This window comes from Dipodomys spectabilis, unplaced genomic scaffold, assembly GCF_019054845.1.
Source record: "Dipodomys spectabilis isolate Male_0828 unplaced genomic scaffold, ASM1905484v1 ptg000089l, whole genome shotgun sequence".
NCBI classification, from domain to species: Eukaryota; Metazoa; Chordata; class Mammalia; order Rodentia; family Heteromyidae; genus Dipodomys; species Dipodomys spectabilis.
This window is the reverse complement of record NW_024870766.1, coordinates 11404294-11548472: the sequence shown is the minus strand read 5'-3', so window position 1 is coordinate 11548472 and position 144179 is coordinate 11404294. Positions and strand designations below refer to the sequence as shown.

The 144179-nt window shown below is 35.4% G+C and overlaps 1 protein-coding gene across 2 annotated transcripts; it reads right to left on the bottom strand.

Annotated features, from left to right (window-relative positions):
• Nucleotides 1-42125: 42125 nt before the first annotated feature.
• On the bottom strand, nt 42126-113624 carry Hgf (hepatocyte growth factor). 2 transcript variants are annotated; one of them, XM_042684763.1, is made up of 18 exons: nt 113440-113624; nt 105863-106028; nt 102429-102541; nt 101088-101202; nt 95430-95572; nt 89285-89405; nt 87024-87142; nt 74204-74378; nt 69610-69737; nt 65421-65523; nt 62506-62639; nt 56788-56826; nt 55306-55402; nt 52327-52401; nt 51350-51496; nt 48740-48846; nt 48469-48614; nt 42126-45794 (listed from the first exon to the last, which is right to left on the bottom strand). In XM_042684763.1, the coding sequence occupies exons 1-18, from the start codon at nt 113525-113527 to the stop codon at nt 45618-45620; spliced, it is 2193 nt and encodes a 730-aa protein (XP_042540697.1). In that variant the 5' UTR covers nt 113528-113624; the 3' UTR covers nt 42126-45617. The 2 variants fall into 2 exon arrangements, with proteins under 2 accessions (XP_042540697.1, XP_042540698.1); XM_042684764.1 differs by having other exon boundaries at nt 95430-95557.
• Between the last annotated feature and the right edge of the window lie 30555 nt (nt 113625-144179).

The window sequence follows — 144179 nt, the reverse complement described above, 5'->3', positions numbered from 1 at the left end:
CCTACCAACACTAGTGAAGCTATTTCCATCCTTTCAGACTCATGCCTGGGCTGCATTCTTTGACACTTGGCTAAATTGATCTTCAAACACTTCTTTTTCTTTCTTTGCTATATGACATACCTGGTTTAAAAACTGCCAGATAGAGAAATCTGACCTTAAAACAACATTCAAGCATAGCATCATTTTGAAATTTTTGCTCTCAGTTCTCTAAATTCTTGATGCCCAGGTCTGATATCTCTCTGTCAGGATCAGGAGCTCCAGGAGTGATATAGAACATGTCTGGAACTCAGCCCTGAAACTAAAGGCTCATATGATAGTGCTAATGACCCTCAGCTCTCCTCTACCATTACCTGAAAGCCAATCCAGTAACTACCTTTTTGGGTTCTCCCAGTTTCTCAAAGCTTCCTCCCTCTGAGAATCTGCTTCCTTTGTACAGTTCTTCTGAGATGTTATGTTGGTTTAGGCACTTCTCTTCCTTTGAACCAATAATCTCCTTCACATATGGAATTTGGATAGACATTTAATGTCTATCTTTAAAACTCTACAAAAGACTGATGGATCCTTTCCTCTCTTTTATTTTTCCCAGAAAATTAAGCACTTCTTCTTTTCTTTTTTCCTATTCTGTCTTTACTACTCTCACCTCCCGGATAGACTTCACTTCACTCTTCTACCTTCTACCCCAAGGACCTTTTGGATCCCTTTTTTTTCTTCTCTTTTGTTCTTCTTTTCTTTCATTTTTCTCGTGTGTGTGTGTGTGTGTGTGTGTGTGTGTGTGTGTGTGTGTGTGTGTGTGTGTTGTAGTTAACATCCAAGTCAATTCACAAGTTTCCTTGTCTCTGATTTGTATCCCATTTGTCACTCCTCAGGTTCACAAAAATGAAGACAAGGGCTGGGAATGTGACTTAGTGGTAGAGTGCTTGCCTAGCATGCATAAAGCCCTGGGTTTGATTCCTCAGCACCAAATAAACAGATAAAATCAGAAGTGGCACTGTGTCTCAAGTAGCAGAATGTTAGCCTTGAGCAAAAGAAGCTCAGGGACAGAGCCCAGACCCTGAGTTCAAACCCCAGAACTGGCAAAAAAAAAAAAAAAAAAAGACAATTGTTCCCAAATTATGGTATAGCCCTCTGGCTATTCCCACAAAAAGAATTTCCCATTTGCGTGTCCTATGTTTGGCTTATATGTTGTTTGTAACATGACTGTATTCCATCTAAATTTCTTCTGGTAAAAACTTGTAAATGCAGAATTGGTGGGAAAGTATTACTTTCATCTGTTTGGGGTCATTGCCCTTCATCTGCCAGCAGCTAGACTTCACAGAATTGAACTCTGCTGAGATGGTGCTACCATAATAGGCAGAAGGCCCATGCCATCTTGCTGCCTCCTGTGAGGAACTGTGATTAGCCAGTGGCTAAAAAAACCGAATGCTGTTGGATTAATGTAATTATGAGTGTTACTTTATGCATTACTGTTTCAAACACTTGACAAAAATTGTATTTGCATCTGGAATTCTAGAAATGCATTCATTCTTTACCAACCATGAACCTTCTTAACAGAAAGACTTCAGATAGGCTCAAGACCTCCCAAAAGGAACCTGGGCCATACTTAGGGAAAGCTTGATAAAATTGTGTTTTTAGACACTAGAGCAAAAGTCCAAGAGTCCCACCTTGGGTCTGGACACTAACCCTCATATGCCAAATAAAGAGACTATTGAGAGGCAGAGAAAGGAGATTTATTGTCTGGCAGCCATAGGAAGACAATATTTGAGTATATTTTCAATCATCTTCAGGGGTATAGACATTGGCTTCAGGTTAAATACTATGAACTGGGAGCAGACAGTGAGAAAGGTACATGTATTTCAACAGTCCTAAATCCCTGCAGTCCAGTAGACCATTATCTAAATCTCTGTCCTGGGAGGAGTTTCAGAGAACTGTTATCATATTACCATCAGAATGGGGAACAGGAACAACTTGCCTGGTAGATCTCTGGAGTTTTCAGCTGCTTTCATTAAGATAAGAACCAAGCATCACCAGCAATATTATTATCAGTGAATTTTCACTTTCCTGCAGCCCAAGGTGACTGCAAGGTAACTGTGACAGAGAATAGCTCAGATCAGAGGACATAGATACAAAGTTAAGGAACTTGTAGTTAATCATAAGACCCAACAAAATCAAGGTTTACATTGTCCTTTACACTGCATTAAGGTTAACCAAGTTGGGTAAGTTCAAACTACCATTTGTAAATTATTCCATCAAGTTTCTCAACTTAGAGAAGGAGTTATTTAAGAACAACCTTGTGGGAAATAATGCCATTTTCACGATGTTGATCCTTGTCATGGCTGCCTTGGCTTTGCTTCTTTCTAGGACCTTTAGTATATTCTTCCTCCTTTTTTGCTAGTAAATTGCCTTATTAACTTTCTGATCAAATTTGTTTCTTCTCACCTCCAGGCAATAAAGTTACAGATCATGCTACAACATGGCTTCCAAAAATTACTTTTGACTTCCCAACATCTCTCAACCTCCTGAATTTGCTTACTTACAATTTTATTCTGATATTTGATCAGATCCCATTATGGCTCTTAGAATACTCCATAACAGACACATCATTAATGGGTAGCATGACCTGATCCAGCTCATGCAGTTACAAGAATATGAAACATTGGCCTCATTTAAACTAGGATTGGTTTTGTTTTGCCATGGAGGGTTTCAGAAGGGGAATGTGGAAGATGCTCCCTTGTAAGGAAAAAGAATGGTCAGAAAAACATCAAGGTCAAATTGAACGTGAAGGTAAGCCATGTATGCAAAAATGGGCCAAATAAGAAATGGAAGTGAGTCAAATGCAGGAAACAGGCCAAATAGAATTCACAAATGAATCAAGTACATGAAAACAGGCCAGATGGAAAGGAGACATAAAAAGTGAGCTTTCAAGATGTTCCTGTGTGTGTGAAATTTGAATTATGATCCAGGAAGGAGACAACCAATCAATATAGCCCACTAAAAGGGAAAAAGCCAATCCAAAGTAGCCTAACTCCAACTATAAACACTATTACCATAGCCCTTTGCCTATCTGCTTGCTGTATCTACCATGTACTAAGGTCATAACAAGGCTTCAGTTTCTCTTACGCTATTGCCTTGGTAAATTCATTTACCAGCTCCAAAATCCATGAAATAACTCAAAAGTCGAAACATAACCAGGAAGTAAAATTTGCAAAATCAGGAAATCAATCAGCTCTCCCAATAGTTCCTCTTTAGTACACTGAGTTATAAAAAAGATGGTACAAATGAAGGCCGTCTTGTACTTGCTTTCTCCTTTGACTTGTTAAGAAGCCACAAACTCTGTGGACTGGTAGAGAGATATAAAACAAAAGGGTATGTTGGGCAAATGGAAAACTGAAAATTCATACCTATTTTTTTTTTCTGTGTTTGGGATAAGCCTAGATCACTTATCTCTGTGTTTTACCATAAGAAGACTGGAACATTGGCCACATTTTAAGTACTTCTTGTCTATAATGATCAGACTGCGATATATTCCCCATCTTAGAAAGCATAAAGATCCTGGGGAAACAATCACATTTTCAGTCTTTATGTTCATTTCTTCTGTGAGACACAATAGGTATTTCATTCTCCTTGTCCTATTTCTCACTACTTCCTTCTGTCTTACTAAATAAGGTCTGGCTAACCTTCCCCTCCATGGCACTCTTAACTTTTGTCCTATGTCTCAAAATGCTTTTTCATTGTGGATCTCAAGAAAGCACAGGGACAGCCCCCACTCTGCTTCCTCCCCACCCTCCCCCCTCTTCTCCCACCAATCCCTTCCTTTTTCTATTCATATTGTAAAATCTTTTTGTTCTTTAGCTCCTTTCAAAGTGAAACAGACAGATCTCTCTGAAATACTAAAAGAGCCACCAGTGGACTGTGATATCCATGGAAGAGAGTACAAGTTACAGATGCTCAAGTGTGCTCAAATCACAGGCTGACCTGTGAAAGAATAGAGAAAATTGAAGAAATGAGTTTCCCATTTTAATTTATTTTTGCTTGATATCATGTGAAGAAAAGACTACTCCCTGAAATAACAGTTTGAAACTTAGCTATTCAGATACACAGGACTCCACAAAACTTGACCAGAAATAATGTCTCTGCTTGTATGTTTGTGACAGGAAAATTATAGTAAGGCATTAATGACTCTCAATGTCATGTTAGTTGGTAGAATAATATCCAGCAATAGAGAATTCATACCCATTTGTGGGCTTATATCATTGCATTTATATTTCATAAAGATAGATACATAGGTGCTTACATATCATTGATTCTATGTTAATATGCTTAGAGAGTTTCTCTCCAGGGAAGTAGTATTACTGATTTATTTTCTGATAATTCATGATATACCAAAATATGTTCAAGAGTTGATATAGCAATATACTTTGTTTGGGGATGATGATTATATATGTATGCTCCTTTGTGTGTGGGGTTGGGGTGTGTAGCTGGTCTTAGGGCATGAACTCAGGACCTGGGGGTACTGTCCCTTAGCTTTTTTGTTCAAGGCTAGCATCCTACCACTTGAGCCACACCTCTACTTCTAGTTTGGGGTAGTTAATTGTAGATAAGACTCTCACAGACTTTCCTATGTCCAGGCTATGATCCTTGGATCTCAACCTCCTAATTAGCTAAGATTACAGGCTTGAGCTACTGGTGGATGGAGATTTTATTTTTTTAATTTAAGCTAATTAACTAATTAAATATTTGTGTGTGTGTGTGTGTGTGTGTGTGTGTGTGTGTGTGTTGATCCTAGGGCTTGAACTAAGGGCCTTGGCACTGTCCTGAGTCCTCAAGTCTAGGGTTCTGTCATATAAGCCATAGCTCCACTTCCCCCTGTTTTGACTTAAGAGTATCATTGACTTTCCTGCCTGGACTGGCTTCAAACCATGATGCTCATATCTAAGCCTCCTGAGTAACTAGAATTATAGGCATGACCTACTAGCTTCTGGACGAATTTATATTTTTATGCTTAAAATTATGTTTAAAAATTAATTCTGTCTTTTACTTTTGATCTTCTTATTGAACTATTTCTGGTATATATACACAGGAAAGTAAATTCTCTCCTAAAAGATTGCCAATGGGATATATATGTTTTTCCAGTGTTTCTTAAGCATAAACTTGGAAAAAAAGAAAGTTGAAAGTTAATTTAATAGAAACAATGCTAACTGTAATAGCTAAGATTTTCATAACATTAACTTATTAAGTGCCAGATGCTATTATAAGAACTTTCAAATACTATTTAATCTTCATCACTCCAGTATGAGTTAAGTGCCTTGCCCAAGGCCACACAGCTGTTCCTAAGGAGGTGATTATTAGAATCAGGACATTATTGTGGGTTTGGGTGGACCTTTATAAAAGACATTTCAGTGTTCAAGAATCTGTCAGGGCACTCTCACAATGTTGGTCTATGTTGTTGTTTGATTTTGTTCTCATTTTTTAAAATACATTGTTACCAAAAATAAAAACTTAGGATGATTGAAGTTGCACCTGTTATAATAAAGTGCTATTTGTGGTCATCTTAGCAAGCTCATGAATTTGACAATCACTCATTCAATAGATAGTTACTTGCAAAAGGAATTCTGGGCATTGAGAATTTGATTATGATGTGACAGAACAAGATCTCTGCTCTCCTAGAGACTAAATTATAGCAAGGAACACACATAATAATCAGATAAGGATAATACTAAGCAAAATCATTTTAAGTTCTTAAAGACTCCTAAGCCTCGATTTTCTTTTCTATTAATTAAAAATAATACTACATACTTCATAGCTTCTGCTGAGATTTAATGAAATAATGTGTGGAAAATATTTACTACCATAACAGTTACATATTTTTATTTTTTATTTGAATGTCTTCTTCAGTTTTTTTTTTCCCTGCTTGTAAAACTACACACACATACATTAACAAGATTTAAGCAACATACGTAACTTCTCAAGTATTCCAAAATAGTAATTTCAGTTTGTCTCTGAAAAATCTAGTCCCTCACCAGGTCTCTAGTCCCTAGTGTTAATAATATTCTATTGCCTATTCAATTTTTTGTCATTATTAGTAGCTTTATGGAATTTAAGATAAATATTTGCATAAGAAATAGTTTTTATTGAAATGATCCTAAATCAACATATTCTTTGTCATTTGTGATATTCCCCCTAGGAAATTGAATAATAAATGGCTGACCAGATGTTGGATTTACTTAAGTACTTAATAGAGAGTTTATATTTGAGGCATTTAACCATAACCAAACTTCAGCTATGTTTTTGACTTAGAACACATATTTTTGCTAACTTTGTGACTACAGAGCGCTTGAAATATCAACTCTGTTTTGCTTCTGTATCAAAGAGAATTCACTAGTATGAGTATGTATAGAAAAACAAAGTAAAGAATACTTAAAAACACAGGTTTATTCTGGCATTATAAATGGCATTGTTGCCGGGCGCTGGTACCTCACGCCTGTAATCCTAGCTACTCAGGAGGCTGAGATCTGAGGATCGAGGTTCAAAGCCAGCCCGGGCAGGAGAGACCATGAGACTCCTATCTCCAATAAACCACCAGAAAACCGGAAGTGGCACTGTAGCTCAAGTGGTAGAGCGCTCGCCTTGAGCTGAAGAGCTGAGGGACAGCGCCCAGGCCCAGAGTTCAAGCCCCACGACCGACAAAATAAATAAATAAATAAATAAATGGCATTGTTCACAAGGAAATACCTGTGTAGGTCTGTGGTTGCCAAATTACAGATACGAGAATAATGAGTTACAGTAAACACCCTGAGGTCCTTTTTCTTAGAATGCTACAAAGCACTGCAAGGTTGAACATCACAAATGCACAGGTAATTTCACTGTACACACACATACTGTAAACATTTTAGTAACAGAAACTTCATGGCACTTGGTGTGTGCGGGACCACTTCTTTGCAATTGTACAAACATTTATCTCCTAGACAGCCCTTATTTTTCAGATATGGAAATGAGGCTAGAGAAAAAATTAAATTTCCTAAGATTATGTAGCCTGTCAATGGCTCCAAGCTGGATTTAGCACTGGCCTTTTGGCTTTTGATCTAAATCCTTCACCTTTTTACTTGTGTTAAAAGCATGTGAAGAGAAAAACTTAAGGGAAATAAATGAGAAGTCAAAAGCTGGTTTTGTTTAATCATGCATTACTAAATGTATTATTTACAATAATAGCTAACATATTCTAAGGTGTGATTATGCAAATGGGAATACATTGTGATCCTGTAGGGAGCAAACGCTATAGCTGTATTAATTCTAGGATATAGATGTACTTTATCAGAAGGTTTCCTTTCTTAGGAAAAAGTAGGACATAAGTATTCCATATGTAAGACCAAACTTTTGTGAGGTTTGGCAAACAATCATATAGTGGCAGCCACTTCCAAAAGAAGACGGTGTGTCTAGTTAAATATTTTCATTAAAATTCAAGTCTGATTTCTTTTTGTTTTAAATTTCTGTCTTATAGTTTTCTAGTCTACCTTACTAGAATGTGTAACTATCATCTATACAGAGTGATGTGTTTCTATTATGTCCCAGAAAGTTTTATGACTTAATCTATATAGTAATTGAAATCTTTGAAAAGGATAAAAAGAATAAGTACCATAGAAAAGAAGGAAGAATTATTTCAGCTAATAAATAAAGAAAAGCCAAGGACCATTAAACAAACTGTATATCATATTAACTTGAGTTATTTTGTCTTTCTCAATAAGTAACTATTAATACTATTAATACTAGTAACTATTAATACTCTTGCATCATTAGCATAGCAATTTAGATGCATCATTAATCACATTAATCATTAATCATACTATTTACCTCCTTTAGGTCATTGTGTCTTTATAGTCCATAATTTCATAATATGTGATTCACTCTGGGTCAGAAGCTTATGCACTCCTTCAGGCTTGGCCAAAAACAATAAAAATAATACCATTACTGGGGCTTGAACTCAGGGTCTCACACTCTCCCTTGACTTTTTTGTTCAAAGCTGGGCCTTGGTCACTTGAGCAACAGTTCTAATTTTGGATTTTTGATGGTTAGTTAGCGATAATAGTTTCACAGATTTTTTTCTGCCCAGGCTGGCTTAAAGCTATGATCCTCATAATGCAGTCTCTGAGCAGTTAAGATTTCAGGCATGACCCACCAGTGCCTGGTTCTTTCAGGTTTTTAAATTCACTTCTGTTTTCTTGTCTTCCTCCTAAAATTATTGTGAGAAAGTGTTTAGGCCTATAATGTATTAAAAGAAATGATCAGCTGATTTTTGTATTACAGTAAAAGTAGCAGCAATCCTTTAATAATTTCTATTTCTCATTTGGGTTATTTCAAGCGTTTTTCAGTTTCATGTAAAATAAAATTTCATACTTTTATACTTTCAGTCAACTCAAAAATCATTTGCAAAATCTGATTTCTTTCAAAGTAAGATATACTTATTTTCCGTTTAATGCCATTAACATGAATGACCCTTACATAGCCTTGATGTTGGTATGTGGGGAGTGTGCTGCAGATATTATAAATCTGTTTAACCTCACAGCAACCTAACAGCTGTCTTATTCCATATGTGCTCCAGATACTTTTTCCAGAATCCTTTCATGGATCATACATGTATTAATATGCACACACAACTTCAGTATGTTCATTAAGCATTAACATTTCTTATTTTCTAAACATCCCTTCCTGATGTGTCCTATGTCAACATCTGCCCTAAGAGTAAGACCTGTAGTATGTGAGCTGTGTCTCGTCAGCAGCAGCTGTGTGTGACCTGGAGCCCACCATGTCCTCTCCTTCAATTCTGGTACCATGTTCACGCTTCAATTCGTATTCTCATCAGGCATCACGGATTTTTTTTCCCTCTGCACAAAAGCTTACTTAATAAATATATTGGTAAAGGCACCTACTCTTAATTTCATAAAACATTGATCAATAAAACAAAAATCAATAGTTGAAACCAACTATAATTTTAAAATTTAGGGACAAAGACCCTCTCTTCCAAAGGAAGTACAAAAGGTTCCCCAAATAAGCAATGATTTGCTCTGTTAACAAGGTATATATTGCATTGTTGCCTGCCTGTCTGTCTTTCTTTCTTTCTCTCTTCTTTCTTTCCTTCTTTCTCTCTCTCTCTCTTTCTTTTTCTTTCTCTCTCTTTCCTTCCTTCCTTCCTTCTCTTTCTCTCTCTCTTCTTTCCTTCTTTCTTTTCTTTCTTTCTCTCTTTCTTTTCCTTTCTTTTCTCTGAAGAGTTGAAAAATGATGTCTTGTAAAGTCACAGAAGTATATGTCCTAGTATAAAACAACCTAACATTTGAACTTATAATATGCTTTGGTGAAAATATATACATTTATTTATCAGAAGCAGCAACACAAACAGCTAATAAATGAATGAATAAATATATAACATCCTTATTTATAAAAGAAATACAAATCAAAACAACACTGAGATTTCATTTTCTCTAGTAAGAATAGTAATTATGAAAAACAAAAACAAATGCAAGCAAGTAGATGGGGAGAAGGAGCTCTAACACAGTTCTCTGAGGAATGTGAATTAGTCATGAAACCATGAAAATCAGCAGGGTGGGGGGATAAGAAGAATAAAAGAAGGAGTAGCTTTCTTTAAAGCACATTTATACACATGTTTAGAAATATTATAATGAAAATACAATTATTCTAATAAAACTTAAAATATGGCCAACTACCGATGATGCCTATAATCCTAACTACTCAGGAAGCTGATATGGAGGATCATGATTGGAATTCAGCCTGGGCAGAAAAATCCCTGTGAGACTCTTTTCTCCAATTAACCACTCAGAAACTGGAAGTGGAACTGTGGTTCTAAGTGTTAGTACTTTAGCCTTGAGTAAAGGAGCTCAGGGACAGTGCCCAGGCCCTTGAGTTCAAGCCCCACAATGGAAAAAGTAATAATAACAAAATATGTGGATATAGTACATGCATTCCAAATTTAATGTATTTGTAAGGAAAAATAATATTTGTGCTCAATTATTCTCTTTTGCTTTGAAAAGGAAAAGAAAAAGAAGGAAGGAAGGGAAAAAATTCAACCTTTAGTTCATAAAACAACTTGAAAACACTTATTTGATTGTATATCAGCCTATTTTTTGTGCAAGGAAAAAAATGTTACAAAAATCTCCAGTGTATAAACATAAAATAAGAAAACAAAGTCTGTATGTATTTCAACTATGAAAGTCAGAACAAATGAACCAAAAAGAAGCACCTTGGTCTGACAGTTTTAAATTTAAAAAAATAATGTCTGCTCCTCATAATTCAGAAATATTTATTATCTAGATTTCTAGGTTTCTCACTACTAGTCTTTATATGTCTTTTCAATACATTTGGATGTTTTTGTTTGTTTGTTTGTTTGTTTAAATTCTGAATTTCTTCTAAGAGAGAATGACAACTCTGAAACCACCTTCCTCTATTAAGAGATAAATATCTGCCTTAAGAATTTCCATGGTAAATTTCCCTGGCTAGAGTACTGGTTTAAATCTAACAAATGGAGTTGCCAATTGATACATAAGTAAAATAGAGATGTCTATAAGCCCATTAACCTGTGATAAGACATACTAATGAAATTGTCTAGAAAACGAAACAAAACCAATTTAGCATCAAACTTAAGAGAACTTCATTCAAAAAGCCTTGGATGTATAATAGGTAAGTATGAAGTACAGCTTGTACCTGATTGAAAGCTACATTAGATTGATGTCATTCCTTATAGAGAATTTTACTTTTAGATTTATATTTTAGAAAATTTTCAAACAGCTGCTTTTAGTTTAAATAGTTTATTCTTGCTAAAAGCCATGACAGTTCAGAGACATTTTTCTATCAAGGTTTATCTCCACTTGTTAAAATTTAGATAAGAGACTGCCAGATTTTCTGCTTCAAAAGAGATAAGAACAAATGTAACCACAGTCCCTGTCCATTCATCATTAGCATGCACGGTTTTACACAACGAAGTAAAAAAAGACATTTATCTTTGCTTAGAAAAATGAGACATCTCCTGGGCACCAGTGGTTCATGCCTATAATCCTAACTACTCAGGAGGCTGAGATCTGAGGATCACAGTTCAAAGCCAGCCCAAGCAGGAAAGTCCAAGAGACTCTTTATATTTATTTATTTATTTATTATTGTGAAAATACTATACAGAGGGGTTACAATTACATGGACAACATAGTGAGTACATTTCTTATCAAGCATCGTTGCCTCCTCCTTTGTTTCCCCATACCATCCCTTCCCTTCTCCATCCCCCCACCCCCACATCCCCCTACCACCCTCCCACACCCCCCCACCCCCCCACCCCTCCAAAGTTTTAAAGTTTGTTTTTGACATAAAGTCTTGTACATCCCATTGTTGTAATGGGTCCACCTGTTTTTTCCCTTCCCCTTCACAAATTATATCAACATCAAATACAGTGAAAGCAGGGCTTATACCCTGGGGAGGTACATACAAAGCAACAAAGAAATTATCTCCAATAAACCACCAGTGGTGCTGTGACTCATGGTAGAGTGATAACCTTGAGCTGAAGAGCTCAAGAAGAGCATACAGGCCCAGAGTTCAAGCCCCATGACTGATTTTAAAAAAAAAAAAAAAAAAGGAAGAATGAGACATCTAAATCAAACAAAAGAAGAAGCAGTATTTAATGTTTAAAAATATATAATCAATACAATAATAGAAAATTTTAAGATAAAGTGTATAAATTAGTTTTATAATTAAAATTCAGGTGTTTCAAAGATTTTTGGAAAAGATGAAATAATTTAAATCACTATTATTCTAATATTTAAAATTGTAACAGTGACTTCCTATTCAAATTTACAAAAGTATTTTTAGTTATCTGAAAAAAATTCTGATATAATCTTTTTCAAGTCTTTCCATTTCCTAACAAATGGGGCAATGTCATTCTTTCTGATGGAGGCATAGAATTCTATTATGTATATATACCACATTTTCTTGATCCATTCATCTACTGAAGGGCATCTGGGTTGGTTCCATATCTTAGCTATGGTAAATGATGCTGCAATAAACATAGTTGCAATAACTAGTATATGTCTGAGTCAAGCAGAAAAGGTCAGATAAGTTGATGTTAGGGGAATGAACCCCAAGGTAAGTATTTTTTTCCTTTCATACAATTGTTTCCAATATATTTATAAGATGATTTCTATGTTGCTTTGTATGTCCCTCCCCCATGGTATAACCCTGCTTTCACTGTATTTGATGTTGGTATAATATGTGGAGGGGAAGGGCAAAAACAAATCGTTTCACTAGGGATACAGGTGGACCCATAGAAACAATGAGATGTACAAGTCGTTATGTTGAAAAACGAACTTTACAACTTTGGTGGGGGGTGGGGGGGCGGGAGAGGATCGGGTGGGGGGAGTATGGGAAGGGATGGGAAGGGGAAACAAAGAAGAAGCAACAATGCTTGATAAGAAATGTATTCGTTATCTTGGCCATATAATTGTAACTTCTCTGTACGGTATTCTCACTATAAAAATAAGGAAAAAATTATGACTAGTACATGTAAATCTCATCTACTTATGGATATAATTCTTTAAATATGTATATCATGTACAATGTTGAAATCTATGTAAAATGCCCATATCTATCTCCTTAAATATTCATCATTCTTTGCAATAACAACGTCCAAAACATTTTTGCTAACCTTAGAAAACAGACAGCAAGTATACGAGTTGTCTATGTCCACCCTACTGCGCAATAGAACATTAGGCCTTCTTCCTCTGTCTATCAACAAGTTATTACTTGATAATCAACCTTTTCCCATCCTTACCTTCCACCTACTACATACCTAGGATGGCTGTGTTACTCTCCATGTTTGTGAGATCAACTTATTTTATATATACATACAAGTGAGATCATGAGGTACTCATTGTTCTGATTTATTTCACTTAACAATAATGTACTAGTTCTTCCAATCCATGTTGGTCCTTTTTTAAAATTGAAAACTAGGGGTTGGAAAGTGGCTCAGTGGTAGAGCGCTTGCCTTGTATGCATGAGGCCCTGGGTTTGATTTCTCAGCACCGCATAAGCAAAAAGAAAAAAGCTGGAAGTGGCGCTGTGGCTCAAGTGGTAGAGCCCTAGCCTTGAGCTGAAGAGCTGAGGGACAGCGCCCAGGCCCTGAGTTAAGGCCCCAAGACCAGACCCAAAAAATAATAATAATAAAAATAAAATAAAATTGAAAGCTATTTACAGTTTTCTTGATCACACTTTATTTAGTAGATCATGAACACTTAGGCTATTTCCAGGTCTTGGCTTTTTTCAGTAGGACTGTAGTGAATGAAGGAGTGCATGTTATCTTTTGTTCTGTTGATACTCTTCATTCTTATGAAAGTGAGATCTCCTTGTGTTTTTCACTTTAATTTTCCAGATGAATTCCTGATTTGCATTTTCCATATACCTTTTGACCATTTGTATGTTTCTTTTAAGAAATATTAAGTTAGTTGTCCATTGGTTATTGGACATTTGTTTTTCAGTTACTGAACTGAGTTCCTTTTATCTGTGCCTTTTCAATGAAAGTTTCAGTAATGCTTCCTCCAGAATGAGTCTGTTCCCATCCCTTAAATCTGAGATAGCCTTGTCAACCATGGCTATGACTGTCCCACAGAAGAAGGATCATGGACCACCCTTGAACATGGGCAATTGGAAGGATTCAGTATGCAGAAAAGCAAGCTCAGTCTAGCTCCCTAGAGGTTGGGTGACCATGTGGAGAAAAGCAGCATCTTCTTAGGCACATGTAGCCTACTGCCACACTATCCCAAATACATTGTCTACCAAGATTATTCAAAACTCAGATCACATCCATAGAACTGCTGTATAACCCATAGAAACAGAAAGTGAATTACATTTTTAGCAGTACATTCCACTAAGAATTCGCAGCCATTTCTCATGCACCATTATTTTGGGCATATGTAACTGCTACAGTTAGAAATAAAATTTTCCATTTTTTGAGTGAATTATCTGGAATTGAGATTCTGACCAAACAAAATAAATTCCAACATAAGTGGTTAAAAAGACATCCCAACAACTAAGATGAGAGCTCGTACCCTGAATTATCAGGAATGTACACCCTGTCACATTAAAAATGATTTAGAGGCTGAGTTTTCATATGGTTATAGGGGAAGCAGAAATTGAGAGAATCGGGTTAGAGGCCAGTCTGGGGAGGGGGGAAAGTTTCAGCAACTCTATCTCTACAGAAAATGCTGAGATTGGTGGTACATTTTAGCTTTAGCAAATCACATAAAGATGAGATCATGGTACAAAGTGGGGGGGAAAAGGGACATATTATCGCACAAATGACTAGCAAGGGCAAAGCCTTGAGTTTAAAATCCAACTAAAACAAAAATAAAGTAGAAAAGCTCAATTTGTTTATCAAATCTTAAATCTTAAAGAAAAATCTAGATAGGTAGTGCATGAAACTTGTACAATTGAACATATTTTAAGAGGAAATGTTTTAAACTAAAATGATCACTTGTGAGAAAGAGTACATTATTTAAAATGATTTAAGTTTTATTTTTTTGGAAAGATTGGGGGTTCAGCAATAATCACAAAGACCAAAGAAGCCGAGTAAGTTATTGAGGAGTAGTAAGCATAATTTGATGTTCTCAGGGACATATTGTAAGTCAGGGTAAAAGAGTAGATTTTATAAAGTTAGCACTCAGTGATTTAGAGGGTTATAGAAATGAGAAATGATGATGCTTACAATGGAGGCTTTGAATTTGAAAATAAGATGGTAGGGTTGAAGTTTCCAAAGTAAATTCAGTGAAGTAAATGTAGAGAAAAATATAGAATAAATGAAGATTTGCTCCAATCACTTACAATTACTATGATATTCCAAATTTATCAAATTAAAAATACATTTTGAAAAGCAGGGGTACAGGGGCTGGGAAGGTGGCTCAGTGGTAGAGTGCTTGCCTTGCATGCCTGAGGCCCTGGGTTCGATTCCTCAGCACCACATAAGCAAAAACAAAAAAGCCGGAAGTGGCGCTGTAGCTCAAGTGGTACAGCACTAGCCTTGAGTTGAAGAGCTGAGGGACAACACCCAGGCCCAGAGTTCAGGCCCCGTGACCAGATCCCCCCCCCCCAAAAAAAGCAGGGGTACATATGCTTTTATGCATCTCTCCAGCCAACCTTTATTTTATTACCTGCTCTTTGCCATGAGTTCTCTGATCATAATCCAGTGAAGGAGATGACATATGAGCAGATACATGACCTATATCAAAAATAAAAAGGCAGAGTAGAACATTTAAGAATATAGTTATGCATATTCAAATGAATATATATCATCACCTTATCATCACAGAAAATAGTAAGCTCTACTTTTCAGAAGGGTTTTTCAGAAATAACATATGAAATGGATTTTCAAGTATGAATCTGAATTCTCCATTTGAATTAGAAAATATATGACCATGAGAGCAAAATAAATACAAGAATGCACAGAATTGAAATATTGTATATAAAATGATCGATGAAATTTCCAGACCATAATTTGGATAGAGCTGAACGATTATAAGGAAGTTTAAAACATTAAGATGGAGGATAATGATAAGTGCCACAGCATGAAAAGTTTTGTGTCTTCTGTAAGACAGAATCCACCCAATATAGAAGACCATGACTGAAGAATAGTCAAAGCCGAAGTGGCACAGGACGCAGGAATAACGTGGGCTTGAAAAGAAGTACAGAATGAGATATGATGTTCAGATTACAATACTTTGCAATATTGATCACTGTGATTAAAAAGCCACCATGATTTTGTACATATTAAAATACCACCTATATATATATATATATGCCTTTTATTATCATTATTTTTGACAGTAATGAAGATTAAAGTCTTCTTTTTTTAATGTTTTTATTGTGGAAATGCTGTACAGAGGGATTGCAGTAAAACAGGGGTTATACCGTGAGGGAGGGACATACAAAGCAACAAAAAATTTACGTGGTACCTTATGAATACATTAAAAACAATCACAAGCAAGAAAGAAAAAACACTTGTGTCCTTATCTTAACATCATCTCATCATCACTTAACATCATCTTATCTGACCATTTTTGCTTATCTCAGATATACACTAGTTATTGAAAATAAGGGAAACCATGGAACCTATGTTTCTTTGGGCCTGGCTTACTTCACTTAATATAATTTTTCCAAGACTATCCATTTCCTAACAAATGGGACAATGTCATTCTTTCTGATGGAAGCATAGAATTCTATTGTATATATATACCACATTTTTTTGATCCATTCATCTACTGAGGGGCATCAGGGTTGGTTCCATATCTTAGCTACAGTAAATAATGTTGCAATAAATATAGTTGTGCTGGTGGCTTTAGTGTGGTCTTGTTTGTGATCATTTGGGTAAATGCCCAAAAGTGAGGTTGCTGGGTCATAGGGTCATAGGGATTCTTTATCTTGGGGGGGGGGGGGGGGAGTGGGAGGGTCTGGTCGTGGGGCCTGAACTCTGGGCCTGGGCGCTGTCCCTCAGCTCTTCAGCTCAAGGCTAGTGCTCTACCACTTGAGCCACAGCACCACTTCTGTTTTTTTTTTTCTTTTTGCTTATGTGGTGCTGAGGAATTGAACCCAGGGCCTCATGCATGCAAGGCAAGTGCTCTACCACTGAGCCACCTTCCTAGCCCTCATAGGGGCTCTTTGTGGAATCTTTTGAGGAACTTCCATACTACTTTCCAAAGTGGTTGAACAAGTTTACACTCCCACCAACAATGCAGTAGGGTTCCCTTCTGTCCACATCCCTTCCAGCATCTGTTGTTATTAGACTTCTTGATTATAGCGATTTTAACTAGGGTGAGGTGGTATCTCAATGTTGTTTTGATTTGCATATTTTTATGGCTAGAGAGGTTGAGCATTTCTTCATGTGTCTATTGGCCATCCTTCTTTCCTCTTCAGAGAAGTTTCTCTTTAAGTCTTTAGCACACTTATTTATTGGGCAGTTGTTTCTTTGAGGATTTGCTGTTGGGAGATTTAATTTTTTGAGTTCCATGTATATTTTAGATAGGAGACCCTTGTCTGTTGTTTGGCTAGTGGGCCTACCTGTGGGTTTTCTATTGATCTTGCTAGCTATGTCCTTTGCCATGAAGAAGCTCTGCAATTTCATGCAATCACATTTGTCCAACCGTTCTTTGATTTATTATGTTTCTGGGTCTCTTTTAAGAAAATTTCGGCCTATGCCAAGGAGACCTAGGAGACCTAGGGTTTCTCCTATTCCATCCTGTAATATTTTCACAGTGTCTGCTTTGACTCCAAGGTCTTTAAATTGATTTGGATTTGATTCTGGTGCAGGGTGATATATAAGGATCTATCTTTAGTTTTCTACAAGTGATTAATCGATTTTGCCAGCACCATTTACTGAAGAGGCTTTCTTCCATTCTATTTTTTTAGCTCCCTTATAGAAGATTAGGTAGCTATAGGTCTGTGGGTTCATTTCTGGGTTTCAATTCTATTCCATTGGTCCTGAGATCTGTACTTGTGCCAGTATCAAGCTGTTTTGATTACTATGGCTTTTTAGTAGAGTTTGAAATTTGGTATTGATATTCCTCCAGCACTGTTCGTTCTGTTGAGGATTGTTTTTGCTATTTGGGGTCTTTTATTGTTCCATATGAATTTTTGGATTGCTTCTTCTATTTTCTTGAAGAATGAGGTTGGAATATTGATAGGCATTGCATTGAATTTGTAGATATCCTTTGGAAGTATTGCCATTTTGACGATGTTGATCCTTCCAATCCAGGAGCATGGGAGGTTTTTCTACTTTCTAAGTTCAGATTTCCTTTCTCAGGTTTTTAAAGTTTTCATCATAGAGGTTCCTTCACTTCTGTGGTTAATTCCTAGGTATTTTTTTTTTGGTGGGGCTATTACGAATAGAGATGCTTTCCTGAATTCAACCACACTCTTCTCATTGTTGACATACAGAAAAGCTGTTGATTTTTGAGGGTTAATTTTATACCCTGCTGCTTTGCCAAAGTTTCAAATCAGCTCGAGTGATTTGGGAGTAGAGTCCACGAGATTCTTTAAATACAAAATCATGTCATCTGCAAAGAGAGAGAGTTTTACTTCATCTTTCCCTATTCGGATCCCCTTTATGTTTGCATCTTGTCTTATTGCTGTAGGTGGGCATTCTAATTCTAAATTGAAGAGAAGTGGAGAGAGTGGACATCCTTGCCTCATTCCTGAGTTTAGAGGAAATGGCTTTAGTTTTTTCACCATTAAGTATAGTGCTGGCTGTAGGTTTGTCATACACAGCTTTTATTATATTGAGAAAAATATTCCATGGATTCCTAATTTTCCCAGAGCCTTCCTCATAAAGGGGTGTTGGATCTTGTCAAGTGCTTCTTCTGCATCTATTGAGATAACCACGTGGTTCTTATCCTTGCTTTTGTTGATGTGATGAATTTTATGTATTGATTTGTGTATATTAAACCAGCTTTGCATTTCTGAAATAAATCCTGTTTGATCATTGTGTAAGTCTTCTTTTCTTGTCAGTACTGAGGATTGAGTTCACAGCTTTGTGATTGTAGGCAGGTACTTTGCCACTTGAGCAATACTTCTAGACATTTTTTCCTTGGTTCCTTTTGAAGTAGTGTCTCACTTTATGTCCAGGACTTCCTGGGTTGTAATCCTCCTACTCGTGCTTCTGTGTATCACTGGGAAGGTCAGGCATGAATCACTGTGCACAGCCTCTATGCTTCCCTCTCAAGCCACTAAGCCAGCTCATTGAGTGAGATGAAATCTTAGGAACTATCTCATGAAGCTGGCCTTAAAGGTTATTCTTTAATCTCCACTTCCCAAATAAGAGTGCAACTGGATCCATCTTGCCCAGTATCTATACATGGAAAATAATGATTTTGTCATCAATATTAAATTCAAGGAAAACAGAGCCGAGGGACACTAAGTTACTCCCAAATGTCTGTTAATTGATCAACTAATGGAGGTCAGACTAGCTAACTTTATATTATTAACTTAATATACACAAGACACTATTGTAAGCACTTCATGAGAACAGGGTAAAACTTCTCCATTTTATTGAATTATTCACATTTTATAGAGAAGAAACAAGGCACAGCACGTAGAGGATAGTTCAGGTTTCTCATCTCAGGAGCTATAGACACTGTCATCATTAATAAAATTAAAATTACTTGAGATTTCTCTGTCCAGGGACAGAGAAACATGATATTCTGTTAGTCAAAATGAATGGCTTCAACTACTGTATGAATTTTCCTGTCAAATACTCTTCAAAAATTGTGGTAAAATAAGGAGTAAGTCAATAACAGTTGATTAAGATCTTCAGTAGTATGCACATCCCAAAGTAAAATGCTAATGAAATTGAGTTGGCATGTATAGTATGGCCATTCTACTTTCTATTTTTTTGTTTTTAGTTATTTGATAAATATGTATTGAATAGTTAACTCTGTGTCTAAATAAATACCTCTTTAACACAATGGAGTTTACACTCTAATGAGAAAAGAGGAAAAAATGGCAACCAAAGTATATATTTAGAATACTGGCTGATCATGTGGTATATATACACAATGGAATTCTATGCCTCCATCAGAAAGAATGACATTGCTCCATTTGTTAGGAAATGGAAAGGTTTGGAAAAAATTATATTAAGTGAAGTAAGCCAAGCCCAAAGAAACATAGGTCCCATGGTTTCCCTTATTTGCAATATCTAGTATATGTATGAGTCAAGCAGAAAAGGTCAGATAATGTGATGTTAGGAAGGTGAACCCTTAGATATGTATTTTAATGTTTTTTTCTTTCATGCATTTGTTTCTAGCTCATTTATAAGATTATCTCTTTGTTGCTTTGTATGTCCCTCCCCCACAGTATAACCCCTGCTTTCACTATATTTGATGTCGGTATAATTTGTGGAGGAGATGGAGAAAAACAAGTCCTTTAAGGATATAGGTGGACCAGTTGCAACAATGAGAAGTACAAGTTGTCATGTCGAAAACAAACTTTACAACGTTGATGCGGGGGCAGGGGGGGGGTGCGGGGAGGGGGGAGGATTGATTGGGGAGGGGGGGGATGCTGGGAAGGGATGTGAAGGGTAAAAAAAGGAGGAGGCTGCAATGCTTAATAAGAAATGTACTCATTATCTTGTCCATGTAATTGTAACCTCTCTGTACAGTTTGTTCACAAAAAATAAAAAAAGAATACTGGCTGATCATAAGTGGCATGCAGAAATAAAGAAAATAGTAAGAAGAGACAGGAAGATCCAGAAATTTGGCAATGTCCTTTGTAATAGGGTGAATAAGATAAGGTCTTATTGAGAGTTTAGCATCTCTGGCAATAACACAACTTAAGTATGTTATAACCAAAGTATAAGTATTGTATGTGGAGGGACAGCAACAAAATGTGTCCCAGATTTTGAAAGGCATGAGGAAAGTGAGTTCAACTGAGTGAAACATACAGAGAGCTCTGATGTTCTTCAAGGGTCTATTGAAAAAGAAATAGAAGTTGATGATAGCTCTCTTTTAAGACATAGTGACAGGCTGGGAAGGTAGTCTAGTGGTAGAGTGCTTGCCTTGCATACATGAGGCCCTGGGTTCAATTCCTCAGCACCACATAAGCAGAAAAAAGCCAGAAGTTGTGCTATGGCTCAAGTGGTAGAGTGCTAGCCTTGAGCTGAAGAACTGAAGACAGCACCCTGACCCAGAGTTCAGGGCCCACACCAGCAAAAAAAAAAAAATAAAGACATAATGACTTCATTGCCTGTTATTTTGGTTTGTAATATTTGTAGGCTCTGTAGATTAGAACAATTAGATCCTCTTTGAGGAAAATCTAAACATAGTTTTAACAAAATCAGGTATGGCATTAGAAAATGGCAAACAGATTTTCTTTAATGAAAGTTTAATATTATATGTAGAATCTCCAGTTCATGCCACATCATGATGGAAAGATTGCTCTACCACGCTGATGATCATGTGTTTCCATTGTCTATGTATTCACATGATTCCATTCACTGCTGGAAAAAGAGCCCAAACACTGCTTATATACAGCATCTGGTTTCTACTACACTGTGGGATTATTTAATATAGAAAATTTAAATGTCATGATAATAAATTAATACTCATGTGGTTAGAATTCTCTCAATTAAATGTAATCTTAATAAAAAATTGACTTTTGGTTTAATTGAATCAATGCCTCATTTTAAATGCCTCATTTATAGTAGTATAAATATACAACAACCTGTACAGTGCTGGAAAGAAGAAAATAACTTCCAAATAGAGAATATAATTAAAATATTTTTTTGTATTTCTTTCAACTGGAGTCCTTTTCCAAAGCATAAGAAAGGATACTTTTAAAATATGAAACCAAATCTAATTAAAGAGACATTCAAATGATTTTACAAAATTTGTTTTAGCAGACCTAGAATGCAAGTAGAGATGGCATAGATGTTATAAAGTTTCACAAAGTCACTCCTAAGGAAACTGTGGCCTGCACTTGTAATCCTAGCTACTTGGAAGGCTGATATTCAGAGGCTAGTGCTTTGAAGCCAGCCCAAGAAGTCTGTGAGATTCCATCTTGAAAATAAGCAACACTGAAGATATGGCCCAAAGGTAGAGTGTAAGCTAAGAAAGTAAACCCACTAAGAGGTGAGATCCTGTGTTTAAATACATCAGAGAGAGAGAAAAAACTAAACAGCAAAAAGAAACCAGATTTGTGTTTAGGTCTTCCTATACCAATGAAATGGTATGACTGGTTTGACCTATTTGCTAAATTCCTTGAATTTTTCTATAGTAGAGAGACAGCTACCATCAATTCTTACCTTTCTCCCTTTCTTTTCTTAATATCAACCTTAGTGTTAAACAGTAGGTTATAGTAGTAAACAAGGTTTAGATTGCAGTTAGAATTTATCATAGATACAAAATACACTTCCCTCAATGACACAGATTTATTGAGATTAAAGCTGATCAATCTTATATTTTTAATGTAGTTATTGTCAGTGATATGCTCAGGAATCTGTCTTAAAGTAAATAGTCTGTCATATTTTATTCATATTTCATCTTGTGGGCACTGATGTCCCTAGGTTAGGAGTTGGACTGGAAAGGACAGCCAAAGATCTCAAATACAAATCACATTTTTTATTTCTTTTTTTAAAAATACGTTTCTTATTGTAAAAATACTGTACAGAGGAGTTACAGTTACATGAGCAAGGTCATGAGTACATGTCCTATCAAGCATTGTTACCTCCTCCTTTGTTTTTCCCCTCCTCTCCCTTCCCTCTCACCTCCACGACTACACTCCCCACCATCATCCTCTTCCCCCTTCCCCCCTCCCCCCAACCCCCCCCCCCACCGCCTGCGAAAATTGTAAAGTCTGTTTTTCAACATAGTGTCTTGTACATCTCATTGTTATAATAGGTCAAACCACATTTTTGAATGTTGATATTCTGATGAAAATTGAAACACATAATTGCACCATCTTGTGATAAAAATGATAAAGGAATGTCTAAATTGCTATAGTACATCATCGGAAAAGATGGTTATTCTCTTTGAGGAAGCTAGAAGGATTTCCCAAAGGTGGTGACAATTTAATTAGAGGTAAAATAAGAGTATAAGTTCATCATATGTAGCAAGGAGGTAGAGTAGCATTTGAAAAAGCATATGCAGAGCTGTGAAAAAGTATGTCATATTTGAGGAATGAAAATTAGTTCTGCATGATGGAACTGGAGAAGAGCAGAGAGAATTTCAGTAGTATTTGAACTTTGTTGGGGATTCAAAATAAATAGTTAGAAAATGAGAAGCTACTGGAAGTTTACATGTAGGATAATTAAACTTCATATTTATGAAGGCACACTGGGGACTTGCATGAAACACACATCATTTTCTACAAACAAAAAAGTAAAACGAATCAGCTCAAGGCAAAAAAAATGCTATGTCTACAAATATGTTCAAACACTATTATATTTTATTGCTTTTATTTTTTAAAAGTTGGATTCAGTTTTCCTTACCTTTTTTTTGTATCATTGTTGAACTATGTCTAACTTGAATGATGGTTGGACAGTCTATCCTCAGACCTGAGCACATGGTAAGTGCTCAGTCAGTTGCTATAAAGGATTGTTATGAAAACAAAACAAGTTTATATACTCAGTTTTCGTGTATAAATATCACATAATTTCTGCCTCAATGTTTCTTTTCCTTTCTATTTTTAAGCAAAATAAGTGAATGCTCAAATTTTTATGATAAAAAGAAAAAATATTAATTTTGAAAGTACCAGAAGGTGGCAACCATGAATTTATGTGATACTGATTCATACAAAAATAAGAGCTTTCACATGGAATTTGACTATCCAAATACAACTAACATGAGGATGACTTCAGAAATCAAGGATCGGTATATCCTATAAATGTGATCATGGAACACTGTACTTGCTTGGGAGTAAAACACAAATTACACAACAATATCTGTAACAGACCACATTTTAGAAAAGACGATTATTATTTAAGTGATATGTGCCAAGCTGTTATATCTCTGAAGATCTGTTACTTTCAATTTCATCTTACATTGGTTTGTACTCTTTGCATGTTTTACAGACATAGACATGTATTGTTATTTATTATAAATATAGAACCTAAATATAAATGTGCATATACATGCACCTGACACCAAGCCATTTATTTACTATAGAGTAAGATAACAGAGAGACACTATTAAAGAACAATACCAGTTCCTTCTACACAAGGCAAATATCACAAAAAAAATTCACAGGAGGACTGATGGCTTTTCCTTAATGAAGATAAAGCTGAGTAGGGAAAGTCCAGGTAATTGAAAAAGAGGACCAAGATAAGCCTGTATTCCAATTTCTTCCAGCATGGCTGCTGAGCACAACAACAGAGGTAACCAGTGAGGCTTAAAATTAAGTAAAGACATAAATCTCTTCCTTCATTTCAACAGAATTAGAAGCAAAAGAAGTCAGGAAACATTGTGATTAACAGCATCAAATTAAATTCACTACAGAAGACAGAATGTGCTTTATGAAATGGCTCAATATAGATTCATAAAGAGTCTCACTCTAAATAGTACAATTAAATGTTGGTAATGGTGAAGAGGAAATTCTGTTTTTCATGTACATGAGAATTCACTCAGATTTTCTCTTTTAAACAGTTTATGAAGATTTTTATTTGAGTTTTGTGTAAACAATCCCAAGGTAAAGAAGTAGCATTTGGAAAAACAGGTACTAAAATCTTCTGTTAATTTAACACCACATGTTTATTTTCTGTTTTTCCTCCTTTAAATCTTGTTTTGCTAAAAGAATTCATAGAATCCTTGCTGCCAAATGCTATTTTTATATTAAATAGATGTATGCATGTATTCTAAAAAGATGACTAGCAATTCATGATCAGTCCTTTGTCCATCTTCTGAGTGCTGTAGATGGACATGCTGATTTCTTGCTAGCCAACAATTTTCTTCTTTGCTTTTATTTTACTATGATATTTGTGTCTTTGTGTGTCTGTATGCATATTGTGTGTGTGAATGAATGTACATATATGTATATGTACCACTATATGTATAATATACTTATGCATATGCACATTCACACATATTCACACAAGCATTTTCAAGTTACCTCAACAATAACACTTTTCAAGTGCAACATGTGTATGAGTTTATATCAATCATTCAGCCACTCTGAAATCAAATATTTCAGTCTTTATGTTTTACAAAAATGCAAGTATTAAAACACATTTGCATACTTTTGTTTTATATTATTATTTGCAAGACTGGGAGAAAATGAAGGAATAGGTGACACTGTTCAAAAGGAAATGTACTCATTACCTGACTTATGTGTACATCACTTTTATAACAAACATAAATTAATTACTTAAAAGTTATTATTTGCATAAACATATTGGTTAGCTTCCTGGGATTTGTTCACAGGCTCAATAACAACACTAGTGAATAAGTCCCCAACATAGCTGAACCCATGGTGGAGCTACTGGTGCATACTGTGGAAACACTATATCACTATTCATTTCTAGTTTCCCTCAGTCTGAAGTTTAATTTTGGTATCTTATGTAAAATCATTATTTTTTCTCATTCTACAAAATTCTAGTACTGTATTATATGTTGTTGCTAATTGACTGATGCAGATATTTTAGTTTACCTTAGAATTATATCTCCACTGAAGATTACTTACATTTCCTAAGTAGCCTGTGTCCTGGTGAGAAGTGGTATGTATATCTTGGTATGTAGTTTACTTTTCTTTAATTCAGTTTCATTTGGTTTTGTTGTGGTGCTGGTGATTGTATTAAGGGCTGTGTATTCTGTATGCAAAAGTATAGCAAGTGTTATACTATTACCTAAATACCTAACCCTTCCCTAGGTTTTTTGTTTTCTTGTGTTTTTTTAAAACAGATTGTTATTCCTTACAGTACAGATGTCAAGGATAAAGAAAGACCACCTTCGGAGTTAAATACACATTTGAATTCTAGTTGTGCTTGAGAGTAAAACCAGGGGAGATTCCCTAATGTCTTGTAGAAAGAAACCACACAAGAAGAAAACAATCTATTTATGATGCTCAATGATACTTATTCTTTCTGTTCTAACTTATTTTATTGTAAAGGTGATATACAGAGGTGTTACAGTTACATAAGTCAGGTAATAAACAGAGTCAACCCCTCCCGTCATTCTCTCCCAAGTTTTTCCCTCCTGATCCTCTTCCTCCCCCCAAAATTTATTCTTACGCTTTGTTAATGAGGAGATGAAACTCATAATCCTGTTCTGAAGCTTATATGTAAGAGACTACAGAAACAATCATCTCCTTTAACCTAGTGATTCTTCCCCTCCCTCCCTCCCCCCCATTTAAAAATAAATAAACAGCAAGCTCAACTTGTTTGATCTATTTGTCTCAATAAACTAGCTTCCAAATTGTGGAAATCGAATTTGCACAGCATGATTTTAAACTTTCTTATAATGACTACATGAAAAGTATCTGGGGAACCGAGAGTACCTCAGAGTTACAGACAGTTATTGTTAGAGGTTGTGTTACTCACAAATATTGTCCAGCTCTCCCTGGGTGAGGATTAAGCTGTCTGCCATGTGACTTGTGACTCATCCTCATCGGTCAGCAGCACTCAGCAGTCTTGATATTGCCTCTGGGAAGCTGTGTTAAGGCTTCTTGGCAATGCCAACTGGTGGTGGTGCGATGGTCACAAAGGAGAAGCTGGCCACTGTGTGCCTTCAAATCCAACTGTGTGTCCTATGAAGACATACTGTCTTTATTATTGTCTGAAACGTTCTTCATGTTATCTTCCTTCCTTCCCCATCTTCTGTTTCCTGCCTTTATGCAACTATGATCTTCATGATGAGAAAGGACTGCTCCCAGCAGAGACCTTACCTCAGGCTTTTTCCTCTCAAAACTCTTATCTCTGTACTCTTTTTCTTCTCTTTCTTTCTTTTCTTTTCTTTTTTTTTTTTTTTGTCCGTCATGGGCCTTGAACTCTGGGCCTGAGTGCTGTCCCTCAGCTCTTCAGCTCAAGGCTAGCGCTCTACCACTTGAGCCACAGCATCACTTTTGGTTTTCTGGTTGTTTATTGAAGATAAGTGTCTCATGGTCTTTCCTGCCCTGGCTGGCTTTGAGCTGTGATCCTCAGATCTCATCCCCCTGAGTAGCTAGTATTACAAGCGTAAGCCACGGGCTCCCAGCTTCTGTACTCTGTACTCTTTTTCAAAAATTTGTTTCCTAGAACTAATTAATTAACTCATTTATGAATGGTTTGCTTGCCTTGATTGAGCCATTCTCAATGCTTAGTACTTGACACACATTATCTATTTGGTAAATACTGACAAGTTAAATTCATGAATGCTGTAACTTAGAATGAATCTCCATTCTTTTTGTTGTTGTTTTGTTTTGAATTTTACATTCTTGAATAAATAATTTCTTATTTTGCTTCAAGGAATTTCCATAAATATCAACAACCAGAAAATGACTGCACTCTTTGAAAAATAGACTTGAGAGCCAGAGAGGCAGGAAAATCAGATTCAGTAACATCAACATGTCTACCAAAAGACATGCTGCAACTATCTCATCCTTTGTGATAAAAGAAGGAAAAATTAAATACTGGTCATAGTGGAGCAAGGTGGAAAATTTGGTTAAAATGACAGGTTGTATGCATATCACTTAACATCCAGTCTCATGCCTTCCCTTTTTTATTTAATTTGTTGATACAATACAGTTATACTGATTATCATAGACATTAAGTCTGGGCACTTGGAGCCTGAGATGCTAAGAGGCCCTGTTATGGCCATGACACTTAAGGAAAAGAGCCACAGGTGGGCTCCCAGGATGAGTGCCGAAAGGAAGGATGTACTTCATGCCTTCTTTCTTCTTCCTGGCTGTGTGGAACACAGACGTGAGGATGAGATACTGAAAAGCTATTTTGGACATGTAATGGAGCTGAATGTTGACAGAAATACTGTCACTAAATAGGATTCCAAGTCACTAAGAGCCCCTTAACTAACATGCTGACTGAATTACAGGCTGTCTCTGAATTTATACTTCCAGGAGTTCAGAAAAACATGGGAATTTTATATTTCATATGAAAAATATAAAATGATTATTTTGAATTTTTGTCAATTGCAGCTAAACATAATACTAACAGATGAACCTACAATTGTAGATTCTTTTATAAACAAAATAATTAACAATCAAATACATAATATTGGAAGCAGCAAAATCTCTCAAAAGTCTACATGTATTTCTTTGACAGAACATAAGTTTTATTAATAGTTAGAAGGGAAATTAGTGACCCAGCTACAACTAATGAACTAGAAATCTAAAATTAAGATCAAAAAAATTCAAGGTCATAATTATTTTTAAAGATGTTCATGTGTACATCGTTCTAAACTTTGTTTTATGGGAAAGAAAGCAATATGGTTCAGTGATAAAACCCCACCCTTGCCCAACAGGCAGATGGTGATGAAGATGCCAAGGTTCCAAGGCAGAGAGAACATCTGTGTGAATAGGGTCTGAGGAGCTTTGTGCTGAGTGGTTTTTACGCACTCAGTAAGCACTAAGCCAGTTCAGGATTACAGAGCTGAAATCCATTATTTCAGGGAAAGCAGGCTCTTTCAGGACACTCAAGCAAAAACACAAGATGCACATGTAGAACAATGTTTTGCTCCCAGACCACTAGGCTAGTAAGTAGAGAGCAAGAAAGACAGCACCCAGCCAGTCAGCTGGTTGGAGTAGAGGCCAAGAAAATACTATACCAAGGATCAGATTGAAAACAAGTTGGACTTAACAGTGAGTGGAAAAGGTGGCAGACAGATTTATCTCAAGAAGACAATATAGTGTGAAAGTTAGTGAGGCAAAAATCATAGGGAAAAATAACAAACATCCAACAAAATAGATAAGCCTTCCTTAGGAAACCCAGGATATCTCTTACCCCCAGGCAAAGCTAACGGGAAGGGCAGGTGGAAGTGAGATCTGAGGTTTCTAAATTTAGTCTGTATCCTGTTCTAGTCTGTATCCTAGAACATGGAATGTCATACAAAAGGAAAAAAGGGCTGCCCTTTTCACATGTCCTTTTTATATGGATCCCTCTAGTAGGAAAGAGTAAGGTGGTTGTGCATTGATTTAGTTTTGACCTTTTTGGACACTGAAGAATGGAGAGAAATAATGAGGATTTCCATCTGGATAAAGCAGACAAATAGGACTGTTTCCTCTCAAGACATATTTAAGTAGTAAAATAATAAGCACCAGCCAGGTGATGAGAACTCGAGGGGAGGCCATGGGGGCGGGGAGGAGGGGGGCAGTGGTGGAGAATGAAATCAGACAGTGACTAGTGCAATTATCTGATACTACTATCACAATGGGAGTAGAAAATACAACAATTTAGAAAAGACCTAGGTTCAGGCAGAAACTCTTTCCCTGCGTTTGAGATTTCTTACTTATTTGAACATCCAGGTGGAAAATTATGCAGAAATTTTTTTTCTGTTTTTTTTTTTTTTTTTCCGGTCGGTCATGGGGCTTGAATTCTGGGCCTAAGCACTGTCCCTCACCTCTTCAGCTCAAGGCGAGCACGCTACCTCTTGAGTCAAGGCACCACCGGTTTTCTGAGTGGTTTATTGGATATAAGAGTCTCATGGAGGGCTGGGAAGGTGGCTCAGTGGTAGAGCGCTTGCCTTGCATGCCTGAGGCCCTGGGTTCGATTCCTCAGCACCACATAAGCAAAAAGAAAAAAGCCAGAAGTGGCGCTGTGGCTCAAGTGGTAGAGTGCTAGCCTTGAGCTGAAGAGCTGAGGGACAGCGCCCAGACCCAGAGTTCAGGCCCCATGACTGGACCTCCCCCCCCCAAAAAAAAAGAGTCTCATGGACTTTCCTGTCTGGGCTGGCTTTGAACTGCAATCCTGAGATCTCAGTCTCCTGAGTAACTAGGATTATAGGCATGAGCCACCGGCACCCGGCAGCTTTCTTTTTCAGTAAACCTTACAATTACATTTTGAACTTGCAAACCAGTAAACTCCAGGCATAACAAGATAACAAGGATGCAAAATAATGATCTGAATAAATTGTAGTCCACATTATTATGAAGGTAATAAAATAATATTTTAGTTGGTCCTTACAATCTCAAGTTAAGATAATGCATGTACATCATTGGCAACCATCTGAGGTGATAAAACGTGAATGACCTGGATATCTCATTTCATCTGGATATCTCATATCTCATCTCATTTCATGAAGCAAATGCTATATACTTTCCAGAGGGCTCAAGGAGAATGTTCATTACGCTTTTAGACACAGAGACAAAGTTTGAAAATTTAAACATAATCACAGTTGGTGAGGAATAAAAATGCATGATGTTGGGAAATGTACATATTTAATAAGCCATTATAGCCAACATATAATTTCATATTGAAAAAGAAAAGAGTTTGAGTTGCAAACTATTCCATGAAGACCATAGAAGACTGATTCTCATAGATTACAAAGCCTCAGATTCGCCCCTCCCTCCTATGAGAAACTGACAGTAAGCCTAAATCTATATACAATGCCAATTTCCTCAAGCTTTTTCAAAAAGTACAAATCAAATCACCTCCAGGTCAGGAACTCTCGAAGGTTTAGAGTCAGGTAGCCAAGATTATCTCCCCAGGGGTTGGAAAGATCTGCCTTGCACTTATTTTTTCGTTTTATGCTACTGCTTGTTAGCTTATGTTCTATTTCTCTTTTGCTCTGCATTTCAGCTCTATTTCTGCCAAGAAATCCATCTTCCAGGCTGTGTCCTTAGCAAGGATTCTTCTGTGTAGGGAGGAAGGCAAATCACAAACTGAGTTTGGGAAGGAAGCCAAAAGCAGATCCATCTTGGCTTGCTCCTTAGGCAGGGGTCTGCTAAAATGCACCTGCATTGGCTCTCTTTACTCATCCCAAGTCCTGATCCTTTGAGCTTTGTCTTAGTCCACTTTGTGCTGCTTTAATGAATATCTGAAACTGGGGGATTCATAAAGATCAGGAAATCATTTATTTCTAAGTCTAAAGGCTTGGAAATCTAACATGAGGAACTCTATCTGGTGAAGGCTTTTTGTTGTGTTATAGTAATATAACAGAAAGCACCCACTGTGAGTGAGTGTGTGTGTATGTGTGTGTGCATATGTGTATATGTGTGTATGTATGTATGTATGTAAGAGAGAGAAAGAGAGAGAGAGAGAGAGAATGAAAGAAAGAAGGAAAGAAGAGTGGGAAAGAGAGCCAGAGCCAGAGATAGACAGATGGACAGAGAGACAGTGGAAGGGATTATATTGTTTCCTGTAATCTAGTTATGCAAGTAGAGCTCTAACCACCTAATAAAGATTGCTTATCAACACCATTAAGGATGAAATTTCTAAGGAAGGCTTGATAGCACATATATGTAAACTCAGATCTCAGAAAGATGAAGCAAAATATCATAATTTAGAAGGTAGCCTTAGCTACATAGACAGCTTTGATTTAGGGTGTTGTAGATGCAGTTTTCAGAACTGGCTCTGCCTCTCTAGCTATATGATTGTGGACATGTCACTGTAAATTTTGTTTCTCTTTTTTTTATCTTTGTGAAACAAAGAGGTGATTTTGACCATGTTTCACAACTGTTACATTCTATGATGCCATGTAATAGATCAGACTATATTCCCATGTAAAAAGTTATGTTTTTTTTAAGATGTATACCTTCTTCAAAAAAACTCCCTCTAGCATATAAAATAAAGACAGGAAACATTGCTGTGTGTGATGATGATCATCCTCATGATGATCGTCATTACTGTTATGTCAGAATTACTTCTGATCTTTTCTCCCATTAGATGCTTAGGGTTTTACTTCCCACTGCATTTCTTCACTGTTCTTAGTACTTTTGTCTCACACAGGTTTGTTAATTTTCTTTGTCAATGGCTACAGATAAATTCCCACATCAAAGAGAAAGGAGGATCCTCTCCACTGCTAGGCTGGCTCTTACCTGCGCATCTTCAATTGTGAAACAATTGTGAAAACAAAGAGCCCTGCAGCAGCTTGAATTTCCATCCTTGTCTTAAAGATGCAAAGTTTAGCTCTTTGTGGATGATGTCTCACAGAGCTTTAAGCAAGTCCTGCTCCAAAAGCAATTGAACCTGTGAATGGTCTCTTGCTCATATCCTGCCTAGATGACAGCAGAATTTTTTAAAAAGAATATTTCTTTTCTTCCTACTTTTCTGGAAAATAATGAAATCAAACATTCAGTGATCAGGCTAGAACAAAAGTGTCAAGGCAAATTAATATTGAAAATCTAGTTCTAAATGTGTTCTTATTACATGTGGTTTGAAAATTTTCTTTTCCTTAAGATGTATATAGTTGTAGAATCTACCTATGAAAAGAAATAAAATAGAGGATGAAAATGTCAAGCACTGAATAATTATTATTTATTCTTATTAGATCATCTTCAAATATAGCTAAAGACAAACTGTGATAAAACATTTGTCAGTTCCATATGAGCAAGAAGATATTTTCTGTGTAAATTAAACCTCTGAAAACTGGGGCATTGTCACTATTGGAGAAATTTCATTCATAATAGACGCGCAACCTCTCTCTTTCAACCTACTAAAAGAATCAAAATATTTGGAAGAATAAAAGAAAGGACAGAAGGAAAGGGATAAGATTAAAGATCTGGAAAAATGGAAGAAAGGAGAAAATTTCTAAAATGAATTCTAAACCTGGTTTAAAAAACTAGTACTATACGCAAGAAATATTCATTAAATGAAAAAAAAATCAAACTGCAAGTAAAAGACTTGCCGCTCCCTTCTTGGCTTGATCATTTTATGTATCTAAAGATGGAATATGAAGATTGACCCCCACCCTATTGTCCCAGGCCCATACAGATGCCAGGCAAAATCCTAAGTATGGGTGAGCTTGTTTGAAGCGCCTGTGTGGCAATCCACCCGAACCCAGATGTAAACATCCCATTGTGGGCCCAACCTCCCTTGACCCTGTGGCTTTCTCATTAACCTCTGCCTCCTTGCTCAGAAGTCGTGTGAAATCCCAGCTCCTGTCCCAACTCTAGGACACAACCTCCAAACCAGAGGCAAGGTCTGTACCCCTTGATGTTTCTCAATAAACAGTGTCACTTGTTGATGAGTCTGGCCTATTTCTATTCCTTTCTCCCCAATTTTCCCAACAGCAAGAACTTAAGTTTATAATAATTATCAAAGACCAAGGGTAATTACTTAAAACTGGATAATATTTTGCTCTATGATTTAGAAACTTTTGGCCTTTTCAGTTAACACTTCATTTTCCTGTTTCCTGGCAGATTTGTCTGTATTTATAAAACAGAAAAATGACATTTACATAGTGTACTTAGCATGTTCCTTAGCACATCTAGAATGAAGCCCCGCATGTACCAAATATAAACAGCAGTATCTGAAGAAGCCAGCAGAAATCACCTTCTCAACCTTACCATTAAAGGAACTTGCTGATGATACTATGAAAAGAGTAAACAAAACTAAAAATTGTCACATAGTTATATTTTAGAGCTGAATTAAAAAAACTGCAGATATCACAAACTAGATATATATGCATATTTTTGTCACAGGGCTTGAGCTCAGGGCATGGACAGCATCCTTGAGTTTTTGTAGTCAAAGCTAGCACTCTATAACTTGATCTATAGCTTCACTTTTGACTTTTTGGTGTTTAATTGGAGATAAAAGTCTTAGAGACTTTCTTGCCTAGGCTGGCTTTGAACTATGATCCTCATATTTCAGCCTCCTGAGTAGCAAGGAATAAATGTGCCACTGGTGGCTAGCTATTATAAACTGTATATGATATGATGTAGTTCTTAACCAGTACTGAAAAACAAAAAATGTGGAAGTATAGACCTAGCCCATGTTCTCATAGAAATTATAATCTAATAGGAAAAGTAGTTTTAAATATATATATTCAAATAATAATCCAATACTGTACTTATGAAAATGAAAATGAAAATTGAACTAACTGTTGGGTGCTGTTGGCTCATGCCTGTAATTCTAGCCACTCAGGAGGCAGAGATCTGAGGATCATGGCTCAAAGTCAACCTGGGCAGCAAAGTCCCTGTGAGACTCAATTAACCACCAGAAAACTGCAAGTACTATTATGGCTCAAAGTGGTAGAGTGCTATCCTTGAGCTCAAGGATAGGTCCTAATTTCAAGCTCCATGACTGACAAAATTAAAGAAAAATAGAAAAGAAAGAAAATTGTACTGAGGTAAATGTTCTGAAATAGAAATGTATCATACTTTGGAATGTAAAACTGGGTCACAAAGGTGGGTGGGGGATAATTGATGACTTTTAAGCTGAAGTATTCACCATGTATTAGTCAGGCAAAAACTGTGGGTGGGGGACAATTCCAGACAGTGGCTAGCAGATGTGAAGGCTGAAGAAAAAGAAAATGTTGAGCCAATTTCCAGAACTCAAAGTACCCAACAAAGTTGAAATACAATGGACAAAATGATGTGACTGATGGATTGAACAACAAAAGTCTAAGTACTGGTCAGCCAATAGGAAACTCTTGAAAGATTTAAAATAGGAGAACAATAGAGTCACCTTCTTAAATTGTACTCTAAATTTCAATAACACATGAACTACACATGGAGAAAATGTTTTAGAACTAGTGTGCTAATGAAGATCAAACCAAATTCTAGCTTGGTTGAATGTGGTCCTACTGGAAATGAATACAAATGAAGAGATGACAGATACATCCAGGGGATGATAACTGAATATTGAACCGTGGACAGAAATATGTAAAAAGGGATTTTGTGAATTTTGGGGTGAGTCAACCAGACTTTGGTTGGGAAGAAGATGAAAGATAGCCAGGATCTTAGGTTTCACTCTGGGTCCATTCATGTAGCTCTTAGAGAATACCCAGACCATGATGTAGTGAGGACATAGAAGCAGCATCTTCAGTTCCTTCCTGGTGAGCTTTCTTGCTAAAAAGTTCCTGCCAATTTTGCCTGTAAGTCATGGAACTAGTAAAATACGGAATGTTTTGAAGGTAAAGAATTTAGAGAGCAATTTTAGTGTAAACTTTGTTTCTTACTACTATTGATCAAAGGGCAAATACCTTTAGCTACAAGATAAATACCAGAGACCTAATTAAAGTCAAATGACCACAGTTAATAATAATATTCATAAAGTTACAAATCTGTTGAATGTAGAAGTTGTGCTTGTTATAAAATACATGTACCCTCAAATTCTTCAAAGGTACTAACAATGTAAGATGATTGGCTATATTAAATAGATTATGGTAACCATTTTAGGATGTATGAATAAATCAAACACATTTTATACTCAAAAAGTATAGTTTTTGCTAATCACACTTCAGTTAAACAGGACAAAAGATACTGAGAAGTAAATAAGTTAAAAAGAGCAAAAGAGATAGGAAAATATAAGGTAGACATGCATGAGGAAGAATTGTATTTGTGTGCTATGCTTGTTAACATTAGGATGATTCATTACATTAAAGTTAAATGTGCATTTGGAAAATAAATGATGATGACTTAAAAGAGGTTAGTAAAGAATAATAGTGCTTTCAATTTATTGCTGATCTTCATTTCAGTATTTCAGTGTAAATACCTTAATGAAACCTCTCTTCCAGATTCTACTCAATTTGTGTTGGGGGGAGGGGTGTAGTAGTAGTAGTAGTAGAAGTAGTAGTAGTAATAGTAGTAGTGGGGCTTGAACTCAGGGTCCTTCACCCTAGCTCAGGATATTTGCTCATAGCTCATGCTCTATCACTTAAGCCATGGTTTCAGTTTGGGCTTTTTGCTAGTTAACTGGAGATTTATCTGTGCAGGCTAGCTTCATACCATAATCCTGTATAGCTCACATTGAAGGGGTGATCCATCAATGTCTGACTTCTTTTCCAATTAAAAGAATGTTTCTTCTTTTACTCTTATATTCTTATTTGCATTTCTTTCTTTTAGCTCTCTACTTCACCTTCAAAGTTGTATTTTAGCAAAGGGTTGTGGAGGTGAGTGAGATGGAAAAAGCTAGGCTTCCAAGAGCAGTGGCTCACATCTACTCAAAAGGCGAAGATTAGAAACCTCAAATCCCAATACTAAAGTCAGTCAGATTCAATCTGTCAATAAGATGAGCCTAATGAAAGGCACATGTGATCCTTAAAAGTGATTTTTAATCCCTTTAATCCCCTTTATATCATCACATAAAATCAAGTTTCCACTTTTGAAACCAGTATTTTACTTTGTAGGATTAAATTCTTTATTTCAGATCATAGTGATATATGCTAAACTATGAAGCTATAGAAACAAGTCAGTAACATTGCAGGTCTGAAAACTTGACAATGTCTTTATATGGAAAGCCTGCCTTTCCTCTGTCTCATGTCTTTGCAGCGTTCTCTATGTATGTTGTGTTTTTCTTTTTCTCATTTTAGGAACTACAGCTAATAAAAGCCTTCTGTTAATTAAGTAACAATGTAGATGTTGTGTAATTTTATAATGTACAGCAGATGACAAACTTGTACATAAGCACTGAGTATACTCAGGAGATGACTGCAATAATTGATGCTGTCTTTTTCCTCTTAATATTGGGACATCAATCTTCCAACCTTCACGGAAAAACCCTATTGGGAAAATGCTCACCATCATAATCTAAACTGTACTAGATTTATAAAGCAACCACCATTTAATTAGAACAAATTAAAATCAAATTTTCCTTTTATATTTTTAAAATCACATGTACAAATGTCAATGTATATAGTTCTTAAAGTTAATAATTCTTCTGATTTGGAAGGAATTTTTTCAAACTCATTTGGTAAGGCTGGAATTATCTACTTCAAACTAAATCAGACAGATACAGACACACACACACAGACACACACACACATAGCTCAATCTACAGGACATTATTCTTGCTGAGCATAGTTCTGAAAATCCTCAATAAAACATAAACAAAATCTAACAGTACATTAAAAAAGACTCACCATAATAAAGAGTGATTCATCCCAAGGATGCAAGGATGGTATAACACACAAATAAATTAGTGTGATATCTTACATCAACAGAACAAAGGACAAAATCCATATGATCAGTAGTAGGGGCCAACAAAATTCTTTCATAGAATTTAACATTCCCTCATGTTAAAAATTTTAAACATATTGGTTATATAAGGAATGAGCTTTGTCATGATACAGGCCATACTCAACAATCCCACCAATAATTTCCCACAAAAGGGGAAGAGCTGAGAGTTTTCTCTGTAGGAACTAGAATAGATCCAGGAATCCCACCTTTAATACTGTTATCAATAAAATATGCAAAGTCCCAGCCAGAACTACTAAGAGGAAGAAAACATAAGATTATTCAAATTGGAAAGGAGGAAGTCAAAAGGTCAGGCTTCGTAGATAACATAGCCATATTTGGAAAACCTCCGAAGACTCAATGAAAAGACTACAACTAACAAGTTCAGCAAAATAGCAAGATAGAAGATTGACACACAAAGTTGATAGCATTTCTATATAACAGCAGCAAATAATTTGTAAAAGAAATTTTAAAAAGTAATCTCATTTATGTTAGCAATAATAGTCAAATACCCAGAACACTCATCCTGAAATAAACTTATGAAAATAAATAAATAAAAAGAAGTCTACATTAAAAACACTGATGAAAGTAATTGAAGAAAAAAACAATTGGAAATGAGGCTTGAACTCAGGTCCTGTGTACTTGTCCCTGAACTCTCTCACTCAAGGCAGTATTTTACCCCTTTGAGTTATAGCACCATTTCTGGTAATCTGATGGTTAATTGGAGATAAGAATCTTAGGAACTTTCCTGCTTCGACTGGCTTTGAACTGTGAATGTCAGATCTCAGCTTCCTGAGTAGCTAGGATTATAGTGTGAATTAGCAGTGATCTGTGAAATATCAACCTTTTATATATAAATATTCAATAACATCAATTAAAAGGCACTGAATTTACAAACTGACTTGAATGGTAACTCTTATGTACAACTACTTAAAGATAATAAAAATGTAATTAAAAATAAAAATGCTGACATATATTAATTACTTGTATAAAGAAATGAGAAAAAATAAATGCATATTTATTTGTATAAATGCATACATATTTGTGAAAGATAAATATCCATACTATATATAAACCACTTAAGATTCAGTATAATTCCTAACAAAATCTCAATGATATTGTTTACAGAATTAGAAAAAAAATCATAAAATCTATGTGAAAAAATAAGTACTCAGATAGCCAAAGTCACTGTGGACAAAGAAAACAAAGTAGTCATAAGTAGTAGTAAAATAGTAGTAGTAGTAGTAGTAGCAGCAGCAGCAGCAGCACTAATAGTGGTAGTAAGTAGTTGTAGCAGAAGTAGTAGTAGGCATTATACTACCTGACTTTAAAACATACTACGAAGTTATAGACATCTAAGCAGTCTGATATTGGTACCAAAACAGAAAGAAACCAATGAAAAAGAGTAGAGATCCCAGAAGTAAGCCCATACATGTACATCCATTTCATTCTGACAAAGGTATTAAGAATAGGAAAGCATTTTAATAAATGGTGCTGGGAAGACTGGCTATATATGTGCAGAGGATTTAAACTAGACCCTGATTTACCATCATATAATTGAATCAGCCCCAAATAGTATAAAATCTTAAATGTCAGAACGAATATTAAGAAAATAGAAGAAAGCTTAAGGGAAACACTTTAGGATGTTGGAATAAGCAGATTCTTTTAATTAAAAAAAGTAAAGTAAATAAAATAAAAATTAGATTACAACACACTAAAAAGCTTTTATAAAAACAATGCAATAACCCAAAGAGTAAAACACAGCTTAAAAATTTGGAGAAGAGTTCAAATAACCTTAGCAAAAAAAAAAAGACATGAAGGAAAGATAAAAGGGAAAAAAGGGAAGGAAGGAAGGGGGAGGAAGGGAGGGAAAGAGAGAGAGAGAGGGAGAGAGATAGAGAGAGGCAGAGAGAGAGAGAGAGAGGAAGGAAGGAAGGAAGGAAGGAAGGAAGGAAGGAAGGAAGGAAGGAAGGAAGGAAGGAAGGAAGAAAGGAAGGAAGGAAGGAAGGAAGGAAGGAAGGAAGGAAGGAAGGAAGGAAGGAAGGAAACCTTATGGGCATAGGAAGCAAATGTCTTCATTTTTTTCTAAAGATGACAGCAAAATGGCTAACTGTATGTAAAGAAAATGCTAAAGATCACTCCTGGGACGCATGAATCTCCAATAACGTGAGACAGTATTTCAACTCCAGATAAATGATTATTGTCCAAGAAATGCAGAATATAGTAACTGCTGGCAAGGATGTGGAGAGAAAGGAATTCCTGCACCCTGTCGATGGGATGATAACTAGCAGAGCCATTTTGGAAGACTGATGGGGAGTTCTTCTAACCTGTAAGTAGACTATTCAGGTAACCTAACAGCACCACCTCTGGGATATTCCGAAGGCAAAGACATCAGAATGCCAAAGAGTCACCTGCCCTTTCACAGTCACTGCAGCACTTGTCACAGCGGTCAAGAAGCAGAAGCAACCGAAGTGCCTATTAACTAATGAATGAATAAAGATAATGTCATTCGTATATACAATGGAAAGCCATGAAGCCTTAATAAGAAACAAAATCTTGTTCAGCACAGAAGACCAATTGCAAGATCTCATTCATAAATAAAAGGTAAAACAAATTGATCTCATAAACATTGTAAATAGAATAGGGGTTACCAAAGCATGAATATTGTACAAAGTAGAGGAAAGAGGGTTAAACACAGTATGTGATGGTGTGCATGTGTGGGGGGCGGGGCGGGGGAGTGTATGAAGAGCTCATATGGTGGCCCCCAAATATATACAATTTTTATGAATCAATTAAAAACTAATCTTCTTGCTGGGCACTGGTTGCTTATACCTGTAAGCTACTCAGGAGGCTGAGATCTGAGGATTGTGGTTCAAAGCCAGCCCAACAGGAAAGTCCATGAGACTCTTATCTCCAAGAAACCACCAGAAAACTGGAAGTGGTGCTATGGCTCAAGCTCTCCCCTTGAGGTAAAGCACTCAGGGACAGCACTTAGGCCCTGAGTTCAAGCCCCATGACCAACTAAAAAACAGACAAACAGCAACCACAGAAACTAATCTTCTGGAGCTGGGAAGTTGGCTCAGTGGTAGAGTGCTTGCCTTGCATGCATGAGGCCCTGGGTTCGAGTCCTCAGCACCACATAAGCAGAAAAAAGCCAGAAGTAGTGCTGTGGTTCAAGTGGTAGGGCACTAGCCTTGAGCTGAATTGCTGAGGGACAGCACCCAGGCCCAGAGTTCAGCCCCCACAGCTGGCAAAAAAAACCCAAAAAACAACAACAACAAAACTAATCTTCTCTGTTCCATAAGCATACACTGACATAAAGTACAAATGAGGCTTTTGTTTTCCAAGTATTTTCTGTTTTGATATGGCTTAAGGCCATAACACAGACTTTAAAGTGTGACCTGAAATTACAAGTGTTTTTTTTTTTCTTTTAATTTAAATTCAGCGTTCATAAGTAACCCATGAAATTGTCCAAATGCAAATGCAAAGGACAAAGGAAGAGTACAGTTTCTTTGGAGTAAAACTTTTGCTGTTAGTTTTACATGACATGCTCGTTATTGTTTGAAGGGTGATTGACAGCCCCTTTTGATGCTGTATTAGTTCAAATGTGGGACTCATGAAGATGAGTAAAGCTCAGAAGAATTGTGGACTGAGGAGGTACTTTCTGACATGGACATGTAACAATTCATTAAAGCATCATGAACAGGAATCAACTATATTAGGAAACAACATTTTCCAGGTTTAAAAAGAATCAGAGCTGGGCGCTGGTGTCTCATGCCTGTAATCCTAACTACTCAGGAGGCTGATATCTGAGGATCGCAATTCAAAGCCAGCCCAGGCAGGAAAGTCCGTGAGACTCTTATTTCCAATAAACCACCAGAAAACCGGAAGTGGCACTGTGGCTCAAGTGGTAGAGCGCTAGCCTTGAGCTAAGGAGTGAGGGACAGTGCTCAGGCCCAGAGTTCAAACCCCACGACCAACCAAAAAGAATCAGATTTCAGATAAGCTGTGTATGGTAAACTATCACACTTTTTTTTTTTCAATCTGTGTCTTTTTTTTAATTTTTATTTATTTTTTATTGTGAAAATACTGTACAGAGGGGTTACAATTACATGGGCAAGATAATGAGTACATTTCTTATCAAGCATTGTTGCCTCTTCCTTTGAATCTTTGTATGGTAAACTTGAGAAACTGTTTTAATAGTTTTTTTTTTTCGGTCGGTCATGGGGTCTGAACTCTGGGCCTAGGCGCTGTCCCTCAGCTCAAGGCTAGCGCTCTACCACTTGAGCTACAGCGCCACTTCCAGCTTTCTGGTGGTTAATTGGAGATAAGAGTTTCATGGCTTTTCCTGTCCAGGCTGGATTTGAACCACGATCCTCAGATCTCAGCCTTCTGAGTAGCTAGGATTACAGGCGTGAGCCACCGGTGCCCGGCTTTGTTGTTTCTTTTGTTTGTTCTTCTACCTATGGTATAACCCCTGTTGTCACTGTATTTGATTCTGGTGCCCTACATCTTGTATGTACATTTTCCTAATTTGGTGAGGGGAAGGAAAATAACAAAATGCTGAAACAGGGATACAGGCTGACCCATTGTAAGAATGAGATATACAAGACAGTAGGTTGAAAAATGAACTTTATAACTTGGGGGGGCAGTTGGGGATGTGGGGAGGGAAGGGATAGTAAGGGAAAAACAGAGGAGGAGGTAACATCTCAATAGCCAAGGTACTCATTATCTTACTCATGTAACTGTAACCCATGTGTACAGTATCTTTACAATAAAAAAATTAAAAGCTCTCTTTTCTTTGTTCAATAAAAATATTTTCTGTTGTGTATAGAAAAGTAATTTTCACAAATGACTCACTCACCTAGTCAGTATTTTCTCTTTAAGTGATAAATTCGTGCTATCTATCTTACCCATGATATTAACTGTAAACTCTATTGCAAATGTATCATTTGTAAAAATTTAAAAAGCTCTCTTTAATATTTTACTTAATAGAATGTAATGTATATTTGGAATTAGATGGAGTTCTAGCAACTAGAAAGAAAAAATCAAAACACTATCACATAGTTTGAAATCACCAATAGTGTCTCAGAGAACTTGATTAAGTCATGGTTAACTACTTCCAAATGTAATTACATAAGCACAATTGATTCATATTTATTCTGAATATGATAAACATTTTGAAAAGATACTCCAAATGTGATGAACCTAATAATTTAAAATTACTTTTGTAACTTACAGTGATGTAAGGAAGGAAATTAAGCCATCGTTTAAAATTTTGTAAATGGGGCAAATTAATAAAACATTATGAAAATATGAAAGATGACTGAATCATTTTACAGGTGGGGAAATAAAAGTCTATAAAGACAAATGGTTTGCTGAAGACTAGTTATACTGAGAGGAATGGAATCTGGAACAAAATAATATTTAGCATTTTCTTTTCAACAAGTTATAAGACATTTCTTGTAACAAAATATACATAATTTTGGTCAATAAAATTAATGTTACTGTATTCTACCTTACAGTTCTAGAATTCATGTAAATATATTCATAATAATAAGAAAAAGGGCAGCATTTTGATAAAATATTTTATTATTATTAAGAATAATAATATAATTATGGCTATAAAAATAACAACTTTATTAACTACAGAGATTTATCATACAAGTCATAACCACAGTGTTCCCTTTTTGGGGTATGCATCCAGCTATACCACTCAATAGGCAGCTTATCATTTTCCTATTTACACACAGACAAGCAGTCATAATATCCACAGTATTCCATTTTCAGTTTCCTAAAGACAGAAACTTTCTGTGCAAATGGAAATGTTTTTAAAGTCACACTGTCAAGAGTTACAGGGTTTACAAAATTTGGACATTTGGTTTGTAATTGGCAAATTCTTGATTGTAAATTCAGTTAACTATTGATAGCTAATGTCTTTTATGGACTCCATCTTGAAAAGCAATTTAGTAAAAAGTTGTAGTTACAAAGTTCTCAACTGATATCATTTTACTCAAATTATTTTAGATCAATTTTTTCTATAAACATCAGATACAATAATTGAATATAGTGCTTTTACAAAATTCAGTGAATCAGTATAAGGCTTATTTATTTCAAATAAGTATTTCTTTCGTTAAGACAAGGAATGCTTAGGAACAACAAGAAAATATCAGACAGAAATTTCTATTTCTTGACAGTATTGTTTTCAATCAAAGGTTGTGGCTATCACATTCACTTTGTACAGTACCATTGGTACCAACAAGAAATATTCACAGGAATAAGTGAAATACAATTTTGCCATCACATGCCATTATTGTTAGTTTCCTTGCTGTCTAGTGTCTCACAGTCCTGTCAGTTGAAACACAAACAGCAAGCAAGAGCCTGTTAATACTATAGCTTGACTCAGTATAAGCCAATCTACTGAGGACCTGCCCACAGCAAATAGGTAAAAGTCATTACACACTTTACAATAAAACTAAAGAAATATACAAAAGGATTATCAGCCCCTTCTGCACAGCAGAAGAATCACAACAAATAGTTTAATTTTACATTCCTGTTCCTGCTAGACATAAGAAAAATGTCTATAGTGACAATAGCCTATAACCATAACAATGCCAACAGCCAAAACAAAGAACAACATTGGAAACTTTTAATTTAAAAGATCCATTAGTGAAATAAAATGGATTTTTGGATTAATTCAAATTTTGTACTCCCTTCAAAGAAAAACACTCAATAAATAATATCTTTCATCAGAGAATAATGGCATGATTATACCCTGACCTACCACCAAAAGTAACATGCATCTTGTTCATCTAGTTCTCGTTGTCAATTATATCCATTTCCCTCTATCACAAAGAACACTTCCCCAAGAAAGGGCCACCAAATTCAGTGATTTATTGATGTTGACACAAGGGAAAACACTGAGTTCAAAGTGTCTAAATTGTTAGTAGTATCTAGATAATCTCTACTTTTCTTTTCTTGGAAATTTACAACAAAACCACGAGAAGTATTGTAAATGTGAATATTTTAAAGTATTATAGATGTTATTATAGTTTTACCAATATGACAAACGTGTTGAAGCCTGGCCAATTCAGCAAGAAGAAACTAGGAAAAGTACTTCAATATTTTGAAAATACATAGTTGAAATTCCTATATATGGTTATTAAAGTGTTGTATTATATCAGGGTAAAAGAAGTAAAATCAAGGCAAGACGGTGTATACTGGCAACTAGTTGTGTCTCTTTGCTTTCTCTGTTTCCTGACACAGTGCCACTTTATTACCATGTGTGTGTGTGTGTGTGTGTGTGTGTGTGTGTGTGTGTGTGTGTGTGTGTGTACAATTTGCATGAGCATTTCTAGATTTATTGCCCTGTTCTCTGTCAACTACGCTCTTCAGTAAATTTAGAACCATTTTACTCCAGATTAAACAGTACATTAAAGACACTGAAGAACATTGCTTGTTCTTAACAAAGAAGATTTAAGAGAAACAATAATAGAAAGGAGGATGAGAACAACAGATTCAAACATTAAGATAGTTATTTGTACTTATTCCTGTTTTGTACAGGAAGATTTTTGTGACAAATGAGAACCTCTCCTATTACTCTTTGTAATCCCAATTGATTAATAAATATGATTGTTGGCTAGTCACTATGATAACATAATAATTTAGCTATGACAGAATAAAAATTTAAATGAACAATCCCTATGGCATTAGCAAAGAGCTATGTTAAATAAAGTAAGATAAAATGAAATATCTTGATAAAACGTTTGATCTATGAGCTTCAAATATCTTTTGAACAAAATAATCAAATAGAGTTTAGACAAACTAGTTATTTTCCTTCCTTTTTATACTATTTTCCCCCTTTTGCAAGAATAAAACTTCCACAAAGTTCCATTTTTTCCTCCAAAATATGCTTTTATGCATAACTTTATGAGAAAACATGGATAAAACTTGGGAGACATGGGAACTTGCATCTTCTTATTATTTCAATTTAAGGAGAGTGAGTTAGAAGCCAATCACAGTAGGAAGTCTTGAAATTAACCTATTTACATATACTTTTAATGAAAAAAAATCCATAAATTTCTTCACTGAGACACATACTTGAGAATTTAAAAATGGTTTATGAAAATAGATCTACAGGTACCTTATATAAATAAGTGGTACTAATTTTGAGGAAAGTAATAGTGCAAATACACACATTACTCTCTTCACTTTAGTAATTAAAAAATGACAGGAAATAACTAGGATAATAAATATATGTAAACACCTAGATTAGGGATTACTTAAGTAGTGGGTCCTGGCCTTATTTTAAATGCCTACCAGTGGAGGTCATCTATAGATAGTGCATAAAAGTCATTTCTATCCTGCACCATTCCTGAATATTTTTACTGTTTATATTCTATGTTTTTATCTTGAAGAAAAACTATAGGCACATACCTCCAAACAATTTAGATTATATTGAAGACACCACCATTTTAATTGCAGTGCATGACACCTGTGTTTCCAGGCTTTGCAATGGGCATTTTTTTGGTTGTTGTTGTTTTGTTAAGTATACTCGTAGGCCAGTACTGCAGGTTACATGGAAAGAAAGAATGGATGAACTGCAACATGTGGCACATGAAAAGTCATAATTCAATATAGACATACAATTTAAGAACACAAGTTATAAATTGTCTTCGTGAGGTTACAATAATAGTTAACTTACAGTTTATTTACCATTAAGAAATTAACCTGGAAAGCAGCATAGTGAGTGACTACTTGATCTTCTCCATTCAATCTTTTCTCATCTGGCAATTATACCTTTGCATTTTAAAGAATCCATTCAAGTATCTTCAGGAGATATGTTACTGCACTTGCATGTACCTTAATTCATTTCAACATTTACAAAAATAACACTGACAAACAGAACAACAGATAACACCCCTATATATTAGTGAGTATCTTAACAAACAGGACACTCAAGTAGTTGTTTTAAAATTCTTTCAGCTGACATTTTAGTTCCACATTCTCTGAAATCTTCATGTAAGATTTCTATGGGTTGATGGATGCTTCAGACACTTCAGCTATGACTGCTGGGCCTTGTATGTTAAAATAACTTTGTGCATCCACTTTGCGTAGTATGCTACTCGGATAAAAATTCCAGGACGATTTGGGATTGCACATCCACGGCCAGGAACAATGACCCCAAGGAGCATTCTCATTTTATGTTGTTCACAAACAAGTGGGCCACCATAATCCCCCTGGGAAAAAAGACATGCAACACAATAAAGTATTATTTCAGAAATAAAAATAAAAATCCATTAATATTATATATATATTGATTTGACTGTCAAGGGTAGATAAACATGAACAGAAGATAAAAATGAGTGTCATTTAGACCTTTGGTTGCTTTCTATGGAATTTACTAAGTTAAGATTGAAATACATAAAGATGAATAAGTTCTTAATTCTCTCACATGTGGTCTTCATTTAAGAATACCATGCTTCTTCCAAAATATCTCTTCATTTTTAAAATGGGTTTTGCCATTTTTGAGTTCAGAAAAGCAAAAACCCCTGGCATTTTCTTCATAATTTCAAATTTATCTTTAGTTTGTTCTCCTAATATTGAAAATTTGTTCCTATGGCTTTCACAATTAAAACTCTATTAAATACTTTCTTTCTGAAGATTTTTCCCCCTTTCTTTAATCCTTCATCAGAACATTGTATCTGAGTTTTTAGCTCAAGGCTAGTGTTCTACCAATTGAGCCACAGCTCCACTTCTGACTATAATGGGCAATAAGTCTCATTCAGACTGGCTTCAAATCTCAATTCTCAGATCTCAGCCTCCTGACTAGCAAGGATCACAGGCATGAGACACCTGCAGTGGGCTGCATCACTTGTGTGTGTGTGTGTGTGTGTGTGTGTGTGTGTGTGTGTGTGTGTGTGTGTGTGTGTGTGTATGCAGGTCCAGTTTATTTTGCTTACATGAAGTTCACCAATCGAAACTATTTTCCTAAAAACAATAAAATTTTTTTCTTTATGACTAAATAAATCTATATAATGAATATACATCATATTTCTTTATCCATTTATCTATGGATCGCCACCCGGGCTAATTCCATAGCTTGGCCATTGTGAGCAGCGCAACAGGTGTCCATGCATCCTCCTAGGAAGGCACAGACTGGCTTTAGGAAAGCACATATAAAGGAGAACGTTTAGGACTACCTTGTTTTTTCTCTAAAGGTAATGTTATCAAATGCAAACAAAATCATTGTAACTTTTGTTCTGTGATTGTACAGTTCACTTATGGGCAAGAATATAAGCCATTGATATTCTAAGCATCAAAACATACGGAAAAATATCTGAACATGATTGTGTCAGCTGTGACTCTGTAAGAATATGGAGCTCTCTACAGTGCATCAGTGCTTCCTGATATGAATGATTTTGAAGATAATAGTAGATGTGATGCTATTGCTATAATATAAATATATAGGGAAATTTATCTTTCAATTTTTTAGAAAATGATTAAAATATTTTGTTTCAAATGGTGTGTGTGTGTGTGTGTGTGTGTGTGTGTGTGTGTGTGTGTGTGTGTGTGTATGCGTGCATGTGAGTGCTTTAAGCTTTAAATACATGTAAACATTCTGGAGGATAAATACAGTTTTGAGAAGTGGTGGAATCAATTCAGAGTCAAATATTCTCCATATAGGTCAGAGGGACAAATACCCAAAGGCTAAATGGACTCAGGGAACTGAGAGAGTACACACAATGAACTAGGTTAAGGCTATTCGAAAATGCAGCTGCCAAGTGTTGTGAATAATGGCTCCAGGGCTGGGTAAAGGACACTGCTTTCTAGAGGATCACTGAGATTGGGCCTTCCTGGAAACTTTTACACTCACAAAGCACTTTGAGTTTTCAAAAACGACATCGGTTTATTTTTTCTTGCAGTAGAATTCTCTTGCCATAATTTTCCCTTGTGCCACACATTAATAGTCATTTGCTGGAAAGACCAAACTGGAAAATATGTATAAACAAAATCATTTTTCTCCACATTATTTTAAATCAGTGCTGAAAGCTCTTTAATTTAGAATTTTCTTTCCTTTACAGGAATAAAATATCAGCACAAGGCATATAATATACACACTGTAGTACCCAAGGCATATAATATACACACTTAGAGTACCCAGTTTCTCACATGATCAACAAACATTTCACTATCATCAAGCCCATTTCTTTCATGATATTATGCATAATAAGCAAGAATCCCATTCCTTTGAGGCTTGGAGAACATGTTCCTCACCAAAAAACCATCTAGACTAATAGACTAACACTTCAGCAGCTTTTCTATGTAATATGAGAATGGGAATCCAGCCATGTGTAAAGAACAGTTGACTAACAAGTAAAAACATCCCAGCTCTTAAAGTCATACACTTTGACCTTTACTTAATATTTTTAAGAAAACAGTTTGTTTACACACACACACACACACACACACACAGAACCACATATCCCTACACACATAGGGATGTACACATGTACACATACTCAACAAAACCATCCATTAAAGTTTAAATCCAGGCACATGTCTCTGGATATTACTAATGAGGTTTAAAAAGGAAAATTTGGGAAGATCATTTAGACAAACAAAAACTATTATATTAAACTGATTTGGTATTTCTGACATGAACAACTTCTTCCTAGGGTTCTGGCTATGTTTATTTATTGGTTTTTTGAGGACAAATGTCCTCCCAGTTTGCTGTTTCTGAAGCATGAATTGATTCAATGTGTAACTAAAAGAAATGGACAAAAATAATCCAGGGTTAGGTTTTATGGTTCCTCTATCTGAGAACAGGTTGGTATACAATTTTTATTTGTGAAAAATAAACAAAACCCAGGATAAACCCATAGATTCTTTATGAAAAAGCATCTTTCTTACCTCACATGGTCCTGAGCCAATATTTTCAGCTCCAGCACATAACTCAGACTCACTCAGAGTCACTTTGCCTTGATGGTGCTGATTGCATTTCTCATTCCCCATAATATAGAGATGTGCTACTCGTAGCAGACCATCAGAGTTAATCACTGGAATGGTGTAAGAAATATACAGTTAATGAGGGCAGGAAAAAGGCAAGAGAAGCCAGAAACAAATGAAAATTTTATGTATATAATAAATATATTGCCTAATCTTTTTTAAAAAAATAGCTTACATCCAGTATAGCCCCAGCCATAAACACTGCAAGTGGTCTTTTCAGGAATTGTGCATCCATAATTAGGTAAGTCAATTGTACTAACAAAACTATCCAAGATAGCAGGCCTGAAAAGAAAAGAAAACAGTAAGTGCCCTCAATTGGATTCAACACAACATGAATTTCTTAAAAAATGTACTGTTCATGATTCATATAATATTTTAAGACAATAAAGTCTTGTTTAAAAGAAGCTGGTTTGAGTCCATATCTTAGCTATGGTAAATAACACTGCAATGATCAAGGTTGTGTTGATGGCTTTTGTGTGGGCTGGTTTGTGGACAGTAGGGTAAATGCCCAGAAGTGAGATTGCTGGGTTATAAGGGAGCCTTATATTAAGTCTTTTGAGGAACCTCCATACTGTGTTCCAGAGTGACTGAACAAGTTTACACTCCCACCAACAGTGTAGTGCTAACTCCCTTTGGCCACATCACTACCAGCATCTTTTATTATTAGTTTTCATGATAATGGCCATTCTAATTGGGGTGAGTTAGAATCTCAATTTTGTTTTGATGTTCATTTCTTTTGTAGCCAGAGATGTTGAACATTCTTCATGCGCCAATTGGCTATTTATCCTCTTGGCTATTTATCATCATCATCCTCCTCCTCCTCCTCCTCCTCCTCCTCCTCCTCCTCCTCCTCCTCCTCCTCTCCTCCTCCTCCTCCTCCTCCTCCTCCTCCTCCTCCTCCTCCTCCTCCTCCTCCTCCTCCTCCTCCTCCTCCTCCTCCTCCTCCTCCTCCTCCTCCTCCTCCTCCTCCTCCTCCTCCTCCTCCTCCTCCTCCTCCTCCTCCTCCTCCTCCTCCTCCTCCTCCTCCTCCTCCTCCTCCTCCTCCTCCTCCTCCTCCTCCTCCTCCTCCTCCTCCTCCTCCTCCTCCTCCTCCTCCTCCTCCTCCTCCTCCTCCTCCTCCTCCTCCTCCCCCTCCTCCTCCCCCTCCTCCTCCTCCCCATCCTCCCTTCCCCCTCACGCTCCTCAGCTGTCTTCTCTCCTCCTCCTCCTCCTCCTCCTCCTCCTCCTCCTCCTCCCCCCCTCCCCCTCCTCTCCTCCCCCTCCCCCTCCCCCTCCCCCTCCCACTCCCCCTCCCCCTCCCCCTCCCACTCCTCCTCCTCCTCCTCCTCCCCCTCCCCCTCCTCCTCCTCCCCATCCTCCCTTCCCCCTCCAGCTCCTCAGCTGTCTTCTGTCCTCCTCCTCCTCCTCCTCCTCCTCCTCCTCCTCCTCCTCCTCCTCCTACTCCTCCTCCTCCTTCTTCTTCTTCTGAGAAGTCTATCTTTAAATTTTTAGCCCACTATTAATCATATTGTTTCTTTGAGGATTTGTTTGGGAGAGTTAATTTTTTGAGCTCTAAGTATAATTTAGACATGAGTCCCTTTCCTTATGCATAGATAATAAAGATTTATATGATTTATTAAACAGCACTGAAATCATTCTCAGTGAGAACAAAGAAGGATATTCTTAGGAGAGGATCACAATGCCTCAATAACTATGTGCATATGACCATATAAAATGATGTTTATTGGAATGAATTCCAAGAAATGGAAAAACAAGAGGTGTTTTTTTTAATTATTGTACTGATTTTCAGTTATTTCTTTTGTCTATCTTTTTTTCCTGTGCTCTATCTTCTGTTGTCACTGTTTTTTTTTTTAAATTTCTGTACCCTTTGTCTTGTATATAAGTTTATCTGATTTGGGGAAGGGAAAGGGAATCACAGAAATGATGGACAAAAGGTGAACCAATTCAGCAGTGATATTCACTAGAGACTATGTTGGAAATGGACTTTGCAACTTGAGAGGTTGTGGGAATTGAAGGGAATAAATAGGAGAAAATGAGGGAGGTACTAACACTGTTCAAAAACAAATGTACTCATTACCTTACTTATATAACTATACAACACCTTTACAATAAAATTTAAATTAAAAAATAAAAATAATAAAAGAAGCTGGAATAAAGAAATGTCTAACACGTAGTGACAAAATTTCCAATAGGTAGAGAAGGGAGTTCTTGTTTACTAACATTCAAGAATAAATTATAACTGTATTTAATTGAAAAGTCATTGTTTAGTTCTTGTTTACTAACATTCAAGAATAAATTATCACTGTATTTACTTGAAAAATCATTGTTTTCTGCTGGGCAGAAATTCTGGCAATACACACCTGTAGTCCTGGCTATTCAAGAGGCTGAGAGCTAAGGATCTCAACTGAAGCCAGGCCAGGCAGAAAAGTCTGTGGGGATATAGCTCAAGTGCTAGAAGTTCTAGCCTTATGCACAGAAAACAAATAAATACCTAAGGACAGTAGCCACGCCCAGAATTCAAGTTCTTGACTGGCAAAAAAACCCCCAGCAAACCAAAAACAAAAACTTCATTGTTTTACTTGTTAATGCTATTAAAACTGATCATAAAAATTCAGTTTTATATGAAATTCTGCAATTCACACACATACATGTACACGTACATACAGATATCTGACTTATGACAAAGGAGATAAGTCGAAAGATAGTCCAAGTGGAAGAAAATTGTTTCAGTAATCGTAATCTGCATTAAAAACAAATCCTAAGTCAATCTTCTAAAGGAGCAAACCTATCAAGCTTCAGCAAGACCAGATCAGATCCTTCGGGGCCGTATACCAGCTGGGAAATGTTCAGAACCTGCTTGCGTTTCTCTTCTCCTCTTCCATGGACGTCATGAACTCCAAGCCAAGCTTCATAATCTTTCAAATCTTTGTTTCTAAGTTAAAAAAACCAAGTTTAAGTGCAACTCCATGTTATAAAATACTATTTACATGTTATTATTTTTAGCTTCTAAAGGTAAACAAACTGCATTTAAAATTTGATTCAAAGAATAAAGGGATGCATATTTGAAATGAGGAATTCTGAATAGCATGGAGTTTTGAAGCATAAACAACCTTTCAATTACTGAAAGTCTAGGTGGCTATGAAAAAACAGCAACGAAGTATTGATTGTACTTGCCTAACAAAAAAAAGTCCCTTATGAAAAATCCTCAGGTGTTCTTTGAAAAAAAAATTCATTTTACTGCATTTTTTGCCTTATTTAATTTATGTGTGTATTTTTATTACCAGTGTTAAAATGTTAAACAAAATCAAAATGTCCTTGTTAAGACGTACAAATAAGCTTACACATCCTTATTATTTTTTAGGCTAATTTTCATTGGAAATTATTTCCAGGATGGCTCTAAGCCTAACTCTTCATAAGAAAGCAGAATCAAGGGTCAAAAGAAGTTAGTTGATAACTCAGGTGAAGAATATTTATCTATTTAATAAGTGCAAGTGGAAGTTGGGGACATAATTTATTTACAAAGCTCAAGCAAATATATTTCCACATGAAACAAATGCTAAAAGAACTGAGTTGAAGTCTTCCTGCACTTGGAAATACCTCTGAATTCAGAGCTTTCTTAGCTGATTTTTTTTTTTTTAAATAGTGAATTTGTTCATGCATGTTGGTGAATTTCTGTAAAAATGAATGCACTGTTAAAAGCTAAGTAGAAGGTATAGGTACTTTTGCGTCTTCAAAACAGATATTGATTTTTAAACACTTTACCTAGCAGGGAAACACTGTCTTGCAGTAAGAACCCAACTTTCCTTTATCAACGATCCTCCGCAGATATGTTTATTTCTATGAGAAAGAGGAAAGAGAAACAAATAACATCTGGTTTCTAAAGAGCCTGAGAATGAATGCAATGTCTACTGCTCCATTACTTAAATAAGAATTCACAGAACTAACGTGAGTAGTGGTCCTTTTATCTGAAAAACAATAGTCAGAGATTGTTGAAGTAATTTTTATTCATAATGTGAATATCGCTGTAGGAAATTAATTTTATAGTTTAGAAAACTTGCTGTAAACACATGCATACGTGTCTGTGCATTTGTGATCATGAGAAAAATTATAGGCTGCAAAATTTGGGTGAGTAGAAGTAAGAGTTAACCCCCTTTTAAATCCATCATTTGATCATGAAGAATATAAATCTTAGGTTTTCCTTTAACCTTGAAAAACATCTAGAAGTGACAATTTTTATTTTTCTACTGTTCCCTTCATTCTCTACCATTATGTAGTTTTGATATGCTAAAATATGGCTATGAATAAACTTATTGTTACATAAGACTAGTAATATATTTCACTTATAAAACTAAATTTTGAAAGATATATCATCTAGAAAACTGTAAAATAGCTATAGACAATAATAAGTATGAGGACATTTATTTGCTGACATCCAAATTTTATAAGTCCATTTATTTTGGCGGAAACATAGAAAAAAGTATAACTTTTCACAATTTACATTCCAAAGAATACAGATGTTTAGTGCTTCAGAGAGTAATACTAGAAGGTTTCCAGATGAAGGCCACAGTTATTTATGGTTGTTACCACACAAGAGGATAAGAGTGTATATAGAGTTTTAATTTCTGTTTTGTTCACTATGTGTTTTGGAAAAATAACAAACAGCTGTTGTTGCTAAGAACTTGGAATTAAAAGAAAAGATCTTTTTCTAAACATTTCTAAAACAGTTTTATTACTGACATTTCTCTACTCAAGTAATATATCAAAAATATATCAAGTAATATTCAAATAATATCCTTGTGTAGCCTCTTACTTGTAAATAATTCAGAAGTCTATGTCCTTTTTCCTTAGGAATTTTCATTGAGGAAAGAATCACTCATTAACTCAGAGATCTGAATTCCTAAAAAAATTTCTCAATAAAGAAAATCAACTATAATAAAAATTTGTCTCTATTAATTGTATGTATTGTCAAATCACCTTATATTCAAGTTTGCTTCATAATTTGCTTTCAGTACCTCAAACTTAGGACAGCTACACTGCAATTGTTGGCTTAAATATTAAATTTAATGAGTTGTTTCTTTTTGTTTTAATGTTTTACCATGCTTATTAAATATATAATTGATGTAAATACAACAAACCATTAGTTGACATCTTGAGAGAAGGCTCTAATAAAAGGGAATTTTAGCCCATTTTCTATAATATTATTGTGACATGAGTCATAGGATATAAAGTCTACACTTGGCAAGAACTGGCATATTTAGCTGCAAGTTACCCATTCTATTTAAATGTCACTATGAATTAAGGTAATATGAGTTAAACTTTCTCCTTGAGGTAAAGAAACAGGATAAATCACTTAAAGAGGAGATATTTAATTTAAGATTAGAAGAATGAGAAGCAATGTTCAAGCAAGTTACTCTGTATGGTAGGACTAAACATGCACAAGCCTGGAGGTTTGTCTAGAATACAAGGAAAACTGTAGCTACAAATCATGTGTATTTTGCTTTTTGTACATGATGAAGTTCTGATAGAGAAGAATAGCGATAAAAAGATGAGAGAAAGAGAAAGAGAGAGAGGCAGACAGAGATAGAAAAAGACCAGGAAATTGTATAATGATTTTATTTCAACTCATGCTGAATATTTAATTTTTTTTGAGGGGGATGCCAATCCTAGGTCTTGAACTCAGACATGGTCCTTCTGTTTGGCTTGGTGCTGAAAGCTGGTACTCTGCTTTTTGAGCCATGTCTCCACATCCAGCCTTTTGCTAATCAACTGTTTGTAACTCTCCCAGATTTGTTCAAACTGTGAAATTCAAATATTTGCCTTTGGGGTAGCTAGAGTTACAGGTGTGAGCCACCAGTGCTCAGCTTTCAAAATTTTAATTCTTATAGAATAATTACTAAGCTTTCAATTTATTCTAAAAATTTGTGGCATCTATGTAGAATGTCATTATATAACAAAAATATAATAAATATATAAAATGTGTACCATATATTATTTTATAAATAATATAATGTAGATACTATATACTATATTATATACATTGTATATATATAATGTAGATACTATATACTATATTATATACATAGTATATATATATGTATGTACATGTATGTAGTATGTATTTCTCTTTTATGTTTTTGGTGCTGAAAAGCAACTAGAGCCTTGCACATGCTAAGTAGGCAATCTTACTACTTAGCGCTATATTCCCAGTCCTATATTTCACTCACTCTTAAAAGTACTGTTGAAGGCTCTTGATTTGCATTTTATTTATGTATTTACTCTCCTTATCCACACTAATAATACTATTGATTAAAATATTTGTAATCTTTTCATATAAATATACTCTGTAATTTTAAAATGATATATGAATGACAAAAAGCAAAAATAAAATGTCTTACATTAATATGCATGGATATAGAAAAATATCAAATCATAATATTCTGCATTGGAACATTAATAGCATTAGAACTACATGTTGATATTAAATCATAAGAAAATCTTCTGGGTAATTTTGTTTGATTTAATCAGAGCCAAAATTGGACTTGAAATCTGGGACAATGGAAACATACACAGGACCTTTTTAAACTACAAAAGGTTAGGTCTGGCTTTACTGTTTGGCAAGAGTGTGATTGATCCCTTTATAGTTTCTCATCTGGGTGTTTAGCATAATTGTCATGACCATGTGATCACATGTTGGTTGTGTGACTTATCAAATAATTTTAAAATATGTTTATTAATAATTACCTGTATTTCAAACTAACCATCCATCCCACATTCGTCTGTGTTGGAATCCCATTTACAACTCTCAACTGTTTTGTTTTGGCACAGGATATTACAGGATCTGTAAACAGGATCAAGTAATATTTTGGCATTGCCTTTTGAAACAATCAGTACATCTTAGTTTTTTTAAGTATAATGATAACTAGATAAATGAAATCACTGCATTTGTATCAGAAGAACGTGTTAGAACAAGAGTATTATATACTTCTAACACTTGCCACTCTCATCTTTATTAATGAGTGACCCAGAAAACTAACCAACTCAAAGCAAACAGGCTTGCTTGCATAAGGCATACAGTAACTTTCCTCACCATGCACTAGACTAGCAAATTCTTCAAGTCTGACACTAATATATTTCCCTCACTAGTCTCAGTACAAAATGAAATAGTGGCTGTTTCTCAATAACAATCAGTAGCCTGAGTCAAAAAATGAAATAAAATTTTACTTGTTTATTTGTAGGCTAGGAACATAGAGCAAGGGACTGGGAAGGTAGCTCAGTGGTAGAGTGCGTGCCTTGTATGCATAAGGGCCTGGGTTTCATTCCTCAGCACCACATAAGCAGAAAAAGCCAGAAGTGGTGCTGTGGCTTAAGTGGTAGAGTGCTAGCCTTGAGCTGAAGAGCTGAGGGACAGCGCCCAGGCCCAGAGTTCAGGCCCCATGACTGACCAAAAAAAAAACCCAAAACAAAAAACAAAAAAAACAAAAAAACCCAGAGCAATTGTGAAATGTACTCCTGGTATTATATTTATTGAAATAATATTCAAATGACATTATTATATCCAAATCATTATGCCCAAATGACATAACCCAGAATTCTTTGGAGGAAACATTTTTCCTGACCTTCCTCTGTTCCTTGCCTTATCCTTTGTACTCTGTCCATGGTCTAGACTAGATTTTCATTTGCTTCCTCAGCCTGAGGCACAGCAGGTGGTTTTAGAATAGCAAAACATTTCAGTAACTTCTTTCAGCCCAAATAATATGTGGAAATCAAAACAAGAGCTTCCAACAGATTCTGACACTGAGAATTAACTGAACTTCTTAGGTCGTCATCTTTGGCTTAGTAAAATACAAAACGGGCAAAAACAAAAAATGGTTTAAAGATAAAACAATTTCAATCCCTGGTTTCATTCTGTCTTTAGCAGCCTGATTTTACTTGGAGGATGTTGTATATAAAGTTTTCCCATTCTATACATTGTGCCCCAAACTAAAAGTAAGTAAGTGCTGTTTTCAAAGTCATCTGGGATATCTTGTAAATTTCCTGACAGTTGTATTTCCATAATCAGAATATACTGACTATTTTACAACTACACATAAGGAAAGACATACTTTAAATATAAAATCAGATTGATTCATTTTATGTCAGAAGTTATTATGGTAATATTTTCCTATCAAATAATATGGCATTATTTGTGACACAGAGTCTCAAGTTGTTTTATATTCTACTTACGGTCTAAATTGACTATTGTAGGTGTGGTATCACCTTCACCTGTAAAAATGAATTTGTAGGTAAGTATATAGCTCATATATATATATATATATGTATATATATAAACATATTCTTCTTTATAAAATCAATCTATTATAATATAACTATGAACTGGACACTTTACTAAAATGATTATCATTAAAGATAAACTGTAGTAATATCTGTTTGAATATTTTTATTCTATTTTCGTTGTCATTTTTGCTGTATTACATTATGAATGCATGCCTATTGGTCTCAGATAAGGAGTTTTTTAAAATTTTTATGATGGTGTGAGGTTCCAAGTGAGTATGGTCTGGTGATCCTGAGCACACTGCGTTTACTGCCAGCAGCAACAACCTATTTCAGTCTTCTAAAATGGACCATTTTAGACTCAATGGCCAGCCCAGTGAAAAGGATTTACGTTTATTGTTGTTTGCACGGAGGTTTCATAAGGCAGTTTTGTTCATTGAAACATTCTTTTTTTTTTTCTAAAAAACGATTTTCATTTGTATTTGATTGAACATAACTGAAACTGCAATACTTTGGAAAACTGAAAAATATAAATATATGTTATTTAATTTCTAGAAAAGAAACATCTGCTGTTGTTGCCAGAATAATCTAGATTTGTGTGTGTATGTGTGTGTGTGTGCTATTAGTCAAAAGTAAGTATGTTAAAAAAAAAAAAGAAAAGAAACACTGGAAATTACCCATTGATTCTACTTGGACTTGGGAAACTGCACCTTAATTCTACATAATCTACTTCTTTTGCAGGGTTCTCTAATGGAGTTTACTGGCTACAAGAAGAATGGCTTGAAAGATACTTGGGTTTTGGAAATATTTTACAGTAATGAGTGGGACATGAGGCATTTCCTGAAGCTTAATGTCTTAACTGTGCAGAACTGAAGGCAAGCACTACTTACATACAGCTGGTTATTAATCCTTGATAATGTCTGAGCTCAGAGAAGCAAGTAACAAAACAATAAGAGAACAGGGAATATTTTGGAATATTGAAAACCTGACCATTTTTTGTGGAGATACTGAAGAGAATTACTGCATGGTAGATGCTAAATTCATTTTCCAGATCTAGTTAACTAAATGAATGCAAGTAAAGGAAAGAAATCATAAATTTTTCATCTTCCTTCTACTTTAGCTCATCTTGCTTTTCAATCTCAGATGTTGTACATCATACAGGTACAGTTATGTAAACAACTCTATGACAATATGATTATGTAGTAAATTTACTTTAATACTAATATATAAAACAAGAATGGAAATGAGATATTACCTAGAGAAATATATGGCATTCACAAATTTTCCATGAAGTGGCAACTCTCCCTACGCTAAAGCATTTGAGATTAAAAAACAACATATCTATTTTTCTGTACCTAGTCAATTATGTGGGCTTTTGTGCATACCAGTAACTCAATTAAACAATAATGGAAATAAAAATGTAAATCCAGAAATAGAACCTCAGTTTTCAAGTGCTTATTAGGCAACTGATTTTTTTTCATGGTGGACCAATAAGATTTGTTACACTTTATTATTATCATCAGTTATTTGTACAAGGGGTTTCACTTTGACATGCACATATATGGGTACAATACACCTTTATCAGACTCACCCATCCTTCCCTCTCCTTCATCCCCTCCCTCTTCACAAACTAATCTTAACAAGCTTCATTGTTCCATTTTTGTGTACATACAGAAGTATGTACACATGCATGTAAATAAAACTGTATACAGATACAGCTTTACAAAAACAGAATGTGAGTCATAAGTAGGTAAGTACCTTGGCCAAGACATAATCATGGACTGTTATCCAATCTAGGAAACATGATGGAAATTTTTAATCTGAATACTCTCAGTGGTACTAAGGATATGTGGCCAGGCACACTTTTAGGCATTTCTACATTTTTTACATATTTTATAAATTAAAAAAATATATGAATGATATTTTATAAGCATTTTGGGAAAAATAAATAAAATCTTTACATATGTTGTAGAGAAATGTAGTGTGGAAATGATTAGTGCACTCTCTGATGTTAAAAAGTTATCAACTCAAGGGCTGGGAAGGTGGCTCAGTGGTAGAGCGCTTGCCTTGCATGCCTTAGGCCCTGGGTTCGATTCCTCAGCACCACATAAGCAAAAAGAAAAAAACCAGAAGTGGTGCTGTGTCTCAAGTGGTAGAGCACTACCTTGAGCTGAAGAGCTGAGGGACAGCGCTCAGGCCCAGAGTTCAGGCTCCAGGACTGGACTCAAAATTTAAAAAAAAAATTCTTTTTAAATATCAACTCAAATCTTTTTTGGGGGGGTGTCTGGTCATGGGGCCTGAACTCTGGACCTGGGCGCTGTCCCTCAGCTCTTCAGCTCAAGGCTAGCGCTCTACCACTTGAGCCACAGCACCACTTCTGGTTTTTTCTTTTTGCTTATGTGGTGCTGAGGAATCGAACCCAGGGCCTCATGCATGCAAGGCAAGTGCTCTACCACTGAGCTACCTTCCCAGCCCATCAACTCAAATCTTTAAAGACAAATTTTATTAACCTTTCACTAAAATGAGAGTATAAATAAATCCTGGCTAGAATTATAAGCTGGAAAAATGAAAATGTAAAATTTATTAAAATTAATGTTTAGTTCAGACAAAAATTTAAAGGAAAAGAATTATCTGCAATAGCATTGAATGAAACATGAGTGATACCATAACTTTCAAAATCACATTAGTGACTTTTAATTGGAAAAAAATTGAATTATTTAAAATTGTTCAAGTGGTTACTCTCCTAGTGAAGTTTATAAACCAGATCACTAGGCTCTGAAATCAGATAGGAACATTTTACTCTGAGCTACACACACACACACACACACACACACACACACACACACACGTACTAGTTTGAGCTGCTGAACTGTGATATAAAGAAGAGAAAGCAATATAACCTGTTTTAAATGATAGGGCATTTTTCCTCTTTTCCTAATTTGCTGTATATTCTTAATTATGAAGACTTCACAAAAAGTTACAGTGAGGCAAAATAATGTTAAAAAAAATAACAGAGCTAGAGGTACTGCAGTAGTAGAGTTACCATTTAACATGCTGAAGACCTGAGTCTGGGTCTAACAAAACAAAAAGTTAATTTTTAATCATTTAAAAATGTTTTTGCATGATATTCTCTCGAGAAATATGTTGGTCGTCATTATTTGCTTGCTTGTTTGTTTTAGTGTTAAAAAAAAAAAAAACAGAATACAATTTCCCTTGGAGAATATTTTCAAGATTTCTGTAAACTCTAATATAAAAAGAAATTGAAGGCCAGGTGCCGGTGGCTCATGCCTGTAATCCTAGCTATTCAGGAGGCTGAAAGTTGAGGATAACGGATCAAAGCCAGCCCGTGCGAGAAAGTCCGTGAGACTCTTATCTCCAATAAACCAGTAGAAAACTGGAAGTGGTGCTGTGGCCCAAGTGGTAGAGTGGTCACCTTGAGCTGAAGAGCACAGGGACAGCGCCCAAGCCCAAAGTTCAAGCCCAACAACCAACAGAAAAAAAAAAAATGAAGGACATTAGAAAAATACGAATTAAATTTTATAAAACTATTATAATAGTCAGAAACTAGTAGCTCATGCCTGTAATCCTAGCTACTCAGGAGGCTGAGATCTGAGGATCACAGTTCAAAGGCAGCCCGGGCAGGAAAGGCCATGAGATTCTTTTTTTTTTTTGGGGGGGGGGGGAAGGTCCGGTCGTGGGGCCTGAACTCTGGGCCTGGGCGCTGTCCCTCACCTCTTCAGCTCAAGGCTAGCGCTCTACCACTTGAGCCACAGCACCACTTCCAGCTTTTTTCTTTTTGCTTATGTGGTGCTGAGGAATCGAACCCAGGGCCTTGAGCATGCAAGGCAAGTGCTCTACCACTGAGCCACCTTCCCAGCCCCCCATGAGATTCTTATCTCCAATAAACCTCCAGAAAACCAGAAGTGGCACTGTGGATCAAGTGGTAGAGTGCTAGCTTTGAGCTGAAGAGCTGAGGGACAGCGCTCAGACCCAGAGTTCAAGCCCAACAACCATCATCAACAACAACAATAAAACTTATTATAATAGCTGATTTCTTTGCAAACATATAAAACATTGAATTATTGTTATAAACAAGTTCTGAATCCATTTATAATAGTTGATCAGGTCCATGTCTTAAGTATTACTTGTTAAATATAGTACATATATATATATAATAGAACCGAGGCACATACGTGCACACACACATATACACACAGACCAACACATACATATTTACATACATACACACACAAACATACATATACTAGTGAGAAGATGGCAATATCATCATACATTAAGATCCAGTGATGTGCATTAAAATTATTGAAATGCAAATATATCCTCTATGTGTTATTATATAAAAGACCTTTTCATAAAGTTGTCCGTAGTAAGAAAACATTTTACTATATTATGTATCCATATCTCTGTATTTGCAGCAAACATGCCTAGCCATAGTGTTAAACTCCCTGGTTCAAATAGCTATGCATCTAAAATTTCCATAAGAACCTCTTGTGTGACAAGTCAGTAACAAGAATCTAACCGAAGGCAGCACAAATGCCCATGTTAAGAAGAAAGATCTGATGAAAGAAATAGTAGCATATACTGACGTGTATTTTGTAAAATTTGTATCAAATCAAGAGACAGTTTCTCACCATAAGTGAAAATATTTTTGTGTTTCATGAAATGTTTACACAAAAATGCAAAGTTCCATCTGCTATAACTAGCAGTAACAACTAGTAATAGTAGCATTGGCTTTGAAAATTGAAATGCAAACACGTCACACAAGAACACCCTGCTACAACAAAGAATCATCCAACCCAAATGTTAATAATGCATAAGCTGCTCCACTTTCATATAACTATTCCTTTTGATACATTTTTACAAATTGACTTCCACTTAGGATTTTTCATTTACTCAAATTAGCATGGTTTTGTGATGGACAGATTGTCTAAGTTCTCAGTGATAGGAGTCTTAACCATTTGTGTCATTTGCCACCTTGACTAATAGAAATGATTTCTCAGGCTTTGTCAATTTCATTTTGTTCTCACTAATTTCAGTGTGGTTTCATTTTCTTAACTCTTTTCTTGCAGATTCCTTTCTTCATGTTGCCCCTACCTTTTTCACATCTTTTGTTTTTATCTTTACAGAGATATAGGACATGTATTTTAGATTAACATATATGAAATGCATTTTCAAAGATATATATCAGACATGTATTCTATTATCTATTATCTATCTATCTATCTATCTATCTATCTATCTGGATTGTTTGGTGTACTGGCGGGAGGGGGGGGTGGATGAAGGGTATTAGGATAGACAAATGCTATTATGTTCAGACACAGAGTACTGAAGATTCAGGGTCTGGCTGGGGCATTTTCTCTGGTGTGTTCTTAGAATCATGACTATCTGCTGCTTCTGGATTCCAATCTTTTCAGAATAAACAATGTTAAAATGTGAACATAATTCTCTGAGAGAGAGAAAGAGACACACACACAGAGACTGAAAGAGCCTGCATATGGTATATGTCTGAGTTACTCTCTAGAGGATACTCCCATTTTGGAATTAACTCTGTAATCTTAGATTATTTATATCTGTGACTAAGAAATTGTTTTAGTAAAGACACAGTACATGTTAAGTATTTCAGCTAAACAGAACACTAAACATACTTACAACGGGAAATGGGACAGTAATCCCACGGAATGAGAGGATTCCCTGTGTAACACCAGGGCCCGTGAGCATCATCATCAGGGTTCCGGCAGTAATTCTTGTTCAGCTTACTAGCATCTGGCTCCCAGAAGATATGACTGCAGAAACCACAAGCTGAACATCAGAAAGTATTTACTACATCCAGGAGATGCAAAATATGACAAAAGATAGAACCCTATGATAACACATTCATTGTAAATATCACACAGTTTGATTATTTTGAAAGCAGTTTCTTTTTTGCTAGTTTTCAGTATGGAAGCACTTTCTAATTTGTGAATATGAAAGACTACATAAAATGATCCGAAACTCTGCTTCTACTTAAGCATTGCAGTAGTAACATAGCAATATTTTAAAGTATTTTTCTCTGTTTCAGACACATGTAAACACCACCATCATACTCTTTCACAAAGAAGAAGAAAGCAAGCACACTACAAATTAATAGTAAAATGACAATAAAATAACTAAGTTTTAGAAATATCATGGGTCATAAGGTTACTACATGTTTTTTTGCAGATAATCGAATAATATTTAAATTTTTTCTAATGTGTAAATAAAAATTCATTTCAAAAGAAAAGCAAAAAGTCTGTATTTTTATTATAAGACCATGGTTATTTTTGTAAGACCAATATTTTCTCTTGCTTCAATAACATTAATAAAGTCAAATTCTATGTGCCCACAACTGTTGTAAAAACTATAATGGCATTCATTTTGCCCTACTAGTTACTTCCATTCTTGACTATGGACCTATGACTTTAATTAGAAAGGGCTTGGATATGAAAACATGGATTTTCTTTCCTGACCCAGCTTTATTTTCTGAAGCAGAAACAGCAGCAGGCTTATTACATGATAGATCCTGCTAAGTCTTTACCGATAACAAAAATTTAGGTCAATCTTGTCAGACAGGCTTTAAGAATATTCTGTATTTATTACATTTGAAGAAATCAACAGGACAATTAAGTATTCTAAGGTCACATGGCACTGGTGGCTCATGCCTATAATCCTAGCAAGCCAAGCAGCTAAGACCTAAGGATCTCTGTTCAAAACCAGCTCAGGCAGAAAAGTGTTTAAGACTCTATCTCCAATTAATCAGCAAATGCCAGATTAGAGACATGAATCAAGTGGTAGGACATCAGCAGTAAGCAAGCAAGCCAAGGGAGAGCACAAAACTTTGAATTCTATCCCCAGATCCAGCACACACATTTATACGCACACACTCATGAAAAAATGGGTTTGGAACGTATAGTTTCCAGAGTCAGTGTTTTAAATCATAATGCTCTCCTTCCTTCTTGCATAAAATGTTCTTAATCAGACAAGATGCTAAGCAACTTAATCACCCATCAATTCCCTATAAACTTTCTCCAAATGAATTTTTAATTATTTGCAAAAATTTAGCCTAAAGTCAGTTAATTAAGAATGGTTATTAACCACTGAGAATTCCCGAATAAATATATCAAATATTCTGGTGGCATCCTGTCAAATGTTCAGTCTTGTTCATGTTTAGTATCTGTTTAACAACCGAGCAGGGGAGTTTCTATTTGTAGGTGTTGCTTGTTTCTGTGGTATAAACCCTATCATCTCCACACTTTCAAGCCTCCCAGGTGAAATCACGGACAGCAGTGTGAGTTGCTTTCTAAGGGGAGAATAGAACTTTAGAACAATTAATATTCATTTGTGACATAAATTACTTAACTGACTCATCCACTATTAAACGCAACTTGGAAGCATATCAAACCTTTAAAATAAAAATAAAACTAAAGCAAAGTGATTCAGCTTCTCTGAGCCCATAAATCCTTATTCACATATGGAAATAGCTTCCATTTAGTGGCTGGTGGTCAAATGCCATAACATGTAAAACAATTATATTGCAGGGACCCAATGATACCTATAATGTATTTTTCTTTTATTCTAGCATATAAATTCTGAGTTTATTAAAAATCTATTTGTAATCACAATTATATGTCATATTTCAAAAACTTTTTATACACTAGCACTATTTCTATGACCATATAGATGTTACCTTCTTTGTGAATATATTTCCAATATAATATAAAAATTCTCTGAAATTTAATATTTTAATAAAATTCTGTAATATATCAAGCTTTTTCTTCAATTATATACATTAATGTAATAATTATAAATCATCCATCTTATGTTTACCAAAACACAATCACCTGAGTTTATTAAATTTTGATGAAAATAAGATGGATGATTGTAGCTAGATAATTGAACTCACTTTTACCTGTTTTTGTTAGTTATTCAAGAACACTCGTTTACAAGTTTTAATAGTTCAGTAGATGTTTAAGGTATGTATAGGAAAGTGACTATTTGTTGATCTTTCTCTCAGGATTACTATTAATTATGATCACTTGATAATCTCTTAACATAGTGTTTAAAACACTACATGTCCCACTAAATTATTCACTGTTTTATTAAGTCACACAGTGGGTTTTATTTTTCATTGTGACCATATTTTCTTTGGTAACAAATACATTTCCACCCATCTTGTGTTTACATTCTCCAGGTTCAGAGCACAAGTAGCATTTTGACACACATGTGTTCCATTGAATTATATATTTATATTACATATTATTATATTAATATATAATTATATATAGTATATAACATATAATTTCGTATAAGATATACTATATAGTTATATTAATATATGATTACAAATATGATATATAATGTTAATGTATTATATTATGTATTTAAAATTGATACATGCAGACTCTATGTTCTGAGTTATGCAGAATAATCATTTTTGTGTTTACCATCCTATAGTGATAATGGAAAGGAATTACCCATGAATGAATGTGTCTGGATCTATGTTAATGCTGTTATCTTTACATTTGATTATGAGAAAGAAATGTACACACCGGTGTAAGTCTTCCATGTTCTTATCCCACATTGAACAGGTTAGTCCAGATCTTGTTTTGGATAAATTTCCCATGTAATTTTTTCCATTTCCACGGTAACAATCTAAGTATAAAAACCACAAATACGTTGACTAAATATTGTAGAAAATAAAACACCACTTCTTACAGACAGGAAAACATAAACCACCAGAAATGTATAAAGTGTCTTACATATTTCAGATTAAATTATCTTAATTTCCTCCAAATTTCCATTTCATTACAATGGTCATGCAAATTGAAATCTTACAAATAATATCTAACAAAAATTTCAATGAATGACCCTTAACTGCATCAAAGAAATGAGGATTTCTTGTATAATGGATATATTGCTTAGCATTTCAACATTTTCTTCTGAAAATTTTCATTGCACAATAAAGTTACAAAATGACTGCAGTGCAACTAATGTATTAGTCACATTAGTTTTATCTTCTTTTGTTTGTTTGTTTGTCAGTCATTTGGCTTGAATTCTGGGTCTGGGCACTGTCCCTCAGCTGTTCAGCTCAAGGCTAGCATTCCACCACTTGAGTCACAGTACCACTTCCTGCTTTCAGAGTGGTTTATTGGAGATAAGAGTTTCATGGACTTTCCTGCCCAGGGTGTCTTTGAACTGTGATCCTCAAGTCTCAGCCTCCTGAGTAGCTAGGATTACTGGCATGAGCCTCTGGGGCCTGGGTACTTTTATCTTTTTTTTTTCCATTTTTTATTTTAATTTTTTTTAATTGTGAAAATACCATACAGAGGAGTTACATTTACATGGGCAAGATAATGAGTACATTTCTTATCAAGCATTGTTGCCTACTCCTTTGTTTCCCCTTCCCATCCCTTCCCATTCCCCCCCTCCCCCACCCCCCAATCTCTCCAATCTCTGCTCTTCCCCGCCAAAGCTGTAAACTTCGTTTTTCGACGTAACGATTTGTACATCTCATTTTTTGCAATGGGTGATGTTAACATCCTAAGTCAACCCAAACTGCTGTTCTACAAATGTTCTTCAAGTTCAGTTTGTCTGTTTACTTAAGGATGAAATTGAGTAAAGGTCCTTGACAGGATTATGTTCCCGGTCCTGTTTTGTCCTTTTCAGCCCCTGGCAGTGACACCTGATGTCATGGCTGAGGCATTTGATCCCTTGCTTAAATAATAGGAAAGGAAAACTCTTTGTACTTAAAGAATATGTCTCTGTTACTTGTTCTGATGCTCACAATGTTCATTTGGCTACTTCAGACTGACTGCTGTGTGTCTTGTCATGTACCATGAGATTTTGTTAGCCCTTTTTAACTGAGCAAATTGTGTACTACTGAACATTGATAGAGGTGACACTATTCTCAATAAGGAGATATGGAACCAAATATCATAATTCTGAAAGCATAAATTGTATAAAATGTAAATATTTTCATAATTTTAAACATTACCATTTAAAACTGACTATTGAACACTACTAATTTATTTATTTATTTATTTATTTTTTTGTCGGTTGTGCGGCCTGAACTCTGGGCCTGGGCACTGTCCCTCAGCTCTTCAGCTCAAGGCTAGCGCTTTACCACTTGAGCCATAGTGTAACTTCTGGCTTTTTCTGCTTATGTGGTGCTGAGGAATCGAACCCAGGCCCTCATGCATGCAAGGCAAGCACTCTACCACTGATCCAACTTCCCACCTCAACACTACTGATTTTTATGTGAATAAACCATATGAGTTTTACTTTCAATTGATACTGACAAATGTACATAAATTTATCTTTACTCTACAATGAAATTCATTGAAATATAACGTCACTAATTTTATATTAGCTTTTGTGATTATGGCAAATAATAGGTTACAACTCTTAATAAAAATATTGAATTAATAATTTGCTTGTCCGGTAATCAGATAATATAGTTAAAAAGAAGCATTAAAAAGAATACTCAATTGTGGGATTGTCTTCATTGATCACATTTCTAATGGCACTATAAGGAATGTGTAAGGAAGTTTTGCAAAAATATAAAAATACATGGTAGAATTGGCAAATTATTTTCAGAAAACATAAACTTATAAAGTCCAATGCTTGCATATTTGAGAAAAATACCAATTAAAACATTTTCCTCTGACAATACTATCTTCTTTTGTATTGTCATTTTTTCAGTTGTGTGTCTTAAGTAACTCCTTTTCTCCTTCCTAGACATTATGACTAGTAAGTAATTTCATTTGATTTGGTTCATAGGTCTGGTGAGATTCTTTTCTTTACAGTGTTTGGTAGTTCAGGGCTTGAACTCAGCGCTTCATTGTTTAAGCCCAATTCAAGGTAGGCTTGAGCCATACCTCCACCTGTTTATGCTTTTGTCAAAGTTCAACTAATATATATACACACCCATACATAGGTATATGTACATTTAATATAAATGTACAAATTTCTTATGGTGATAGAAATTTATATTTTGATGGAAATATTCCATATTCATACTAAGAGTAATTCCATTATATATTTCTAGTACTATAAAATGCATACATGTTTGCACCTTCATTCTTTAAAAAAAACCTGTATTCCTGAAAATCACCCTATTACACTTCATGAGGAGTTTTATCATTTTTTACTCATTTTTTCCAAGTTTTAAGTTCTCCATAGTATGGCTGTTCCAGCATACATGTCTTTTTTCCCTGTTACAGATTATACTATAATAAAATGTTCTCTATGTGTGCTTTAGCATCCTGTTGTCACTGTATATTCAGGTGCTAGCATTAATGCACCAAAATCTATCAGGTTTCCATTTTCTCATTCTGTTATTTTATTCATTTAGAGTTTATTTTTGAGTACAGTATGAGGAATGGATTTGCTTTTATAATTTTTATTTTTTGACAGTGACTTTACCCATTCATCATATATTTCTTAAAAATAATATTTCATCCAGTAGTATGTGTTACTACTACTCTTTAAACAATATATGTATGCCGTCGGGTTTATCTCCAGTGGTTGTGTCCTGTTCTATTTCTTCATATGCCAGAACTATGCTCTTAATCAAAAACTCTTTATGCAATATAGTAATATCTGATAGAGTTAATTGTCTCAAATTGCAGTAATTTGTCAAGGCTTTCCTTATTATAAATGTTCATTTCTTCCTACCTCCCACAAATACAAGCAATTGTTCAAATGAATGAGACAAGGGTGCAACAGAGTCAGCTGGCAACAAATGTCCCTTAATTATGGGTTTCAACTTTATTTCCGAATGACCTTTATAAGCTGTCAAGAAGAGTGAAATTGACTGAAAAGGGATTCATCCCTCTTCTCTTTACAACTGTGTTTTCATAGTAGATTTTACCAACTGGCCCTAGAGCAAGTGTTAAGTGGAAGAAATCTATGAAATGGAACTTTGAAGTTAGAGCTAGCTTTTCAGAATGACAATGTTCAAGCATTCTCTCATCACAGCTCATTAGCATCTGTGGTTTCCTGTCTAAGATGTTCTTTACATAATCTGCCCATGGCAAGTGCTACTCCATTTCTCCTTAATGGTACCTTCTTTCTTGATTATAAAATAGACAATAGTAACATCTACCATCTCTACCTCAGGACTAGTTTTCCTTCTAGCATTTAGCAAAAATTTAGATAATCACCCACGGCCATTTTTATTTTGAAAGTTCACTGTCTGCTGAAAAGTAGTTTTCTGGTGTCAGAAGATTTACTTGTCACTACTGGTATACATCCAAGAATTGTTCCTGACACTCAGATAAGTAAGAAAAATATAAATATATAAGTATTGAGTGAATAAACATTTTTTGAAATCTAATCAAACAAAGATCTTACTCGCTAACTAGCTAGAAGAGCATAATAAGAAGTAGAGCTTTTGCTGGTTAAAAAAAAGAAGAAGGGCTGGAAAGGTGACTCGGTAGTAAAGTGCGTGAGGTCCTATGTTCGATTCCTCAGCACCACATAAGCCAAAAAAAGGTGGAAGTGGCGCTGTGGCTCAATGGTAGAGTGCTAACCTTGAGCTGAAGAGCTGAGGGACAGTGCCCAGACCCAGAGTTCAGGCCCCATGACAGGAAGAGGAGGAGGAGGGGGGCGGGGGGAAGGAGGAGGAGGAGGGAGAGGAGAAGGGGGAGGGGGGGGGGGAGGAGGAAGAAGATCCTTCCAGTAGGCATTTCTCCTGAATTTAGTCATCTCCATACAATGCAAAATGTCAACTATTACCTTGTCCACTGGACACGTCACATTTTGGAATTTGGGAGCAGTAGCCAACTCGGATGTTTGGGTCAGTTGTAAAACACCAGGGTGACTCAGCGCCATCTGGATTTCTGCAATAATTTTCTCTTAGGTCCCTGTTAGAAATAAACAGGTTAATGTGAATGACCGAAGATACCTCACTGATGAAGTCAGTGCTAGGACACTTGTAGAATCCTGGAGTGTGTGCATGTATACCATTACATTTTTTTCACTCATTCTCAACGATAGGACTCCCAACTGCTGCCATTTTGAAACAGTGGCCTGCACCTAATCTTCGATAAGGCAGCCAAAATTATAAGATGGAAGAAAGATAGTCTCTTCAACAAATGGTGCTGGCACAATTAACTACACACATGGAGAAAAATTAGATCCTTATATATCACCCTGCACTAAAATCAATTCCAAATGGATCAAAGACCTCAAGGTAAAGGATGAGACCCTGAAAATATTACAGTAAGGGCTCCTCAGCACAGCTCAACACTTCCTAAATAAAGATTTAGAAACACAACAAATCAAAGAAAGTATGGATAAATGGGATTTCATTAAACTGCAGAGCTTCTGCATGGAAAAGGACACAGCAAGATAAATAACCCACAGATTTGGGAGATCTTCACTAGACAAGGGTTTTATATCAACAACACAAAAATATACCTAGAACTCAAAAATTAACCCCATCCAATAACAAATCCCCAGATAAACAACCTCCCCATTAATAAGTGGGCTAAAGAATTAAAGAGACTTCTCTGTAAGGGAAATAAGAATGGTCAACAGACACATTAAGAAATGCTCAGTGTCACTGGCCATAAACGAAATGCAAACCATAACCACATTGAAATTCCACCTAACCCCAGTTATTATGACCATTATCAAGGAAACAAATAATAGGGGCTGGGGGTTTAGCCCAGCGGAAGGGCGCCCACCCGGCGCGTGCAAGGCCCTGGGTTCTGTCCTCAGCCCTGGAAAAAGAAATAATAATAATAACAGATGCTGGTGGGTATGTGGCCAAAAAGAAACACTATTGCACTGTTGGTGAGAATGTAAACTGGTTCAACCACTCCAGAAGGGAGTATAGAGGTTCTTCAAAAGACTAAACATAGAACTTCCTTATGATCCAACAATCCCACTCCTGGGCATTTACCCAAATGATCACAAACAAGGCCATACTAAAGCTACCAGCACAACTATGTTCATTGCAGCACTATTTACCATAGCTAAGACATGGAACCAACCCAGATGCCCCAGTGTAGATGTATGGATCAAGAAAATGTGGTATATTTACACAATGGAATTCTATGCTTCCATCAGAAAGAATGACACTGCCCTTTTGTAAGGAAATGGAAAGACTTGGAAAAAATCATATTTAGTGAAGTAAGCCAGACCCAAGGAAATACAGGCTCTATAGTTTCCCTCATTTGTAATAATTAGTATATGCCTAGGTAGTCCTGACAGAGAAGCATAATAGATCAAGAGTGATGAACATATGACCATACAAAATAATGCCAATTGAAATGAACTTCAAGACCTGGACACAACATGTCATTTTTTTTTCAGTTGTCAACCTTGCTATCTCCATGTACTATATCTAGTTCTTTCTTCTTATTATATTTCATTTTTCTTTTTTCATTGGTTTATCCATGGCAATCTCTGTTGTTCATCCTCTATCTTGTATATGCATTTATCTGATTGGGGGAAGGGAGAGGAAATAACAAAATGCTGAGAGAAGTACAAAAGATGACCTGTTGCAGCCATGACACTCACAGGACACTATGCTGGAAATGAACTTTACATCTTCATAGGGAGTGGAAAATGGGGGAAGGAAGCAATAATGAGAGAACAACAATGGAGTGGGTAACAATGTTCAGTGAGAAGTGTACCTTACTCATGTAAATGTAACCCCTCTGTACAGTGTCTTTGCAAGAAAATAAAAATTTTTAAAAATAGTCTGCTATTTATTACATTTTCATGAGTCATGTATAAGAGGGAAATGACATGTACCTCTCACAGCATGACAAAAGCTATTATCTCACTAACTACTTATACCTCTCACAGCAGAGTAGAAGTTACTATCTCTTTAACCACTCTCATTCAAAATGGAAGTTTGTATTATTCAAATATTTCTTACCCAAAGCATACCAGCTGCTTCTTCCTTAATTCTATATTATCTTTTTTATATTTAATTTGCTGAATAGATTTCTTTTGAATACAATGCAGATCTTTCTGAGATTTGAAAATTCATCAGAGATTATTATTCATATTTCTGTAAAGTTCAGGCTTAATTCTAGTAAAGACATCCAGCCTCAGAACAAGTTATTAATGTAGTATATGTACATTCTTTATCAGTATTTTAATTAGAAATGCACTACTTGTAGGAGAAAAGTCTGTGTTGATATTCTCTAAGAGGGTTTTAGTGGTTTTCTATCTCAATATAAGGTTAACATCAAATAAAATGTAGAAGTTTCTAAGGAAAGGTTTGGTACTTAGTTAAAAACAAGAAGTAGCATTTTTCTTGTCAAAACGAGTATTAACACAAACTGATACAATAATTAAATCCACTTAAAGGAAATGTTCATATAATATAACATATCTAAACCTTTAGAATCCTTATAAATGTAGAAACTGAAAAAGATGAATGAAACTTTTATTTCCTTTAAACCAATATCTACTTCTATTTGAAATTTGTATTCTCGTCTAAAATGTGTGTTAACACTATCCAGCTAAGGCAAGATAAGTAAATGGATTTGGAAAGCTGGTGAAAGTCTTAATTTGAGACTGCTTTATTAGCCTAAAATAGGGAAGAAGAAAGTAAAGGGACACAATCAACATAGGAAGTATTGTTGCTTGTAAGGTTTCAGTAGTTATCATTTGAAAATGTCTCAGTGTTGGGGCAAACAATGTTTAATAGAACCAAAGACATCATTTAATTAGAACTTTTTTCTGTTGACAAGAAACAATGATACATAGTAAATCTATATTCTGAAAAAAATCTTGACATATTGTAATAATCCACACTGGGGGCAATTATGTTTGGCATTTTGGGAAAAAATAAGAAATTTAAAAAGACCTTTTTCTTTTTTGTCAGCCGTGGGGTTTGAACTCTGGGACACTGTCCCTCAGCTCTTCAGCTCAAGGGGAGTGCTCTACCACTTGAGCCACAGCACCACTTTTGGTTTTCTGAGTGGTTTATTGGAGATAAGAGTCTCACAGACTTTCTTGCCCAGGTTGGCTTTGAACCATGATCCTCAGATCTCAGCTTCCTGAGTAGCTGGGATTACAGGTGTGAGGCCCCGGTGCTCAGCTAGAAAGAACATCTTATAGTCCAATAACATGTAATAGTTAAACTTGTGATAATTATGTTTCAATAGAAAAGCTGATAAATTAAATCCCTTTCTCTGATAGAATAAACTGTATATTTCTACATACAGAATTTCTAAGTTGGGAATTACTAATTATTACATAGGAGCAACAGAGCTGGGGACCTGAATCAAGTGGTAGACTACCTGTTTAACAAATGCAAGGCTCGGGGATCGATCCCCACTACATATAATTTTTAAAAAGTTTATCAATTCTGTCTTCTTTAATCCCTTTTTAACTACTCTTTCCTCCTACTTACTCTTTGATATTCATTTGGTTCTGAGCTGTGAACACATGGGATAGGAATAAAAAAGACATTTCCTTGAAGGAACTGAGAGAAACAAAACCAGAATGATAAGTCTAAGTTTAGTCATTATAAAAACATAAAAACTGTTTAGCATGTGACTATTTATTATGGGAACAAACAAAATCACTGAAATAGCTAAAACACACAGATCAAATGTCTGAAATAGCTAAAACACACAGATCAAACAAATCACTGAAATAGCTAAAACACACCAATCACCCTCACCACCTCTTCTTTTGCATAGGACAGGCCAATACTGCACAGAGCTCTCTACTCCACCATGTTTAGGCTATTTTTATTAAAAGCCAATTACATAAAACCAATATATGTTATTTATAGGTGCTATTTCAGCAAAGCCACTATGAATGACATGTGTGTTATAAATTCCAAATGTAATCATTTCATGTGCCTTCTAACAAGGTGGACAATTTAAAAACACATGGCACTGAGGCTGTGTCTGTCCAACGAAAAGGCGAGTGGTGAAAAGCTGCCAGGAGTAGGCCAGAAACAGCTGTACAGTGGGTACTGTGGGCCACTTGCAACAATTGCTTTACTTCTCATTTTTCAGTCCTCAAACAACTGAAAAACTGAAAAACAACTGTGAAAAATAATTTTGTTCACAGATCTTTAAGACATCCATTCAAAAGGTTACCTGGAACAAGGTAAAAAAGTGGGGAAATATCTTCCTCAAGGTAACACAAAAATATGAGAAGGCACTTGTTTGAAACATGTTTGGTAATCATTGATTGAATTATTGAATGCTGAGTTCAGGATAAATGATCATAATCTCATCTCCCTCAAACCCCCTGAAATGTATAGCATATCTCCCGAGATCAGACGAGATTGGGCACGTTCAGGGTGGTATGGCAGAAGACTGTATAGCATATCTCTAAACGTACTCACTTGCACTTGAAATTTTCAGGAGTTACATCGTGCTCATGTGGATACTGGGAGTCCCAACGCTGACAAGGAATGCCATTCCAAATGGTACTGACAGTTCCCCTGTAACCTTCTCCTTGACCTTGAATGCATTCAGTTGTTTCCACAGGGACATGAGTGTCATTTATAGTGCTGTGAGCTATTGATAGAAAGAAACAGAGACCTAAATAAAACAGTTCAACTTGTTATCTGCCTCCTATAATTCATATGCATTTCTTTTTTTCAGGATTTTTCAGTCACTTACTAGCTTTTGTAGTAATTACATGGAAATTCAACATAATAGTATTTTCTCTGCTCCAATCCATCTTAATTCCAACCTTAGGTTTATTTATTATTCCTTCATACTTCTTTAATGTCATTTTACTCCCATATATCAGTATAACTTACTGATATATCTAAATCACATTTTCTAATAATTACATTTTCTAAAAATTACATTTTCTAAATAACATTTTCTGAAATGACTACTATTATTTTCAAAAGCAACTTAATTACATACAAATTAGGTCAGTAATGTAATTAACTCATATTTTTTTCTCTTATGTAATAAATACTTTCTAAACCGATAAAGTTATTTTTTTCTTTCTAATAAAACTGTTTAAGAAATTCATGTCTTTGGATAAGACTCAAGTTTTAAACCATCTAGGACAGTTTAAATTTAAATAAATTTCTTTCATATATTAATTTTTGGTATTCTCTCTTTACAAAGGTGAGAGCAGAATCAGACATGCCTTAAAAGATTAGGAATTTGTCTGAAATTTTTCTATACTTGGCACTGTAAATTATCCAACACGGGTCCTTAATTTTTAGTTAAACTTATTTCTTTCATATGTACATTATGTGGCTATCTGTTTAATTTCATTAACTACCGTTAACTTAATTAACTGTACCACTAATTTAATTAACTATACTTAGTTTGTTCAGGCAAATACTTAGTTTGTTCAGGCAAACTAAGTGCAATCTAACTTTAGAAGTATTATAAAAAGTTTCCTTTAAAAAAGGACTACGTTAATGATCACTCACCCAGCCACTGGACTATGTTCTATGTGAAATTTTCACTAATTTCCCTTTGAATAAATTTACTTCAGCTCACTTAAAAGTATTTAAATTTGGATCGAGCGTGTGACTATCTCTCAGCTACTTGGGAAGCTGATTTGGAAGGATGGAAGTCTGAAGCCAGCCTTGGATAAAAGTGAGACCTTTCCAAAACTAAATTAAAGCAAAATGGGCTGGGGGCAGGACTTAAATGGTAGAACTATCTGCTTAGCAATCAGGAGGCTCCGAGTTCAAGTCTCAGTATGACATACGGACACAAAAATTAGTTTAAATCCGTATGCAGCTCTTCAGTAGAATAGGAAAATGGCTTATAACAACAAATTCCAAATAAGGACTAAAAAGATGTGAGAGCTTGACCTACAAAGTCCAAACTGAGACATGTCTAGAAAATTAATATATATATGGATAATATATATATTGATTCAGCAACAACAAAAACTTCTGGAGCAGAAGATATGACTTGTATAGAAAAAGTTGTTACTGACTATGTTAGTCCTTCATGATTTAATATTAACTTAAAGGTCTCTGGTGAAATATAAAATAAAATTAATTTCATAGTCAAAAAATAATGCCATAGTTACTATATTTGTGATAGCTTAGTTAAATAGTAACATCTTTGAATGATGACAACTCCAAAGAAGATAAAGCTGGTACTGGTATAGTTCACATCTTATTCTAAAACTATGATGAGAGAGAGTTAACCCCAGCTTCTTGGGAGATGAAGATAATAGAATCTCAGTTTCACGCCAGCTCAGGAAAAATTAGCAAGACCCTCTCTCAAAGAATAAGTCAAGCATGCTTATATACATAATCCAAACCTGACCCAGAAACAGCACAACCTCATAGATGAGAAATAACTAAAGCAAAAGGTGTGAATGTGTATCACAAGTGGTAGAGTGTTTGCTTTGCAAGTGCTAGACCTTGAGCTTACAACACCAGTGCCATCCCTAAAACTTTTTAAAGACTATAATGAAAATAAAGATAAGACTGAATGTCTCTAGGAATACAGCAATTCATTAATTTACTATTAAAAGAAGAAAAGTTTGATTCTCTATTACTATAGTTTGAGGATGGCTTATCTCTTCTGAAACTCACGATAATGCCACTGTACTGGGGTTGGGATGCACACTTGCTAAGGGGTGAGGAGACCAGATGGCACACAGTGGAATATGCTTTGAATTCTATGTGCTCAGGAGAATGAGATGGCAGAATTGCAGTTCCAAGGAAATTCAGGTACAAAAAAGCTAGGCATGGTAGCTCATATTTATAATTCCAGCTATACTGGAAGTATGGCTAAATGAGTCAAGGTCTGTGGTCAACCTTCGGCAAAAGCAAAGGACCATATCCCCAAAAAATGACTACAAAAGAAAAAAATCTGTGGGTATGGCCAAGGAAGAGGTACTGCTGAGAAAGAGGAGAGAGGGGAAGGGGGGGAGAGAAACAGGGGGAGAGAGAGAGAGAGAGAGAGGGAGAGAGAGAGGAGAAAGAAGGAGGAGGAGAGGAGAGAAACGGGGGGAGGGAGAGAGAGAGGAGAAAGAAGGAGGAGAAGAGGAGAGAAAGGGAAGGAAAAGAAGGAGGTAGAAAGATATATTATGATCAGGTAACTAGGAGGGAGTAATGCCTTTCTTGTAACACCTAACACTGAATTCATTCTCAGGAGGATGGGAAACACAGTCTTCCTCAGTTTCCGCTGTATGTGACAAACCCATTCTTCAGCTTTTTTACTATGTTATGGCCCCTCACCAGGGGCTACCATTTCGTCTTGGCCTACCAACTGCCAGAACCTTTAACCAAAACTCTACTCTTTGTATTCTCTCATGTTAGAACAGAAGAAAGGCTGAAACACCTATTTCATGGGCTCAATCTCTTGACTGTAATCTTGTGCCCTGTCAGTGCAAGCACATTTCCATGAATCTTTTCACAGACTACACTGTAATGAGAAATTCAATGCTCTTTTTATTACCTACCTAACTGACTATATTTTGCTTTCTTGGCTTATGACAGAACTTTCTTCTGCACTACCTACCTGAGCAGTCTACACATGCAACCCAGAGACACAGTCTTTCAGTTAGGGCTAGCATTGGCTCCACATAAACAACCCTATCTCTGAGAAACTCATTCAAGTCAGAGACCATCAGGAATGAATATACTCTGCTCCTTGGGCTTTACTATGACTTGCCAGACACCAACCAAGGCAGTAAAGAATGAAAAGAATCAGAAATGATTAGGGATTCAGTCATTGTCTGTGGGAAGCTTCTACCCATAGAAGCAGGTTCAGAGGACTGTTTCTATTATATTATGAAGAGAGTTTCACATGAGTAAAGGTTTTTAGAATACAGAGGAGAGTAAAATATTATGTACAATATAAGATTATTATTTTTTTCTAAGCTAGGCACTGGTGGCTCAAATCTGTAATCTTTAGTTACTTGGGAGGCTGAGAGAAATAGGATCTAATATTAACCAGAAAAGTTAGCAAACCCTATTTCAAAAATAACCAGCAAAGAGCAGGCCTAGAGGCCTGGTTCAAGTGGTAGAGTGCTTGCCCTGAAGGTGGTAGACCCTGAGTTCAAACCTTAGTATCATCAACCTACAACATTAAAAATAAAACTGAATGAAATTACTATTTTTACCAATTCTTTTAATAAGAATTATTAATTATATATAACTTTTGAGTAACTTCACAGCTTCACCTTTTCATTGTGCCTTAATTCATTGGAAATATACCCACATAATTTTAACCACAATGAGCATTATTCAGCTGATATTTTTCTTTCAGTACAAAGTACCTTCAACTGCTAGACATGATCTCATAAAGAAAAACCACATATTTCTAAAGGCAGTAGACAGACTGAATAATATGGTGGATAAAGATATATTAGTACAACAGGGTAACAAAATAATTTTCATCAATAAATAAGAGCTGTTAAGGAGTTTATGAAGCTGTTTAATAAATTTTATCTGGTAGGGAAGGAGTATGGTGACTGATTTGTTCATAGGCCATTTAACCATGACATACATGCTTGATCTTTGCTGTCCACATGCTTACTATTCTAATATGATTAATTCTTCCTCAACTGCAGCAAATAGGCTCTTCTCTTGTACTGTATAAATATCAAAGGCTCATGCAAAAATGAAACAAATGTTTCATGATAATGGATTTGGAAACAGCTATTAAATATTGGGAAAGGCATTTCTTTGTACTTAATCCTTCAACAAGGGGTCTGAATAAGGGAAGGCTTTAAAGGCCTCCAGTGGCCAAGCCAAGTGTTAAAGAAGCACAGAAACACTGCCAAATATCAGCTGAAGCTGATCAAGTTGGGACTAAGCAATGTGTTTTTAGAACACAGCATCATCATATACATAAACATTTTTGCAAGCATGCCTACTGCCTTCACCCTGAAAATACCAAGAGCTCTTTGGAGAGCTCCTCAGAAATAAAATATTTTGCCAGTTGTGTCAGTGGTGGCCTTGCTTTGGAAGCACATATAAAGATATTTATACGATCCTCAGAGGCCTATGAGTGAAGGAATGTTTTCCTTTGATGATTGACACAAAGTTTTCTGTTTGGAAATACTTTAAGGAAAACAACATTTGCTATTGAAATTTTTCACTGCCCTGTTAGAATATGATCAAATACAGCATGCATCTCTTAAAAGCATTCTTTACAATTATGGTATGGATATACTGTGATCTGATTGTGGAATTTTAAGTGTGAATAGATTCTTATGAGAGAAAGAACATCTATATGCCTTATTCATAGAGCAAGCATCTTGTACCCCAGACAGACAGAAATCAGTGGAACAAGATCAGTAATAATACATCTGATCAAACCAGGCCTAGTGGTGCATGTCTATAATCCTATTACTCAGAAGACTAAAACAAGAGGATCATGAAATATATAGAACTTTGGAAATATATAGGACTTATACCAAAATAAATGATAAAATAAATAAATACCTTTGATCAATATTCTGCAGACAAAAACATGACCCTGGTGGGGAAATATTAAAAAGAGCCACAGAGTACAAATGCATGTATACATTACAAAGGGCTACACCAAGAGCTTTGTAAGCTTTATTTAGAAGATAAGTAAAACTTTGCATTTAAAATCCTTTCTCAACCCCAACATCTCACCGAGAAAATTCAGATTCCTTAATATAGATAAGGTACTTCAGTTCATTTTGTAGTAGTAAAGAACAACTTAGCAAATCAGTGAACAAAGGCCTGGTTATCTCTTTCTAACTGAAAAGGAGCTGAAACATAGGATTTACTTTATGATAGTCCCTGGAGATTGAGTACAGTGTATAAAGTCACTCTCCCATCTACAGCACTTGTGCTCTTTGGACCACAAAGGGCAGGATCTGACTCACTGTAAATTTAAAGTGCTTCTTGTTTTAAAATTGACATGGGAAAGTAGTAAAGACCTCCAAAGTACAAACCTCAAATTGTTTGCACGTTTGCTTTCCATTTGAGGCCAGGATTCATATCTGAAACTTCCCTGGACTTTGTCCAAGACTTTTCTGGTACAGAATGCTCAAGAGACAAGACTTTCATGAAAGGTCTTCAATTCTATAGCCTTATTTCTTAGAAGACGACTTGGAAAATCCATAAAGACCCTTGTGAAGTGTATTGATAGCATTTTTTCCTGGCTCAGGATACAATGTAGCTCTATTTCTTTGAATCTCTGTTCTGTTGTTGGATTGATTAATAAAACTCAATGAAATAATCAATTTTCTTTAAGAAGAAAAAAATTTGTTGTAATTTTCTCAGTATACAACACACTGAGTGTGTGTGTAAGTTTGTGTGTGTGTGTGTGTGTGTGTGTGTGTGTGTGTGTGAATACTGGAGTTTGAACTCTGGGCCTTGGTGCTGTCCCTGAGTTCTTTTGCTCAAGGCTAGCACCAAACCACTTGAGCTACAGGTCCACTTTTAGCGTGTCATGGTTAATTGGGGATGAGAGTTTTTTGGACTTTTCCTGCCTAGGCAGGCTTCAAACCACAATCCTCAGATCTCAGACTCCTAAGTAGCTAGGATTACTGAGGTGAGCCACTAACTACAGTGTTGCCTTTAAATAAAATCAGCATTCAGTTTTACCAAGAGAAAGGTTTAAACATTTTTGCATATCAGTCTGAGCATGCTACTGTAACAAAAAATCACAGACTTAATAGTTTAAACAAGAGTAATTTATTTCCTCACAATTCTATAGACTGAGAAGTCTAAGACACAGGTCTTAGCCACGTGAGTTCCTACTGTGGGCTATTCCTGGCTTGTGGATGGCTGTTGTTTTGCCTTGTACTGTACGATGCTACAAGATTAGCAAGGGAGAAAAAAAACTCTCTTCTTATTATAGGACCATTAATTTTTACCAGATTAGCATCTAGCTTTGTAATCATACTGGGACATAGAATTTTAGCATTTATATTTGACAGGGGATACAGTTCATTCTATTGTAATAATCTGAATATAAAATTTAGCTATGAAAGATCACTTCTAAAATTGCTCTGCATACTTAATTACCTAGAAGTTTAAAAATAAGAAGGAAAGGGAAGAAAAAGAAAAAATAGAGATATGATCAAGGACAAAAATAGTTTATTTTGATGGTAAAAATGGTAAAAATCCATCAAAACAATAATCAAATAATCATTTCTAGCCCAGGGACACAAAACTGAAGGATAACATAAAACTGAAGGATGAGAAATAAGAAGCAAATCTTTCTTTCTTATTTTTATCTGAAAATCAAGTACAAGAGAATTACCTGGGAATGGAGCAGAAAAAAAAACAAAGAAAACAAAATAAAACAACAGCAACAAAATCCATACCACTTTCAGGGATTTTGTTGAACTTCTATAATTGCTATGTGGTAAATACTAAGGAATACACACATACAACCTATACACACTGTTTTAGAAGAGATGCTTTAACCAAAAAAATTCAGAAATAAACATAAAATTAAGGCTAAAAAATATATGGGAGATGTTTTTGATGGTATGAATACATAAGGAATAAAGAAGGTATTCATCCAAGTGATTAAGAAAGAAAAAATATTCAGAACAGAAGAAATACATAGATATCAAGGATCTAGCTGGAAAAGCAGGCAAGAAAACATGCAGGAAAAGATAGCTATATATGAGGCCATACAGGAGAAAATACACTTCATCTTTGTCCTGGGATTAAAGAAAATCACGAAAGTGCTAACTATAGCATGTGTGGGTCTGTGTGTTGTATGCTGAGAATGAAGGTATCAGCAGAATTTTAGACATCCTTCAGTTTGCATTGTGAAGAAGGAACTAAAGGAGGAAAATTGTGGACAAAGAGAAAACTGTGGAGGTTATTCAAACATTTGCAATGAAAAAAAACAATGCTATCCTACATAAATGAAACAGTGATAAACCCCATGGCTATATTGAAAAGTATATGAAAAATTGACAGCTTTTAGAGATGAATCAAATATAAAATTACAGGACAGTACCAAGTCAAGTATCAATCAACTCCTTTGGACCTTAGACTTTGATAAATGGTGGTACTGCTCATGCAAACTGAGTTTATGCAGAAAAACAGACAACACCTCAGGATTCATGAAGAAAATCAGAGGAAAAGAAGACTGAAGAGGTCTCCAACTGAGTGAGTTACCCTGAGAGGCTAGGATCAGCTGAGCAGCCAGAAAGTGTATCCTAATTATTATATTCTAGGGGACTATAACAGGGTTATATGTTCTGACTCATGGCATTCTCAGATGGTCCAAAGACAACTGAGAGCCCAACGATTCTTTCAGGAACTAAAGAGATAAAAACTTCCTTCATAGTAATGTTATGACATAATTTACCCTCCACATAGCGAGTTTTCCACATGCTATGTGGCACATACTAGCCTCATAGACAAAAATCACTCAGCTGTCTTCTATTAACATGACATTTCAAAATTTGCAAGAAATACATTTGAAAACAAAAACAAAAAGTAAACTACAATGCCACTGTTTTTGTTTATTCATTTATAACATATGACTTCTATTTAATTATATATATTTGTATTATATATTATATATGTGCTACAATATATATTGATATCCAATGACTTTACTATTATTATAGTTGATTACCTTCAAATTTCTGTTTTAATTTCTAATACAATAGAGTCATGTGACCTGTAAAGATAATATAAGGTTCCCACCCATGTCAAAGTATGTAAGTGACTCATGCCTATCATACTAGCTACTCAGGAGCCTAAGATCCAAAGGACTATGCTTGGAAGTTAGATCAAGTAGAAAGGTCCCTTATACTCCTGTTCAAATTTGCCACCAAAATCTTCCATTGAGGGCATGTCTGAAGTGGCAGAACCCCAGCCATGAGTAAGCAAGGTGAGCAACAGTATATGAAGCTCTCTAGTTCAAGCACTGGTACAGGCACAAAAAGTCTACAGATGTCTTCAGTCCAAGAAGTTTTAAAATGGTGTTAAATAATCAATGAGTTTAAACAGCACAAGAAATCCTATTTCAGGGAAAAGATGATGGTCCTTAAGACATAAAAGGGAGTTTTGCAACTTCAGAGACATACTATAGTTCACTTTAGAAAACACAATTAGACTCAACCCATATTATTTCTATGAAAAAGAGTGAATTAATACATAGAACAAACTTAATAACAATATGAACTTATTACAAAATAAGTACTTCATTTGCACACTTTGAAGGACTCTAAATCTTATTGTATGTTTGCAATGTCTTAAAATTCCATATACTCAGAACTCTGCCAAAATGTATGCAGCTGGAATGGTTGTGGGCTCTTGACAAATGGGTATACATGTCTGTGTGAGGAATATGGTGTGAAGGAAGGCTTGTGGCAGAGCTTCCCAATGAACATTTGCAGATAATAAGCAGTACACATCCTTCACTGCTAATGACACTAATTGTAAGACAGAAGTTTGGAAGCCGGATGACAGCAGCAAACTTATTATCCATCACAAAAGGGAACAGAGAGTAATATTCAAATTTGGAAAGTGTGAGTATCTCAATACCAAGACATTATCAGCTCTTGCTTTATTAGCGTGTGTAAAAATAAAGATCTGGGGCAGGGAAGGTGGCTCAGTAGTAGAGTGCTTGCCTTGAATGCATGAGGGCCCAGGTTCAATTCCTCAGTACCACATAAGCAGAAAAAGCCAGAAGTAGTACTATGGCTCAAGTGGTAGAACGTAGCCTTGAGCTGAAGAGCTGAGGGACACCGGCCAGGCCCAGAGTTCAGGCCCCATGACTGACCAAAAAATAAATAAAATAAGATAGAATAAAGGTCAGAAATTCCACCTTTATTATAGCTCTAGGTCTATCTTGTTTCATCTATCTCTAGGAAAAGGTCCTAGAAAAGTGATTGACTTATTAGAGCTATTCAGATCTAAAGAAAGGAGCTAATACCCTTCTCCATGTTCTCTAATTGCTGAGATAGCCTTATGTTCAAGGTTCTTACTGTAACATATACAACATATACTTGTAACATATACAACTCCATAGAGAAGACTGAATTGGTATGTGCCAGGAGTGCAAACACCAACAGTGAATTTCAAGTATTCATCTCTGTCCTCAGACTAATGCTCTTACATATGCATATGCTTGCTCGCTTGCAGTATTTTATTTTTTTCCTCCATGATTTTCTACTACACACAATTTATCAAATTTACTAGTCATTCTACCTGGTTAATATTGTTCACATATTTTTGTATCTTGCTTTCCTTTCTACATTAATGTCTAGTCTTTATTTCTTACTAACTTGTACCTTTTGTATTATAGTTGGGACAATCTTGTTGTTTCTCATTTCATCATACTGCCTTGAATGGTTTTCATATAATTAAATTACTTTTGAAATTTCTTGTGATGTCAAGGTTCTAATACATATACACAGAGAAGTACACATGTGTATATGTATATGTGTTAAAGACAGTTAAGGAATTATAACGCATCCACAATATAAGAGGAAAATAGGCAAAGATCTCTTCCAGCCCAGGGAAATGCACAGGAGTAAAATTCAGGTAGGATGGGATATTTCCCTTTATTTTCCTTCAAAGTACAAAAGAATGAATGGAAAAAGTAGTGTTAGATTTACTTGACATCTGAGGAGCATATGCATTTCAAGCTGAGGCCTTGGAGAAAGAATCTGTATTGATTAGAACTATATTAGAACCTATCCTCACAGACCACAGAGAGAGTCCAGGTCCCTCTGGTTTCATGTACAACAGTTTGGAAACTGCTATTCTAGATTCCAATGGATAGCAAAACATTCTCCTGCTTATTTTCTCATCGATCACGTTAATTTTTCTCATCTTCTTTCTGTTTGCTCCATTCCCTACTCATATAATCGACTTCCCATTTCTTCAGTATTTATCACAAGGCAGCCTACACATTCCTGTCTTCACACCTTTCTTTACAGACCTCACCACAATAGTTTGTGCACAATTGAAATAAGAATCATAGATACTAGGCAGAAAGTTCCTTTCTGTAGGAATTAAATAAATAGTGAAACCATCATTAATATAGTTATTACATAATGAAACAAGAGTTTAAAACCTTTCTTCAGTTTTCAAGAGAGTGAGTAACACGATCATCAACTCTATTCTCATCTTCAAACGTATGGAAAAATCAGAATGAGTCCTGGTGGTTCAAACTGAGATAACCAGGAATCTGGCACCAAAATATAACAATAGAACTAAAATCAATTGTAATCAGACATTCCATTATCTATTAGAACTAGTGTAAGTAAATCTCCTTGAATACAGATAAAACTTATGAACACAGTGAAGCAGTCACTGTGGTTAAGTAACATTACACCACACAAACATGATTATTTTCATCTGAAAGATATAAGTTGGCCTCTTAATATCTACTATCATTTTCTTAGAACTGATATATCATAAAAATCTACTATAACACAACCCTCAAGAGTATTGCATGTAACTTACTTAAGTTATCTTGTTCCTCTTTAGCTAGTTCCTCTTTAGAAAAGAAAGTGGAAACTAGTTAACAGGAAACCTCATATCCATCTTATTTCTTTCCTCTCCCAATAGCCTTTAGAAATACACCAAAGAGTGATTTAGAACCAATGAGGAGGGTGACACTCTGATTAATGGTGTGTGTACACCAGTTGAATATGAAGGTGATCGTGTATGTGTACATGTGTGTATGTGCATGTGTGCCTCCATGAGTATCACTCCACACAACTGTTAAAAGAGTGCCTAAAATATGGAAAGGAAGTAGTTAGGTTGCTGTATCTAACTGAACTAGAGTCATGGAAAGATTAATATTATTAAAGAAGTTAGTGAGTGGCATTAACCCAGTCTATACAGAGAAATACGGTTACAAGTACCATCTTTTATCTTAAAGCACAAAACAGATGACTCAACCTCCTTGAAACATTGTGTTTTACTGTAAGAGGCTTCAAATTCTGCAGTTATTTTACACATGCCAGGCACATCCCCTTCCTATAGGCTTTATGAACTGCCTCAAACATTTCCTTATATTAGCAGATCTAAGTGGGAAGAGATTTACCTTGTCAGTAAAACAATGAACAATATTTAGGAATGGTTTGTCACTAGAATATCTCAATCAAGTTACTATAAATAACTATGCAATTATCTAGATATATTTGGTTAGATAGTTGCAAATATATTTGCAAGGAAATATGTAACTGCATGTATTCTGGGTAGGGTATTTGATCTTATAGATTTCTCTCTTCTTTGAAACTAAAAAGCCTATATTAAATTATTATGCAGCATAATTCCAAAGAATACATGTCTGTGTGTAGCCCTGAAAGAGAAGACACAAATTTAAAGGGTTATAATAGATAAGAAACTATTTTGCATGCACTCAGAAGAGCTGGGTAAGGGCCAGCTTCAAGAAAAGGATCAAAGGAAATGCTAAGAAACAGATTGAAAGAGAATGCAGGCTGTGTACAAGGATAGCCAGAGAAGTGAGGATCAGCTTCTAGAGATTAAAGACATCTGTGAGAAGCTTCTGCTCCACTTACTGTGCTTCTTTGCAGCCTGTCATTCACTGTGCTATGTCTCCAAAGAGAAAACATACAGCTAGAATCCAAGATTGTAAGGGAACGATCTCAGGCCTTAGTTTATCCTGTCCTAAAATGTTTGTGATGTAGCATAATTCCCTGACCCTTTCCTTCCTCTCTGGATAGATTTTTCATTAGATTATTGATTTTATACTATTATTATTATTTAATTCATTTGTTTTTGTCAGTCCTGGGCCTTGAACTCAGGTCCTGTGTGCTGTCCCTGAGCCTCTTTGTGTTCAAGGCTAGCCCTCTATCTCTTGAGCCACAGTGCCACTTCCAGCCTTTTCTGATTAGTGTATTGAAGGTAAGAGTCTCACAAACTTTCCTGCCCAGGCTGGCTTCGAACCGAGATCCCCTGATCTCAGCCTCCTGAGTAGCTAGGATTACAGGCATGAGCCATCAGCACCCAGCTCATAATTCTATTAATAACATTAAAATGTTAAAGCTTTTCTCCAAGTATAATTGTTTTTAAAATATAAATACATGCATATGTATTCCTTTCAAAATAAGAGCTTTCCAATTCTTTTAAGATTAGATAGGATTATGTAACATTTTTAAAATAGTAAAACCTACACACATTAAAGTATCAAGTAAAATAGCTGCTAACCTGTCTGACTAATAATCGCCTGCTTAGATCCAGTCTAAGAGAGGAAAAGGAAGCAATAAATTTGGCCCTAACTTACCACACATTTTAATTGCACAGTACTCCCAAGGGGTGTCAGGGTCAAGAGTATAGCACCATGGCCTCGGCTTGCCATCAGGATTGCGGCAATAATTATCATCAAAGCCCTTGTCGGGATATCTGCAAACCACACCAAGAAAAGTGTCACGTAAATCTGCCTGGAACACCATGGAGCCCTCAGCCTATACAATAACTTCCCACTTAGCTTGGCTACTACGAGCTGGGGAAAGAACAGCTTTACCAAGACTGTCAATCATCCACTATCAAATTTACTAACTTACATATTCCACTAAGTGTAGAGTATCATCTTCTTTGCTCATTAGTTAGGTCCTTTTGTTACCTGACCACCAGTTCAGGTCCTGAACTGAGTGCCTCTCTCACCGAGCCCAATTAAGGACAAATTCCAATGCATGACCTCCTGCACAATGCTCATTAAGGAAACAGGTCCTCTTTTAGGGCAGGCTTGAGTTCAAACTGAAAGTTGGGTTTCAATAGCTCTGTTACTAATGATAGCTCAATTTTAGAAATAGAGCCTTTCTAGGTCATGGCCTCCCATCCAGCAGAGCAAGAGACAAACCCCATCACACCACCTACCTTTTCCACAACCACCTCCCTCTAAATTAACTGTCTTCAATCGTGACTTGATTTTAATTACTACCATATTCTTCTGTTCTAACTTTTTAGAGATGCATTTACAAAATAAACTAAAATTTTAATATCATTGGAAAGCGTAAGAAGACAAAACCAAACAAAAACAAAAACAAAAAAGGGGAGGGGAACAAAATAAACCACCTCATATCAATATCCATAGGAAGACAGAGAAGGGGGTTTTGTTTCTAAAGTTTTGTGTTTTTATTCTTAGTAATAAAAATAAAGGATTTTGGCTGAGTATGGTTATACATGCTTGTAACCCCAGCTACTTGGGAAACAGAGGATTAGGACTTTAAGGCCAGCCTAGATGAAGGTAGAAGAAAGATACTGCCTTGGAAACAAAATAAAAACTGAAAGTCTGAGTAAAAGCTTAAGTGCCTAGTGTGAACGAGGGCCAGTGCTCAAACTCTAACGTGACAACATAGAAAAAAATGAAAAAATTGTTTTTACTTAAAACTTTCTTTTTCTTTTTTCTTCTTTCTTTCCTTCTTTCTCTCTTCCTCTTTTCTTCTCTCCTTCTTCCTTCCTTTCTTTCTCTTCCTTCCCTTCTCCTTCTTTCCATCTTTTCTTTTCCTTTCTTCCATTTTCCTTGCTTCCTATTTTCTTACTTCCTCCTTCCTTCACTTTATCCTTTCTTCCCTCCTTCCTTTCTTCCCTCTCTCCCTGTATCCTTCCTTCCTTCCTTCCTTCCTTCTTTCCTTCCTTCCTTCCTTCCTTCCTTCCTTCCTTCCTTTCTTTCTTTCTCCCTCCCCCTTCCTTCCTTCCTTTGTGACAGTAAAGGGTTATAGACTCAGGGACTCCTGCTTGCTTGGCTCATTTGCTCCCTGTTGGTGCTTTACCACTGAGTCACACCTCCAGTCTAGCCTTTCATGTTATTTTGAAGATAGACTCTCTCAGACTTTTCTGCCTGGGCTACCCTTAAATCTGGAGCCTCTCGATCTTAACCTTCTCAGTAGCAAGGATTGTAGGTATGATCAGCTGTCACTCAACATAACAATGCAATGTGAAATGAATGAACAGAAAAAGATAAATATTTTTATTGTTGTTAACTAGGTGAGATCAAAATACTTTCATGGGGAAAAAGTAGATTAGTTGTTTGACTTCTCTAAAATATCTGGCCTTATTTAAAATTGCACAACACACTAGGGTTTCTGAGTTTCTGAAGGTGCTGCTGTAAATAACTTGCTTATATTTAGCAATAGTCCCTTCTCCCACAGGACCAATGGTCCACATGGTCATTATTGAACTGAATTGCCTTCCCTCCTGATTTTTTTTACCTTATGGAAGAGTCAGACAAAGTTTTTGTTATTGTTCCTCTCTGTGTCCTATAATAGTCTTGTGTTCAACACCTTCCTGATTTTAGAACTCATCCTAGTCAGCTAAGACCAATTAAAATGGTTGTCATTGTCCTCATAGACTCCATAAAACCCCTAAGACTACCTCCTCCAAACATAAATGCAGTAGCAACTATTTAAGAAGAGGCTTGAATCTTCAGGGTAGTTCTAAATTGTAATTCAATTCCCTATCAAGAAAACATCATAACAGCATCTCATGGAGCAAATAACAGTTTATACAGAGAAACATTGGAATCAAGATTTAATGAAAATTTACCTTTCTGGCAAAAACTTGTGCCGGTGTGGTGTCTGATGATCCCAACGCTGGCAAATCTTGCCTGATTCAGTATGATCCATAGGCCCTCGATAGCTTTCCCCATTGCAGGTCATACATTCAACTGATAACATGAAAGGACAGAATGTTAATTGTTTCTGGCAGCAAAGCATAGACACCACTGTTCCATTTAAGGAATAGTAACACAACTGTTTAGTAAACAAATTGACAACTCTATATATCATCCTAATTGGGGCCTAATCTCCACAAATAATAGCATACAATACATCCTATACAATGCATTGTAACTTTCAAGGGGATATTTGTAATTAGTGTCATATAGGTCTACCATTGAGGACAGAATGATCAGTATATACTTTTTCAAGAACTATCCAAAGGCACATGGAAACTGGAAATATAAAATAATCTTTGGTGACTTTTCGATTGTTGGTTAAAAATACAAGAGTCTCAGCATAGTAATTCTTTCAAACTTGCCCTCCAAACAATTTGGATTACACAATTTCATATTCCATAATCAAAAATTAATTTTTTTAAAAACAACTTCAGAAATAGAACAACTGGTACAATTTAAAGGACACGATTATCTTTTTAAAAGAAATTTCAATTCTATTCTAATACAGAGCATTCATTCTGTTAGTTGAGTAGCCAGGACAAGTTTATAGTCTTACCTACCTTAGCATAGAAGATGACCTGCTATCGAACTCCATGTACTCATTCTTTTTAAAATGTATAAGCTGATCTAATTATACAGGATATTATTGATGATTCTGTGACTTAACTAATTATTCTCTTCTGGCTGTTTTCTTATGTCACACTGAAAACCTGTATCATATCAACTAGCTGAAAATGAGACTTCTCAAATAGAAGGTTGCTTTGTAGTGCAGCAAGCATGCTGTGGAATAAATCTTTGCTTGGCTTTCGTAGGAATCCGGCAAATTTCCTCAAACACATCATTTGTATCTTGTGATTACTGTTCATTTAACTTTAGCTGAAGTGAGGAAAGATATCCACTGGAATCTTTCCTAATAAATATTTGTAGCAATTTGGTAAAGTGTATTAAAACTCTCTTCTGAAAATCTATTTTTAAAATGCAATGTAACAAGACATAAAGATTAACTTTCTGAAACATATGATCTATCCATTCATCCATTTGGTACATCTACTTTCTTTCATTTGGGTTAATTCATGAACTAAGACAAGGGACTAATTCAGCTTACTCTTCTTTGATACTGCATCCCTACAACACAATCAGTAAGCACTTGGCCTATAAATGAGAGGGGTCTAAGAGCATGTTGACCGAAACCTTCAGGTTGGCCAACGTCACTTCCCATGTTGAAATGTTCAACACAGATTACGGATCATCATATTTCAGCTTTCCATTTAAGTGGCTTCCACCTTCATTTAGTTCCCTTTTATATTAAGAACAAACAATGCAAAATTTGATATATTTATTGCAAATAGTTTAGTATTTATTATGACTCTTTGTTCTTTTATAATGAATGCAAGAGTAGAGTAAACTACAAATGCCCAGCTTCTACTCTTATATGGGACCTACTGAAGATTCAAATTATGTTTACTGTAATTCTCACAGCATTAGTAGTATATATAATTTTAATGAAAGTGAATATATTTATTTTCTGAGGAAACATACTATGGACATTATTATAAAACATTTTCCTTATATTTAAAGATTCATAAAAAGTTTAAGGAAAATAGCTACACAAATGAAGTCCATAACTATAATGTGACTATTTTCCATAATGAACATGTAATTCAATGCTTCTGCAAACATAATATGGATAAATATCACCATTAGTTCTAGTTCAATGATAAATTTTGACTATGTAAGCATATTCAAGGGCATTGATATAAAAGCTCTCAGTGGATGCTGATGCTGCTAAGTGATTGGATCTCACTTTGCATAGCACATTTTCAGATACTGTGATTCTGAAGTTGTTTTTGGTAGTGATAACACTTTAGGAGATTTTACTTGGAACTTGATGGTACATGATAGTTGAATAAAGTATAATGGGAAAAACATAAAACTAAAATGTTGCACTAATATGATAAAAATAAAAAAACAAGTTAGCAAGAATGTTAGATTTGGAAAGCAAATGAAAACTGTTGTTATATTTGGAATAAAACATATCCTGTGATAAATCTGAAATGTTAAAATATTGTAGCTATATCATCATCAATTATTTATCCTATACTTTTCACATTTAAGATATGGTTTGATAAGTATATCAAAGTAAACAGGCTTATGTACATTGTTAGGGACTTACCTAAAACAGAGCACATTAAGCCTGTGTCTAGAAGAGGTCTTCAGAACTATAGTCTACAGTCCATTCCATTACCGAAGATTTTAATTTTGTGCTACATACATTAGCTTCTTAAAAATACTAACCAGACAGACTGATAATGTGGTTTTATGAGGACAGATTCCCTGCTTTTTTTTTTTTTAATAAATTTCTGCATTAACCTCTACTTTCTTACAAGAATACATTCCTCTCCTGTTGAAGGATAAAAAAGGCCTTGGGAAAGCAACTAGATTGGGCAGTGTGTATGAGGCAAATGACAGAGAAGTTTGTTGCATTATCACTGAATCAAACTCTGATGGTTACAAAAAAAAGTGCCTCAAGTAGACCACATTTTAAACTCACTTTTCAAATTTCTGGAATTCTAAGAGTCTTCTGTTTTTTCCAGGTAAAAATCAAACAGGTATAGGTGGAAACCAAGTCCAACTTCTACAAAAACAGGTAAAAGTTATGACCTGTGTAATTGGGCAGGGAATAAAAATTGTACCTTGGGCTGTTGCATAATTTAACCTTTCCAGTAAGCCCTTCACTTCTCAAAACAAAGATATTATTCTTTATCATGTAAAATGAAACTAAGTAAGAGTTTCATAAGTATAACCTTCTAATCACAATTCTGGCTTGATAGGAAAAAGCTTTTAAAAACATACAAATTAGAATATAAATATTCATTGAACAATTTGTGTCATGCTAAGTAACTAAACTAAAAATATTATGTACTATTCTCAAGCATAAGTCTACAAGTGGTGTGAGTTTTCATAGTAAAACAGATTAAGTATTTAAATCTATGTTGAATCAGTATTTTATCCTGGTAAAGGTTATCTCTTAGGAAAACCCAACAGTCAATTTGTTCAGCAAAACTGTGTGATTAAAGTAAGAACACTTTCATCAATCCTCTTTTATATAAAATTTGTTTTTAAATCTTTGTTTTTGAAAGTCTTTTTCCACATATAGTATGTAATTTTACATAAAATGACAGTATTATTTGGGATTTAAAGTATAAGGTAACTTAAAAATAATGGTTCTGACTTAATTAAAATTGATTTATGTGACTATTTAGCAATCATTAAAATTGACGCTTGTTTCAATTACAATGATTATTTTAAACCTAAAATACTAAAGTAATAAATTTAGGTTTTCTATACCTCAGGTTTCAGCAACAAATTAAGTATTGTTGATAGTAATTTTTTGTGTGCATTTTATGTGAAGATTTTTCTTCCTTGAGTCTAGATAAAAAGTACACATATTTTGTGAAGTACAGTATGCACACATTGTAGATTAGCTAAATTTAGCTAAAAACAAACATGTTTTAGTTCATAGTGTTATTTTTGTTCTGAGTACACTTCTTAGCCAGTCTCATTATTTTTTGAGAACACAATATATTAACTATTGTCAAAATGTTGTATAATTGTTTTTTTGAGTTTGTTACTACTAAAAAAATCTAAATGTGGTAAGATCATTCAGTTTCTTTTGCAAAGACTAATGGACTTCAAAATTTTTAATTAATTAATATTTTAATAATTTAATTAATTAATAATATTAAGCTTTGTGTATCAGATACAATGCAATTATGAACCAAATTTTTAAACAATTTTCAGACATTCATTCAATCAATTTGCCAAATATTGTTATACAAATTTTTAAACATATATACTATTCTATATGTCTTTTGTAAAAAGTAATATTGATCACAGGTACTTGCCTTGTGATCAACTTTAATTTTAAATATACAAAATGATTTAGTCATTGCTATTTCACACATAATGATATACACTTTGATAAATTCATATTCATGGATAGAAGTGGCCCACACATTCATTATACTGTTTTAAATATGCTGGATGTTATGATTACTCACTTTTGTATGTATCCTAGTAATCATTGACACCATAGCTGCATTTTTTTATGTTTTGTGGTATCCGTTGTATACATAGCTCTTTTTATCCCTCTATGAATGTACTAACACTACTATTTACTTTGGATAATTTTCATTAAAAGCCTGCTAAAACATTGTTCATTTTTTAGCAGAGTTCACCTCATATTCCCTGTAATATGTTTTGTCTACAGGGCAGGTGCTAGTTCACCTCTCCTACAGGAGGCCCCTTCTACTCCTGCCAGCCTCCTAATTGTTTCCAGAAAGAGTGAATCTGAAAGCTAGTGTCCAGGAAGCAGAATGCCTTCTGGGTCTTTAATACTATTAAGCAATGTCCTCATCTAAGGGAGGTTTGGTCACCTCAAATTTTCTGTAATGATTTAATACCAGATAATTACATTCTGATAAGCATAGTTTAATTAAAAACAGTTAACAATTATATTTTGGGGGCTGGGAAGGTGGCTTAGTGGTAGAGCGCTTGCCTCATATGCATGAGACCCTGGGTTCGATTCCTCAGCACCACATAAACAGAAAAAAAGCCAGAAGTGTCACTGTGACTAAAGTGGTAGAGCACTAGCCTTGAGCTGAAAAACCAAGGGACAGTAACCAGGCCCACGACCAACAAAAAAAAATTACATTTTGTCAATGATTTGTGATCTCAGAAAACTAATGCTGGGGATTTTCCTAAAAGTAGGGTTTTGCTTGTCTCATGTGCAAACTGAAGACAAATATTAACTAGAGACTTATTCATACAAAACAGACTTATTCATTATGTTATCACAATGAGTTTATTATTTGAAAGGAAAAGAAAACAATGAATAGGGAACAGAACGTGACACAGAATGGAAAGTAAGAATTTACAAACCAAGATGGAACTGATTTGAGCACATGAAGGTTTTTAGATTAAATAACAACAAAAAACATAATTCAGCTTCTCTGTGACAATTTGCTAACAATGGCCTTTACTGGTTAAGCAATAAAAATCAGCCTTATATCAAGTGGATGTTCATGGAGGATATTCTTTAAAAAATGTTTCATTAACAGGTAAGCTATCTTAGTACAAAAATCAGACAGTACTTAGCAATCCCAATTCCCATCCCTAAGTAGTTCAAAATCCTAATAAATTTCCTAAAATAATTTAATCTGCTTTTCTTTTGGATTGGAGGAATTTTAGGGATGTTGATGGAAGTAAAAATAGAGCAATTCAGTAGGCAAATAACTAAGAAAAAACAAACCATTATACAATGCTAAAAATGGATATTGTCCATCATTCAGTTATCTACTGTAGAAGTACTGGCAATGCCTTTTGGCGCTATGTGAAGAGATAAGAACACAGGCATGGATGGAAGCCACTGCCTTCAAAGACGGCCTGGGATTCACTGCTTTGGTGTCTTCAGGCACTATTTTGAATGGCACTCAGTTCCAGTCTATGTGTCAAATGCAGTTCTAGTCACATTTTCATCAAAACACACATGGGGTATTGATCTTGAAATGAACCCCTTTAGTGTTCTCTCCTGGATACACACATTTGTTCATAACACACCACAATCATTTTGACCAGATTTCTATAGAAGTAGATACTGGATGAACAGTCATTGGGATTCCTAATAAGAGCTAATTTCATTCAGCTCTTTCTATCTAGAAGAGCAGACTTCTGAGGTAGGTGAGCAAGTAAGTAAGTAAGCTCACAGTTATTCTCCCCAAACAGATGACTCAGGCTCATGTTGAAATTCAAACTGATCATCACTCTACTGTTTTGCATTAGTTTGGTCATTTGAAAAACATGGTGTGAGAATGTCTTATAACTATTGACCTATGGTTGAATTGGAAGGAAAGGCCCATTGTATTGTGGTGGATTCGTTCCTGTTTACTTTTCAAGTGAGTACAGTGCTACATACGAGGGGAATAAGATGCCCACACGGCATTCATGTTCATTTACCTTCTGAACACTGAGGAATGTCACAGACTTCGTAGCGTACCTCTGGATTGCTTGTGAAACACCACGGTCCCCCTTCTTCTCCTCGAGGATTTCGACAGTAGTTTTCCTGTAGGTCTTTCCCCCGATAGCTCGAAGGCAAAAAGCTAGTTTTAAAATGATAATCATTACAGTATAAGAGCATGCAACTTTATGTAGGGCCTATTGATTTTATTAATTAGTGGATATGTTTTTATAAATATAGGAAACTAGTTTTTCCCATCTATCTTCATAATTTTAACTTAACTTCTGTAATTTCCATGTATTCTTAAAAATATTAGAATTCCGTTCAAGTTCACCTGACCAAACTCTCATACTCAATATTAGAATTTAATTAGCATGGCATTGCCACACAATTTCAGCATTCTACTCAAAAGTAGAACACTTTTGGCAAGGTCAATTAGGAGAGAACTGAAAAATCATGTCAATGAACTTGAAGATATTATTGCACAATTTATCTAAGTCATTACCTGCTTTTTTAGTGCTTTTCTTATGCAGAAGAGTCTTTCTTTGGTTCAGCACAATTGAAGAACAGATTAAAGATATTTCATTCATAAAAAAATCAGAATCAATTTAAACTCTATTGTCAGCTTTCTCTTACCAACTATGAAACCCCAGCAAGTAATGCTATTAACTTATCTATGCAATTAAATAACAATAGCTGGTAAAATATTATATCTTATAATGTAGCTTTAAGATGTTCAAAGGCTAATTGACACATAACAAATGTTACTTATGATTAAACACACCCTACTTAGTTGTCTCTAAGAATAGAATTACTTATTCTCTCAAAAACATTTGAATATATCCATGCATGCTGATGAATGCCAGAAATCCCAATTTCTTGAGAAGCAAAGATAGGATAATCACAGTTCAAGACCAGTCCAAGCAAACAAAAAGTAGCTAAGATTGTATCTTAAAAAAATAGCACACACAAGAACAAAACACAAATAATCGAGCTATGTACAGTGGTCAATGCGTATAATCCTAGCTGCTCAGGAGCCAGAAAAAGGAGGCCAAGATCTGAGATCATCCCTGGGAAAATATGTGAGAGTCTATCTATAAAATAAGCCAAAGTAAAAAGGTCTGGGGGCATGGCTCTAGTGCTTACCTAGTAAGCATGGGGCCCTGAATGCAAACACCAGTATTTCCAAAAAAGAAAAAAAAAGATAGTCATCTTAATAATATTTTTGTGTTTGGAGCTTGGTGCTCTCAGGTTTAGTTCAAACTAGTCAGTCCCACACTGGGCAGTACTTTCAATACATCATCTTCACCTGAAATTTCTAATGCCTTAGTAGTAGTTTTCTTGAACAGGCATAAAATATTCCATCATATCAGAACAGGCCAAACCAATGTTTATCTTGTATTGTTTATAGTATTGGATCCAATGATGTATAGATGGCTGCACACAAAAATTATAAAAACATAAGACCAGTAAAAAATTTTATGAAAAACCAAATTTATTCTTAGTATTTAGTTAGGTCTTACTAAAGCAGTTTATTTCTCTTTTACTAAGATTAAAGTTCTACAAAATTCTAAAGTCCAAGAATTTTAATGTCTCAATAAAGATGGCCCTATTCAATGAGGCTTCTAGTTTAAAAAATGTATAGGCCAATTAATTACCCTGAGTTGTTAATACACATAAATCAGAACCTTACATTGTACTTTATAAATAGACATGGGCAACAAGAAACAGAAAGAAAAACAAAAAATTTGAAAAAAATCACATTATGATATGTTGCAACACAGAGTAAGCCCAACTATACATCAGGTACTAAGGAACATTTTGAAATGAGATACTTGCGTTTGGTCATCATCATACCGCAGAGATGAGTATTCAGGAAGTATAAATTAGTGGTCAAAAAAGTCTATTCTAAAAGTTTTACTACTAGCTAAACATGTTTAGGGAACCAAATTAAATATTATAAACATGTACAACTCCATAGTCATTAGGTAGAGAGTTATATCCTTCCTTCACTAACATTTCAAGTATGTGAAATGAAAATAAAATATCAGGTCATGTAATGGACAAAAGCTGTAATGTAATTAAAATAAGTAAACTATCACAGTTCATGATGCTAATTTTCAAGAAGAATAGGGCCATTTGTATTCTGTCTACATTTTAGCCCCCATCATTCTAGAATATTTGTGTGTCTTTTGTTTGTGACATTGTCTGAAATTTACTCTTTTTCATTTTTGACACATTTCTAATTTATATAAAATACTCACTTTTTCTGACAGAAACCAAACTGAAAATTATATTTTTATGAAGTAATGCACTTCCCAAGCTTATATAAGAAAATTCTCCTGTAATTCTCTATTATGTGTACATGTATATATATATATATGTATTTGCACATATATATATAGAGAGAGAGAGACAGACAGAGAGACAGAGAAAGAAAAGATACAGAAAGACAGAGAGACAGAGACAAAGAGATAGAAATAATAATTGTTCATCACAAGATGCACATAGTTGCCTCAAACACCACCTAACCACTTGACTGGTACTGACATAAATCCTTAGAAAATTTATTTACCAAGTTACAATTTCTTCTTCACTTTTAAAAGATGATTAGAATGAAATAAAATAAAATTTAAAATAAATAAATAAAAGATGATTAGAATGAACAAGATATAAGCAACACAGAAATGTTATTTTTCTGTGTCATTTTTATATTAAGTTTACTTAGGAACTAAAGAGTGATTTTAACACATTCTATACACACATATACACACATACTCACTATGTACAATATTAGAGAGGATTATTTTTCCACACACAAAAGGGGGAGAAGGTAAATTAAAATTCACTCTCTCTTTCTTACACACACACACACACACACACACACACACATACACATACACACACACACACCCTCACACACCACTATAGTAAACTTGTAAAGTGATACAGAAGATGTATAGAAATGGTGAGTGTATCAGCTAGTAATTTAGTAAGAAAGAAGAGGTTGAAAAGAAAAGAGATAAAATAGAAATTAAAACTAGATATGGCCAAAGGACAAAAATAGCTTTGTCCAATTAACTCCACTGAGTAAATAAAATGAATAATACAATGAAATGATAAACTCATTTATATAACTGAATCAATCAATTCTGAACAATTTCCTCTTTAAAACATGAAAGGAATGAATAACCAATGATGATCTTCTCTTTGTTCTTTGGTGTATTTGACTTTTACACAAATTAATTAGCTTTCTTTGATGTCCCAAAATGTCATAAGAATTTCTTCAACCTCCCATACTTGGCCAAGGGATGTAGCCTAGCTCTTTTCACTTATAGGTATGTGTTCACTGGACAAAAGTTTATGACACTTACTTCACACAAGGCCTGTGCCAGGCTTTTGATGCCATAATAAGCTTTGATTCACACATGTACTAATTTTAGTGTTTTGTCCTTGCTGTTAACAATGCTTTAAGAGATAAGTGAAGAAATATTTGAAATTGGGATATATCCAAATGTACTTTGAAATATAAACTAGGTCTGGGTGCTAGCCTCCCTTTCTTTTCTTTTTAATATAAACTGCAGTCATAGGAAACTTGATCCATTCTATCATCTACTTCATAAATGAATGTGGGGGTAGCTAATGAAGGATATAGATGTAGATATCAGGTCACCTGATTATCTGGTTAAGCTTCTACATTAATTTCACCATCTATCATCATCTTTTCATTAAGCCACTTGTAAAATATTTCAATTTAGGGAGTCAACAATAAATCATTCCTCCAGACAAAAATTTATTTCTTGTTTAATTTTTGCATTGTCCCCAAAATGTATCTTTAAGCTATCATGTAGGTACTCCAGTAAGTTGCTAATTGATGAAAATTGTTATTCCCACTGGATACAAAAAAAAGTATAAGAATATTATCCTCTAAGCTGTAAACTTCTGTATTATTGGTAAGCTGGTTGATTGGACTGGCAAACCAGTTCCCAGGGAGATCTATTTCACATGTGCTTCTGGAGCAGAGAATCACAATCATACAGAATTTAGGTTGAAATAAGACCTCTACTAGATCAGTCCAATGCACTTTCCTAGGCTAAGGTGGGATTCATTTCAAATGCTATTTCTTTGATCGGAAGAACCTTAGAACTGCTTATTTAAATACACAAGTTTTCTAAACTATGCAGACCTTTTAGAAGAGGAAAAATTTCTTTATTTAGAAATATAAAGATGACTGTTTCTGAAGTATTCCTATGCAATTGTTAGTAACACAAAGAAAAATTGTTTGGTTTTTTTGTTGATGAACTACTATAGTAGGGGCAGATCAGCTTGGCTAGTGACTAGTTGGTATTAATGAGGTCAGGTTTGATCCTGGTGTAGAACACACACTTTGTGTGCAAGGGTAATTGACTTATCTGTTTACTAAAACAAACTCCATCCTCTTGCAAGATTATGTCTAAATATGGAATGAAAATTGTATTCATCCAAAGTCATCGCATTTTGCTATTGCAAAACTGAGTAACCACATGTGTCCTACTGACAGGCCAGCTGTTTCATGCCCTGGGGTTATTGAAAACAGAGGTTACAGAGTAATACTAGCTAGGAGTATATCCTACGCAAACCACTTTCTACTTGTGTATCATCCTGAAAACTATTAAGGTTCCTTGTGTTTTTGTTGAACCATGTATATAAAGTAGAACTCATAAAACCACCCCCTACTGTTTTTGTGAGTATTGCATAAAATAAACCAGTAAGCTGCTCAGCAAGGTACTTGGCACATGGTAAACTAATCCCCCAATGTACTTATTGACAAGAAGAGATTTCTTTTAAAAACAACATTGGCTATTCTTTAAAATATTTGTAAAGTAAGTCTGGAAAATGCTGACTGAATTCAGTCCTCTAGTAGGTTTTATATATTTATCTTGTTCCTCCTATGATGATTAAGATTCTCTATCTTCTGACCTTATGAATATGTTTTCTAGTCATTAAGTAGTAGTCTTCTGTTTTAATAAACACAATTATCTCCAGTGTAGCCATTTAGCTTCTAAAACCTGAATTGTCTCTATTTTTCAATCAAGATATGAAATGAAAAAGTACATAAATCTGAGGCATGACCTTTTAGCAATGGTTCTCGATTTAATTCACCTGAAGAGCTTTCAAAAAGCTGGGTAATATATTCCTTCTAGAAGTTCTGATTTAATTGTTTGGTGTTGTGGGATGTTTGCAAGACTTGCAGTTGAATATTTTTTAATTTGTAGCCAATGTTGGGTTACAGAGGGATAAAAGGACAATTAGCTTCCACAAGTCAGAGTCTAAAACACAGTCAACATCTTTGGCTACATAGTTCTTTCTCAAAGGCCAAAATGAAGAAAACACTGTCTTAAATAAAGTTTTCATTATTTGTTCAAATATCAAGATCTATAAACTGCATTAAGAAAACATTAGGCCACAACTTAAATGATAAATTTGTTCTTCTTTTGATATAGATCAACATGAATTCATAAATCCCTGGGCTTCCTAAAGGGACTAAGTCTCTTTACAACTCAACAGTGTTGACTATAGGTTGTTCTAGAATTGTAACAATCTTCTCGAATACTAATTTGAGGCCATTAACTCCCAGAAAGGAGAGGCTCCATTCCTTTTCTTCATGCTGTTCTTACCTGTGTTCGTGAGGTATCATGGAATTCCAATGCTGACACTTGATGCCACTCTTTGTGATAGACACTGTTCCCTTGTAGCTTCCCCCTTTACCAATGATGCAGTTCCTAATGTAGTCTATGGAAGAAAGTAGAGAAATATGCTATAACTGTGAATCTCATGCTAGGTTTACTGAATAGAAAAGAAAGATTCCATTGAAATCTGAAAGTAATTAACTCTTGTAAACTATTTCAAATAACACTGAAATTTCTTGCCTAAAGCTTCAAGGAGTATTTTCAAAATAGCACATTTCATAATAATCCAAACCAAACAAATAAAAGTGTATTGAGAAGCTTTAATATTGTGAGTATAGTTTTCATGTGTAATTACAGAAAATAGTCACTGAAAGTAAGATTAGCTGTTATAAAGAAGGTGATTGTGATCTGCTAAAATATAGGGAAAATAGGTAAGAAAATGATAAAACAATTTTTTTCAAAATCAATTTAAATTTAAAGGATTATATTTGCTAAATTTCAGCTATTAAGTTATAATTAAGTGATAAGATGCTATATATTCCCAACAAATAATAGTAAGTGTACCTCTTAACAAAACTAGAAGAAACATTAAAAATGTTCAACAAGAAATATACTCATTACCTTACTCATGTAACTTTAACCCCTTTGTACAGCATCTTTACAATAAAATAAAATTTAATAGAGAATGAATTTATGCTAGATCATGAAATCTTATTTATAATTTGTAGAATTATTTGTGTAGAGATTATTCTATTTTGTACCATGAAATTTACTTTGAATTTTATTAAACATTAACCCAATCAACATGAAAACATACATATATAGCTTCAAATATCTAAATTTAATAGGACAAAACAGGTTTAATAAAGCATTAATGGTAACAAAAGTGTTTGTCAGAAGTAATCATAATCCATAATTATTTTGTCATGACATTTAATTTGTAAAATTAATATGCATTTAATATTCTAAGATTATCCCATCACTGCATTACTCATCCAACACTGTTAAAAGTAGAAAATATCCCAGCCAACTCAAAACATGCCACAATATAATGTATTAAAATTTAATGATGCAAGATCGCACCTTTTAAGGTGAACATAGAAAATATATTCTTTGAAAAAAGTGCCAAGAGAGAGCGGGGAACCTGTATTATAGATACATTTGGGACTCTGCTCTACAAACTAGAGAACCATACTAAAAATAAGATACAGACTTCAAAATAGATCAACATATAATAGAAAGGTGTGGGAAAGAACCATGTGGCAAAACATTAGAAAGTATATTTCATACTTTACTTCACTATGTAATCATTAGAGAACAGCCCCTTACCTTTGTTTTCATAGAGGTCGAATTCATGGCCAAACCCTTTTTTCACTCCACTAGACATGCTGTTGAAGGGGAACCAGAGACATCTTTTTCTTGCTTTATCAAAAACAAAGGCCCTGAAAGAAATATCTGAGTGAAAAGAAAGAATACTACTATTTAACCATTTTTAAAGAATGGGCCCATGGTTTACCAAGGAGGGCAACATAAAAAATGATGCATTACTGCATTTCATATAGATAATAAAATGCAAATGATGTACAAACCTACAACTTGACAGTAAAACAGCAGAGAACAAATGAAGTTTTTTGCAAAAAAAATTAAATATGAGATCTTGGGAAAGTTATTGCTATTCTAAATAACTTGTAGAAAAATAATGTCTTCAACAAACAGAATCAACATGTAATACAAAAACCTAGATTATTTCTGAATATGTCTTATTATTTCTTGAATTTTCCCAGAAAGTTGGAAAATTTGATTGCAATTATATAGAGCTAATTCAGTTTGAGATATCATGATTAATTTCCAGTTCTAACTTTATAAAACACATCCTTAAATGACATTTTCTAAGGTACATCTAAGAGATTATCATCCTAAGAAGTCTCCTAGGAAAGAGAAATTTGAAATCAAATATTTGAAACTTTTAGCATAAAATCTCTCCAAAAATCCTAAAATATTAACAACTATTAAAATTTTGCTATAAAGTTAAAAATGCTAAAATATTAAAGACTATTAAAATATTGTTATAAGAATAACTACTTTTTTAAGCCAATTTGGGCACTGTCCCTGTGCTCTTCAGCTCAAGGCAAGCGCTCTACCACTTGAGCCACAGTGCCACTTCTGGTTTTCTAGTGGTTTTATTGGAGAGAAGAGTCTCTACAGACTTTCCTGCCCAGGCTGGCTTTGAACCGTTTTCCTCAGATCTCAGTCTCCTGTGTACTTAAGGTTACAGATGTGAGCCACCAGTGCCCGCTTTTTAAATGCCCCCTGGGAAAAAGGGTGCAGGGTTTCTAGTTTGGTGATCCTTTTAATCTTTTTCTCTCATTCTTTTGCAATGATATATTCTCTAAGAGAAGGATTTTATTACTATTTTACATTTCCATATAGAGTGTAAAGCCATCAAATTACATTCATTGTCTTTTCTTTTAACTGTGGCTTTAAGAAGGGGAAACAAAGGAGGAGGCAACAATGCTTGATAAGAAATGTACTCATTATCTGCTCATGTAATTATAACCCCTCTGTATGGTATTTTCACATTTAAAAAAAAAGAATATTTGTCTTACCCTTATTTTAATTATCAGCTTTTCTGAACTGTATTTTGTCTATCTTTGAATTCTTACGTCAGGGAAACTTTGACTACAGTGTGGGGGAAAAAAGATAATTTGATTCATTAAGAACAGAATTTAAGGATTTAGTTTTTAAGGCTTGTATGCATACCATGATATACACATCTAATCTCCATAACCAATGTATTTAGTGAAGGTGGGAAAAATCTTGTCTTTCTGGGCAGAAGCACATTGGCTAATACACAGGTAATATTATATACACCTTCATGTGTATTTATGTATATGGAACAGGTTGCCATACACTCAGATACTAAATATGATCTAACTAGATTATGGTAGAAAAATCTGAGACTTCATATATGAGACATAAGAATATATATTAATAAGGTCATGTAGTCTCCAATTCAGCAAAATCTTTCTAGTTTACAATAAGAAAAAAGAAGTAAGAATGATGAATTCTACTATTGAGTGGTAGAAATACTTTTCATACTTGTGAACCTAGGAGAGGATATTTTCAAATGTAAAATTAACAGTTCAGTGTGGTTCTCCTAGTACATTTGCTGTCTCCTTCAAACCCCAAGAAAAGACAAATACAGTTCAAACTGCTGTGTTACCAAAAAATATCACAGACAATACAGTTCAAACTGCTGTGTTGCCAAAAAAAATCCCTATAAATCCACATAGCTGAAGTGTTGATTGAAATTATCCTTTTCTAACTTCCCTGTTTTCACTGTATTTGATGTTGGTGTAATTTGGGGAGGGGAAGGGAAAAAAGAAATTGTTTAAATAGGGATACAAGTGGACCCATTGCAACAGTGAGATGTACAAAATGTTATGTCGAAAAACGAACTTTACAACTTTGGTGGGGGGGTGGGAGGGGATAAGGATGGGAAGGGATGGGAAGGGGAAACAAAGGAGGAGGCCACAAAGCTTGATAAGAAATGTACTTATTACCTTGCTCATGTAATTGTAACCCCTCTGTACAGTATTTTCACAATTACAAAAATCATAAAGCTTTCACACAAAAGTCTGGAAAGGAAATAAAATTATCTTAGGGATAGAGTTGCAAAGTCAATTCCCAGTCTCCTTGCCAGGAAATATCTCTCTGAAAGTGGTAGTTTGTCTATAAAAATAGAAAGGACATATCTTCCCCTCTGCCTATCTTGAAGACCTTCCCTGACCAAGTCCTTTCCCTGAAGGCTTAAATGCTTAGTTCTCAGAGACAGGCAAGATTAAATTAGTATCTCTCTCTGTGGCCTTTATGTGTCACTGTCCAAATGTAATAAACCAGAATGTGAAATCCACAAAACTTTATGCGCAGTCTTATTTTACATTGGGGTGAAATACAGACTAAAGGAATAGAAAATTAATGAGGGGAAAAGATGTTTATGAACAACATGGTAAGATATCATCTTCTGGAATGCAATGGTCACTTTTCAGGTCCAAATTTATGAGTTTTATCCACTGTGATTGCTGGCAAGATGGTAAGCAATGTTCCTCCTTGTTATGTCACTGCATCTGTGTTAGGTCACTCAGCCACTGTTAGGGACTGTCAGAAGGTCTGGAAGTCTCCAGCTGAGTTCCCTTGGGCCTGTGAGTTACTCCATCACTTTTCACCTGAACCCTCATCAACACTACCTCTACCTCCCTTTAAATAGCTAGCGCCATCTCTGCTGCTGACACAAATTTCTCAGGTTTTGTTTTTGTTTTTAATCTATTCCTTTCAACACCTTTTATTTAAATCCCTAAAGACAACAGAAGATGTAATAAATTTTGACTGAGGCTTGATTTTAATTCTGAAAATCCTTCTACTTTTCTTACAAGGGAATAAATGTTTACTCTGAATACAATGTTTTAAAATGAAAAGTTAAATGTCAGCTGATTTGATTAGGTTTCTCTAGTTTAATTATTCAAACGATGAATGAAAAAATCCATAACCCAATCCCCTGTATACTGGAATGCACATTTAGTAGTCTCCCGCACTACAGCTATATGAACATCAACTGACAGCTAAGTCTTTTATTATAATTAGAACTAGACTCAAGCTTAATGTGAAAGATTAACAACATTGAACATGAAACTAAGAAAAACACCATTATCATATATACCTGCTATATTTGAAAATTATCCTGAGACCAAAATGAAGCAACTTACTTGCAAGTGAATGGAAGTCCTTTATTCCTAATACATCTATTTGCACACTGGTCTGCTGTGTTCATTTTTTTTGTCTTAATCCTCAGTAATGGATCTTCTTTGATTAGAGTAGTCTTGGCTGACTTTTTGAATTCATGAAGTGTATTTCTTCTTTTCTTCTGTCCCGCTATTAAAACAAAAACCCAAAATAAGGAAGAAAGAAATTATTTAAGGCTGATAATGAAAAAAAAGCTTACCCTTATAGAATATGGGTAATGTGACTATTTTATCTGAAAACATACTCAATTTCCAGAGGCTGGGATGGAGTGACATGGGAAATAGAAGTAAGAGGAATATTGTTATCAAGTAAAAACAAATAATATGCCATGTAGACTTACTTATCTACATTCCTTCAAGTGAAGGATGCATCTAAATATTAGGACAAGGACCACCCCAAAGAAGTAAACAAATAACCCTAAGAAAATAATTGTTAAATAAACAATTAGTACAGAGTTCAGCCTAAAAATGTTCTATTCTCCATATGACAAGGAAGCACATTTCAGTGATAGAAGCATACTGGGTCACACATCACAGTTAAACAGTTCATGTTCTTGTACAACTATTCCTAATTTAAGTTAGAGTGATAATTGAATAAGGTAATTCAAAAGCCAATGAGAAATTTCTCAGTAAAAATGCTGCAGTGGACAAATTTATCTGATTTGTTCTGTAATGCATACTATTCATAGTTTAGTCCATCTCTTCTTCTCGTTTACTACATAAGTGTTTTCTGTGCTTTGGTGAACTATTTCTTAGTATCACTGAACTGTTTGTCTTGAGATCAAGCCAAATGTTATAAATCAAATGTATGTAAAACTTCACCCGTTAATGTAGCAATATCATTTTTCTTTTTGAAAGTACAAGACCTCTAGATAGCATGAAACTTCCTACTAAAAGCCTCAAAGAGGGAACCAAAGTATCCTAAAAGCCTTATGGACATTTTGAGAGTGCTAAGAATTTATTTCCCTGTTCTCGATTTTTCCCCTGTCACCCCAGTCTAATAATAATTTGTCGCATCACAATATGGACTTACGCGTCTAATAGACTTACACATCTATCATAAAAGAGGTATGGAAGTGACTGTGCCTCTTGGCCTGTCAATCATTTGAACACATAACAAAAGAAGATTCTTGGGCTGGGAAGGTGGCTCAGTGGTAGAGTGCTTGCCTTGCATGCATGAGGCCCTGGGTTCGATTCCTCAGCACCATATAAGCAAAAACAAAAAAGCTGGAAGTGGCACTGTGGCTCAAGTGGTAGAGCACTAGCCTTGAGCTGAAGAGCTGAGAGACAGCGCCCAGGCCCAGAGTTCAAGCCCCACGACCAGACCCCAAAATAATAATCAATTAAAAATATTTTTTCTAAGTAGATTCTTATTGGAAACTCAACTGCCTAACTTCACTTCTACCACTTGGAGTCACTTTCCATAGCATCTTTTTCTAAGTATTGAAAGAATGTGTGTAGAAATATAATTTATAAACTTTTTCTAAAGAAGAAATAGGGATGATAAAGCAGAAAACACACTCCTAGTCTTCATAAGCACTGAGATGTGTCAAGAAAAGGGGAAAATTTCCTATGTAGAAAATTTGGAACTATGGTTAGCAGAGTGAGATACAAAGAATAGCATCATACCTTAAATTTGCCAGCAACCACTGGCTCCAGTTGGTGTACTCAGCATGCAGATGCTACTCATTAATGTCTATTCTAACCTGAAATCCACATAAATAAAGCAAACACATGTGGTACTCTTAACTAGCTCTCTGTAAAACTCCAACAGTCTCCAAAAGCCTGGCACTAATTCTGAATGATGCCTTCATTTTTAACTTCTCATTGCCCTATAAAATGGTATGGCTATGGTACAATAGACACTGTTAAAAAGGTATTTTAACACAGAAGTTAAATCAAGCAAATAATCTATCATCATATTATTTAATAAGCGTGGGCCAAATGCTTTGTATAACATTGGCAGGCAGAAGATAATTCTGACTTTCTTACAGACTTGCCAAATGACTGTGTTGTAATTACTTGAAATGTTAATAAAGCAATTAACCTACAAAATACATTGTATTAATAATGATGAATTGAAAGGAGTTACTTAAACTATAAGCATTATGTTAATATTTACTGCTCAATTTGGGTAAAATATTATAAATATTTTGAGTTTTAATTTTTGTTTTAAACATCTTTTTAATCAAAGAAAGGATAATTCTTTAAATTTTGGTTTTGGACACAGAAGTGTTAAGGCAAGTTTTCCACTTACAAGTTCCTCCTTCCTTTAAACCTTACTTCCCTATTTTTTGGTGCCCTGGAATATTTTACAACACTATCATAAATTGATTCTGCTGTAAATTGCAATGTTTTCAAAGAAGTAAATTGGCAATCATTGATAGAGAAAAAAATCTATGTCAAAAAAAACTGTCCACCAAAATGAAAGAAATATGTATACTTCTCAAATGAATATTATTAACTAAAATAGAGAACTAAAATTGAAAAAAATGATTGCCTATGTCTAAGGATAAGAAAGTACACAATATCAAGGTTGTGGGTGCCAGTGTCTCATGTCTCTGTAACCCTAGCTACTCAGGAGGCTGAGAAGTGAGGATCATGGTTCAGCCTTAGCAGGAAAGTTGGTGAAACTCATCACCAATTAAACACAAAAGAGCCAGAAATGGAGCTGTGGCTCAAGTGGTAGAGTGCTAACCTTGTGCATTAAATTCTGAGGCTGTACCCAGGCCCTTAAAAAACCCAGGACTGGCATATACATACAAAAGAAATCTCAAGAAGCCTAAGCTAAACATTAAGCTTCTAATCTATTTTATTCATTATTAACTAAAATAGAACCACAATCACTGCTCTGGTTTCTGTTCTCCAAAGCAATCAATCTTCAGGTAAGCATCAAATCTATGCTTGGGAGATTTCTCTGTGCAATAGTGGGCCTCAGAGACCCTCAATTGTTCTATTGAAAAGTGTTAACATTTTGCTTCTACATCATAAAAATAGCTTACTCCACTTACTGGTCGGTTTTCGTCGCTAAAGATGAAAGCAAATTCTAAAAATAAATAAATCTGTAGTATTCATTTGTTACATGATAAGCAGAAATAAGACTTATCTGGGAATACAAAAGTAATCAGGAACAATCAGAACCACAGACCAAGATTTCCTCCTCCCTAGCCTCTCATGACACATGAACTTTCCCTTAGAAGTCAGTCATTTATACCAGGCCAGTAACTACAACTACTCAAAAATAGGATGTAATGAGTTATATGTCATGTAATCCACGAATCTATAAAACTAATTACTTAGTCAATTAGAGAAAGATTCAAAACAGAAGTCATTCAAAAACAGCATCTGAAAATAAAATTCTTCAGCTGAAAATAGTTTCTACTTTTTCTTCCATATGTATTAACAACTGATGCTTGTTTTACTGAAAACAGCTAAAAGCCAAACTTAATTTGGGAAGAAACTCAAAAATATCTTTGGATCTGATTTTTCTCTACTATTTTTTAATGTGTGTGACTGTCAGTTGAAGTTTATAAACAAAATATTGAAATGAAATCAAAGGGTGAGAGATCATTATACATTTGTCATGCTTTCTTGTATTTTTAAATTACAATTTCTTTTTATTTTTCCTTGTCCCTGTATGGGAACATATTTCCTGAAGAACCTGAAATCCCTATTTCAGGAAAAAATCAGCCTCCTAGTGTAAACCTACAAACAGAAAGCAGGGTCAAATATATCAAGGTGCTTGAAGAAAGACACATTTCTCCCTCCAGTCCCAGGGTTTCACACTCATCTCTCAGTACCTCATATATTTTCTTCTGTGTGGATGAACCAGTGACTTCAAAGGGAAACCTGGCAAGAAAAGGATTTGCAGAGTGTGGAAAGAAGCAGGAATCTGGCTCCACATAACTGAGAAAGCTATCTACTGATTAGTGATTAACAGTTTCAACTGGCAAGATATTAAGATGAAAGAATTAAAACTAATGAATTGGAGGAATGGTTGTGAATGCACATTTTAAATTTGTAGGAGACAAAAATCACAAATCAAAGTTCAGACTAGCAATGTTATTTTCTAGGACTAAGATTTCACTTGTTGATAATCATCTGCCCTTCTTTGAAGAAGACAACATCACAAATAAAACCTCAAGAAGAAAGAAGTTGCTTTCAAATGCTAGTATTTGTCAAACAACATTATAGTCTCACCCACAGAGATTCCTAAAATGATCAGTGTGATGTTAAGAGCTTCTTCCTCCTTGTTTCCTTGTGCAGGGCTTAATGGTTACAGAAGCATCATCCTGGTTTTTTTTGCCCTTACTGACTACAGCTCTCCTTCCACATGGCAACTGAATCAATGACATGGAATAATAATCAAGTATCTTATCGTTGCAAAACCTTCAGCTGCTGGCCGGCTGTATTCACTGAGAGAAACACTGGCTCATCATGACACTCATTGTTGTCCATTCTATCTCGTTTTATTCTTCCAATCAAAAGCTGTAAGCTCCAAATGATTCAGTTCACATGCAGTGTAGACAGAAGTCTTTCTGGGGAAACAAAATTTTTCACCTCTACAGATTTGGCCACTTGTGCTCTCCTGACTTTGTACCATCTAGGCTATTATTCTATGTATCATGTCTGATATGAATACCACATACTTCCTAAACCTTGCTTGATCCTCTAAACTAGGAATGGATGTTCACACATGCTAGTTCTAACTAGAGAAGTGTTTTGCTTTGTTTCTTTTTTGGGTTTTCTTTTTGTTGTGTTTTACTTAGCCAAATGAGTTTTTGAAAGCAAATTTAATTTATTATGCTACGACTCACTTGAGTACAAATAAAAGAATAAAAGAATTACCTCGTTCCTTAACATAGATTCACTAGGAAACTCATTTCTGTCCCTTACCTAAGAAAGGTAATAAGATAATTAAGGTATTTAAACCTCAATTTTCTATGTAAAATAAACTCAATAATGGCAATTATATTAAACTAAAAGTTTTACTTTAGAATGTGGCCTATAGTAATGCTGATTTCCTTTTCTATATACGTTCTTTTTCTATTTGTTCATCTTTATATAACCTGAAAACTTTTGGACATTAAGTACTTATTTATTTTTTCCTCCTCCTCCTCCTCCTCCTCCTCCTCCTCCTCCTCCTCCTCCTCCTCCTCCTTCTTCTCCTCCTCCTCCTCCTCCTCCTCCTCCTCCTTCTTCTTCTTCTTCTTCTTCTTCTTCCTCTTCCTCTTCCTCTTCCTCTTCCTCTTCCTCTTCCTCTTCTTCTTCTTCTTCTTCTTCTTCTTCTTCTTCTTCTTCTTCTTCTTCTTCTTCTTCTTCTTCTTCTTCTTCTTCTTCTTCTTCTTCTTCTCCTCCTCAGAGGATAGAATATTTATTTCCAGTGTAAATTTGCGTGGATAAAGAATTCTAAGCAAAAACTCCTCCTATATGGGGCCAGGTACTGGTGGCTCATGCCTGTAATCCTAGCTACTTAGGAGGCTGAGGTCTGAGGATCACAGTGCAAAGCCATCCCAGGCAGAAAAGTCTCCATGAGACACTTATCTCCAATTAACCAATCAAAACCCAGAAGTAGAGCGTGGCTCAATGTGGTAGAGCACTAACTTTGAGCACAAGTGCTCAGATACTGCTCCTAGGCCCTGAGTTAAAGCCCTACCACTGCCCTCCCCCCAAAGAAACCACAAAACAAACAAAACCCACCTTTAAGAATTTCAACATATGGAGTATTTCTCAAGAACTTTTAAAAAATAATATTGCATCCTGTTCATAATTGCTTGTCAATATGATATAATATCCACTTCTTTTGTTAAGGATAACCAAAGTAAGGAACAACAACTATGACATTAAAAAGAAAAACCTTAATACGTTGTATGAAAGCAATCTATATCTTCTCATTTGAGAGATTTTTTAAGCAATCAAAATAAACTTGCCACCCATACAAAGACAGATCCTCCTTTGGTGACAATGTTAGCATTATCCACTTCAAGAATTATTCATAACCTACAGCTGTAATTCCCTGTTGGTCCCTCCTTGACTGCCAGCACACACACTTGGGCTGTTTTCTCCCTACATTCAGGAAACGTAGTCATTTCAACATTAGCCAAAGTGAAATATAATTACAAATGTATATCTCCTGCCAAAGCTCCCAAATGCATGCCAAATACAAATAGCCATTGTCTATGGTAGATCCACTGTTTGGGTTTTCTACACTGTATTCTCTCTGCATTACTTCCAATGATTTCAGGTAACAATAATTCTACTTCAGAATAGCAACACTTTAATCTTTAAAATGGAAAGACATCCAAAAATTTGCTCGATTTCCATGCGTATTCAAAATCCCCAAACTAAGAATCCATTTTAACATGATGTGTGTCAAGCCATGGTAAGCTGTTTGATTTGAATTGACTTTATCCCCATCCCCTCCCACTTTCAACCTCTTAGGTGACCCTTTTCAAACAGTGTCATTTTTGCAAGGGGTTACTTCCCCATACAGAAGAAAATCAGAAGGGGTAAATGACTTCCCTTATCATTTATCAAATTCTTGATGTATTACACCAGAAACTAGATCAGAGATGTGTTAGATTTCATATTTAACTTGTCTCAAAAGAGTCAGCCAGTTCTGTTTTTGTTTTGATTTTGTCTTTTTGTATAAAGACCATGTCTGTCATCTGAACATTTGTTTCACTCTTTGTTCTCCTGTGCGTACCCTTGACATTCAGTGCCTTCTCCTCATGGCACCTCAGCCCAGCCACTACAATGACAATACGACCAAATACAGATGCTTCCTGTCGTTCTGATAGTAAGAGAAAACTTCCCAAAGCAATAAATGAGATCTCTAAAATCCCAGGCAGCCTGAATGCTCAGGCATCTCCCCCCAGCCTGGCGGTCCAAGGCAGAAAGTGGGAGGCTGAGAGGACCAGTTCTGCAGCTTTCAGCCCCGCACTTTTTGCCTCCTCTGCAGTGCAGTTTTAAAGGGCAGTCATCCATCCCCAGAAAGGAGAGCTTAGAAAACCCGCTTTCTCTTTCATTTTTATCACATGCATATGCTTAGACTTTAGTCCTGTCTCCTCTAAATGAAAACCTGTACCACAGCATAATCTGGACCTGAGTGATGAGTGGCCCCCGTGTTAGGGAGGGGATTGTTGTAGAAAATGGTCCTGTGGGAAAGTCAAGTCCCTGCTGGACTGACCATAATGTACATCCCGCGCCCTCTCTTCAGACCAGACTCTTTCCGCTTCATGCTTGTCACGAACAAAGTTCCAGATAGCACTTCACTGCGATCCCGTAATTCAGGACTGTTTGGCTAAATGAGATAGGGCTGGGTTGGGAGAAGGGAGGGTGCGGGGAAGGGGAGCCCCGAGTGGATGTGCAGGATCGTTTTGCAAGGCTTTTCCAACAGACAACAAATGTCCAAAGAAATCTAGGAAAGAGGCTGTGAAAAGCCTTGCCACGCACGGAGTTATGCCGGGATGGTAGGAAGAGGTCGTCAGACAGAAGGAAGAGTGCGTCCCACTGGGAGTAAGGAGGCAGAAGGAACTAACCTGCAGAGGGGATGGCCGTGGGCAGCAGAAGGAGGTGTAGGAGGACGGGCTGCAGCAAGAGGACTGGCAGAAGTTTGGTCACCCACATGCTGCTGGCCGACTTGCTGGCGGATCCCACCGGAGATGGAGATGCCCGGGTGAAAAAAGAATCCTGTTCGGAGTCAGTGCCTAAAAGATCCAGTCGGCTCTGGGCTGCTTTTATTGCGATGAGCTAAGTTTGTTGTGTGATTAACTGGAAAGATCTAGGTCTGAACTCCCTCTTACGGTAAGAAACTGTTTAACAACAGCCCTTTACTCTCTTCCAACCCCCCTCCTTTCCTTACTGCCCCCCCCCAACACCCAACAGATCCCACCCCCCCCCAACTCCCCCACTCCTTAAGAAACTTACAAAGAAAAGGTCACCTGGCCGGAGGCCAGCTTTAATTTAGAATCTCAAGCTCCAGATCCTAGTGGCTCCTATCCCAGTAAAGAAGCCAGGAGCAAGGCTCGGCCCAATGGCTACATCAAGGCACAGGCAGGGGACCAATTCGCTCAGTAGAAACAAGAAAATACATGTGTTTACATATCTATTTGGGAAAAGAGGAAGGGGAAGCGACCTAAGAAGAAAGCGAAGAGCTGCCTTTCTGCCAAAAGTGCCCTAGCTCCCAATCGTCTAGTTCCACTGCTCCAGCCATGCAAGGATTCCAAACACAGACACAGGTTCCCAGGGAGTTTAAAGACTGAGAGAGGGGAGGGAGGAAGAAGGGAAGGAAGGACGAGAGGCTGGGGCGGAGGGGGGGTGGGGGGTGGGTTGAGCCCAGGCTAAACCAGCTCAGGTAGAAAGATCTTAAATAAGAAAAGGGCGTGGTGTTATGGCTTCAGAAGAAATAAACAAGCAAGACCAAAGCAGCCAGGTGATCAGGTGGAAAAAAATCACCCTGCCTCTTGATCTGAAAGCAGGCTGCAGGGTAACACAGTGCTAAATTCCCAGGTGGCCACAGATGGATCTGGAGTACCTTCTTCTTAAAATGTGTCTGATTTATCTGGTCATACTTGCTCTCTAAAAATGTTTATGAGGTCAGGATTGTCATTTGCTTGTCCATTACCTGTCCATGACAGGTAAATATACACCTCATCATCATGACCTTGGTACAGTCACGTAACTGCATGCTTATTTACACTGGTAGATATAGGTTTCCAAACTTTCAAGGGAAATCCCTCAAACTATGTTCATTCCCAAATGACTTTTCTTGGAGCCATATGTTTCTGCAGGCACCCACCAGCTTCCTGTCTGAGTTGAGTCTGGGGAGGAAGAAATTGTGTGGGAGTGGAAGGGTTCATAAGTATCACGTTTTGGTGAGATCATTGACTAGACTTCTCCTTTTATTTAGTAGAGGAATCTCCTTTGCAACCAGGAGGATGCTCTGAGTACTTTAGGGAACAGCTTGCTTTCTTGCAAGTGGATTTTGAGGAATAGCTGCTGTTTATCTCTGAAATGGAGAAAAAGGACACCTCTGTGAAGAGAAGAAAGGAAAGTGACCAGAATGTAAGAATGGTTTTGGAGCAAATGTGCTGCTGGACAGATATGGGGGAAACTAACTTCTTCCCCCCACACCCACACCCCAGCTTCTCTCCTTCATTTACAGCTCTCATTGCCTTTCCTCCAGTGCCCTGCCCCCACCTCTAGAAAGGGGAAGAAAGATAAAGAAAGGGAAACAGAGCAGAAAGGGAGTAAAGGAAGAAGCAAAGGAGAAGGGGAGAGAAGGAATGAAGGAGGGAAAGGAAGAGAGATGGGAAGCAAACTGAGCCAGTAGTGCTGGCTCAAGCCTGTAATCCCAGCTACTTGGGAGACAAGGTAGGAGGAGTATCACTGTCAGAGGCTGGCTCTGGGGGAAACTGCAGGACATTTTTCTGAAAAGTAAAGGAACTTTTTTTTCCTGAACAGTAAGCTAAAGGGACTGGTATGTGACTTCTGTGTTTGCTGCTTGCTCTAATCCCCTATCCCCACCCAGCAGAAGAAAAAAAAAAGAGAGGAGGAGGTGGAGGAGGAGGAGGAGGGGGAGGAGGAGGAGGAGGGGGAGGAGGAGGAGGGGGGGGAGGGGGAGGAGGAGGGGGGAGGGGGAGGGGAAGGAGGAAGAAGAAGAAGAAGAAGAAGAAGAAGAAGAAGAAGAAGAAGAAGAAGAAGAGAAGAAGAAGAGGAAGAAGAAGAAGAAGAGGAAGAAGAAGAAGAAGAGGAAGAAGAAGAAGAAGAAGAGGAGGAGGAGGAGGAAAAGAAGACAGCTGAGGAGGGGGAGGGGAAGGGAGGATGGGGAGGAGGAGGAGGAGGAGGGAGGAGGAGGAGGAGGAGGAGGAGGAGGAGGAGGAGGAGGGGGGAGGAGGAGAGGGGAAGGTGGTGGAGGAGATCTGCTAGATAAATACCAGAGACTGTAGACTATCCAAGCAATGAAAGGATTAATAGAACTCTTTTGAGGAATGCATTTATACTACCTTTTCTTATTGCCAGTACTTCTCTTTTTATCATGTTCTCCTTATAAAAACAGAAGCTTTAAAATAATTTGTCAGCTTATCTCTGGTGTTCCAAGTGTTCATTTGGCATTTATTTTTACAATTCATTTACCTTTCTGGAAAATCTTAATCTCAGTCTACTACTGCTGGCCATGAATGGGAATTCTCCTAAGGCATCTCTTGTGCTTTCTTGATCATTAAAGGTGCTTTTAAAGAAATTATATTTTTTTATAATTAAATCTTATAGGTAAAGAATAAAGGAAATCAGGTATTTTTTCTCCTTATTCTCACAGATGAAAAAGATCTAGGATTGTAAGCAAATAATAATGGATCTAAGTTTAGAGTGGACTAGAATTACTGGGTCACTCATTTCCACAATTTCTATTTACATGCTAAATATGGCAAACACAACTTAAACCTACTTACATGTATATACTCATATTTCCTTTTTTGGCAATAATTGTTTTCAATTGTCATTGAAACAAGAGCTAGTCTACCATGACCTTTTACAGTATGCTAAGGATTTTAAGTAACCTAAACCTAAAAGTTTTGGTAAGTCCCATTTTATAATTGAGAAAGCTTAAGTAAATTATTTTAATCTTAAATAAATTATCCAAGATACCCAAGGACTATTCAGACATGAACATCAAATATACTTCCCACACCCCACAAGAGATGATAAATGTCTTTAAACACCATAAAAAGAAAGTATCATAAATTCAAGATTCTATTGATAATGAAACACAAAGAATTTCAGTAAGTATTTATAAAAACAGAGCATCGTCGTGCATGCCTTTATACTCAGCTTTTTGGCAGGCTAAATTGAGAATATTCAGAATTGGAGAATAAACTGGGCAATATAGCAAGACTCTCTTAAAACTAATGATTAATAAATGAATGGAAAACAATTTAAAAATCTCTCAAATTTGTAATGGAATGTTTCAATAAAATAAATAACTTATTATGTTATCATTTCACTTTATCTTGCTAGCATATTCTCCTTTTTCCTTGTAAATCGCGAGTGGTTTCTGCAACTCTTGCTAATTTTCTAAAACAGTTCTACAAATGCCCAAAATGAATATGAAAAGAAATTGATAAGATGAAAATTTTGCAAAGAGAATACTTCAAATGCTACACTTTATGAAATTACTCAAGCACAAATGACATTATAGGGTCGTATAATACCATTTCAAATCTGTAGTAAAATTGAAATCTCCTGAATAACTTGTGATCTGAATGATTGAATGGAAAAGTGTGTATGAATGTCCTTTATTTAAGGCTGTACTCAGTAAACACACACACACACACACACACACACACACACACACACACACAAATTCCTCAGAATTCTAAACAAGTGATGTTTGTAGAAAGGTAGACCACTAATTAGCTGATCCAATCATGTGATCTGCAGACCATCAATGGATACTAGTCATACCATGTGCCTGGAGGGAATCAGCTACCATGGTGTTGCCTGTGTTATCCTGATTTAGCCTCAATTTATTGCTATTCCTCATGTTGGTTCCCATGTGAGTCTCTTACATAATTTATTATTAATGAATAAAGATAATTAGTGTAATGCCTCAGTTTCCCCTCCATAAAAATGAACACTATGTTAGGTAAATACTTCCTAAGAATTGTCTCACTATACTTCTCTCTTTTCTGGGAAAGGGAGGCACGCACATCAAAGATTTATACATTATTATTGTCACTTACTGATTTAACATAAAGAAATCAAGACTTAATGATGGCTAATAACTCAGTATAGTTGATCTGTTAGTAAAGTGTCATTCTAAGCCAGGGACCACCTGTCCAGGTATCAAATTACTTTTATCAAACAAAAGCCCACATTAAAAGAGATCAAGGTTGGGAAATTTCTAATATTCACTCTAGGTTTCTTTTTTTTTTTTTAATTTTATTTTGTTAAGACGTTGTACGGAGGGGTTTCAGTTGCATGAGTAAGGCAATGCGTACATTACTTGTCCATCATTGTTACGCCTTCCCTTCCTTGTTGTTGTCCCACTATCCCTTCCCTCCCCCACTTCCCACACTCCTACCCCCCCCCACTTCGCTGCCCAAAGTTGCAAAGTTCTCTTCCAATATAGTGTCCTGTGGGTGTCCTTGTTACAATGGGTCATCCGTGTCCTTGTTTCGACGTCCTTTCAGTTTTAAATTCTGATTATTTTCTTTCTCTGAAATCTTTAGTGGTTGTTATAATACTTCTGGACAGTTTGTACCTTCTATGTGAAAAAAAGAATATCTATATAAGCTGCTAATACTTTTATCTTTCCTACCAACAACCGTATGTCATTCTTTCCACCATTTCTTGCTTCTGCTCTGTCAGTGGTTGTTATTCACCTGTCTACCTCACTACTGAACCATTTATTAGACTCCTTTCAATGTGGGAAATATTGCAAAAGTAATTACAACTTACTTTAGAAATAAAAGCAGAAACAGAAAAAAATAATAGAATATAAACAAGCCTCATGACACATTTAGTTCCAAAGTTATGAAAAAGTACATACAAAGTCTATGCAAAGATCTAGTTTCTGCTGTCCAGTATGGTATCCACAAATCATTGTAGCCATTAAATTCAAAGCAAAATAATTAAAATGAAGCAAAACTCATACCAAACTTTATCGAGTTCAGGATATACACTTGAGACTAGAAGCTCCCATAGTGAAAAATGCAAATGTAGACTATTTCAATCATTGCAGAAATGTCCATTAAATAATATTAATCTAGTCTATGACAGTTGGTGCAAATGTCTTTTTATTTTTGGTCAGGGAGCTTGAACTCTGGGCCTGGGTGTTGTCCTTCAGCTCTTCAGCTCAAGGCAAATGCTCTACCACTTGAGCCACAGCACCACTCCTGGTTTTCTAGTGGTTTATTGGAGATAAGTCTCACAGCCTTTCCTGCCTGGGCTGGCTTTGAACCATGGTCCTCAGATCTCAGCCTCCTGAGTAGCTAGGATTACAGGCGTGAGCCACCAGCACCTAGCTAAATGTATGATTTGGGGCTCAAGCAGAGAGGTTTCACAGGACACTGACAATGAGTGATAGTTACTTATGTTGATACCATTTTCATTGGAAACCTTCTTTCTGTCAATTTTTACAACATGTGAACAAGAAAATTGTCTACTTGAACACCAAGTAATAATGTTAGAAAATGTATCAGGTTTCCTATCCAGAAGCAAACCTAAAGAAAATGTTCATACAAAGAAATATGTTTTTCAGAAAACATCTATGAAGGAGTGTGATGCCACCTATACAAGGAAGTCTATAAGCACAATGACAGTATTTCTTTCAGAGAAGAATAATGAAAGCAAGTGACAAGATTTATCACGTTATAGACAATGGAAAGTTAGCAATTATAATTAATTCATAATTAATTATAATTATTATTAATTTATAATTAATTAAAAAGACAGCAATGTTAAATAATAGATGCAGCCACTGCCCCTTGACCTCGGCTACACCCCCAGGAGACCTGTCTCAGAACTTGGGTTGAGACCCCAGGCAGCATCCACGAAAATAAAGAGATGAGTTACACCAGAATAGGAGTTGTCCTGTGCATAAAATTAGGTGGCCAGGCACTGGTGAATCACGCCTGTACTCCTAGCTACACTGGGAGTGAGTTCTGAGGATTGTTGTTTGAAGCCAGCTAAGACAAAAAATTGGTGAGACATTTATCCATGATGAACCACCAAAAATAGTCTGAGGTGGAGTAGTGTGGTGCAGGTGGTAGAGCACTAGCCTTGAGCACAAGAAGCTCAGAGACAGCCTCCAGGCCCTGAGTTCAAACCTCAGGCTAGGCTTGGAAACGAAAAGAAAAGGAAGTTACACTTTCTCAATTTGAAGCATATAAGAAAAAATTCTTCTTATGGTTTACCAATACATGAAGAAATAGTTTCACAGTATGTATTAATTAAAATTATTCTGTAACCAAAAAGACAGTGAGGAGTGGAGCAGTGCCATGCCTGGTGAGAGTCCACAGAAGACCAGGAAATCTGAGCTAAAACTAAACACTCAGGCTTGCATTCTCAGCTTTCTTTTCAGAGCCACAAGGGACCATTCTCTGAATCCAGGGGGTCTAGTTAAATAGCACTCATCACCTTATGCTCAGAGGCCAGCTTTTATGTATTTCCAGGTGTCGGCTGCTTTGTTAAGTCTGGGGTGCCCCCAAGCTTATAAAGCCCTGAGCACACCACACCTGGAATGCTGGACACTGGCAGATTAGTAAAATGCAATGCGTTTGGGAAATCTACTGCTTTTTTGCAAGTGTCGAATCCAAAGATGATATAATCATTAGTGTTAGAAAACTGACATATTCACAATGAGGTGCTTTTCAAAGACATTGCTTAATCTAACCGCTTTGCATCTCAAAAACAATGAATAAAATTGAGGTTTTCTTTTCACTGTGTGTACATGTTGCATGTTTATTGTGGCCTTGGGGATACATGAGGGTAACCCCATGAACCAGATGGCACCTCATACCTGGAATTACATTTCAAACTGGAGAGAATAGGTTCTGCCTGGTGGAACGTTCTTGCAGTGAGGGGTTGTTTATTTCCTTATAATCTACTGTATTGTACACAGCACATCTGGTGTATTAGTCCCACTACGAATTACTTAAAGATCTATTTTACTAACGCTATATAATATGGTCCCAGATATAACATTAATTTTGATAATTTTTTTGGATGGTTGAAGTTTGATCAGGTTCACCATTAGTGATATAATTCTGTTCTAGTTTTTTTTTCCCCTGATTTTTAAATTAGCTTATTTTAGTTATATGGGAGACACTTCATTTGTTATATCTGCACACATGTTCACATTGCACTCCAAATAATACCACCCCTTCCATCAGTCTCTGTTTCAGGTTCTTATAGAAGCTTATCCTTAAGTTCCTGATCTGTGAGCTTATAAATCCTCATTCTAAGTGGGAGGGATCTTGGCAGACTTCTTACCTTTCTCGAGTTTAAGAATAATTTCACTAGCTTGACTCACAGAGACATGGCAGAGCTAAGGGACTATCAAATCCACTAGAGCCATTGCTTTTCTCTAGCCAGAGAGCATTGTATGAGAAGAGGCACGTTTACAGCCCCTGAACCAGCTTATTTAACTGTGCTATATTCATAGATTTCTGCAATAGACAATAATGCTAGTGGAAATAACAAAGTGTTAAGGACTGTTGCAGCATGTTGTTCAATGCTTTAATCTAATGCAGAAAGAAGAGAGGGAAAGTGAATGAGCCAACTGTTCTTACGCTGCAGCTCTAAGAGATTGCCCCTTATATATTGAATAGGTAATGGCATTAGTCAAAATACCCACTGTGGAGTACACCAAATCTCAGCTTTTTCTTGACATGCTCCTTGGAATTGGGGATGGAGCTCAGTGTTCTTTGTGGAGGGGGAATTAATATATGTCTTTCTCATTCTCTATTGCAGAAAAAAAATGTTTGTAAAATTTGATGAGTCTTTTTGTATGGTTGATTATTTGTTATCTTTATATAAGTAAGAAATTCTGTAGCCTTTTATAAAAATAAAGAAAAATATGTTTGCAAATATCTCTTTCAGTTCCCATATCATGTATATTTGCTAGCCTTTCTTATCTTGAAAGATACGGTGATACGATTTTCATGTTCTTTCCTACCTTTTCTTCAGAGACAACTTCTTAACTTTAGAAAGTAATGTTGCAGCTTCTAATCCAGCATTGTCCTAAGTGAGTGCTGCTTATCAGAAGAAAATTTTGTGACTTGCTAAAGTAGGTTCAAGATTTCTACATAACATATAGCTTTAATAATGCTGTGCCATTTAACATTCCTTGGCATGCTTTATTTATTTCCTTGTTAATGCAAATAGTGTGAGAAACCAATGTTCAAACCAGCTGGTTCAAGCCTTATTACACTACTAACTAATTGAGGAAAGATGCACAAATGAAATCCCTGTACTCATTGGCAAAATTAATATGTAAAAATTGAGATAATTGTGCATAATTATATTTATCGTGCTACTTTTTAATTATGGCAATGAGTGGAGAATAGGCATATGAAGTACAGGGCATTTTTTAGGAACACAATATAATATTAGCTATTATTGCTGTTGTTGATACTGAACTATTTAAGACCTAAAATAAACATAAGACCTAAAATACAATGCAGTTTGAAGAAATGGTATTGGCCTGGTAATGTTAGAAAATTTCTAGTGTTCAACAGTTATTTAATCCACAATGTTTGCTAATATCTTAGAATAAATTTAATTAAAACATTATGCATTAAATTTTCCATTATCAACTAATATAGAGAAGCAGTCAAAGCTTCAGACTTCCACTTGCTAAAATATGGGTAGGGGTTCTGTGCTCTTGTGTCTAGTTGCCTACTGTATCTTTCTTGTACCAGTGTCCTAATAAACCTTTATTTCCTCTTCCTGTCTTGTCTCAGTAAAAATCCATGACATTTTGGCAGTCATAATGGAGAAACTTGAAGGACTTTCTTTCTTTTCTTATAAGGACCTTCAGCAGTATTACACTTGTAGAGAACTTGGGTCTCTGGCCAGGGAAAAGTTTCATTGAGACATGAAATTCTCCTCTACTGAGTATCTGGAACCTGTCACCTTTAGGGATGATGAACTGAGACTTACATGGACACTTTTGGAAGACAGAAATGTGTGTGTCTCTGGCGGGACCAACTCTCTGGTGAAACAACAACAAAAGAAAAATAAGAAAACAACAACAATACTGGAGAAAAGGGAGTCTCCCTCCCTGCAGTCCACCAGGGGGAAGAGCCTGTCAGTCCTCTCCATTTCAAAGTTCTGACTTCTGATTCGGTGAGATTCTACTTCTCTCCTTATATTTCTGCTTTTTAATCTGCTTATCAACTCTTTAACCTTCACCACTATTGCCCTACAGGATTATTTCTGTTCTGGGGAAGGAATCTCACTACCAATATATAATCCTCCAGTGACCTTCAGAACTATGGATCTGGCTTCTGTGCAATTTAAATTTGATATTCAGTTAGATCTCTCTGCATCCCCAAAGAAAACTCTATGACCCTCTGCCAGAACTACAAATCCATAGGCAGGACACCCCTACCATCTTGTTCAGTTTGAAGCAGTCAGAAGATGAGACATTGGCTAAGCTTATACCAGGATTTTTTGTTGTTGTTGTTTGATCGAGGAGGATGTGGGGAAATGTGGGTATGCTCCACTTAAAGAGACAAGAGTTGGGAGAACAGAGAAATCTCAAGGCCAGGTGAAATGTAACGGTAATTTTAGCTCAAGAAACAGACCAAACGGGTTTCAGAAGTGGATGAAGCCCACAAAGTGTGCCAAATGGAAGACAATATAAATACTGAGCTTCCAAAATATTCCTACATGTGTGAAATTGAGTCATGAGCTAAGAGACAGTAAGAGTCAGGAAAATGGAGGTAGCCCGAGAAGTAGCCTAACCCAAGGCATAAATCTCACTGTCAATCTTGCTAGATTATGTTTCATTTGTTTAGCTTTCAACTCTGTCTTTTTAAGACTGGCATCCTAGTAAATCATTGTTTTCCCTTAAAGAAACATTATCTGAGATATATAGATATATATATATATATGTATATGTACATATATATATATATCTATATATATCTATATATATATATATAATTTTTTTGTCAGTCTGGGGCTTGAACTCAGAGACTGAGCATTGTCCCTGATCTTCTTTTTGCTCAAAGCTAGCACTCTACCACTTGAGTCACAGCACCTCTTCTGGTTTTTTGTATTTATGTGGTGCTGAGGAACCAAACCCAGGGCTTCATGCCACATTCCCAGCCCTAGAATAATTTTTAAATGTAAGAAGATTTTTTTAATATTTTTTACTGTAAAGATATTTTACAGAGGGGTTACAGTTTCATGAGTAAGGTAAAGAGTACATTTCCTATGGAGCATTGTTACCCCCTCCTTTGTTTTTCCCCTACTAAGCCTTCCCTCCCCATCTCCCCAACTCCCCCCGAACCCAAAGTTGTAAAGTTCAATTTCTTATGCACCTCATTGTTTAAGCATGTGCAACTTTGCATTGGAATTTTTTCTAGATAAATGCCTTAAAATAATGTCTGGAGGAGAGACATGATGGTGCATGCCTATAACCTCATCTATATAGGAAATGGAGATGAGAGGACTCTGGTTCAAAGTGAGAGAGAGAAAAAAAAGATATTTGTGATAGTCTATCTACACAAACAAGCTGGATATGGTAGTGTACACCTATAATTCTAGCCTGGCTACAGTCATAAATAAGAGGATTACATTCTGACTTTGGTTCTAGGCAAAGACCACTACCACCACCAACATAACAACCAATGTCAGACACTAATGTGTAAGGAACTGAAGCATAATGGACTGTGTTAAAATACAGTCCAAGGCCTTGAGTTCAAACAAAAATGGAAAGAAATGAAAAAGAAAAAAGAACCTGAGTGCAAGGCAGAGTTTGGAGGATTATCAATCATTTCCCTGAAGGGACATAAGGAAAACATAACATTCAGAAACTAGTAGCATTTGTGTTTTTTTCCACTCAATCAGTATTGGAAGAGTTTAAACAATAATTGCATAATCTAAAAGAGACATATTGACTGAATTTCTCAGCACTAAAATATAACTGAATTTCTTAATTTATAACAATATAAGTTAATTACTTGCTATATTCAAAACTATTGAGAACACCATTGAATAGACACTGTGTTGCCAGGACACTAAAGATTGTAGCTGTATCACCATATCATTATCAAAAGCTTTTAGACCTTGACTAGGCTTTATTTATTTTCAACTAATACATCCAGTTACTACTGTTTGTCTGCAAACAGCATTACAAGAGCACAATAAATTTAGAATTCTGTATCATGCACATAGATAGAAATACATACATCTACATATTCATACATACAAATACATGAAATTTATAGAACATACATACACAATGCATAGATACACATAAATACATGAATTTATAAGTAAAATCTCTTCACCAAATCCATCATCAACAACTGCAAGGAAATCCATATTACTGATGGTTTTTAAATTAATCTATGCCTCTTCAGTTTGCAAAAGAAGAAATAGTAACCTTAAAGCAGAGTTTACTTTTCCAGAGTCTTCAAAGTTCTCCATTCTCTGGTATACATCTTTTTTTATAAACAGATTTAATTAAAAAAAAAAACCCAAGATCCATCTCACTGCTGATGCATTGAGATTTGACTTCAGCCTCTACACACGCTATTTGCAATACTACATGATTCATTCATAATAGCAAAATTTAGAAGCCATACTGAAAGTAGATATCATTTTATAATAACAAAACTCAGTAATATAGAAAAAGCCTATACTTATAAATTCTAGACTGAAATCTTCTTATCCTTTTACTTGAAGTACTCTTTGATATTTCTTTGCCATAACCACATCATGTAGGTTTATATACAAGTGATAATTTCCATAAACCTAAATGTACTTTTCTCATATTTTTAGTACTTTATATATCTTTGGATCATTCATTGATTCAGAACATTTTCAGAGTGCCCTGATAAGTGCTAGCAATACCATGGTAACTTTAATGATGTTGTAAGCAATGACACCTCACATAGCAAAAGGGACTTTGCATATATGTGACTAGGAAAGACTTTGATGTGAGAGACTATTCTGATATATTTAATAGTTTTTCAATGCTATTCCCAAACCGCCTCAAATCATCTAGTTATAAAGACAAAATGTTTATTTTAGCTGACAATGTTAGGCCTTCCATTATATCATGGATTTAATGTGGTAGCTTTGGGCCTATGGTAAGGAAGCCCATCATGATGAGAGAGAATGACAGCTCAAAACATCTAACCTCATGGTAAAGGGGGGAAAAAAAGAACAAGAAGGGGTCAATGACCTGGAAACATTCTGCCAGACTTCATCTCTTAAAGATCCCCAGACCCTAGATAGGGTTACTCTGAGGACCAATGTTTGAACTCATAAAGGACACTAAGGATTCAAGCTGTGTCAGCACTTTGCTTATCTATGTGGCTTATTACAGGAATCCTCTTCACAGAAGAACTTTTCTCAACTGTGTTCAAAGAAATCTGTGATGACTTAGGGAAGCTCAGAGAAAAACAAATTGCCTGGCTTTGAAGATAGAGGAAGGGGATCACAAGCAATGAAATGAGGGCCTCTGAGTGTGCTGAGAATAGCTAGGAAAGTCTCCTTGGAAACAAAGGAATGAGTGTGATACAGATGTCACTGTCATTCTAATCCAGTGAGACTAATGTCAGGTTTCAGACCTTCACTGATAAAGTTAATACCATTACGTTGCTTTTAGCCATACAGTTGCAATGATTTGTTATAACAGCAAGAATACTTATTGTATATGCCTTATCACTTCAAAACAGTGCTTTGTTTTTAAAAGGAGTAGTCTGAAGGTAGAAATCTTTTATTTCCTTGCATCATCCAGAATTATCTTATTTCTATGTTTTTTATTTAATACTTATTAAAGAAAGTCATGATTATATCAATTGATATAATAAGAAAATTATTTTTTAAGACACAGTTTGCCCTGATTTGGTTCTGGGTAGTCTCTTCTGCTCCCAGTGGCAGAAAGCCCTGCCTTAACTGCTCTGTGAAAATAACATTTCACAACAGGCTGTTTATTCAAATATTTAGGAGAAAACCCCCAAACTACACTTGATGTGGCAGGAAGATTAGCAAACAATGGCACTATTTTGAAAGACAGAGGTCTGTATCTCTGAAAAGGGAAGTTGCAAAACTGACTTTTCCTTTATCTCTTCAGATTCCTTAGAAAGGAGGATTTTACAACTTGTATTATCCTAGCTAGAGGCTTTTATATGTCTGGCACTCCTCCAGCCCAAGTTTATCTGATACTCTAAAGCTTTCCAGAGGCTCCTCTGGGATATGAATTCAAAATTCTTGTGCAAAATGTAACAGAAAATTGATGTCAAGGAGGGGAGGGGAAACCCCAAATAATTTATTTAAAAGGAGCAGGAAAGTGGTTATAAGAATCGGATAAACTCTTCACATACAGATGGGTTTTAAACCCATCTAGGACCACAGCTCTAGGATCTGTGGGTATAAAATAGGCAATTGAAAGTATTTACTTTTCCTATATCCTTACCTGATTGGCCCACTTCCTATGCCTCTGAAGCCTTGTTGTGTTTGCACATCTTATTACAAACATAAATCACCTGTTAAAACCCACTCTAACTTTTGCACCTGCCAGGAAATGACACTAATAAGCACTGAGAACCCAATGTACTAATAGATATAAAGTCACTCAAAGAAATAGGAGCCATAGTTCCTCCAAGCTTCCTAGGTGGGCAATATCTCCTCCTTGGTGGACTCTGTAAACCTGAATATAAGGAGTGAATAGCTTAAGTTCTTATGAATTAGGAAAATTCATTTTATATTTTAGCATTAAAACACTGAGTCAATGAGAATCTTTCTTTTGGACAAAGCAAGTGGTATTTAAAATCTTTATTGCTGACTAAATGGAGCAAAACACAAACATTATCAGTTTGTATATACTGAAGCCACTTTGGGAAAATTATTGTCAGCAATTTTTACTTCAGCTTTTCATACAATTGTCCTTTTCCTTTTCTCTTAGTTTTTTCTCTTTCTTTTTTTTTTTGCTTTTCTTTTCATTTACTTTTTACTTTCATCTTCTTTTCTCTTTTTCTTTCCCCATTCTTTATATAATTCAACAAAAAAGGAATTTTCTTCTGACAATAATACCCAAACAAAAGTTATAAGAGATTAAGACTATAGAATAAAAATAAGTATATATAATTAAATATAATTTATATTTTTATGTTCAGTTTTGCATTTCTATTATATTTCTTGTGATTTTTAAAAGTGATGAGCAAGTAGAACTCAGTTTATTTATCTTCCTTTCTCCTTTATTTCTCCTAGTAGTTAAGCTTTCATATAACTATTCAGTATTTATCCTTTTTCATTTACTTAAACTTGAGAATAGGGGTTCACATACTGATTTTGCTATAATTTAAATGAGTTATCTTTGAACCATATTAATATTTTTTGAAATTTCCATTCTAAGTGCATTTTATATCATATGATTTAAACATATATTTTAAAACCTGTATGACAAACATATAGATAGGTACTATTTGTATCCCCACTTAACAGATGAGTACTGAGTTTTGCCACATATAGAGAATATACCTCAAATCTAAGATTGGAACTCAAACCTCCTATTTCTGGGCCCCAAGCTTCTAACCCCTAAAAGAAAAAAAATAAGGGTAGCACAACAGCAAGGAGTGGAACACAAACGTTTTTTTCTGCTGTGAACTTTACTCAATGCAGAAAATGGAGAGAATCCATGGATTGGTAATAAATTGGATTTCTTTCCATCAGCTCAGTCATTATTCAGTACTTCCCTATTGTCAGCATACTTCTGTGTCACTTTCTATTTCTTAAACCTCTGTTAATACTTACAATATCCTTGGATATGGAAATAAAACATTCATGACAGATTCCTGGCTTACCTATTGCCACTAACTACACCTTCAACTAATAGCCAACCACCATCTCTTAATTCTGCAAACACAAGAAATCCATCATCATTTTTATATCTGTTGTGGAGCTGTTTTAGTTAAAGAAATTATCCCTCACAGGATCTGAAATCTATCACCTTATAATTGCCCTAATATCCTTACTTATTTTTCCTCCCAGAACCAAATAAAAAAAAAAAAAAAAACTATTCCCCTCTCTAATGAATGAAGGTGAATACATCTTCATGCAATGCACCTACTGCAGTCTTTATCCATTTGCAGCCCTCACTTGAGTTCAGATGTCTTCTGAAACTTCCAGTTCTAGAAGAAAATATGAACACCATAAACATGAATCAGTCCACTGAGGATGGAGTTCTGCTTACTTGTGATGAAAACCAAATAGATATTATTTGGACTCAAGGCTTATGATACAGAACTTGCCATTTTTTGACACGCTATTGTGTATCCAGAACTGAGAAAGAACTTTATGTAACACCAGATCATTTAATCCACATAACAGGCCCCTGAGGTGGGTACTGTGGAGAGTAAGGTGTACTGTTTCTATCCAGATGCAAGGCTTCCTTCTCTCCATTTTGCTCACTGTGGTCTCTCAGTGACCACTCAATGTCACTTCTTCAGCAGCCTTGTGGAACTCCTTTTTTATACTTCATGGATATTTAAATGCAGTAAAATATAAAATGTGTATAAATGTATTTTATAGCAGTATTAAAGTGATGTAGTAAAACCATTCCCACATAATAAATCCTCATAAATGCAATAATTTTAAAGTATTATTTTCCCTTGTAATCTTTTCTTTAACTCAGGCTTATAAAGTCATGTCAGCTCATATATTTATATCTTATTTGACTATGTAATATTAACAGGTAAACCTTTAATCATAGACATTTTAGCTCTTTTCCCAAAGTGAACTCTAAAATAATACAGAAAAGATACATATCATTATGAGAGAGTTGCTTGGAACGTGAAAACAAAGACAACTATAAAGGAATACCTATAAATCATAGAGGAAGCCTTTGGAAGTTTGTAAAACAGACATCCTTGTTTTGCATCTGGAATAAAAATTAATTATAATACCATTATGATCAAGAATGACTGTCTAATAATGTGTTTTAAATTAACTAAGTGACACCTTACACTCTCTTCATATGTATTCCAGGAACCCTGATCCTCACAGTTCACAAAAATATAAACACACTTGTCAGACTTCACTAAATTTATTAAGATTTGGCAGAATGCCTAGGCAAAAAAAAATACAATTCAGAAAGAAGTTTAAAATGAGTTAGAAAAATAACCTCTTGAAGTCAAGCAGCAGAGCAAAGCCGAGTTACAGTGACTGGTGCAATCATGAGTTCATTCAGCATTTATCTACCATATATCTACCAATTTCACTTTTAACCAAAATCAAAGTTCCCAAACAGACTTTCTGCATCCTGCATTTAGTTCATTTTGGCAGAAGCAACCATAAGTCTCACTGAACTAAATCTGTGTCATTAAAATAAGGGAGAAAGATGAAGAGTTTATTAAAAGATGAGGACTCCCTTCCACAGATGCTCCAAATTCAGATCCACCTGTATCTTGGTTTTGTTTTTTCTTTGCTAGAGATCAAATCCAGAGCCTTGTGCGTACCAGGCATGCTATGTTACCACTGAGCTTTACCCCTAGCCTTCACCTGTATCTTGATTTTATGTAATACCTCATAAATCCTCCTCCTAGTATATTGCTTTAGCTAATATTAAACATAAAATATTGGACCATGGTCATGTCCAAATAAATAATAAAGCAAGAGGTAAGAAGTATTTTATAATATTTACGGAAGCATGTGTGCTTCAATCAAGATTTTCAGTTTTCTAATTCTTCTGTGCTGTGATTTCATTTTCCTATAACACATTGAGAGAATAGTAATATAAATGACTTATAAATATACTTTTATGTATTCAAATGTTTAGAAAAATTACAAAAATCCCTTAAAATATCGTTGATAGTTCATTGTAATTATCACTAAAGACTCATCTTTCCAAAATTGCAGACTTCGAATTAAAAAGATTTTCAAAAACAAAAATGAAAACTAAAAAATAAAATGGCTGGGTGGTGGTGGCTTGCTCCTGTACTCCTAGCTACTCAGGAAGTTGAGATCTGAGGATTGTAGTTCCCAGCCAGCACTAGCAGGAAAGTCCAGTTCACCCAAGATTAATCTCTAATTAACCACTACCTGAGCGGAGCTGTGGTTCAAAGAGCTAGAGTGAGGTTATCCTTGAGTAAAAGACTCAGTGACAACACCCAGGCCCTGAGTTCAAGCCCCACAATTGGAAAGAAAAAAGAAAAAAAAACTATTTCTGGCAGATTAATATATATCAAAGACAAATGTCTTAAAATGTAATGCCTCAATACATTTGACATAAGAAATGAGAAACAGCCCACTCACATACATAATCCTAACTATTCAGTAGGCTGAAATCTGATGATCTCCAGCAGATCACAGAATCTCTTTTGAAACCAGCCTGGTTAGCTAAGTCTAAGACAATTTTATCTTTATTTAACCTGCAAAAGAATCTGGAAGTGGTGGTGTGCCTCCAGTGTTAAGATTACCAACCTTGAGTGAAAAAGCCAATCAAGAGTATGAGGACACAATTTCAAGCCCTAGTCTCAGAAAAAAAAATGCATTTTTTTCTTTTTCTTTCTTTAAAAATAATTTTTTTGCTGAAAAATAGTTTATTATATTTTAGCAATTTACATATTTTAAGGTTTTTTCTTTTTTTCTTTTTTCTTTTTTATTGTGAAAATACTGTACAGAGGGGTTACAATTACATGGGCAAGATAGTGAGTACATTTCTTATCAAGCATTGTAGCCTTCTCCTTTGTTTACCCTTCCCATCCCTTCCCAGCCTCCCCCCTTCCCGCCCCCCCAGTCCTCCCCCCCACCAAAGTTGTAAAGTTCCTTTTCCACATGACAACTTGTACTTCTCATTGTTGCAATATCTAGTATATGTATGAGTCAAGCAGAAAAGGTCAGATAAGGTGATGTTAGGAAAATGAACCCTAAGATATGTATTTAAATGTTTTTTTTTCTTTCGTGCATTTGTTTCTAATGCATTGATAAGATTATTTCTTTGTTGCTTTGTATGTCCCTCCCCCACAGCATAACCCCTGCTTTCACCGTATTTGATGTCGGTATAATTTGTGGAGGGGAAGGGGAAAAACAAGTCGCTTAAATAAAAATAATTTTTATTGAGATTAAGTGATCACATAAATTCCACAAATTTCACAGTATTGTGAGACAGTGCTCTTAAAGTCACAAACACATTTTTTCAATAAAATACAAATTACCCCAAAGTCTTGCCAATGTGGTCCATTAGTTGTGTGTGTAATTAACCTACCATCCGATACTAAGGTTAAAAATGTAAAAATGCTATGTGGTTTCTTGTTTTTGTGTGTGTGTTCTTCCCCTTCTGGTATATTCCCTGTTGTCACTGTATTTGATTTTGGTACCCTGGTATTGTATATACATTTATTTGAATTAGGGAAGGGAACGGGAACAGAATAGTGAGACAAAGGACAAAGGGGGAACTAAAGCAACAGTGATATTCACAAAACAATATGTTGGGAACTATCTGTACAACCTGGGTCAGGGGAGGGAAAGTAGGAGAAAAATGAGGGACGGGGTAGCTAGTTTGACAAGAAATGTACTTATTACCATACTTATGTAATTGTAGCCTTTCTGTACGTCAACTTGACAATAAAAAAATTAAAATATGAAAAAATGTAAAAATAGTCATATATTCTAGTCTTGAACTAGGTATGAAATATCTCGGGTAAACTAAGGACACTAGACACTATGTTGAAAATGAATTATACAGCTTGTGTGAGGGGATAAATGGGGTGGGAAGGAAAGACTGGGAGAAAATGAGGGAAGGAGTGAAACTGTTCAAAAAGAAGTGTTTTCATTACCTGAGTTATGTAACTGTAACCCCTCTTACATCACCTTTACAATAACAATAAAGAAAAATGATGTATTATCCTGTAAAAATAATAAAATACAATGAGCAAGGATTATGATAATGACAATAAATTTACTTTAAATAGGCTGTTTCTAATGACTTCTGAACACAATAGTTATGAATTCCTTATTTAACTGTAATTCTTACAATAAAACCAAAAAGAAGCTAAGTTTTTATCTCCCATTGAATATATCCTAAACATAAAATCATTCTACATACACAAAATGGTAATCAAATTTAGAGGCTAAATTACTATATACATAGTTATCTCAAGACTTACAGATTGTTTCACTAAAATAAAATTTAAGTGGAAATAATTCAATATAATTTTATTTTCTGACAAAATAAATATTGCATTCATTCTCACTAAACTTCTCTAACTATGGAACTAACTTTAATGTTGCCGTTACTTTAAATATAGCCACTAATTTCAGAAGAAAGTCATCAAATAGAATAGGCAATATGACTGAGAATTGTTGCTCATACCTGTAATCCTAATTTCTTGGTAGGAAGAGATAGTAAGAGAGATCTAGGCCTGCTCAGACACAAAGTTCAAGAGACCATCATCTCAACCAATCAAAGCAGGGTATGATGGTTTGTGCTTACCATCCCAACTACAAGAGAAGCATAAATAGCTGGATCAGAATCCATCATGGACCAAGCAAAGAGTGAAACCTTATCCCCCCAAAATCTTTAGCAAATAAGGATTGAAAGTGTGGCTTAAGTGATAAACTACATGCATAGCAAATGGCAGGCCCTGAGTTCAAATCTCAATACTGCAATAAATAAGCTTATTTATTAACTAATAAGCCAAATAAGTGTGTTCTAATGTAGAGAAATATAACTCCACTTACATGCTCATATGTACTTATGTCATCATATATTTTTCTGTTCTTGTATATCTCATACCACATTAATATGATATAAACAGATATAATTTGTATTTAAATACCTCAAAATGGAAATGTTTCAAAGATATTTGAGACGATAGCTGAGAAAGCCTCCCTGAATTTTTTTTTTAGTTTCTTAGTTGTTTTTGCATAAGAATAAAAGACAAAAGTAGAATTACCAACTTAGTACCTTAGTAAGAACTATGTTTTTGTTTTTGTTTTAAAATTTATCCTCTGGAGTTAATAAATGGCTGATTTTTTTTTTTTAGCTCTACACTGCTAACATTGATCATGAAGCACATTTTTCAGTTAGGCTCCATACACTATACTATGGTGCTTTGCGGTGTACTTTCCTATCATTCATCTGGTCATTTTTGTCCCACACTTAGTATTTTAGAGTACTCTCTAGAGATTGGTCTTTTTATTCTTTGGCGCGCACACACCTTTTCTCTGAACATAGACCTTTACAAGGTAAAGCTGCTTAATGGCTAGTGATATGTTTCAAAAAGTTGTGAATGGCTAGTATTTAGTATTAGAGAACTATATATATATATATTATATATATATATGACTATATATAATCATATATATATGACAATTGGATATATACAGTAATTCTTTTCCTTTTTTCTATAAACATTCCTTTATACAAGATAATATAGTAGGGCTAGGCATTAGACAAGTAAATAAAGAGAGAAGAGAGAACAAGATATTTAAGAGAAGAATGTCAAAAAGAATGCTGAAAAATCTAGGACAAGTAATTTCAGGCAGAAGTCCAACAAATAGGATTTGAAATGAATTATCAACTAAGCCTGTTGCCTGACTGTCTTCTTGATTTCCTTTGATCCCCTGTGGTCATATCAATAAATATTTGATCTCAATGCAGAGTTTAATCTATTATATTAACTTCCTTTTTAAACTTGTTCACCCTTTGTACTTTATAACATTTTGGGTGGCATTAACAGTAGGTTCTGAATTGTGAATTAGCTGAAACACTGTTCCTTTTTATACTCTCTATCTCTCTCTCACAGACACACAAATATACATGTACATAATTAGTCAATATTCTTTTGACTAATAGAGGATGCCTCTTGTTTCTTTTCACTTCCTTAGATGTGCCAACTTAGACCAATTACATGACTTCCTTGAAATATATTTTCTCATTTGAAAAAAGATATCATGTCTACAAGTAAGATTAGTACCATAAAAATAGATATTGAATTTGTGTTATTAATATAGAAAAATAAAATAAATATTGAACAAGGAAAACAGATTAAAAATTTGTCCTGCTACTAATGATCTATGAACTTTAATCTCAGTTTCTGTGACTTGGAAAAGGAAATCTATAAAGCAAAAACTGTATCTTTGTTTTATAAGACTTTTGTAAAGAATGGAGAGGACATACAAAAAGAATCTAATATAAATATTTAATAAAATGAGAATTCAGTAATAACTCTTGATTTTGTTCTTAAAATTTTAAGTGTTGTTAAGATTTGAATATGTCCTCACACAAAATCTGTATACCTAAAGCACAATTCCCAAAGAGGCTGTTTTCAAAGATAGATCTTCAGAGGTGGTCATGATCCTGACACTTTCCTGAAGAGGAAGCCTTTTAAAAGAGACCCTGGAGATAATACCCTCATACACACCAGCGCTGATCACACAGAAGGAAAGAGCCCTCTGGACCCACGAAGCAGGCCCTCATCTCACACCAGACCTGTCATCATTACATCTGAAGAGTTCTAGAAGTATAAAAACTAATTTTTCCTTGTGTATAAACCACTCATATAAAGGCATTTTTTATAACACCCCAAATGGACTAAGCCAATTCCTAAAGGAAGAATTCAGATTCTTCTTTTTTTTTCTCATATTGAGCATAATGAAATTGGGACATGAAGGTTTCTGGCCTCATAGTTTTGCCTAGAATAGGTTCTAAGGGCAGTAACTGAGAATACAATCTTGATAGTTGCAGTATTGATTCTTTTCCAATGAACAATCCTTGGGCGATAAATAGCTGAGTCCAATGTCAAGTAGAAGTAAAGCTCCAATCACCCTGCATTGGAAGGAAATGATCATTAAACTGTGGTCTCCTGGTGGTCAAAGCCAGGCCTCTTTTTCCTCAATATCACCAGGTCTTAGCAAACCCTGGAACAGCATACCTGCTTAATATGTGTGTGTGTGTTTGTGTGTGTGTGTTCATTTTCACAAAATTCTGATATAGTCCTGAGTAAATTTCCAAGTTAAAGAGGACTATCACTGAATGGGAAACTACCAAAACCACATTACTCTGCCCATGACTGAGTTTCTAAAGGTGCAGAGGTTTACACAGAGAAATCTGTCACCCCTGACACCCAATTGCTTGAATGGCTGGTTCTTCTGAAAAGACTGCCATCATTGAAGCCAATTGGGAGTGGAGTCCTCATCCTGGTCCTGTGAACCCCATACCACCCACGGTCAGGATACTGGCAGCTTCTTTTATAGACTTTGCCAATAGAGTGGATATAATATCATACAGCAGGTCATAGTCTTCAACCATCACAAAAGGTCTCTTGCGTACTATCATTCTCTGTAATGGAAATGCCAGCAGAAAGGGATTTTTGCATCAGCAGCTTTGTTTATTTTATTTCTTGAGGTGTTTTTGTAGTTTGTTTTGTTTTTGCTTTTTGCATTTTGTTTTGTTTTCAACCAAGTTCAAGGCCAGAGAAGTTTATCACCCATAAAGTAACCCTAGTACTTCATGCCAGAGGAATTTCTGACAAAATGAATGGTTTCAAATGCAACAGCTTTCTGACCAAGTTCCCAGCATGCAATCTGCCTGGAATCCGTGTCTTGGATTAAACTTCTGCAAAAAAACTTCTTGTTCTGATGTCTCTGCCATCCTTGTTGTCTACTCAAATCCTATGAACCCTTTACCCAGGGAGAGCTAATTTGTATGACTAGATGTGTGGTCACACTAAAAAGAAACTATTTTGTTCGATTTCTTCCAAATATACTTTTCTTTTTGAGGAATGTAAGAAGAAAGTAGCAATGCTTCTTTAAAAGCCCAAATTCAAAACACAGCAGAAGGGAACACAGGAAGTTTTACTGAGTAATTGAAGTGATTACATGCAAAGCACTTTCCCATAATCAGTGCTTTTCAAAGGAGGGTAGAAGGTGATTGGCAGTGTTGGCCACCCTTGAAACTACCTCCTGATTGGAGGGAATAATTGCAAACAGTGAGAAAGAGACCCAGTACTCTACATCGCTTTTATTTTCAGATTTCATCTGGGAAAAGATTACAGTAGAAAATAAATTTTGGAAAGCTTAGAAATCTCCAATTTGAAGAACAAAATTCAGTTACGGAGCCCCTTTTCTACTCATTATTATGAGAAGGATCAAAGGATGTGATGTTATGGGAACAAATTATGTGAATATAAACCGATAAACAGTCACTAGGAATACCAACTTTTCAAAATTAATGAAGGCAAAATAGCAAGCTATGATTCCAGATCAAGCATGCTGCCTGTCTCTTGGCCTGTACATCTCCAAATTTATGTGCCACACAGGGTAACACAGCCATTACAGCAGAAGCAGAGGAGTCACTTGACTCCAAGAATTCCAGAGCTACAGGAAAGCATTGGAAATTGTCTGGGCCAACCAAAAAACTGTCATGAACACGATTTTGCTGTTTGTGCTCAGGTTCTTCAGAACAAGTTGGCTATTTTTATTTGAGATGCTTTTACCTACTGTACTATATTTGGTTCTTCCTCTTCAGTGTCCCTACTTACAATGCTTGAACCTCTTCATCTTCTTTGAAAGAAGCAAAAAAACCCAAAAACCTACCAAATTTCCTGAAAATACCCTATTTCACACTTATCTTTTGATCCTCCTCCCCAGTTGACTCCAGCAATTCCTAAAAATGTACTCCTTAGTCGCATAACACAATTGTGTCACTCATTCTAACATCCTGAGAAACTCATGAGATCAAGATCCACAATCTTGGGGTGCTATTACAAGAGTTGAAACCCTAGAGCCAGATTTCAAGACAAGACAGGTAGAGAAGCTACTATCATATGTATACTTCATTCTCTGTGACAATAAATTAGCAGATACCCATAGTGTTTGTTTTAAGAGTTAAAGAAAATAATGTATCAAGCACATACTAAGGACTCAATAAATTTCAGCTTAGACTATTACTATTATCAGCATTATAATTATTTTCTCAGGAGTATCTTACAAAGTGGAAAAGTTAGAATAGGTTTATATTCCACATTCTTTCCCAATAAGAAAAATGGAAAGTTTCCAGAATGTCCACCCATTCTTAAGAATGCATTGCCATAGCCAAATTGAAGGGAACTGGAAAATTCTGAATGGAACTGGCTATGAAGAGAGTATATAGACTAAACAACATACTGGGTGACACAGGCAAAAAAGGCATTGCTATTAACAGCATTTGTCTTTGAACTTTCTGGTCATCTCTGGTCACGTTAGATGAGCAGAAAGTGATAGGGTCCAGCTGCCTTCCTCCCATCACTTCTCTTCTGGTCGTAAGCGTTTTCACACAATGGTCTTCAGATCAACAGTATTTAGATTTACCCATAGGACTACTTTTCATTTCTAAGTCAAATCATTTTAGAGAACTTTATTGATAAGTTAGCTGGCAGAATTTAATTGGTCTCAAAACAAGTGCAGCATTTGATTGTTTTTAGGGATTGAAATTAGATTGGACTGGATTAATAGTTTCTTTGTGAGCATTATTATGGTAACAGAATGATGATGAACTGTGAAACTTCAGGTTGCTACCAAACAGAAAACATTGTGACAGTTAGCAAACAAAATACTTCATAGATAGTATGTACACAACCTTTGGTCACGTTTAGGTAACTTTTTAATCTTGTATTTTTTTCATTATTCACTAGACTCACCAAAGTTGATAACTTAAATGAAAATGTTGACCATAGTCCACACAATATTTTATGTGTGAATATCACTGCTTTTAAAATAAGTGATCTATAATTATTTATCCTCTATGCAAGAACTGCTATAAGAAAAATATAGAAACAACATTTTGGAATAGGTAATATAATCTACTGGGGATATTTGTTACCTCAAAAGTGAATAAATTGCCAGGTGCCAGTGGCTCACATCTGTAATTGTGGCTACTCAGGAGGCTGAGATCTCAGGATCATGGTTCAAAGCCAGCCCAGGCAAGAAAGTTCGTGAAACTCTTATCTCCAATAAACCACGAGAAAACCGGAAATGATGCTGTAGCTCAAGTGGTAGAGTGCTAGCCTTGAGTTGAAGAGCTGAAAGACAGCGCTCAGGCCCAGAGTTCAAGCCCCACTACTCACAAAAAAAAAAAAAAAAAGTGAATAAATTTTCCCAGGCTCAGTATATACTAGGCAGCAGAACAGAAGAGAAAATTAGATTGTTTTCAGTTAACTTTACTATTCTTAAAAGAAAAAATGTATTTCTTTTCTTCTGAGCTTGGACAATTGATGTATATCTCAGGAGAAAAAAATTGAATAATTATTATGGTGATTGTTCTCAGTTCTTAAACTACTATTGTATTAGTAGCCTATTAGAAAAGTGTTGAATTTAAAACTTGATAATTATATATAGTTTGTTAAAAATTATTATTTTTATGATAGGCTTAGCCAACCAGGGGAGAAATATTTCAAAGATTCCCCAGCTCAGGCTTAACTTTTTTTTTTCTTCATTGTACCAAAATATTTGCCAGGAAGCAAAGCAGATGTTATTTTATTCACATAACTAATTGAAACACTGAAGCAGGAAAAATCTAAGACATTTTGCACATTCCATTGTGCAGGACTTAGAAGGGATCAAAATCCAAATCTTTTATTTCTCTCTAGAAATTCATTCAACAATTGAGTACTACCTGTACACATTAAATATTGTCTAGCATACTAGAAATAAACCATACTTTTTGTTGTTGTTGTTTTTGGGGCTTAAACTCTGGGCCTGGATGCTGTCCCTCAGCTCTTCAGTTCAAGGCTAGTGCTCTACCACTTTAGCCACAGCGCCACTTCTGGCTTTTTCTGCTTATGTGGTGCTGAGGAATTGAACCCAGGACCTCATGCATGTAAGGCACTACCACTGAGCCACCTTAAATAAACCAGCCCCAATAAATCATACTTTACTCCTGGGTTTTAGTGGATGATGATGGGTCTGTTTTCCTCAGTGACCATTCTATCTACCATGTGATTGTACTTTCAGTGTCCAGAATCTGTGAATGAATCTTTTGGTGAACTGGGAAGGACCTGGGGATTTTTGTTCTCAGGCAATACAGAGGAGCCAGTTCCCTGACGTACAACATAACATAACTCTCTGCAGACCCTTGCCTGTCTTGGGTGCTTTGCTTGGTTCATTCTCCTTCCTTCACTTGATCCTTATGTATTTTGTTAATAAACCTTTCACACTGTATTCTATTACAGTTTGGTACAAAGACATATGCCTCTCATTTTATTATTATTGTTGTTGCTATTGATGATGATGATGATGATGATGATGATGATATTGCTGTTACAATTGCTCTCTCTGCAAGGCCATTAATTACCCCTACAGTACTTTCTTACCTTAAGTAACACTTAGAGCTCTGAGTAGATTTATGTTGTTAACTACACAGCACCATCACATGGAGGTTTTGATAGTCCTCAAAGGTTCAGGAAAATTCATTATCTTTTTTACACTGCCTCTCTTTATCTAATTTTGTAGTCAGCATTTCCTTTTATAATTTTTATTTTTAAATTTCTTGCAGTATTGGGGTTTAAACTCGGGGTCACATGCTAGGAAAGTGCTCTATCACTTAGTCTTTTTGCTTTGTTTTTCATATGAAGCCTTGTAATTTTGCCTGGATTGGCTTCAGATTAGGAACCTCTCATGGCCTGCCTTATCCTAGTATCACAGTCATATATCACACTCAGCTTATTGACTGATAGAAGGTCTTGCTAATGTTTTGCCTAGGCTAGCCTAGACCCGTGATCTTTACCTCCTAAGTAATACCTGAGTATATAGGTGTGACCCATTGGACCAGCCCCAACAAACATTTCCTTAAAAACACCAGTTACAACTTTTTCCCTTGTTTCTGCCTTTATATATAAAATGAATCACTAGTACTTTTTGATACGTTTTTGTTTTACAAATAATTACTGCCTTTTATTACTACAGTACTGCTTTAGTTTACATTCTTGTTGGCTCACATGCTACTGAGAGTCTGAATTTTTCTTCTATTCATTATATATCTCCAAGCTTATCCTCTGGGAGAATGATCTTGAAAAATAACTGTTAATTCTTTGCATGAGGAATTCTCATGACTTTTCATCATCCGAGACACAACCCCATTCCCAATCCAGCCCTAATCAAAATCTCTAGCTTCATTTCAGGACAAACTTCTCCACTCAAGAAACTTGAGATCTTCATGAGGGCACCTTGCACCTACAGTATATGTTCATGGAATGTCACTGTGTCAGGAATTTCTTCTCCCTTTTGAACAATTAATATGCACTAAATGAAAAGAGAGGAGGGAAAGAAATGCATTTATCTTTATAAGAGTATCATTTTTCACTACATCTCAGTTTCATATAATTATATGATCACATATACAGTACAGATAAATGCAGAAATGACTATGTGCATTTTCGTGGGTTTTTTTTTCAATGCTGCGGGCCAAACCTAGGGCCTATACATGGTAAGAAAGTCCTCTACCACTGAGCTATATCCTGAGCTCTATAAATATTACATATGTATGTACTTAAGTATATATATATATATATATTGCATATTACATATGTATGTATGTAAGTATGCTTATATTGTGCATATGCATGCATATATATGCATGTATTTAAGTTTGTTAGTGTGTGTATATAAACTCACACAAATACTTTCATAAAATCAAAATGCATAAAAGCAATTAAAATTTGTAGACTTACATGCATACATGTTGACAGGAAAAAATTTCTTTTAATAAAATTCTTTAATAGATTTTTGATCTTGAAGAATTCCATGTCTTTGTTACTTAGAAATTAAAAAAACAAAAACCCAAAATTTTCAAATATAATGAGGAATATTCAGTTAAGTTCATAATATTATACAAAGGAAAAGAAATTTTATTTATTACTTTCAATGGGAAGGTAGATAATCAAAACACAACAGCAAATAATTTTCCCTTAGAAAATTATGTTTATAATTCTGGAGTTAGTAAAAACAAGTAATAGTCATTTGCTTCCTTGTGTTGTAACTTTTTTTTTGGAAATAACAGATTTCCATTTATCAGTTGGGATTAAATAAAATCAGCATGCAGAATTTTAAATATATTAAACCAAATTTGCTTAAGACCTTTCCCCTGTAGCAAAACCTGAAACCAACATGTAAATAAAAGATCAAAGTCTTTACACAGCTGCTCGGGGTGGCCCCTCAGTTCACACCAGGCCTCATGGAGCCGTTAGCAAAACCAGTTTAATAGCTATGCTGAGTGTCAATGTCACCCTGCACACAGAGTGGGTTTGGAGATACAGAGGGGGTATAAAAAGGAGAACAGCTAAAACTGCCAGCAAGATCTCAAGGAACTATTTGCCCAACAGCGAAGAGAAAAAAAAATTACTTTGGCTTTAACATCTACTTCACTCCTGCTTAGTATATCGATTTGCACGAATATTGATTTTCATAAATTAATGCATACTTTGTTTGTTTAACAAAATCATGGGACCTTTGAAGTCACTTTAAATAAGACTTGACCCACTATGCACATTAATTCCTCTCTTTCGATCAGGCATGCAAATTTTAAGACACTTGCTAGGGATCAAGAGTGAGTTATGTCTTGCTTATACAAAATTACTTTATGCATGGAATCTTTCTTCATGGAATCATTTCAAAGAATATGATGATAAATATGAATTGAATTCTTCTCGAATGAGATTATTATTCAGAGCAACAGAGGGTGGATCCCATAATTTGAGAAAGAGGTCATCCAACCCCCTCCTTCTCTTTATAATGCTCTTTAAAGTCTGTCTATAATACATCTGGTGTTTGTTCTCCTAGACTGAAAATAACTAGTAGACCACCAGTAATTTAAATTGTACCCTGTTCCAAGGATATTTGACATGTGGTCCCTTTGGAAGAACTAATGCAAAAAGCTGGCTCTAACCCTGAAAATAAGGTTACTATAGGCGAACAGAAGGTTGCAATTAACTAATATCAAGAAGGTTAACCTGCAAATTTCTCTCTCAAATACATACTAATCTCATTTGTAAGCCATTTTGTGCAGTTACCCTAGAATAGAATAATAACAGTTATAACATTTAATTTTGTATTTAACTTCTTCCTTACAAAATGAAAAATAAAAAAAGGAAATGTCACATTATGTTAATAGTTACCAGTCTACCAAGGAACACACACATGCTGGCTCTATTTAATGCTTAAGCTATATAGATTGATGATATAGAGAGAAACACATATACATACATAGATAGATAGATTCCTTCTGAAGCCCCAAAATTAAATGAAATTTTATATTTAAGGTTTTTATGGTTTCATTTCCCTAGTAGAGTAGGAAAATGATAGATTAAGAAAAATATTAGATGATGAAGGGAGGGCTGGAGAGTATGATCCTTTTATAACTAAAGTATCACTAAACTTGACACACTATGTACAGACAGTTACTCTCAAATGTGAGCTAGCAATCTGGTTATCTGATTCAAAATCCAGAACATTAAATAAAAATACTATACTGTCTCCCCCATAAACTAGTATCTGTCTCTATAGCTGATAAATCAGGGAATATTTAACTAAGATGTTAAAATAATAGTATATGAAACACCATAACATTTTTCCCTCATATCAAAGGGTTCCATTTTGGAATACTTTTTTTTCCCTGTCAGTTGTGGGGCTTGAACCGTGGACATGGGTGCTGTCCCTGAGCTCTTCAGCTCAAAGCTAGCACTCTATCACTTGAGCCACACCATCACTTCCAACTTTCCTGCTGGGGCTGGCTTTGAACTGCAATCCTCAGATCTCAGCCTCCTAAGCTAGGATTACAAGTGTGAGCCACAGGTGCCTGGCTCATTTTGGAATACTTTTAAGTGGAGGAAAGAAGAAAAGAATGGATGCGCTAATAAAAAAAAAAGTAATGTTTTCATTTGAAAATAGCAGATCTAATCATGAAGCATTCAACATTTTCCTATTGCATAACTGGTTTAGTATAGCATATTATTAATATTAATAGTTTCCAATTGACAATTTCAATGAAAATGCATAAAAACTAGAACAGGAAGGGACATATTCTTGTAGATCCTGTAAATTATAGTACTGTACATCATCATATGACCAGACCAATAGAAACAATTGAGACATTTTCTTTTTGGCCTCTGCTACTTGAGACAACAGCAAGTTAAGAAAGCAATATAAATATTGAACTTGACCTACAGTATTAACTTATGTGACAATAAAAGAAGTAATTTATAAAATAAGAGAGATGAAAATAGAATAATACTTAGAATAAGAATAGGGTAATACACTAGTCTGCTGTGACTAGGTTTACTCAAATATCATCTTATTCTGGTTAGCTCTTGAGGGTAGAAAAATCATTTATCTTTGGAAAAGTGGACTCTTTACTTATTTTCTCCATATAAATGATAGTAGGACACATTCATATCATTATCAACTCCTAAGACAGTAAGTGCTATTGTATTTAGGTCATGTTTGAATTTTATGTATTCAAAATAAAAATTAACCAAAAAATTGACACACGTATATGACAATGTGTGCAGATCTTTGAAATGGAGGGCCATGAACATTCAAAGGATGTAAAAATTGTCACTAATGA

Excerpts from the sequence above, each read along its gene's own strand:
- Hgf (XM_042684763.1), bottom strand. The coding sequence starts at position 113,527 with ATGTGGGTGACCAAACTTCTGCCAGTCCTCTTGCTGCAGCCCGTCCTC. Across the intron at positions 95,573-101,087 it reads ATGATACCTCACGAACACAG|CTTTTTGCCTTCGAGCTATC; the intron begins GTAAGAACAGCA and ends TTTTAAAACTAG. Across the intron at positions 89,406-95,429 it reads CATTCCTCAGTGTTCAGAAG|TTGAATGTATGACCTGCAAT; the intron begins GTAAATGAACAT and ends TCATGTTATCAG.